This window comes from Polypterus senegalus, chromosome 12 (genome assembly GCF_016835505.1).
Source record: "Polypterus senegalus isolate Bchr_013 chromosome 12, ASM1683550v1, whole genome shotgun sequence".
In the NCBI taxonomy this organism is placed as follows: Eukaryota; Metazoa; Chordata; class Cladistia; order Polypteriformes; family Polypteridae; genus Polypterus; species Polypterus senegalus.
In genome coordinates, this window is record NC_053165.1 from 1,102,621 (window position 1) to 1,246,799 (window position 144,179).

Here is a 144,179-nt window from a genome sequence, read left to right on the forward strand (position 1 = left end):
AATTATTTCATGAAGTGAAGACGTTTCAAGGTGGAATTATTGTTGTTGGGTAGGTATTTGTAATGCAGATGAAAACCTGCCAAGCAAGAAAGGTGTGTTCATCAAAGTGACAGGCAGAACAAAGCCAAATGATCCTACTGCTTTTTGGGTGACTGGAGAGGAATCGGAGATTGTACAATGCACAATGAGCAGCTTTCATTTCTAAAAATACCATCAAAATGTAGAACTGCAAATATTGCTTCATGCAGCAGGTCTGACAGTCAGTCAGTCAGTCAGTCAGTCAGTCATTATCCAACTTGCTATATCCTAACTACAGGCTCACGGGGGTCTGCTGGAGCCAATCTCAGCCAACACAGGGCACAAGGCAGGAAACAAACCCCGGGCAGGGCGCCAGCCCACCACAGGGCACACACACACACTGTAACAAGAATGTTAAGTTTAATGTCACTTTTATTAATCCATTCACATGTACAGGCCAGGCCAAAAGGGTTCTCAGCATTTAGAAGGGCTTAGCCAAGCATAGGACAAGATGGACGGAGACAGCTTGAGGAATGTGTAGTCAGCCTAAAGACAGGTCTATGCTATTTTGTCCTCTGTTGGAAGCGAGCACAGGATCTTCTTTCCTTGTTTGGAAATGGACTATTTGCTGACGTAAGGGCCTACACGTGGAGAAGACAGTATGAAAAGACTTGGACAGCAGCCGAAGGACAAATGGGTGATATCGTCATTCATCCCAAAAATCCTTTCAGTGCAGCGAAAGAAAATGGCAGACTGTATACATCAAGTTATGGCTTCCTCCGTCTGTAATGCCGCGTAAATCGTCAGTAAAGAAAGCTACTGTAAGTTATTTTCTCTTATGTGCTTTTAATCGCCATATCACCATGGCAGGGATATCACCTTTTAATATCATATCTCTATATTTTTCGGTTATTTAAAATGTCGCAATTATAAAAGAACTTAGAGAGCTATATTGCACCCTAAAAAGGAAACACACACACGCACACCAAGCTCACACTAGGGATAATTTGGGATTATCAATGCACCCAACCTGCATGTCTTTGGACTGTGGGAGGAAACCCACGCAGACACGGGGAGAGAACATGCAAACTCCACGGGGACGACCTGGGAAGCGAACCATTAAGGGTCTCCTTACCTGTAAGCGAAACCCAGGCCTGCACTACACCCCCATATTTAATTTGTCATCAAGTCGTCGTTGTGCGCAGGCTGCTACACTTCTGTTTATTTGAAAGGAGCACTTCAAGTCAGCCCTGCTGGTCTGCAAATGTAAAACTTGGAAACAGATCAAGTGAGTAAAGTTCATTTTACTTGATGTAATCGGCAGCTGAAGTGCTGGTGAGAGGCAGGTGGGCCATTATAACGGAGTGAGAGGCCTTCAGCCATCAGTAGCTTGCTGGGACGTACAACATTAGCCGCTTGTCCTTCTTAAATGTGTTCATGTTATGATCTTTAGTTTGATATCAGATTGTATACAATAAAAAGTTGCAAATTAGCTATCGGGTTGTGCGCCGCCTCCACGCTCTGGACTGGGACAGATTTACTGGCCCCAGAAGCGACTTTACTCCACATTGCTTAAGCAGGGGGGTCACGGTGGTGCAGTGGTCAGAGCTGCTGATTCCCGAGTGTGTGTCTTGCTGTCTGGGTGGGTTTTTGTCCCAACATCCCAAATGTGTAGAGGTTGGCGGTTTTGGCGATTCTCGTGTTTTAGTGCACTTTGAGACAGACTGCGGAGTTGACTTCTGCCAGGTGATGTCAGGAGAGCTGCAGGCCCCTCATAACTCTGAGCGGAGTTAGGCAAGTTAAAGCATTTTATTATTTGTATGCACTGTAATTGCACGTTAGTGAGGAGCTCTAAAACTTTGTTTTTATCACAGATTTCCTTGTGTTTTTATTATTTTTATAACTCGGCTCCAGTTGCTATGACATTATTTAAATGCTGTGAATTGTGGAAGAAATTATTTTAGAAATGAAAAAAAAAAAAAACATTTATATAAACACCATAATGCTGACTGTAAATACGTTGGGCTTCAATAAGACAAATTCGATTTTTAGCACAAGTTAGTATTTAATGAACTGTTTAAAACTTAAATGTAATCTGTAAAGATTGATATTTCGTATACAACAATGAATGCGCTGCCTTCCCACAAAATACAATCACTGTACATGTTACACGCAGAAAGCCCTTCACTAGTCTGAAGCAATCAATCATATCACATGTTTAAAACATTAAAAAACACTAAAAGTTGCCACTTAGGAGAAGTGCTTGGTGTCTCAGTGTAATTAAAAGTATTACTAATACAACAGATTTACAATGCATCATCATATGGTAATTCTAATAACAGAAGATCCACCTCATGTTGGTTACATTTTGAAAAAATAAACCAGAAGATACTTTAAAGTTTGCAAGTATAAAGCAAAAACTATATAAAAAATACTAAACACCTCAAAAAAAGTCAAACAAGAACTTAGTAGCAAATAGCTGAAAAAAAGGAAATGTGTTGAAAAAAGGAAAACTGTGTCAATTGTCTAATTAATCTTCACCAAAATATCTTTGACTACATTTACTATAAACTTCACTGGTGTACACAGCAAACGATCAAGATGACATCAATCAGTTTTCCAACTTACTCCCAGGCTATTCCCTTGAGCCGATTCGATGCTGGAGATTTGTGATCCGCGCCCCCAGTGCATTATTAAGCAGCTTGTCACTTACCATCGTGGGGGCTTGTTGTCAGCAAAGGTTCAACAAAAAATGATAATTATTATGCTATTATGGCGCTTCCAATAAAGTCAGCATGTGCTTTAACTTGGTAGTTGTGTCTTAATTTAACTTTATGCCTGTGCCCCTTGGGTTGCTAAGACAGATTTGAAGGCCGCCTGTCAGTCTTAACGTTCTTTTTTTCCAGGAAGAGTTCAGCTCAGCCCAGTCATTTGGCAGATTAAAGCACTGGGTGGACATGCTTGACGTAGAGCTGCAAATCACCATTTCTAGTGCTTCATTACAAGTGCACAGGGACACACTACTACAGTGAAATGCTTGAGCTCTCTTTCGGCAGTATTACATCATACTGCGTGCATTTCAAGTCCGTCGAGATAAATGTCCTACTAAATGCTGTGACTGGCATGAGAGACCCTGTTTCACAGATACAGAGTTATGCAGATCAGATCACGGCATACTGAGTGGTGTTCAGGAGTCAGGAAGGCTGGAAAGGCTTAAGAAAAAGAAATCCAACTCCCGAAAGTAGAAACCACTAAACAGAAAATGGTGCCGGTTGACTTAAGGTATTGTCATCTACGGACAGTACAGGACTGCAGGAGCATGGAGGAGGCTCAGCTCATGAGGTGAACTGGGAGACAAGTAAGAGGGGGACACGGCGACTAACCTCTTCTTCTCTACCATCCTTAGAGTGGAGGAAGGGCCAGCTGAAGACAACGCCTTGGAAGCCCCGCCCCATCCGTTATTAAAGAAACGTTCGTTACCCGGAGTGCAAATGCTAGAGGCAGACACGACTTCAGTCACGACCGCTAAACGAGAGCATGCTTTCTTTTGCCTTTCTTTTGTTTCTGAATCTTAGCATTGCTGCTAATTAAATGGAGACCTCCCTGGAGACCCCAACACTTGAACTTGTCCTGTTTGTCCTCATAGTACAGTATAAAGAATGAATTCACACTACCATTACCAAATAAAAGGTTTTAATATCTGGAAATGAGTGGAATCATGGGTTAGAAGGTGATAGTGATTGTCCAGAAAGCAGTTTTTTATTTTTAGAAAGTAGCAACCAGAAATGTAAAATCACAATTAAACTAAGGCTGCAACAGTCAACATGCCTTTTCATTTTCAGTCATCAATCTTAACTGTGCCATCCAACTGTTAATTTGAATTATCCTTCAGACAGTAAAGCTGGAATACCATACTATAGCAAACACCTCGTGTTGGAAAACAAAGTAAAGAAACGTTCATTTACGTACAGCTGCGTTTTCACTAGTGTCTCCACCCTTCTTGTTATTTTTACACATAGAAATGAGTTTACCTTTACGTTTCATCTTCGGTTAAGAATCCTGTTCATTAAAGATGGTTCCCACCTTCATAAACTGTTACAAATAATGGGCAGTTACGTTCAGAGCAATGCAAAACAAAGAATTCTGAAATTTCGATAAAGCTGAGCAGTATTATTAGACACAGAGACAGTCTTAAGGACATAAAATTATCTTTACACTGCAAAATCCAAAACAGAAAGTGATTTTATAGCGCAACGCTTTAGATCTTAAAAGAAGTGATTGACGTCGCCTTCATTCTAGTCCGAGTTGTCACGATATTGTCATGGCTTCCGTTAACTACAGTACACTCATTTACAGTATGTGTATATGTGCATCACGTATTCATTTACAAAAACAGAAAAAATAGAGTTTTCTACCGTGTACAAGTTTTACAAAAAATACATTATTCAAGGAATTACACCAAAATATAATATTATATATACTACAGTTAAAGAATTTGTGTAAAGCCACCAGTTTAATTTCTAGAATTATGTTTCCAGTAAAATTCGGCTGAACAGATGAATACAGGACAGTCTGCAATATCAATACACTGTTAACAGCAATATTGTGTAAGAAGTGGCAAATAAAAAATAAATAAATAAATAAGTTGTCAAAAGCTGGCCAAATGGCAGGATATTAACGCTTCAGAATAAAATTCCATTAGTATTTTTGCAAGAGCCATTACGGTACAAAAATGAATTTAAGGCAAAAACTATACCACTTTCTTCACAAATCTGATACAAAATCATTATGTTAAGTACCCCAAAATATAAATAAAATGAACTTTCAGCTACTCTATATACATTATAAAAGACAAAATAAAACTATAATGAACAAAGCTGGTGGCGAGGACTCTCATTGCCCAGCATGCCATTGAGAATATAAAGTATAAAGCAAAAGTAATTCTGTGATTCTCAGACACTTGTCATAAAAAGTGATTAGTGTTTCTATATAACTTTGACTTCACTTACCCATTAAGCACTTAAGATCTGCCTATTTATATAAAGCACGCTGACATACTCTCTCTCTCTCTATATATATATATATAAAATGTAATGTTAGACTCGAAAAGGTGCAAATGCTGAATGACAAGTTACCTGATAATTCTATCGATGCTGTCTCTTAAATGTAGCTGTGAGTTCTTTGAAATAAAATACACCTTGCAAACTATTTAAAATAAAAACCTCTAAAAACTGAAAAGCCTAAAAATGAAAAATGTTAAAAAGATTCAAGAAGAAGCGTCCAGTCGACAATAAAACTGCTTTGTAGTTCTTTGGCAGTTCTCTCCTGTTGCTTAGGTTTGTGCTTTTTGAGCTCTCCAATACTTAGTTTTTAAAAATACTATAAAATGGCAGAATTACCTCTGAACGTTTACTGCATTTGGCAAATATCAGATAATTTTGTCCTGATTTTCTCAAGATTACTGGTAAATGCACTGCAACCCACCACAAAACTGGTTTTGTTTTCTTTGTATTACAAAAACCAATGCGTGTTTCCACAACAATTTTGGCATCCACCAAAGTGAACCCCAAATTCTACTGAGAATTTATCATAAAACTGCAAACCTAGAAACAAATCATCTTTCAAATGCCAAAAAAATTGCATCATAACTTTTGTCAAATTGAAAACTTCAGATACATGCTAAAGTTTGACATTAGAATGTGAAAATACCATAAATAAAGCTATAAATTTAGAGAAAAACACATTATTAAATTTACACAAATATTGTTTCATTCTTGTAATAGAGCACACTATAACATTTGTATATAACTCTTTACATCTTTACAACAACACTATTAATCAAGCAAGGCTCAAAGTCTCTTCTGGAAATTATGCGACAAGAGCCACTGAGCGAGAGAGATCAGGCCACATGTCACTGATGAACCGTAACAGGCAAATTATTATTAAAAAAAAAATCAAATCCCATTAATGGACCCTTAGTACAGACCTCAATGGCAAGTCTTATTTTACACGGCTTTTTGAGAGTTTAGACTATTTTGCACAATAATTGGGTAGATGTTGTGCTCCAAACATTCAAGAACTTCATTGCATAGTTGTGGAATGTTTTGTCTTCGTTGGGGGTATCAGTGACTGTGCCAGGTCTACGTGAGCTGCATAGGCTAAGAATCTTAAGAATCTTAATCTCCTTCTGCGATTCAATAAAAAAGGGACTCTTAAAAAAAAAACAAAATATCAAACATGGCTGGTCATTTATAGTGTCCACTTTTGGGTGCTAAGAAATCAAATGGCAGCGCTTCAAAGTTCACTTTTGGAATGATGATAAGGCAGTAGACCAGCATCCATAAGAAGACAAGCAGATATATCGACACAGAATTGGCTCCACTCTCAGGTTCTTCAGTGTGCTGCCTTTCCTTTTCTGCAGAGGTCTGTCCATTGAGGGGTCTCCATCTGAAAACGATTGTAGACAGATAAGTGAACCAGTCTCAAGTATGATGAGCAGCTGACCTTAACCATTCTCATTATGAATTAACCAAATATTAATGTGAATATTACTGTGTCATTACCATCTAAGGAGCACCAAACTAAACTCACACTCCACCCTGATAATTCAGCTTGATGTAGTAAACATTAACATTTACAGATATCTCACAATTCATTTCAGACATCATAAAATGCAATTTACTTTTTTAAAATAGCTGAAATTCGTGTTGAAATATTTCAAAATACATTTGAAGATATCTGCAACAGATTTTGAGATTTCTGAAAACAATTTCAAGATATTTCAAATACATTTTCAGATATCTCAAACTGACATTGCATGCCTTTTAAGACTTTTCAAATTTATGTCAAGGTGTCTCCAAATCACTTCCTGTAAAACTGTCTATTCTTTCAGTGGGACTCCTAGTCTACAGTATTTAAAGATATCTTGAAATGTATTAGAGATATCTTAAATTGTAATATATACAGTATATATATATAGCTATTTTGAAGTAGTTTCACGTGTTTTTAAAGATATCTTCTAATGTATTTGAGATCTATACAAATAATATTTAAGATTTCTTGAAATGAGCAGAGACCCATTTTAAGATATCATGAAGTGAACTTGAAATAATCTAAAAATGTATTTTGCATATCTCAATCAACAGCGAATTCTGAGATACATTCTTAAAATAACTTTCTGCACATTTTGAGATATCAGAACATTATTATTCGGCATAAGACTGGATAACAGACATGTGTATTATGCCACATGAGATTTTTTTTCTATTTTCCACGGCCATATTACACATTGGTTGCCGTTGGTTATCTTTGGGTTCCATCATTTTCATAAACTTCTTTACTCTATGTTATGCATAAAAACATGAGATTGTTTTTCTTGATCATCAATACTAACTACATGAGGTAAGTAACATATAAAAAATTTAATTTTTGGGTGGAATATTCATTTAAAAACTAAAATTAATTTTAGCCAATAATTAAGATTAAGGAAATGATTATGCATACTGATATTAAAATAAGAACACATACCCAAAGTGAAAAGAGGATAAGTATTTTCTACACATACACACACAGAGTATGCATACCTGATGTCGCCAGGTATATTTTCATCAAATTCTGGAAGTACTTCAGTGACTTCATTTCTGGGTGCCTAATAAGAAGAAGACATTTGATACAAGACTCTTGTAAGACTCTGCTTTGCCATTGCACTAAATTGGCACAAAAATGGACTAATGGTGTATCCATGGTATATTTAATAATGATATATTTAATAATTATAATACAATCTCACACTATAGATATATCTTTTATATTAACCAACACCATAAGATGTTTTGAAAAAATGACAACACAAAACAAACTGCGTAAGTCAAGGCTACAAATGAATGCTATACATAGGATCAAACTACTGTACATCGACCTGCTTAATCCAATTCAGGGTCATGGGAAGCCAGAGTCTATTCCATCAGCATGGAGCACAAGGCAGGAACCAGACCCCAATGAGGGCCACAGTTGTAAACTGGGATGGACTAGAATGTACCATATGCATTATATGAAATGGATGAATTCAATTCTTTTTCTGAAATTATAACTGAGACATCCCTTTCCCATCATTCCCAAGGTCACTGATGAGTAAGTTCCTTCATTTTTTTTTTATACTCTGTAGATGCCTACTAAATCTTCAGCCATACTAGCCAGTATCACATTAGAGATATATACTCTAAAGCAGTGCTTCCCAAACTCGGTCCTGGGGACCCCCTGTGGCTGCAAGTTTTTGTTCCCTCCGCCTTCTGTTTTTAATTGGACCCCTGAGCTAATTAAGTGATGTGTTATTACCCGAAGTTCTGTGTTTTGCGAACAATATAGAAATTCGAAAACTAAGTTTGGTAAATAAATAAATAAATATATATAGTGGAATATTACATTTGTACGTTTCTTCAAAAGATGCAAATATATTATTAGAGATCTGTAAGTGTCATCTTTCAAACATTGAATACTACGTAGATTAAAGATGTCTGAAGGTGGCTGTTATGTATGGGGGCAACAAACAGGAGCTTCTCTGTGTTCAAATGAATCCTACATTAGTTCCATATTTTAGTAAACTGTGAACAAATGGACTGCTGATAAATTGACAAAAATGAGTGTTAACGTGAACACAGAGCACAGCATGCTATTAAGATTTAGAACAGGGTTTCCTCTTTCAGGGCTAACCAAGCAGATCGTAGATAAGTGGACGTCTACCAGTCTTTTAATGTTCTGCTATATGGACATTTACAGCCCAGTAGTAGAAATGGGCCACGTTAGTCAGTGCAGAGACAGCTTCCCCTTTAAATCTCCCTTGAGACGCCTTATTAAAGTGTCACTGTTCTGAGTTCTAGACAAATGACTCCTTAAAAATGGATTTGTTGTAGTATATAGGGATAGTCTAAAAGAGGTTTTGGAAGAATTTCCATTTTCCATTTTGACAATGCTGATCCTCCTGGCTAAGCAAATATACTGTAGAGGGTAGACTATCAATTAAAATCCTGTTTGATGAGGTTAATATTTCCTTTTAAGAATTATTTTTATTTAATTTGATTATCCCCAGGTATTTCAATTTTCTTCCAACTGTGGGAGACTCCTTTAGGATCGGGCTACTGCAGATGGTAGCTTTAGAAGACAGTCTTCTACCATGCAGGGTTGGGCTGTACAAGAAGCCCTCACATAGGATGAAACATACGTAGTTAATGGTAACTTATGTGACTACTGTAATGGTGTAGCAGGGCTGCCATAACTAGCTAGGTATGTAGGAAGGCCTGTAGCAGTTGCTTACAATTTTGTAATCTTCAGTTGTATGTCTTCTTTTTTCTAATATTACAGATCATAACGTTTCCTTTAATAATGACAATTAATTGCAAGTTTACTATACTGATTGAACTGTCTGATGTGCTTTCAGGCTACTTATAGTTGTAAAATGTGTATTCTGTGGAATTAGTTGGAATTACAAGGGTGGCACGGTGGCGCAGTGGTAGCGCTGCTGCCTTGCAGTTAGGAGACCCGGGTTCACTTCCCGGGTCCTCCATGCGTGGAGTTTGCATGTTCTCCCCTTGTCTGCGTGGGTTTCCTCCCACAATCCAAAGACATGCAGGTTAGGTGGATTGGTGATTCTAAATTGGCCCTATTGTGTGCTTCTTGTGTGGGTGTGTTTGTGTGTGTCCTGCGGTGGGATGGCACTCTGCCCAGGATTGGTTCCTGCCTTGTGCCCTGTGTTGGCTGGGATTGGCTCCAGCAGACCCCTGTGACCCTATTCGGATTCAGCGGGTTATGAAGATGGATGGAATTACTATCTTGCACCACGTTTTACCTTTGGATCATTATACAGACTGGGAATAAAGGTTCTGCCAAAGCTCAGTCAGTTTAGCCTTTTATACCTTAGTTCTAGTTTTTTAAACTCTGATTGAAATCCCCTACTTTTGATGAAAGACATTTTTGTTTGCCTTTGTGCTTCATTTCAGTCACATAGCAATGCCATACAATACCTAATACAAGGCCACATTTTTTTATTAACACTATTTAGTCATCACAAAATTCAACACAATTAAATTTGTCTAATGCCTAATACCATCCATCCATTATCCAACCCGCTATATGCTAGCTACAGAGTCACGGGGGTCTGCTGGAGCCAATCCCAGCAAACACAGGGCACAAGGCAGGAAACAAACCCCGGGCAGGGTGCCAGCCCACCGCAGAGCCTAATACCAACTCAGTCTTTTTGTTCCATGCCTACGGGTCACCTGTGGTTAAGCCTTTGGGTCCAGGGACAGACAAGCTGCAAGAGAGAGACAGGCTAATGGTGTAATGACATTTGGGAAGCACACAGCTTAGTGACAAGCAAAGGACTGGTCAAACCATGGATTGGGGACAGACCGGGAATTAGACATGACTAAAGAGAGCATGACAGCATGATGAATCTAGGAAAAAACATGCAGACAAAGAGACTCAGAAAAATGAAACACAGAATAGAAACTGGTGTGATTGTGTGAATTATAATATTTTAGAGTGCATATTCAGCTTCTATTATTATTGTTTAAATTATTCTTAATAATTAAAGTAATTCTGCCATATCTGTTGCATGTCTTCTTAATGGGTGCTGCCACTTTGAGTCGCCATTGTTATAGTGCAGTAATTAATACAAGCACCACGATGATATAAATATGGATTTGTGACTTATCAGACAGCTCATTATTCGAGTTTGCAGATATCCTCAAGCAGCCGTCTTTGGCGTGCGTGTGTTTAGATTCCCTGGTTTTTAGATTTGTTGCCTTGTCTCCTTAATACAATTCTTTGTTTAATATTTTGATAACAGTGAACGATAGGAGAGACCCGGATTTGACTTTGGCTTCGGTTTATATTTCCTCTCTCGATCATATCTACTTGTCAATCCACCTTTTTTAGGGCGAGGTGTAAATGAAACCAATGTTGGTCTGAACACAGTCAGGGAGTACTCCACACAAGAGCTTTGTCAAGAAGCTGGGTTTGCTGCTGACAAGTGAAGAGATGTAGCCATGATAAAAACAAACATGCTACAGGCACAGTATCAACTCTCGAAGTACAGAACATGTAAAATAAACGGTCACAGTTAAGATAACAAAAGACACACATCTAATGAGCTGGCCACTGGACTACAAACTAAAGGTCACACATTTCCTGCTAACTATTCTTTGATAATTGCATATCGTTATGAAGGCTATACCTATTTAAAAAATCCTCTAACTTGTCATTTTACTAATTATCAGTGATACAAATCTGAGGAAAAAAACAAACACATAATTAGGTGCGTAAAAGGGTCTTCTAATCATCCAAAAGGGTTTTTCATTTCTATTTTAATTTTGTCTGATTAAATACCTTGAAATCTCCAAACTCCAGATGTTTTCTGTAGACTTCTTTGTGAAGAGGAAAGCTTTCAGTAAATGATGACTCCAATCCTTCACTGCTTGACCCATTAAAAGTAAAACAAGAACAGGAATTGTCAAAAATAGATGCAATTATCAACATCATGCAGATGGTAGCTTTAGTACATGAGAAGAACTATGTCCTTATGCATTTCATTTATGGTCTGGGTGATTTACGTTATTATTTTTGCTTAAGATTCAAACCAAATTGTGGCAGATATAAGGAGGCACTCACAACGGCGACTAAAAAACATAGAACTGCTGTTTATAAGGAAGTTAGAGGCGGTCTGCAAAGTTCATTTGCAACATAAGCTTTAGTACTGGAAACTTGCAGGTCTTGCAGAGCTGCCCTTACCTTGGACTCTGGGCCAGTGAAATGTAATTGTAAGCTGCGAATAATACTTCTTTTCTGATGTTATATATTTTTTAGTTATGTGAATATCGTATCAGACTTATTAACTGTATCTCTATTTATTTAAGCACAACCAACCAAAAAACAGAATGCCTATTATTCAAATGAGCAAAACACAATGGATTGCGAACATATTTAGGCCCCTTCACTTTCTGCACACTTTATTGTGTTGTAGATTTAATTTTAAATAGATTTATTTGCAATTTTTTTAATTCAATCAATACTAAATAACCTAAAGTGAACACATTTTTCAGAAGTGTGTGCATATTTATTAAATATCCCAAATCTTTCTTTCATTTATCTATGTATTCTGACCCTTTACTTTAGTACTCCAAATTGTGGTCAGGGGCATCCTGTTTGCTTTAATTCTCCTTGAGCTGTCTCTACAAATAGACTGGAGTGCACCCAAGACAAACTGAAGAAGAAAGGCGTACATGTACCTCTGAATATCCGGCTTCTTTGTGGTGGCGGCCTGCGCCACCACCACCTACTCAAAGCATCATGATGCACCAACATTGATGGACTGAAAGCCAGAAGTCTACGTGACCATCATCATCAGGTCCTTCCATGAAAACCCTAAATACAAAGAGGACTGTTTGACTTATGTTAGGTAGATTGCCCAGAGGGGACTGGGCTGGTGGTCTCGTGGTCTGGAACCCCTACAGATTTTATTTTTTTCTCCAGCCTTTGGAGTTTTTTTTATGTTTTTTCTGTCCACCCTGGCCATCGGACCTTACTCTTATTCTATGTTAATTAAGTTAATTTTTTTATTGTGTCTTCTATTTATCTATTCATTTTGTAAAGCACTTTGAGCTACATTTTTTTTTGTATGAATATGTGCTATATAAATAAATGTTGATTGATTGATTGATTGATATAGAAGGTCCCATATTCACACTGCATATCAGGACTAAAAACAAGTTATAAAGACTCTCTATAGACCTTTGTCATCACATGCTGTTGAGACATAGATCAGCGTCGACAGCGAAAAGCATTTCTAAAGCCGTGAGTGTTCCTAGCAGCACAGTGCCTCAATAATTGTGAAATGGAAGACGTTTGGAACCACCAGGATTCTTCCTAGAGTTGTCTGTCTGACTAACTGACTGACTGTCTGGCCAGGGAATTGACCAAGAGCCCAGAGGTCCATCTAACAGAGCTTTAGAAGTCTTCTGCTGAGATGGAAAAAGCTTTGGGGAGGATGACAATCTTAGCAATACTCCATCCATTAGACTTTTATTGTAGAGTTGTTATGTTGTCCTGCTTGGTGTTTTCAAAGGACATTTAAGGAAAAAGACTTTCTAGTCTAATGAGATAAAAATGGAACTCTTTAGGCAGAACTCCAAGCACTATGTCTGGTAAAGACCAGGTACTGCTCATCACCTATCTAATACCATCCTTACAGTTGTGCATGTTGGTGGCACCATCGTGTTATGGGGATGCTTGTCAAAGGCAGGAATAGGGAGACGGGTCAGAACTGGGAGAATGATGGAAGCAGCCAAATACAGAGAGGTCTTTGCAGAAAACATGCTCCAGAGCGCAGGCAACCTCAGACTGGGGCCATGGTTCATTCTTCAGCATAATAATGACCCGGAGAATATAGTCAAGACAATGCTAGAGTGGCGTGGGACAAGACTTGAGTGACCTAGCCGAAGACCAGACTTAAACGCCATAAAACATCTGTGGGGAGACCTAAAGATGGCAGTTTACAGATGTCTTCCATCCAATCTAACGGAGCTTGACAAAAATCTGCCAGGAAGAATGGGTTAAAGTGTCCAAATCCAGGAGTTCAAAACTTGTAGAAACTCACCCAAGTAGACACGAAGCTGTAATTTCTGCCAAAGGGGCTTCTAAAACATACTGAATTAAGAGTCTGAATAATTACAGGAAAGAGAGAGTTAAGATTTACATTTTTAACAAATTTGCAAACCTTTCGGAAAACATGTTGATGGGCAAAAATGGTAAATCTATCCATTTAAAATGAAATCTACAATATATTAAAGTGTGTAGAAATGGCAGGGGTTTGAATACTTTCTGAATCCCCTGTAAATCTCGTTTAGCTTACGGTATGTCCTTTGGATGTTCCTCACTGTCATCGTGTTCCACAAGAGAAGTGCTTCCATTCTCTGTATACTCCAAATCCATTTCCTCATTTTTTATACGCAGCTCTTCTTCCATTGTGTCCACTGCACAATTTGACTTACTGATAGACAGTTGCGTGCCCCAATATTCCTTCTCAGAAACCTAACATTAAAAAAATGCACATATAATCTCAAAAAGATTGTAAAGGATCAAAAGAAAGCAATAACATGTAGCTGGACTGCTTGTAGGATTTCCTGTCTTTACTCTACGAGTCTAAACCACAATCTTACCTGACCTGACTAAATCCACCCACTCTCTGGTCTTTAGGGCACTTTCTTTGAACTTATCTTTATGTCTGTTTTTCTTCTCATGATACAAAATGATTTTCTGCATGATTTTTAAATATCAACCCACTTATTTCCAAATCCATGTATAAGCCATCAACTACATATGGACAGTATGTTATAAGGCAGTACGGAGCTAGCTTGTACTGTGAAGGGATTTAGACAGAATGCCAGGGAAAAAAATAAAGTTGGAATAAGAAACTAATGCAATGCACATCATTTCCAAAATGAATATCCAATGGTATCTTTATATTACCTGAAAATCTTCTTTTATGTTTGCTTGGTCATGCAGGCTTATGCTTTGGTAAGTAATTTCTTCAAGTGTTTCATTATCTACATGCCTATTACTTTCCAAAAGTTCAAATTCGTCACTAGATGACTTGACTATTGAGGCTCCTGGATCCACTTCCACTAAAGCTTGAGCTGATGTAGAGTTCAAATCAGAAGAGATTTGCTCAGCACCAGCAGTCTCTTCAGTGTATTGTTCACATTCCACAGTTTCATTATGTTCCTCTCCTGGAGACACATCTTGAGATGAAACCCTATTAAAGTGAACCATCATTTGTACGTCTTCTTTGGAATTCTGGTTAGCCGAAATATCTGATGCTAGGTCACCTGCAAGATTGTGGTTTTTATCTTTGGGAAGGTTCAAGTCAATAGTTGGCTCTGAAAAAGCTTTTATGACATCGGAGATTGCAACATCATAATGTGGGTAGTAGACTAAGTCTAATGGTATGACAGACACCGAGGAGCTCCTGGTTTTGCCTTCAATTTCATCTTGATTAATATTATTCAATGAAGCTTGTCCTGAAGGTGTGGTCATAGGTTCTTTATCATTGTGGGTTTCTTTAGCAATCGCACCAGTACTTTCAACACTTTGTAGAGGTTTTAGCATAAATGTGCAAGATTCCTCAGAGAATGTGGATATATCAGAAGCAGTTTGTCTAACAATGATTTTATCTTCAGCTGATTGTTCTGAAATCAAAATGTCCTTGGTGGGATGGATTGTCTGATCTTTTATACATGGATGGTCCTGTTCATCACAAAACTCTGGTGATCCATTCTGCAGTGCTTTCTCTGTGCTCAGCTCCAAAATATATTTGTATGCCTCATCTTCTTCAGAAGGCAGTTTGTTCCTCATTATATTGGACATTTCATATGTTTCTTCATAATCATGAGAGTCCTTAAAATGACTTTTGTATGTAACAAAATCAACTGAGTTGTCAGGTTCCTTTGTACTTGTGCTGTTTGTTACTTGGTCATCAGTCCTACATTGTTCTATCTCAACATATGGCATATGCAGTTCATTTAATGGACTAACATTACTGCTGCATTCACCGTCTCCATATTGTTGCTGATCTATGCCATTCCACTCAACATCGATGTCAGACGAATTTTCTGCAGAACATATAGGAGAAGTTTCGCTTGAGAATGCACCACACACAGGGACAGGAGCCTGTTTTTCAAGTTCTAGGAACAAATCAGAGCGATTTCTTAATTCAGTCGCAATGGGAATATTGCCTGATGTGTCTTCTTCACTTGGCCAGAAATTAAAATGTTCCTCATCTGGAGTCTGACATGTAGGAAAGGAGGCCTGTTTGATGTCATCTGACATAGATGATATTAAAATCTTGGGTGGAGGAGGGATCCAGTCATTTCGAACAACATAGGGACGCTCAGGATTTTGACTGAGTCCATTCATCCTTTCTTCATCTACAACAGATTCAGGATTAACAAGAGAGAGAGACTTCTGCAGAACTTCAGATACTTCATCCTGTAATAAACAGACAGTTGTTTCACTAACTGATAACTGGTAGCCCTCTTCCATATATTAGCTAGGCACATCTCTAATGAAATGCTTTATTCTTCTAAAAATTAGCACAAGTTTCAAAATTTACATAGTAGGCATCTTACACCAGTATGTCCCCATACTTTGCTCCCTACTTTAATTTGCATAATATCTACTATATCTTAATTCAGGGTGTATTCATTTAGAAAGTATTTATGAATTCCTGCCTGCCTTCTAATACTTCCACTTATTTTAAGAAAGTGCATCTTGAAGTGTGGCTGAATTTAAACAGCTGCTGATTCAAACAAATATAATATGCTCATTTGCTCTAGTTATTATTATATTTTTAATGTGTAAAAAGCATGGCTACTGTACATTTACTGAACTTTTAGACATAAATTCTTTTTAGACCTTGGATACACTGCTAGAATGTCTGGGCAAAGTTTAAACGCAGATATGAGTAGGGAGTGGCATATCAGGCACAACTCACACAAAGACAAATCAAAAGATTTGGAAGAATAATCATTTTTCATTATTGCAACACAGAAAATGCCATACTATTTCGGAGAGACTATATTATAAACAAGTAAAACAAATCTGCATTAGTACTACCACAAAGAGTAGTTCATAATCCATTACTAAGACAGCTAGGACTTTAAGGTAAAATATGGTAAGCCTGATGCACGCTGTCTTTCCTCTCCTCTCCACTTAAAGCCGACGTCACACTGCATGGCATCTAGTCAGGAGATGTCACACCTGATGACTTCGGTTCCTGAACTTCCCACCTGAGCATGTCAGACTGTACGACTAGTTATTGCTGGTAAGTCAAACTAGTTGACTGTGTAATGACTTTCCAACACAATTTCACATTTCCAAAATATCACACGCTCGCTCCTTTTTCAACAGCCAATAACATGCAGCCTGACTGCACCAGTGTATGTGCAAATGCTTTAGAGGTATGGCTGATTCAGACGCTATCTTGACCCTTTCTTCCCCATTCTATCATGGTATATAAAGCACACGACATCAAACAGACAAGACTCTCTTCTCTTTGTCAGGTTCAAAACATTGTATTCCTTATTCTTCATACTACATTATATGCATTGTACTTCCAGGTGAGCACTCATTGGCTATCAGCTTTCACACGCACACAAGCCTGCTCCTATGACTTAAGACAAAATCAAACCGAATCGCAGACTAATTGGACTGAGCTGCTAGGTATGTTGGACTACACAACTGGCCATTACAGGAGTACGGTGTTATGAGGTATAATTCTCACCATCTACCCAAAATCAAAGAGATAAACTAACCAAGAGAACCCCATAAATATCCTCTGAATTCAGCATTTCTGGATTATTTTCATTTACCGTTCCCTGAAACCTTTCCACAGCATGGCACAGACATGGCCCAAATCCTACCAGAAGTCTCCAGGATTGTAGCCTTGAAATGCCTTTTCCATCACTAGGACTCTACCTGCAGATCTTTGCAGTAACCTTGATAATTGAACTCTTGAACAGGGTCCAATCAGGCTCCAAGTTTCCATCCTTCTCTGAGAGAAGTCGTTCCAAAGAGGAATGTTGAATCATTCCAAACAAACTTATTGACTAGAAATTACCAGGTAATCTGACCATCAGCTGATGTCTTCCACATCCATTTCTATAGCACTACAATAAAGTTCAATGGATCATACATAACTTTCCACCTCACCCTGTTCATGATCCTAGATTATATAAGGCATGAATATAATAATAAAATGACTGTAGCATACCTTCAGTGCAGATAAACAAATCTGAAATAAACTCATCTGAATCAAAGGGAATAATACATTCAAATAATTATAGGTTATCATACTTACATCTTCAAGCTCTGGAAAATGTTCAAGAAACTGGGACACATATGTCATAATGGACTGTTCATCTGGTGTATTGATCATTACATCTGAAAAATATTTTCAAGTGTAAACTCAATAGTGAACAAGAGCTTGGTCACAGTCGGACGACAGCATTTATCTGATAATATAAAATCAACAGCATCTGAACTCCAGGACTTCACCTCAACCCATTTAGAAAAAATGACAGATAATGTTATGATATATGATGTTAGGTAAGGACTAGAGTGAAGAGAAGCAGACATAAACTGTCCAACACCAAATTATCTGGTGAATTGATATAACAACACTGCTCTCATGGCCATTAAATCCAATTCAGAGTTGTAGTGGGGCTAAAGTCTATCTTGGTAGAACTGGGTGCAAACCAGGAACCAGCCTTTAACAGAATGGCAGTCTAACACAGGGCTGATCCAGAGTCATTATTAACGTAAGCCATGCAGAGACGGATAGAAAGTGTAAACGTCACATGACAGTGACAAAGTGTGGAATGAATTCACTCAGTTAACCACCAAACTGCCCCGAAAGCTGACATAATTAAAAATGGTAACAATGTGCCTTTGCCGACTCAAGTGCAAGCCCTATAATAAAAGGATATGAGACCTCTAAAAGACTCCCAAACCAGACCAGGGCCTTCCATAGTCTGTCTAGAAAAGGCACTTCTCCAGACAGCCTGACCCCACACACAAGTAGGTTTTGGCCTACACAGCTGCAAAAAGTAATCTGGTCTCAAAATTTAAAAATTAACTAAAACGTTTCAAAATATTTGGTTCAAGATGTTGTGCTGCAATGAAGAGCACTTTGGATTTCTAAAGTGACCAGGAGAATAGATGATGTCAAAAGGCAGAAATAAATCAAAAAGATCAGTAGCACAGCAAGCAACATAAAATTGTGAGTCAAAAAAAGAAAACAAATGTTCTTAACTTTTTCTGTTTTATTTTTGGGTTTTTCTCCATCTATCCCCATAAAAACTCAAACAGATGGGTTAATAACACGTAACACTACCAGACATGCGTTGTTCATTGTGTCAGCCAACTTGGAAGACTATTTCAAGTGGAAAGCAACAAACCATTCTTAAAATACGTCTAAAGGTTAATATAAAATATTTGAAGGCTGTGTGCCATTTTAATTTACAAGTTCTGGGGCTACCAATGCTCATGGGCACCCGTAGATCTGGCACCTGTGTTCATGGGTTTTTGTGTTTAACTGTATTTGCTTGGAGCTATTACATTCCAGCACATACAATTCCACTGTATGAAAATTGTCATTGAATGTAAGAGCTTACCTTCTGGCTCTAGAAGTCGAGGAATACCCAGGCTATCCTTGGCAATTCTGAAAGCATCTTCTAGGTTTTCCCTTGGTGGTTTACAAAGTGCTTCCTTCACGTCTACTAGGCTGGAGTCTATAGCTTTAATGATAGCTAGAAATGCTAAACCACTCTTCCAGCTCTTACCAAAATCTTGAACAGCTACTCCATATCTATTAAAAAAAGAAATGAATGTATGAGAGAATCAAAACCAAACAAGACCCTGACATCCTTAACTGTTTAGAAGAGTGCATGATCCATTATAACGCTGTAAGCAGGTGTGTGACGATGTGGGTTCTGGCTTCACACTCCCTTTGATGTTGGAAGCACTTGAACCCAACACCGTCGATAATGTTGCCGAATGAGCTAGTCAATGGAGGCAAATTACTGAGCAAGGGGAAGGTAGAAAGTGCAAAAGTGCTTTTATTTAAAACAGTCAACAAAAACAAAAACAGTGTTCATAAATAGTGCAGATCTTCATATTCATTAAATAAATAATCCATAAAAAGAACGTGGAGTAAAACCAATAAATAGAAAAAAACAATCCTTTAAAACCAGAGGTTAAAATCTTTTAGGAAGCAGTCTTAAAACCATCAACAAATACGGTGCTCTTCTGTTAGCGTCTCACCTGCTTATCCCGTATGGGCCAAGCAGCAGGCAAGACGCTCTCTACAGCTGCCCTCCTCAAACACACGCAAGACTGGAGACCTCCCGATCCCTGGCTTCGGTTTGGCTCTCATCCCAGCCTCGAGACTTGGACTCCTTGGTCTCCAGGACGCTCACACCAAGGACTGCCACTCCAAGCCTCCCGACTTCCGCTGCCTTTCTGCGGCCTTCTGCGGCTCCTCGCTTTCACCTTGGTCACTCCCGCTACCTGCTCGCTCAGCGGGAGCGACATCAACACAAACACGTGGGTGTCGGCCTAACACCCAGCTTCCATGCAGCTGTCCACGAGCGCTCATTCGCTCGCACGTCCGCTCGCTCTTCGCGGCTCTCTCCCTCTCACCGACCTGCTTCCTCTCCTGCTCCCGGTAACCTCCGTCCTCTCCTTTCCTTTCTCTCTCCGATCGTTTCTTTCTCTTTCCCTAAAACCGACTCTTCTTTTAAAAACGTGAGGGGCCATCACAGCTGCAGCATTAGCCACGGGAGCAATCACGAATGTGGGCAGTTCCTCACCTGTGCACACGGTGAGAAACGCCCACATCGACGACTGCCCCGCGGCTCGCTACAACAACGCCCCCCTCACGAAGCCGCCTCGGGTGCGATGATTATTTATTTAAAATCAATGGCCTTTTCTCCACGAGCTGTGGACCCATAACACCACAAGGTGAGCACACTGCCTGGCTCCGACTATAGCTTAGCATGGTGGCACAGTGGTTAGTGTTGCTGCCACACAATGCCACAGTCCTGATTTCAAGCACCAACCAGGTCACTGCCTGTGTGGAGACCACAATCTTCTCACGCCCTTTGTGTAATCTGTTGACTCTATAATAAATATCATAAAGATGCAGGTTGAGTCAACCTGTGACTCCCATTAAGATCCGTGTGAGTGGGCCTCCCGTCCAAATGACTGGTACCCCATCCAGGGTTAGCTCTTTCCTGACGCTACTGGGGTAGGTTCTAATCCCAGTGACCCTGAAATGGATTAGGTAGGTTTGGTGGTGGACATTTTGATTATAAATTGTTTGCTTAATTGTTTTCAATTTTAAATTGTTCTTTTATGTGGCAGTAAATGGCACATAACATTTTTTAGAACAATGTTTACAAGATTAGCCCATTTAGCCCAGCTAAGCTCTTCAATCCTATTAATCTAATTTCTCCAAAATAACGACGTTGGGTTTTGAAGGTCCCTAAAGTCGTACTTTCTGCTACAAAATTTGTTAATTTATTCCATTGTTTTCTGCGTAAAGAAAATAATTCCAACATTTGTGCAAGGTTTGCCTATAACAAGTCTCCAACAGGACTGCAGTGTTCCTGTTGAATTATTCTTATTCAGTGTTGGCTAAAGACATCAAATGTTATTTTTCTAAGATGTGAATGATTCAGAACACCACATTAATCTCAGTCACACATATTTACCACAGGTTCATTTCGTCAGATTCATAACACTGCCCACTGCTTGATGGAAAATCTTTCCATTTAATATTTTGATTGTTGCTCTGTTAGGATGCAGTTAAAAAAAGTAAAACATTTTTTAGTGGAAAATTAGTATGTGTTAAAGAAGAAAAAAATCTTTAAAGACTGAAAGAACCACTGAGTCTGAATGTAAAGGTTTCTGCCCCACGACACAACCATAACAACTGCCACCACCATTTATAGTATAATACCACATTATGCATTCGTTTTTCTGTAGAAACACCAAAGTTGAGAATATTTGATTTTTTTTGTTGGGCAAACAGTCCATATTATTATCAACATTACTTCCCCACTTAATAATAAAAGTAATCCTTATATATTAGAATGGATTATTTAATTTAATAATGTTTTTCTTTGAGTCAGATTCAACTGCATTTAACATTCCTAAGAGTTGTTGCAACATTATTGATGTCCAAAAGGCTTTATGTCAAGTAATTCTTTTTTAATAAATATTGTCACACATGTGCGTCTGTTGATCCCCCTCCAGGCTCTTCTGCGGTCTGTACTTCCACCCCAGGTCAAGAGGGGGCGCTGGCGACAACCTTGTCCTCATTTTCTTCATTCACAGTACAGTGGAAGCTCAGGTCATGACTGTAATTCATTCCAAAACTCTGGTTGCAACCCGCGACCCGAAGTAATTTCCCCCATAGGATTGTATGTAAATACAATTAATCTGTTCCGGGCTGAACGAGCTGTATGTAAATACTGTATATATTTTTTAAAGATTTTTAAGCACAAACATAGTTAATTATACCACAGAATGCACAGTGTGATGGTAAACTAAATGTAAAAACATTGAATAACACGGAGAAAACCTTGAACAGAGAAAACTAACCTTGCAGTCTCTTTAAAAACAAGCCCGGTGCATTCTTTAACTGTCTTCTCGCTCTCTCTCGCTCTCTCTCTCTCGCTCGCTCACTGCACAGGGAGAGACTGAGCATGTGCGGAAATCATCGGCGCGTACAAACCGAAAGGGAAACTGGCTTGTTCGTCACCCGAGTGTGTGGTCGTGAACAGATGCAAAAGTTTGGCAAACTTTTTGGTCGTAACCCGATATGTACGTGTTCCGAGACATTCGTGACCCGAGGTTCCACTGTACCTAGAAGGCGCCCAGTGGGGCAGCTGACTCCGCCCCTTCCGGTCTCCCCGCTACATATCCTTTGATTCCTGGAAGGAGGAGGCACTCATTATGAGAATGCACTGCAGGTTGAAGCTCCTTCCTGCTGTGACTTTATGACGCTTGAAAGCTAACAGAAACATCCCTCAACAGGATGCTGAATTTTGTTCGCTTACTCAGTGCCATCGACCGGGTTGGCCCCCCAATATTTTCTCTTGCATGAACCTGCAATTCTTCCAATAACCACAATATATAATTTGGCTTGTGCACTTTCTTTAATTTCTTAGGGCAGAGCTGCTACCAAACATCGGGATTTCTCTGTATTAAGCAACACACACTGAGGGATAAATGTTTTACATTAGTAATCTTTCACTTTAAGCTAAAGTGTTGACTCTTCAATGCAATGGTTGTACTTTGGAAATCAGCAGGATTAGCAAATTATTTGCCCGGGACAGAGTGACAGAGCAAAAGCAGCCTTTACTAACAGTTATATATTGATTAACCTGAGTGAAATAGGAATTATACACACTAATGCATATTAATACTGTCTCAGTTCAGGCTAAAACCTGCTTACGATAACTGTGCTGGGCTTCCTTTGAATCATCCAGAGCTTCAACTGATTATTTAACAAAGAGAACATCCCTGACAACACACATCTTTGAGGATTTGAGAGAAAAACTGAAGAACCCAAAGTGAAACCCACACGTACACAGTGAAAGGATACTAACTCCATAAAGACCACCATGCTGCCCTAAAATAAACTCGTTATTAAATAATGAAGTAGTATCCTGTAAGCGGATATCTCTCCCACTTAGTGCTGAGGTGGGGTCTGATAGCATGTCTCATAGATCCAACATAAATCACTTTGACTGAAACATGAAACTCCCGATCTTAAAAGAGACATTTGACTTTTAAAATAATCACAAGCAACCACAGATGCTTTTAAAGGATATTCTCTAGCTGCTCCTAAGCTAGGCCGGCTTCCTTGATGCCCTAACCAATCCAGTTACAGTGCTTTACCACTCAGGTAGAAAACTGATGAATATGGCCCATTCTTACTTTCTTGTTCGTTTCTGAACCCACTGCAGAAGAGTCTTAATGGCTTTTCTTTGATCCTTTATTGACACAGACAACCGTTTTTCTTCGGTGGGAGTGCTGGGGTAAGATGATTCTGAATCAGTGCTGTTTTGTAAAGATGAGAGGCTGGAGGAGGAGGAGGAAAATTTATTCTTGATATTGCCTGTGAGTTCTTTGATCTGAAAAAAAAAAGGAGTAAAAAAGAATTAAAAAATATATACATATATATATATATATATATATATATATATATATATATATATATATATATATATATATATATATATATATATATATATATATATATATATATATATATATACAGTGGTACCTCGGTATACGTCTGCTTTGGAATAAGTCCAACTTGGTATACGTCCTGTTTGGACACGAAAAATTTTGCTTGGTATACGACCTTTGTTTGGAATACGACTCGTGTGCTAACCTTGTTTACCTCTCTCGAGACAAAGCCACGACTGCCCACGAGCGTTAGTGCGCCAGTTGCTAGCATTCAGTGAACAACCCGCGCTATAACTCTCTGTGAACTTTCACGTGTGTGACATAGCGGGTCCACAGCTCCTGTCAAAGTCCAGCTTTAAAATAAATAATCACCGCGCTTGCAGCTTGGTGAGGGGGCGTGGGGGTTATGTGGCTGAAGGTTGTCACGGCGATTAGCGATGTGGGCGTTTCTCATCAAAGTGCACTTGTGAGGGACCGTCCGCATTTATGATTGTTCCTGGGGCTGCTTATCTTGATAAACAGAAGCGCGAGTCGGCTAGAAGGGGAGTAAAAAGAAAGAACGGACGGGAGGTTGAGTGAGTGAGAGAGAGAGAGAGAGAGAGAGAGAGAGAGAGAGAGAGAGAGAGAGAGAGAGAGAGAGAGTGAAGTAGCTGAAGTAGGCAGAGTTAACGTCAGCTGCAAGTAGGGTGACTCCCTTGTTGGGAAGCAGGGGGGCCGCCAGGTAAAAAGGCACCGGGCTTCTTCTTGCTTTTTTTTTTTTGTTTTTTTTTTTAAAAGAATGCTTCCTGCTGTATTTTAACTTTGTTGTTTTTAAGAAGACTTTTTTCTGTTATTTTTAACCTCCACGTTTCACTTCTGATTTTATGGATTATTTATTGGAAATTTGGAGACTGCACTTTAATTTGAACACCTTGTTTTGTTAATTGTTTTAATAAAAGCACTTTGCACTTTTTCACCATCCCCTTGCTTTGTTGTTACCGATGAGGTTAGCAGTGAGGCACATTACCGACGGTGTAGGGTTCAAGGGCTCCCCAGCAGGAGATGGGAGCATACAGCAAACCTGCATCGTCACAATGTGATTTTGTGTTTTTTTCATGTAAATTTGAATTGATTGTTGAAAAGTATGAAGGTGGCATGCGTATCCGGGACATGGCTGTTGCATACCGTTTGCCGGTTCTTAAGTCTCCAGTTATATTCCAGCTTTTACATTGCTTTCTCATAAAACAATGATGGACGTATTAAAAGGCAGAAGTCTACATGACCATCATCATCATCAAGCCCTTCCGTGAGAATCCTAAATCCAAAGAGGACTGTTTCATTTATCTTAGGTAGAATGCCCAGAGGGGACTGGGTGGTCTCATGGTCTGGAATCCCTACAGATTTTATTTTTTCTCCAGCCGTCTGGAGTTTTTTTTGTTTTTTCTGTCCCCCCTGGCCATTGAACCTTACTCTTATTCGATGTTAATTAATGTTGATTTATTTTGTTTTATAATTATGTCTTTCATTTTTCTATTCTTCATTATGTAAAGCACTTTGAGCTACTGTTTGTATGAAAATGTGCTATAGAAATAAATGTTGTTGTTGTTGTTGTAAAAAACTACATGACTGTTTCAGGTCTTTTTTTCCTTTTTCTTTCATACAATTAGTGTCACCTATTTTAAAATCCCACATATAATGTAAAAACATTAAAATGTTAAGCGAACATTTTAAACAATGTGTGGTGAAGTCTTTTTTCAGCGGACACATTTTCATGACTGTCCGTCGTGACCACAGATAAGAGGAGGTGACAGTCAGTTGACACCTGACTCTCTCAGTATCTTAAAAAGTCATCAGGATATTTTTAATAACCAGGGCCAGCTCTAGGCACCAGCTGATCCTCAAAGGTGACCACCACATCTCACGTTCATTAATTTCATATACCAACGGAGGGGTGTCAAACTCCAGGCCTGGAGGGCTGCAGTGGCTGCAGGTTTTCATTCTAACCCTTTTCCTAATCAGTGACCAGTTTTCACTGCTAATGAACTCCTTTTCCCTTCATTTTAGTAGCCCTGTTTTTAAGGCTTCAGTCCTCTGAATTGATTCGTTTCTTCATTAAATGAAAGCCAAACAGAAATGAGATATGAAGCGAGCCAAGAGGTGACCAAGTAAATTGGGTCTTTAAACTTCATCCAATTTCACTCCAGCCAGTTTCTTAATAAGAAGCCAATTCTTGCTGTTAATTAAACCCGTTATTTAATTCCACGGCCTGTTGCTGCTCTCATTACGCCACAGCAGACATTTTCAAAACTGTTGATTTTCTGTTTTTTCTAAGAGCACACTCACAATGTGTCGGTGAGCTGAGAGATCGACCTTACCGAGATGTTCGCCTTTCTTTACTTTCAAATATTGTGTGATGGGCACAAGTGAGCTGGTCATGTGGCGGCTCGTTTTGGGTCTCATTATTGTTTGGCTGCTAATTAGGGAAAAAGAAACAAGAAAGGGGCCTGAGTCACGTTAACTAAAATTAAGGCAAAAGAAGTTAATTAGCAGCAAGAACTGGTCACGAATTAAGAAGATGGTTAGAATGAAAACCTGCAGCCACTACTGCCCTCCAGGACTGGAATTTAACATCCCTGTACCAACGCAAGGGTGCCAATCTCCAAGGGACTGGAGCTCATTGGTTTCATATGTGATTGCAGGGGTGACAATCCTCCCGTTGCTCCTTTGTCGATTTCAGATCTAGAAGAGGGACCCCGTTTTAGATATCAACCAACTCTGCCAAGGGGCACAATATACCCTTAAGCCAACCCTGTTAGTAACTATTTGACTTTGCCGTATGTTCGGGACTGACAAATGTTTATATGAATTGATTCGTTTCTTTTGTCTTTTTCATATACAAAATCTTAATGACATAGAAAGTTATCAGCTGATTGGATACATTTGAAGCTTACTTCAGTTTGATAAAACAATAAAGGCTACAATTGTTAGAATGCTGAAATATCGTGGGGAATGTAACCAGATTAGAAGGGAAATTACTTGGTGACTTGTGAGGACAGCAAAATATCAATTAGAATTTGACCAACTTACCAAGCTCATGAACATGTGTGGTACAAACACCTCATCTCTTGCTTACAATCCAGATTAACTAAAAAATCCACACTGAAGTTTCATAACAAAGGGGGCACAAGAATTGTATGTGGCTTTCTGAAAGCCTATCCCAAAACACCAAGTAGTCTGCCCTACATCAGTGGGGTCAAAACATGCTGCTCATAGCAATAAAAAAATAGACAAAATAAATAGTCTGCACAAATAATTACCTGAAAGAAAAGAATTATGTTCCATACTAGTCCAAGCACAATGGAAGGATTTCCATCGGCAATATCAGCAGCATCAATACTAACCAGCTTCACCTACAGTACAAGTAGAAGAAAGGAATACAATAATGGGGTGAGCATTATTTAAGAAATAATTAACACTGGCTCTAAGAATATCTGTGTCACGTCTCACTTGCAGCATGGCAACACTAGGATTCTTTGCTATCAACAGAGCTGCCCTGCTGTTTTTGCTTCAGCACTACCTTAGGTAACCTTGACTATAGCAGATCTAGACATGGCATGGCCTCCTGCCCGGAGATATGCCATGTCTTTGTTTGGGTTATGGATTTAAGAAGTTGACAAAGCCTAAACACAAAGAAAGGATGAAGGATGTGTAAAAATGGTTAAAGAGCGGAGTGAAACCAAATTGTTTGTCATATTTAATTAGCTCCGTGTAAAATAAACCTGCAGCTGCTGTCCTACAGAAACTGCATCCACTCCTCTCCAGTCCAGACGCTGCTTACATTGGAGCCATGACAGAAGGATTGAGAGCTGGAATCAGAGACCAGTGGGGTCTTGGGAAGGCTTTAGGTGCTACGCCAAGCGTCTGCTCTATCAGCACTTATTCAACCCTCCATTCTCGAATTACACCAAGACACCCATAAAGGGGTCTACAGGCCCTGACTGATACCATCAAATCTGAGAAACACGCTGCCACAGACACAAAGGATTTTCAAAGGATACAACAGCAATTTGGATCATTCGGAACTGGAATTCATTTGAAAGTCCTTGTCACGTTGGGATAAACATAACATTATAGCAGATCATGAATGAAATTACAAAAATAAATAAATAAAATCAAAAGCACCCCACCCAGTTTGGACACTGACTTGCACCAGCTCACATCATGTATGTATGCCTATACTTATCATGACATTTACCATAAGTGTTAAAACTATAAGAAATTTGTACTTACATTTCTTTTCTCCAAGAAATTTAGGACTTTTGCTATATTGTTGAGCCGAAAGATCCGGTGCAGCGAGTGCTTGTACTCATGAAGCTGAAAGGCAGCAAAAATTCAATTTAGTTTGTTCTTGTAAAGCTCTCCTTACTGAGTACAGACTCAAAGTGTTTGCACAATTGCAACTTTCACATGAGAATAATAAAAGGACAAAACAAAACATTTACATACTGGGAAAAGTAAATATATCACGTGAAAAACAAGCCAAAAGCAAAATGAATCTCATTTATCCACATACACAAAACATGGCAAGTCAAAGTCCCATTGAGATACAGCCAATGCACGATAAAGGAGAGGAAATAAAAACTCTCAAGAAAATGAACCTCTGGGGAGTCACACTTGGTTAAAGGAGACAAAAATTACAGATCTGATGACTTCCTCCTCCTGACCATTATACACCATCATAAGTGAAATCAACTATAGAATAAAATTCAAGTCAAATGAGAAGGTCTGCTATTGTTAAACTGACCGTTAAATCTCAAGCCTCTCCATATCGTTTAAAAGTGACCCCATATCTACTAACAAATAAGCACAACTCAGAAAATTCATTTTCAAAACCTTGTTTTGTGAACCTTCTCATTTCAGTGAATTGTAGAAACAGCTAACTTGGCAGTATAAGAAATGAGACAGTCCCCAGGCATCATTGGGGCATCAATACATTTCTGGGCACTGACGCACACACAAACATGCAAGGCCAGTCTAACCTGTACGCCTTTAGGAAGGTGAAGACAACTGGAGTACCACTGAACAGGAGCACACAGGGAACATGTGTAAAGTAAAAATACTAATTTCCCAGATGAGGATTCAAACGTAGTCTTGAATTCTTCTGTGATGCAGAAGAATTAACTACAAAGCCACCTTGCTACCTTTAACTAAACCTGAGCCCAATTCAATTTTGACCGTATGAAAGCCAATTCTATCCCAATCACACCAGCCATGAGGCAAGGGTCAGTCCTGGAACTGGACCCAGCCCACTGTAAGGCACGTTCACGTACACACCTACATTTACTCGACCAATTGATGGGCACCCATCAACCCCACATGACCATTTTTAGAATGTGTGGAAGAGCCAGAACATCTCGAAGAAATACACATATGAGGAGATGATGATTAAAGAATCTCCTCAAAGGTAGTGTTCACCCTGAGATTTGAACCCAGAGCTCTGGAGCTGTGAGAGTACATTGCTGTGCAACAGTTTCTAAAAATGGGTGCGTTTTTAAAAGATGTTGGAGGAAACTGTAGTTTCAAAGTGAGATGGAGTATCAAAATGAAACTCAAAATCTATCTATCTATCTATCTATCTATCTATCTATCTATCTATCTATCTATCTATCTATCTATCTATCTGTTATTATATAGTGCCTTTCACTATCTATCTATCTATCTATCTATCTATATATCTATCTATCTGTTATTATATAGTGCCTTTCACTATCTATCTATCTATCTATCTGTTATTATATAGTGCCTTTCACATCTATCTATCTATCTATCTATCTATCTATCTATCTATCTATTATATAGTGCCTTTCACATCTATCTATCTATCTATCTATCTATCTATCTATCTATCTATCTATCTATCTATCTATCTGTTATTATATAGTGCCTTTCACATCTATCTATCTATCTATCTATCTATCTATCTATCTATCTATCTATCTATCTATCTATCTATCTGTTATTATATAGTGCCTTTCACATCTATCTATCTATCTATCTATCTATCTATCTATCTATCTATCTATCTATCTATCTATCTGTTATTATATAGTGCCTTTCACATCTATCTATCTATCTATCTATCTATCTATCTATCTATCTATCTATCTATCTATCTATCTATCTATTGTTATATAGTGCCTTTCACATCTATCTATCTATCTATCTATCTATCTATCTATCTATCTATCTATCTATCTATCTATCTATCTATCTATTATTATATAGTGCTTTTCACATCTATCTATTGGGCTTCTGTTAAAAGCCAAAATTCCCCTGTGGACTGATGAAATTCTCTCTGAAGCCAAATAAAAGGTACAGTTTTACCATTTTTGTGAAGATTATTTTACACTTACCAATTTCTAACAAAATGAAGTTTAACACTGACTGTATCAACTATATCAAAATATTGCAATATTAAATAATAAACTTTATAGACACAGGGATTTTGCACAGTACACTGTAATAGCAACATTTTTATGTAGAAAAAGTAAAATTAATAACCTCTGTCCTTGATTGCTTGCATGCATACAGTTTATGGAAAAGTTTATAAAAGGCCTTAAATTTCATGTGCGAACTTTTAAGGGCAGGCAGTTATTTTAAGATCAATTAAATCAGGAGATGAAAACACAATTGAAGGAACAGCTAAAATCAAAGTCTGGAGGAAGCTGGCATGGGTCAAACACAGCAAAGTAAAAAAGAAAACTCAATTGGCAAAAACTTTAAAAAATTAAAGTGCAAAACCAAAAGACACTTATGCTATCTAAAACTTGACTACACTAAATATCTTTTTGAAATGTTTTTGATCCATCAAAGGATGCTTGAAGACACTGGGCTCCTGTATTTTATTGAAAAACCACAACAGAGTGATGTGATGCATGACTTCGGGTCACACAAAGGCAACAGGCCATGTTGCCCAAACAATATTATGGCCTTTGGGACCCTAAAACACAATCCAAACAAGATGTTAAAAAAGTTTAACATTATTAAAATGAATACCTAATGCTAATATTTAAAGGAGAATACAAAACAATCCATAATTACAACACTGGCCTATTATACAATTTTCAGATGATTAGACAATCTTTGTTAAGAAATGTAACAATTACGATCTGTGCCCAAAGGACATCATCTGATTGGTGGATGATATCATCACATGATAACCAGTGTAAGTGGGACTCACCAGTTTACAGCCTGAAAGCTCTTCTACTAAAGCCATTAAGATCTTTCCATCTTGGATGTCAAGAAATAAATCCGTCACAGACAGAGGTGGATTGCACTAAAATAAATACAAAAACAGATAAATAGATATATACATACACCTAACCTCCTCCTCCTCCTCTGTAGAAGACATTCCAGCAATGGCCATATACTCGGCTAACACAATTACTACAAAAGTACCAGATTGCCTCTTCAGAGCAAATTGTATCAGATTCTAATCAGCAGCGGTTCAGTTAACATAACATTAAATTGTGTGACTTCTTGTTACAGGGCAAACCAGACTTGCCCATCACAGTTGCTTACCTCCATGCCAATAGAGATGACTGTTAATAAGTGGGCATCTCAAATTTAGTGACTGTGTGATGACTTTCTAGCACATTTGAGCTCACCTCTTGTTCAGACAGCCAGTAATGTGCTACCTTGTGGAGCTGCTGCTGTACAGAGAGTTACCAGGTACAGCAAGTTCAGCCACAATCTCTACCCCTTTTTTCTTTTTCAATTCTGTTGTGGAAATAAAAACCCAAGACATCACACAGATGAGCTTCACTTCTGTCTGTGAGGTCCTAAACATTACTTTATATGCATTATAATTCAAGATGAGCATTCACTGGTTGTCATCTTCCATACAAACAGAGCTAAAGACAACATCAAACCTGCTGTACAAGTCAGACTGTTTGGGCTTAGTTGAGGGTATGTAGGACTACATGAGCAGCTTCACAGAAGCGTCTTGCGTCTGCGTTTTACTCACTAAGATATGTAAATGTAGCCTGCGAAGGAAATTGTGGGAAAAATCATCTACTGTGAAATGGCTTTTAAGGGATTGCTAAATAAAAGTGATCTGTTTTCAGCTGAAACTTACCAGAAATTCTTCACTGTTATCGCAGTTTAAGCATTTATAGATATTTTTCATTATCATCATCATATTTTATGGGAAGCAATGAAGAACAACTTGTTGAAAACGATGGAAAAGGTTAGATTGGACTAAGTGGTTGCAGGTTCACAACTAGTATGGTGGTGGAATGCTGATGTAGCGAAGGCAATTGAAGAGGAGAGGAGATGCTTTAAGGAGAATGCAGAAGGCAACTAAGCAGTTGCAAAGCCAAGAGGTAAGAGTTTACAGGTGAGCTTCATAATGAAGTAGGAAAGCAGATTGTGCTCAGGAGGATAAAATGTGTGGCAAAAGAAAGCCAGGATACAGTAGATGTGAAGTTCTTGGGGAAAACATGCTGAAGGGAATGATGTGAGTGATAGAAAACCTACCTAGAAGAAACACTTTGAGAAAGTTCTGAATAAGGAGAATGAATAGATAATTATGTTTATTATGAAAAAACAAAAGGTCCCAGCTGTACGCCTATGAAAGAAGTCATGAAACAGCTAAAGAAGCTGAAAATAAGTAAAGCAGCAGGCACAACTAGAGTGGTGTCAAAAAATAGGAGGCAGCAAAACATCCTGGAGTTGAATATTTGGCAGGCCTGTGCAACATGATTGATACGTGTAATGGGAGGATTACTGAAGACTAGAAATGAAGTGTGCGTATTCCAGTATACAAGGGAAAGGAGATCCACTGGACTGCGCCTGAAAACAGATCATCACCCTTTTGGAGCAAGTAATGAAGGTTGTTGAGAGAGTGATGAGGAAGAATTGAGGATCAAGTGAAAGAAAAATGGAATAATAGATTCAATTTTTGTACAGGAAAAGTATTTGGTGAAGGGAAAAAGCTGCACAAGGTGTAGGTAGATATGGAGCAGGCATTGGACAGGACACCATAAGAGCTAGTCAAGTAGGAATTGATAAAGTTATGTGTCGATAAATGGTTACTTGTCTGCACTGATGTCAATGTACAGTATGAGGAAGCAGAAACGGCAGTCAGGACAGCTGATGGGTATATTCATAGGTCAGAGGTGAAAGTTAGCCTGCACCACAGATCCATTCTGGGAATGTTCCTTTTCATGATTGTGATTGAACAGGTGGCAAGAGAAGTGTGGGAATAAATGTTATGGATGTTCTTGAATGCTGATGGGAAAACCTGAAGCAGAATTGAATGAGAAGATACTGGAGCGGAAAGGGCAAAGCGGTGGAAGTGAAAGGCCTAAAGGTAAATGTGGGAAACACCAAGGTGATGGTTGGCGGTGAAGAGGAAGGACTTGTGCAGTGGTGATGATGGGGGAAACGCAATTTAAAAGATGAGTAGTTGGAAGTAGGTGCATAAAAGATTCAGTGATATAAAGGGTGGGAAGGGTGCAAGACTGGGCACCAACAAACATAACATACCGAACATACATTTGTGACGTACTAGAATACCTGGATATAAAAGTCATGGAGAGAAAGAACAAACTCCACAAAGAAATTAATGGGAGAGAGATTAAAATCCAGGAATTTTGAGTCATGCTTACCACCATACAAAGTATGAAGTATCACATGAAGCAATGTTTCTGTTCACCTATGTTACACTCTTTCAGGTCTAAATCAGAAATTCAGAAGTCAGAAATTGCATCACAGATGTGTTAACTGGTGACAAATTTATCAAGTTGGCCATCATTTACTGTATTTAAATCTTGATGTCCAAACTATACAAAATGAGTAACATATTATTTTTGGCACTAACACTAACTGAGAAACCCAGCCACACAGACAGACGAAACACAATCTCACTCAGTACAGACAGTGATTTCTACCCGAATATAACCATTGCTTCATTCTCTCTTATTTCCATTATGCATTCTTATTTTAGCTGCACATCCTCCTGAACTTCATCCCCAGGTTCGTTAGCCTTGTGTGAAATGTAAGATGAAAACTGACCCAACTAACGGAAGGTTATTCACCTTTAATTAAATCAGAGAGATCATCCCGCATGCTGCCAAAAAAAACAACAACACACAGCTGACCCATATCAGTGATCCCAGTAATCCCTTACAAGTCAAAAAACAAGCAACATGACTTCCTAGAAGTGCTTATTTGCTGTGGTCCAGCATGTCCATAATGACTTGATAAATGGTTACTAGTCCAGAGAGACTACTCAGTAGACTTTCCTCTTTTTGAGTGATTTCTTAAGGGGAAAAAAACAGTGGAGACAAGACAGTACAGTAAAAAGAATTACTGCCATTCCTCCATTTCCAAGCTTACTTAATCCACTCTAAGGTTTGTGTGACCTGAAGGTTGTCTGTCAGGCAGGAGCCAACTCTGTAAAGGGTGCAAGGCAACTGCAGGGCACAATCATGCAGATACAAGAATTGAGCGGAGTTGTATTAATAATAACCATTGCTGAGTCAATTTATTAAGTAAAGAGATGGCTGTAATATTACATGTTCATGGAGTGTATCGAACAGGGGAGAATGGGCAACTGACTGACTGGCATAGAAACCCACACTCAGCAAACTGGGTTATAATGGGATGTGTCTGTACACATAAGAAATATTGAAACATGTATATACAGGAAATGCAACACAGTGTTACACTGATGAACTGTAAGAAACAATAATATCTATCTATCTATCTATCTATCTATCTATCTATCTATCTATCTATCTATCTATCTATCTATCTATCTATCTATCTATCTATCTATCTATCTATCTATCTATCTATCTATCTATCTATCTATCTATCTATCTATCTATCTATCTATCTAATAGGAAATTGTCATCAAAAACTACAGGAAACAATACCAACTGTGGACACCAACACCACCTGTCTTGTAGTCCTTCAATGTCTTGTGTGGCCATCTCTTGCTGCGACTCCTCTGGGTTACGTCTCTTTATGTCTCTGGTATGTTGTGATGCAGTGCATTCCAAAGGAACTCAATGGAATTAAAGTTAGGAGAGGCCAAGACAGCACCGCAAACTATCATTCCTCACGACAATCGTGAGCACAGCGCACAATGTGGCCTTCCATTGTCCTGCTTTAGGAAAAGGTCATATAGGAAGTCTGTGAGCATCGGACAGGTCACCCTGCTACCTAGGCCAGCAGCCTGCAGCCTGTTCCTCATCGTCCTGGCAGTCTCACTGCTCTCAGTTTCAGCATCAGTATGAGTTAAAGCTCTGAAACCACCCCTCTGGTGGATCCATCTGATGTTCTGGTCCTGCTCTCGTGTGGTCATTCGAGGGAAACCAGATCTTGGATAGTCACCTGTCCTGCTGGTCTGTTCAGATCTTCCCAGCATTCAGGGCACAGTGCAGCGCTTTAATCCACACATAATGACAATTTTGTGACATGATGCGTCTGCCTTTAGCATGCCAGTGGCATTAGGAATTGCTTCTGGTGACATTTGAGGTATTAGGAAATGGAGCCTTGTATAGTTGTGACCCAAAACAGAGCTGCACATGCGTTACCTGGTAAGTAACACCCATACAATCAAATTGTGTTTCAGACTACAAATGCTATGAATGTAATTACTCAGATCTCCAGGCTGTCAAATAAATGAACCACACGCCGTGGCTCAGCGTAAAGGGGCTTTGTCTCTGCCACTGATGTCCGAGGTTCGATCTCCGCGAGGGGATGCAGTGGAGTGCGTATGCCCGATGAGTCCAAATAAGGGTGAAACACGTGTCGTGTACTCTTTACATTATTTGATAGTAAACTATGGAACATACATATATATATATATATAGTATATAGTAGTTGGTTTAGTTACACAGACATTTAGATATTTTAAGCAAACCTAACATACATGAATTTCAGAAAATCTTACAAACATAAAAAGAATATAAAAATATTTTATGATTTTAAAAAGGCAATATTTCTCAGGAGTGATTATGAGTAAAAACAAAAAAGGCCATTATGCAAATATAAAGAGTTTCAAAAAGAATGCAACTTGAAATACAGCCACTAGGTACTCCAAGTAAAACATTCATCTAAAAATACTTTTGCTGCCTTCTGGGCCGATGTGAAGCAATTATGCAAACCCTGGTCACCCCCTTAGGGGCTGAAGGCAGCAACATCAAGTCTGCCCTTTACTCCCATTTTAAATGCTATGCCATTATGCATTTTAAATAAAAATATGACTATGTATGGGCCAACTTCTAAAAATTGCCTTCTCCTTTAATGGTAATCTGTGTGGTGCATTACGACATATCAGTGGCGATCAGCAGTAAGATGAACATGGAGTTCGTTTAGCAAAAGACAAACATAAGGTCAGGAGTGCAGGCGGCAGCAACTCCATGAGTAAAATGCATTTGAGAACTACTACCATTATTACAAATATGTTCATAAAATACCAAATGTGGCCATATAGACCATGGTAAAGATTAATGCATGAAAGCAAATCAGAATTTATATCAAACCAATGATCCTGTGCAGACTAAACACGAGCCATGAGGAAACATCTATGAATATTTTGCTTACTCGTTCCAGATATAAGTTCATCCACCTTGTAAAAGTTCTCTTCTGTACAATTTCTCTTTCCACTGCAAAGGAATAAAAACAAGATAAACATTAGAAGGAATCCAATCTAAATAAATGAAAAAGTCAGCTGACTTGTGACTTATCAAGAATGGCTTTAGTTTGTTTAAACATTAGACAGACAAACATGCTGTTAAGTGCTTGTGACCAAAAGCACACTTTGATCACTTAGTGCATTTAGTTTACGAAGTTCTTTGAAAACAAGTCATAAAGGATTGGTACAACAGTAAGTCAACCATAACACCTTGTGGTGCAGTAGCAAACGTGTGGCACTGTAAACCACAAAGAGTGCAGCTCAATTTCCATTTCCCACTCTCTGTGTTACTTACATGATCAGGACAAAGTGGTTAACCCAATACTCATTAATAATAGCAAAAATAATCAGGTACTTATTAACAAAAAGAAGTTACAATAAAATCATTCTTTGTTTAATAATAAACTGCACTGCTCAAAGACTCATGGGATGATATTGCATCTGCCTTTGTGCTAAAACTTTAAAGTTTGTTTTTCTCCTTTTAGAATTTGAAACCCTTAATGCAATTCAAGAGTACACATATTTGTGACTGCGCAATGTAAAATGAAATCAGTTGCTAACCAGCCTGTGGACAGAAGAGGCATTGCTTTCTGACATAGTCTTTGCCTTGTTTTGCATGAGCACCAAGGTCGGGTTTCAATAAGCATCACTAGGATATCATTGGACAAGAATCTGCTCAGACCAAGGCCACGTGAACCATGGTGGCCATAATCATTATCTGCACATGGGTTCTGAACACAGGCCGCATCCCAGCATATGTGGACGGATATGAACTGAACCCACCAGCCAGTAGAAGTTACACTTTCCGACAAAGATGTCAGTCCTTCAAGTCCAAACCATCCTTTTCCAGTACAGCCTCTCAGTGTGCCATAGCTAATCCCAGTAGTAATGGATGCAAATAAGAAAACAAGTTGGCAGTCAATCACAGCAAACACATATGAGCTCAGTCACACTAAAGCAACATAAAATTTGTTTACAGTGCTTGGCTTTCTTACGCGGGAGGAAAGTAGAATACCTGTAGAAAATTCACCTGGACAAAAGGGGAGCTCCACATAGGAAATGGAACTCGGGTGCAAAAGCAATGAGGCAGCAAGGCTGCCCACTTTATCACTAGGTATCAGTACTTATAGCACTTTACATTTAACACTTTGGTGGACTGGGATGCTGACTTGTTTCCATCTATTCAATTAACATGTAACATAAACAGAGTTGTGTAGATTTCCATTTTATTGTTAATACAAGGAAACATTTGGACTTCTGGTTCATCTGCTTCTTTATCACAGCGTTCTCCTGAAAAGTGCTCTTTAAATTCCCGCCATGCACTCTTTAATATGGCGGCTGTCTGCAAAGGTGGTGGGCCATGGTGGGAAAGATCTCCTTAATGGCTCCATATTCATGCTGACCTCTCACTTTGATATGTGTGGCAGTGTCTTCATCATCACTGAAATGGCTCCTGCTTTTGGACTGATGCTAAGGTGAGCTTGCAGATCTTGTTGTTTCCTATGGTATAATGTTGTGGATGACTTTGCTTTGCAAATGTTGTGTATGGCTCTGCGGTGGGCTGGCGCCCTGCCCAGGGTTTGTTTCCTGCCTTGTGCCTTGTGTTGGCTGGGACTGGCTCCAGCAGACCCCCATGACCCTGTAGTTAGGATATAGCGGGTTGGATAATGGATGGAGTGTATGGCTTCCAGTTGTGATATAAATTAACCAGTCTGCTGTAAAGACCTGAGCAGATGTCAGTTGGAGCTGGCAGCTGTTGTAATTTGTTGTGCCCGCACTGTATATCCCACAGTTCTATGTGCAAACCTGGATATCTTCATGGAGGCTGCCAGTTGTCAGACTGCATGAGTACCAGCAGTTTGAGCACACAGAAGGTCGAGACTGTCATTCTTCTTCCTATCATTTAATTGGCCACTACAATTTGCTTCATGCTCAACAGATGTTGCTGCTCTTCTTTTTCACTCTGCCATTTCACCTCAGTTTGAAAGAAACAAAGCCCAATAACGTTGTGGGGGTTACATATGGGCACAATTTGTCGATTAAGACCCAGGCCAAGGTTCTAGCCCCAGTAAATCACAAGGAATTGCATGACAAACAGACACAAACCTTAGCATTTTATATAAGTAGATTAGTGCAATTATTGATGTAGAACAACTTACTGGATGTAAGCATTTTCCACCTTATAATAAGAAATCCTTCATTTGTTCATTTTCCTTCACTTATCCAATACCAGGTCACAGAGCAACAGTCTTAGCAGTGATGCATCCCTTTCCCCAGACACACTTGCTAACTCATACTGTGGGATCCCAAGGCATTTCTAGGCCATCTGGGAGATAGAATTTTCCCAGCGAGCCCTGGGTCTTTCCCAGGATCTCCTTCCAGCTGGTCGTGCCCGTAAAACCTCCATAGGGAGGCGTCTGGAAGGCATTCATATCAGATGCCTGAATCACCTCAATTGGCTCCTTTCGATCAGTGGTTCTACTCGGAGCCTCTGCTACATGTTTGTGCTTCTTATCCTATCTCTAAGGCAGTGCCCAGCCTACCACCGTAGTAAACTCACTTCGACCGCTGGTACCCATGATCTCATTCTTTCAGTCATTACCTAAAGCTCATGGTTATATCTGAGAGTAGGGACGTAGATTGACTGGTAAATCGAGATCTTCGCCTTCTGACTCAGCTCCTTCTTCACCAATATGGATCGGTATAGCGACCATATAACTGCACTTGCCGCCTCTATCTGTCTGTCAATCTTACTAATAAGAATTCATTTTATGTAATATAGAGTCCTGGCCTGAACTTAGTCTTTTTGGAATCCACATATTTTCTCCACGTCAATGTAGGAGTTTTCTCCCACTAACACGGTTTTCCTTTCCACATCCCACTGGCAAAAGTGTCATCATACCATCAGTTCACAGTGTGTGTGAGTGAACATGAGTGTGTCCTGTGATGGACTGGCATTCAATCTAAGATTGGAGACTAACATTGCTAGAACAGGCTCAGAGCCAAGCAAACTCGAGGTTAAGAAAAGGAGGAATGGGTGGATGGATTTAATAATAAAAATGAAAAATCATCTGCCCGAAAAGAATCTAACCTAACCTATTAGCCATTAGGTCAACATCAAAGAATATTTTTTAGTGAGAAGCTGCACAATGTGATTGCATAACAGACATTTCAGGGCTAAACACATAAGGTCTAGTAAGACTGGACAAAAGACATACTGTAATTGTATTAATAAAGTAATATGAAGTAATTGGCATTGTACAATTAAACGTATCACTTCGGTTGACTGACTGCCACAGGCCAATAGCCAAGACGCATGACCACTCACACCTCAGGAAATACCGTGAGCAGACCGAACAAGAAAAACAACTTCCTTTCTGTGTCATTAATGAAGTGATCAGCTACAGCCAGACATTTTGGTGATTAAGTGTTGGCTCGCTTGCAAAGTACAGCCTGGCCCTGAAGAATGCGACTTTAATCTGCTCTTGGCTACAAGCCTAGAAGCCAGCAGGGCTCGAATAAGAAGTGTACAAGATTAGAAAGGCACAACAGAACAGACTGTGGACATCACTGGCCATCGAGCATTGGGGGCTGACGGGAGGAAAATTTCTATTTTAGGATAAAAGGAATTAGACAGACAAGGAAAAGAATTTTCTCCAAGATTTCCAACCAGCTAATGTCCTTCTTGTCTATACAACAACCACCTTACAGACCCTGATTCATCATCTACCAGAACTTGGGTTTTATGCTCTCATTCCTTTCCTACCCAAAACCAGATGACCCAATGCCTTGGAAGTGGTAAGCTCACCTGACCCAGAACGAGTGCCATAGAAGGTTTGAACTGCACATCGTGTCCACTGTCGATTTTTCCAAAGGAGCTTACTCTATTACAGAATAACAAGGAGCCAAAGACTATAAGGGCAGGATTGAGCACCAAGTCCTAGAAGGGGTAGCTAACTGTACATCCCATGAAAACATACACACAATTTCTGTTGGCCATTTCAGACCTGCCTTTCAAGAAGACCAGAATACTCATAGAAAAGATGATAGAAATACTGTAGACGGACACTTTTATACCTTATTTTCCTCATTTAAACTAATTGTTGCCCTCCTGAGGCGGTACAGTGGTGCCAGGGTAGAGCAGCAGCCTGACAACAAGGATACTGGAGTTTGTGCCCCAGGTCCGCACTGCATGGAGTTTTCATGTTCTCTCTCCGGGAGCTCTTACTTCCTCCCACGGTCCAAAGACATGAAAGTTAGGTAGATTGGTGATATTGAATTAATTTTTGTGTGTGTGTGAGGGTGTCCACCATGCAATGGATTGGCATCCTATCTGGGGATTGTTCCTGCCTTGTACCCTATGCTTGTAAGGGTAGGCTCCAGCTTCCCTGTGACCCTGCTGAGGATAAAGTGTTTAAGAGTGAGATGCATGGATGTTACACCAACAACCTCAAGATGTCCGTGTCAGTAAGCAGCAGCATATCAAGTTATGCTAAGGGGAATTACAGTGCCCAGTATCAATCTCAGTGTCCTGTCACTCTTGCCCAGTTGAGATCTCTGATGAGTGACGTTTGGGTAGACCAACAGCAAAAGTGAGGTAAGCTATTTTAATGAACTGTAATGAAGCAGTTAAGACCTCTAAAATACGTGTACTGTATATGGAGTCAAATGTCAATTCAGGGTCCTGCATCTTTGGGTGGGTTGTGTCCCTTTTCAGAGGTTTAAGATGGAAATCACCATATTACTTACTTCACATGCAGCCATAGTCAGCTAAGAGATTGGGGGGCGGCTGTTACTTACTGCATATCAAATACAAACAAAGGCATCCTGATAGATTAATAAGAGAGTAATTGATAGGAAGGTTCTGTTTATGTATTAAAATATATCACTTTTTTAAAAAAAAGTAGCTTTAGTTAACAAATCGCAGATGATATTTACTTAGATATATGGCTCCAGGAATGCAGCACATGTTCACTCTCCCAGCATGCATTTCGTTTAGGTCACCCTTTCAACTGCATTAACAAATATGCCATTGCACCTACATTAAGTGAAAATGGCAAAGGGTTGAGATCTGAAGCATAAAAAAACATTTGAGGTGCCTCACTGATGGACTAACAAGCATAAAAGGGATTCACATTTTTTTTAAAAGCAAACAGGATCTAAAATGTGACTTGACATATCAGGTTTGCAATGTTATCAGTTTTAGGAATGACAACAAGGAAAATCAATTGTGTTCAAGGCCACCAGCGCTTGCCAAAGCACGTATGATTTTTAGAATGGCGCAAGGGGCAGGCGGGTGGTGGAATGCTGGGAATAGTGGCACGTTTAAATAAAAAAATATTCTGTTTTGGTATTTTTAAGTGTAAATATGCTTGAACACATCTCACTTTGCAGGTTCCATGTTAATAAATGTATTTATTCACACTGGCTGTAATACGATAGCTTAGTCCAAACGTTCATTAATACGGGTTCTGAAAAATCATTGTTCAGAGTCTAATTTAAGTCTGTTTTGCAGTGTCTGAATGTTCAAGAAGAGTGCGGCTACAGACAAGCACCACCATATCAGTCAAAGCTCCTCCATACCTGGGAGATCCCAGGGAGCAGCTATGTAGAAGTGACTAAGCTAATGGTGTGATCCTGGTACACAGACACAGAAGTATTTGGATTTTCTGTTCTTGTGTCAACCTCAGTTAGAGTCGTCTTTGCCACCGAGCACTCCTTTAGTCTTGACTGGCAGGTTTCTGATGGCAGTGTGGCCCTCACGCCACCTCTTGACCTCTTCTTTCACATCACTTGTTTTCAGCGTTGTCTATCTTTGCATCATTCTGAAGGTGTTGGTAGTTAGCCCTCTTATTCCTGATTCATTTCCCACTTAGCTCTCTATCACCCTTATGAGAATTATCACAATCCTAATAATCATCTTTATTGTGCTTAACCTGATGAGGGTCACGTTGGCAACACGTTGGACTGGGCTGATTAAGAAACCCTAACCCAAGCAGCTTCTTCCAGCTGCTTCAGGGGAATTCCCAGACACTTACTGTGAGTTTGCCCGGGCGAAGAACTTGTGCATCTTAATGATCCGTAGACTATTTTGCTAAAAGGCTCTGTCATATTACATGACTTTTACTGTGATTTTCAATCCCAGGTTTCTTTTTTTTTTTCCCGTGTCCTTACTTTTCAATCAGCGCTCATATTTAGACAGCAAAGTGAACAGCATCAACTAAAATCTTATATTATTTCAACTCTCTTCTAAATTTGTAATGTTTACAATTCAAGGACAAACTTCATTCACTGTTTGCCAGGTTATTACTAACACTTCAGCTTTGTGCTTTGAAACTCCATGACTCTGTGACTTGGAATTGAGTCTGCTGCCCAAGTAGATGCACACATGCTTTAATTGAAGTCATTGCCCGGAGTGTCACACTGCCTTTAGTGTCACACACAGTTAACAGAATTGTAAAAGCTCAGCTTTGAAAATGAGCTGCCACACAGTTTCTAGAAAGACTGCACTTCTCATTTATGCAAAATGAAACAGATTTAGCAAAGATCAGGTTAAAGTGTCGCAACGGCCTACCAGAGTTAGCAACACCACAGGCTGCAGAGGTTGTTTTGTGCCTTTCGCCAAGTCCCTCTTGCAATCGATATTATCACATTCTTTCTTATTTATAATGGAGATTAACTGCTAAGTAGCAATGTCGGTTTATCTGTCGTATCTGAGTTCGAAGTGACTGGACACTGTGTGCTGGAGGAGTTGGTTATCTTGTACTAAAATAATATCAGCTCAATGTCAGTTACAATGAATGATCGCACAGTCAATCACAAACATACAGGAAACAAGAACAAGGAACGTTTAAAAAGTTCACCTTGAGATCAATCATGAGCACTATGGCGACATATATATATATATATATATATCTCTTGTTGGGGCATCTGGAAGGTTAACAGCAGGGGCGTCAAACTCCGATCTTGCAGGGCTTGCATGGCTGCAGAGTTTTCATTTCAGCCAGCTTTTGTATTGCTGCTAATGGAACACTTTTTCCTTCATTTCCATTTGTCCCTAATGTAGAGAGGTAAGTCAGGAGCGTCAAACTCATTCCTGGAGATCCACAATTTCATTTCAAAGCAATTTCTTAAGTAGAAGCCAGTTCTTCTTGTTAGTGAACCATTTGATTCAATGCTATGGCTTGTTAGTTCTCTTGTTCTGCCACATCAGACGTTTGAAAAACTTTTGATTTTCTTTTTTCTAACAATTTCATCCAAATGTTTTATTTACAGAAGCAGCTAAAATTTGTCAGGCCCTCACTTTTATCTACCTAAACAAAAGCAAACTGTCTGAATGTTAAATAAAAATGAAGGACAACTAATTTAAAAATACAGAGATTAGTCTCCATTTTCGTCTTTCATCTACACTACTCCAACTCCAACCTATGAAAATTGATACTTTGGAAAAAGCTCTCTAAAGTCGCATACAAAACAAAGGCTTTGGAAAATGCAGACTTGTGATTGGTTCATGTTTATTTCGTGCCTTTTCCGTGATTGGATCCTGCCTGTTACAATCTCTTTTTCAATGACTGGTCATCCTTCATGAAACAGAAACATACCCCAACATTACGGGCGTAGAAGAGTTGCTTTTCATGGAGCTTGTTGTGTTGCCCAGCTGTATGAATCTAAATTACATTTTGTACAGATTGAATGCTGTTTATATAGACAAAGGCAAATAATTTAGCGATCACTACAGTTTTGTGATAAACCCAGTAGTGTTAACATCCCTTCATGGATCACCGGTTTAGGTAATGCAGGGCATACATTGTGGGATTACTAGAACTTGTGCTCAATCAACTACTCACACTGCACATTTGATAGATAGATAGATAGATAGATAGATAGATAGATAGATAGATAGATAGATAGATAGATAGATAGATAGATAGATAGATAGATAGATAGATAGATAGATAGATAGATAGATAGATAGATAGATAGATAGATAGATAGATAGATAGATAGATAGATACTTTGCATCGCCAGTCGTACGCTGTATGTGCTCAGACACCTATGGTCTGATCGACACGCCCGATTAAAAACGTGACACTTCAGAATTTTTTTTTTTTTTACATCTTCTTGCCTCCTCCAATCTCTCACCAGTTTCTCAGACACATTGAATTTCGTTGCAGCAGCGCAGTTACCAATTTCTTTCACCACTTCAATAAAGTTTCATTTCAAACCAGCTTCATATTTTCTTCTGATCGAATGCTCCATTGTTGATACAGGATGCTCTCACGATAAAGGTGTATGAGGGTGTGAGATACAAAAAACACAAACGTCGCTTCGGAATAGTTCGGGTATTACCGTGTGGTCACGTAGGCACAATACATAGAAAAAAAAGGCCGTGTGCTCCATGGTTACTCTCTCAGGTGGGCCTTAGTATATCATAATCTCTTGCATCAATAGCGCGAGTTTTCCGCATTCCACTTACTTACGACTGACATTATAAAATACCGGAAATTATACGGTAAAATCAAGCCCTGCGAGAGAACTTAAACATGAGTATATATGGCAGATCAAAATTACGGCAAAATTGCACAATGTATGTCCGGTTTAAGATGTCTTTGCTGCATGCCTGGCCAGCGTAGGTGGATGACTATGTCATGTGTGTTATTGGTTGTTTTAGTGGGGGCGAAAATACTTAAGCAAATCTTGTGAAAATGCTAGTGTGAACAAAGATCATTTTCATTTAAGGATGCCATTCTTTAAATTAAAACACAGTAGTGTGGACACAGCCTAAGCCAGTTCCATCAGCAGCAGTAACTTGCTACTAATTCAGAAAGTGTTTGGAACGAAAACCTATAGCCACTGTGGCCCTCTGGGAATCGAGTTTGACACCCTGATTTGAGTTTTGTGGCGATTCAAATTCTAAATACACCTCTGATTTTGAGTCCTGTAAACAGATGTATGGAAAGAGGGGACACAGCAAAGGTGGTCAGACCTTCAAAGCTGCTGCACCATTGCTTTTGTACTGGACGAGACATACATGACTCCATTACGTAAGGCTTAATCTTTCAGGCTGCAGCATCAACAGCATATCAGATTAAGGATCTGCCTCCATGCAACTCCAAATAAAGCAAATCTTTCTGGTGCACTCAAGTGCTAAACCATAATAATAATTTAGTAAAATTCATTAGTAAAATTAAAACTTAAGAAGGACCATGGGCATTGATAAAACATGGCCTACTGGAGTTATTCTTTGTAAATACTCAGTTATTTTTAGTGACCCTGATAAATGAACATGTTGTTTTGCACTTATTTTCTGCCCAGGCAGATTCTGGCAACCATGTATCTGACCACATTACTGCCGATGTAAAGTGTGAGAATCCTGATGGACGTGCTCACAGTGACAATTTATTAAAATATGTATTGTTTAACTAGAGGGTGGTGTTCTTTTATTATTTTTTATTTGCTTTGTTACTCAACTTGGCAAAACATGTTTCAGGTTAAGCAAATAAAGCCCACTCTGACCCACGTATCACTACCATTATTTAAAGGAAGTCACAGGGATAACAGTGCAACTCACTGCTCTTCCTTTGAGCCCAGCTTGCTGTATTATTTACAAGGTCTGCCTTTCCGTTAAAGCTGCCATTCTGCCAGTTTCAGGCCAACAGAGCAGAATAAAGAGCAGCACACACTCCTGTTAATCCACTGGTGTGTTTACTTAAGCACCCTGGGCCACTTGTTACGAGGCTGGAAACACTGAGGAAAGCGTTTTACAATTAACTCGGTAATCCCTCTTTAGCCTTGCAAACTGAAAACATTTCATTGTGAATTGCAGTATTGTGTGATGGATGCCCTCTGTGGGTTCAATTCTCCATCTGTGTATATTTTTAATGTTGTCCACATGAGCCTCCTCTAAAAAAAAAAAATCAAAGACACTCATTCAGTCAACTGGTGTCCCAGCCTGAGTGACTGGTGTGTGTGACTGGAGACCCAACCAGGATTGATGTCTGCCTTGTGCCCAGTGCTGGCGAGATTAGCTCCAGTGCCTCATGACCCTTTGTGATGGAGAGCAGTGAGAAAATGGGTGGGAGGCTGAACTTAAAAACAATTCCAAACCGCATTAGTTAATAGGAGTGATTTTTATTTTGACATGGGTTGTCTAGTCAGCAGTCACACCATCTGAACTTCAGAATAGGTAATCTAATGGCGCTTTTCCACTGCATAGTACGGCACAGCACGGTTCAGTACAGCTCACCTTGGTTCGGCTCAGTTCGGCTCGGTTTGCGTTTCGACTGCAGTTTAGTACCGCTTTAGAGTGGGCGGGATTATTCACGTGTCGTTAGAGTTGCGCCGCCTCTACTGCCGTGACACCGTGGAACTTTTACAACAACACGCAGACAACGACAACACTTCAGCTCGACGACGCGCAAGGGTAAGCATCTAAAAAAAGCACATCACTAGCTAACTTTTATCACTGTTGCAAAGCATAAAATGAACTTAACTGCCAGTGTAACATTAAAATGCTGATTCTGTATATTACAGATCTTCCACATTTTGCAAAAAAGTCGCCGCAACAGACCATCTGTTTGAACATTTAACCGTGCTTCAGAGTGGTGGGATGTGATTGTTCCTGTTTTTACAAACACTCAGTGGCTGGAGAACTTTCGAATGTCTGAAGAAACATTCATCCACTTATGCAACAAACTGTGTCCAGTGATGGAGAGACGGGACACAAACTTCCGCGTGCGTGTACCTTTAAAGAAAAGAATAGCCAGTGACGCAGTAATGACGATTTTCTCCGGCCAATCAGTGACCAGCAGAGTTTACACATCACGTTTTGGTAACGGTTCGGCGCTTGGAACCTCGGCTGAGGTGGTACTAAAAAAAGGACCAGGTACCAGGTACTGTTCCCAGTGGAAAACGCCCCAAAAGTGAGCTGAACTGAACCGTGTCGTGCCGTACTATGCAGTGGAAAAGCGCCATAAACATGTTCAGGCCCGGCCAGTACTTGGATGGCAGACCAGCCCAGAAAAGCTTGAGTTGATGCTGGAACAGGTGGTGGCAAAGCCAGCAGGGGATGCTTACCCTTTGGTATGTGTGGGGGTACCAATGCCCCAGCACAGTGATTGGGGACACTGTGCTGTAAAAATGGCACAGTCCTTTGCATGAGACGTGAAACCGAGGTCCTGCTTATCTGTGGTCATAAAAAAATCCCTACACATCCTTCTCCAAACGTAGGCTGTATTCCAATGTCCTGGCTAAATTGCCCACCTCAGCCTAGTCATTCTGGGCCCCTAATCATCTCCTGTCTCTAACTAAGTAACTATCTCTCTCACCCCTTCATCAACTACCAGTTAATGTGTGGTGAGCATACTGGCGCAAAATGGCTGAGGTTGCATCATCCAGGTGGATGCTGGTGATCGAAATGACTCACCACTGACTTTGAGTAGTGAGAAAAGAGCTCTGAAAATGTAAACCATTACTAGAATTATTCATTTCACCGTAGTAAATAAGTTCACTATTTTTCAAGTTAATGTTTCTTCTTCATAATCATTATATGTATTAAATTTGCTGTACAAAACTGTGTTCTTATGTGAAGCATTTTTTATAAAATTTTTAAAATACTTATCACTGTGTTTTGTAATGGAAGTCATGATGATCTTAACAACTTTTATACTTCAACTATTAGAAAATATTCTTATATATTGGAACAAACTATAAAATGGAAAATAGTAGAAAAAAGGAAGGTCTAAATTAATAATAGAAAAAAACGTGTAACCTCATATTAGGTCGGCAAAGTTAAAATGACAGGTTGAGCCCCCCAGCCCATTCAAGTTATCCCATTCAGTCTATTTCATGAATTGTATGCAGTTGACTAGGCGACAAATACTCCAGCAGCCGAAACCATATCAGCGACCCATTCATTACGTTGTTTTAGCTTAATGAATGCTTTCCGATTCCGATGAGCCAGAAAAGGGCCATCGCACAGAGATTTCTCATTTGATCTATCTTTAGAAAATGATAGACTGTCTTCATAAACTGGCAAAGAGCTTCAGCCACAAAACAACTAACCTCCTACATGTGCTGTTTACTAAGAATTTAGTTAAAACAACTCAACCAAATATTATGGCCGCTCTCCTGCTGTCCAGATGTGTGTCATACATATCAACTTTTTGACCAATCCTTTCAGGTTTTTCCATTTTTGGATTTTTTTTTTCTTCAGTGGTTTTTATTTTGTCACCATTTTGGGCATCATTCTTCCTCATGGGCATGGCATTTTGTTAACGTTGACATGAATGGATGAAGGTTTGTGTGAGCTGCATCTGATATCACTTCACCAAATGGATTTAAGATGGTTTAGTATCCAAGTCTTGACCCGTTTTGCTCTCAGCTCTCCTGATTTCACTGTTTGGTGCAGGAGGAACCTAAAAGGCCTTACCAACCAAACAGTTCTTCTGTATTTTTCTGATTTGGCTATTGGGTTTTTGATGTTCAATTTTCTAAATGTCTTTTTTTATTTTTGACTTTCTATCTGTCTCAAATTACACTTCTGCTTTTTGGCCTCAAGGTACATATACTGGGGGGAATAAGTATTTGATCTCCTGATGAATTTGAAATGAACAGTCTCTAATTTTTAGGGTAGTTTCATTTTAAGTTTGCCAGTGACCATCCAGGCCTGGATATGTGCCTTCTTGAGCAGGGGGACCATGCAGGCACTGCAAGATTTTAATCTAGTATGGCATGTGTGTTACCAATGGTGTTCTTGGTGACTGTGGTGGTCCCAACTGCCTTCAGATCATTAACAAGCTCCTCCCGTGTAGTTTTGGGCTGGTCCCTCACCATTCTCATGATCATCCTCACCCCATGAGGCAAGATCTTACATGGAGCTCCAGACCAAGGGCGATTGACGGTCATTTTTTATAGTTCTTCCATTTCTGAATAATCGCATCAACAGTTGTCGCCTTCTCACCAAGCTTCTTGCTGATGGTCTTGTGCAGGTCTCCAAGCTTATTCCTGATGTCCTTTGACAGCTCTTTGGTCTCGGCCATGTTGGAATGGAAGAAATTGGTTCTGTGGACAGGTGTGCTTTATACACGTCACGAGTTGAGATCAGGAGGACCTGTGACTGATTGTAATCTGTGTGCCACATGGCCACACAGCCAATCTATGGGAGCCAGAATTCTGGCTGGTTGTAGAGAATCAAATATGTATTTCTCTCAATGAAATGCAAATCAATTGATAACTTTTATGTCATGTGTTTTTTTCTGGATTTTTGGTTGATATTCTGTCTCTCTCCATTAAAATGAAACTACCATAAAAATGAGAGATAGTTCATTTCTTTGTAAGTGAGCAAACTTACAAATTCAGCAGACGACCAAATACTTATTTCCCCCACTGTAAATATCTTTATAATGTCACATTGCTTTTGGCTACAAGACTACCACTGAGTGTTTAGTTAGGAATGCCTGGTAACAGTAAGAATGATATCCAGAAAAACCATCATTGAGTGGACTAGTGTAGATGGCAGGGTCAATGCAAAGCACCAATGGTGTAGGCCATATTATGTTGGGTGACCAAATGCACGGGATTAGATTAAATTGGATTTCATCTCAATTAACGGGAGGCTTCGTTCCTTGGCTCGTGAGTGATAAGGGTTCACACCTCTCTTTTCTTGCGTGTTGAACATCAGGGCATGAGAACTCCTACACAATATGGAAAAAGCCATCTGGAAGCACCATATGGAATTGTGGAATTGTCCTCTCTGTGTTCAAAAAGGATCTGAAAGCATTGACGGGAGGCCCTGCTTAGAAGAGCTTAGAGGAGGCTGGCAGAGAGCAGTGAATTGTGGTAAGACTTTGAACTTTACAACTTTGACCCCAGAACTGAGCAGGGCTGTGGAGTCACAAGCAGTTATTGGATTATTGGAGTTGGAGACAAAGTCTGTAAAAATGTACTGACTTCGACGAAAAGTAAATTGTATATGTGTTAAAATCTACATTTTTATATATACTAATTCGATTACACTATTTTTATTTCACCCTTTTGATAAAAAAACTAAAAAGAGGCTATATGCCTTATGTGTATTACTCGATTTTGTAACATCTTTAATAAATTATATTAAAAAAAATCCAAAACAGCATTGCTGCTGCATTTAAACCCAAACTTTAACAGGTTAGAGTGTCAAAAAAATATTTTGATGATTCACGTTGGCAGTAATGTAATCCTTTGTTTCTTAAACGTTATGTGCTTTCAATGAACATATACTGTAAATATAACTGTCTAAGTACAAATAAAGGACATCAGTGTTGTTGGTGCCTTAAATTTGAGTTGGAGGTTTTGAGTACCGAACGCACAGCCATGGAAGTGAGAGCAGTGTTAACCCATGAATGGAGTATAAATGAGTACTGTCTGCCAGACGTAAATCAACTCAGAATCGGGGGGCAAGTAAGATAAGTCCTCACATGGCAAAAAGGAATATAAAATGCAGAAAGATCAGAAGTTTGTCTTAAAAGTTTAAAATGGCTAAGTAATGCTTGCAGGCCATTCTGCTGCCATATAAAAGCAATAATCATTTTCTTTTTATGTTTAGCCATGCCACCTGATAGCCAGGGCACAGGTGGATGGTGTCTGCTTGGTATTCCGATGCTATGTCGGCCTCTCTGCATGAAAGTCACTGTTTGTGCCAATATTCTCAGGATGCGGTTAGGGACAGTAAGTAGCAACAAGACAATATTTAAAAATAACGACTACGACACTGACGGAAAGAGGTTTTGCAAGGAGATGAATTGTGAAAATTGCAAATGTGGAGAGAACAGTCAGACCTTCAAAAGGCAAACACACATAAAAAAAGATATTAACACGGAAAACAAACTCCAACACACTACCATCTGCTGTGTGGGGTACAGAGCTTGGCCAGAAACACAATCTGCAATTACTGTTACAACACAAACCCGTCCAGTAACCTTTATACAGTATCTGTCATGGCAATCCTTTACCAAGAATATCACATATATGAAATAATCATCTCATAAAAGCCAAAGTCAAACTAGATGTGTTGGTCAAGTCTGCAGGAACAGGCTAAAAAATTCCTATTGAAACAAAAAGAAAATATTGTTCAGTGTAAAGGCACTGGTTTACTGCATAGTGTATCAATGTTTATCTTAAACCAGTAACGGCGCATGCACTGCTATAACGATAACGTGCAGTGAATACACTTGACTTGTAGTTTCCATCCTCTTTCTCTCTACGCCTAGCATTCATTTGCTCAGACGTTGATGCGCTTGCTGCTTCCTGAGCGGCTCTTCTTTTCTCCACTTTAGCAGCCTGCTGCTTCTCTTCTTTCGTCGGCATCTTTTCGCGTTAAAACTGATTAAGTCAGTGTTTGTGTTGCAATTCCTTAATTTTTTACTTAAGCTGGCACTGAAGTCTTCAATCTGCCTGAAGAATGATTTAAGATATGAAGAGATAGGGAAAGTGACGGCGAAGGTGGTAGGGATGAGAACGGCGCCCGTACGCATGTGCCACACGGCCACCCTGCTGAGAGTCGATTCTACAATAAAATAAAGACAGGAATAACCTTGGAGGTCAATCATCACGCAAAAGCGGATAGTAGACATCACGTAGTATATGTGTACCAAATTTCAGGTCAATAGGTCAAACGGTTTGGGAGCTACAGGTGATTTTAAATCTTGGACAGACAAACGGACAGCGACGGTAGCGTATTATAGAAGAAGATAGTGTCATAACTGGCATACACCATCACATACGGTTTTACAAGACTATCACGATTAACATGACATGTTTTTCAACAACAAAACAACTTAACTACGTTTGTGAAAATTTACTGGAAACCAATATCCCAGCAGGAACATGTGCAATTAGGAAACAACCCTGGCACAGCCATTTAGACAGGGCTAGCAAGATTTTGGGATGTGAGGAGAAACCCAGCCTTGGGGACAAAAAACAAAGCAGACACAGAGAGCTGGAAACTCCTCAAAGATCTGTCCGACAGCACACAACTAACGTCTGTGCCACTGTAATGCCAGAAAGACAAACAGACACAAACCTTCTTTTCCATGTTTGGTTCCTGTGTTATAATGGACTGGTGTTCCATGGTCCCCATACCAGTTGGTACCAGAAAAGTGGCTAATGGCTAATTAACAGCATTTACACTACAACACTAAATTATACTCCGCACGACATACAGACTAATTCATATAATGAGCCTCACCTTGTTCTGGTGAACATGTAAGGTGTCTAGACAGTAACACTACTACACAATTATACCCTGAAAGACATACAAAGTAATTCACATAGTGAATCTCAGTAGCCAGGATGTAACTGTAAGATTCCAAATCAATGGGGACCTACGGACAATGAGTAGAGCCACACACCAGCAGAGTACAGTCCAGAAATAACACACCACGGTAGTCCACATCAGAATATACTGTATGAGCACTTCAAGAAAGCTATGCACATCAAATAGTCAGAAAATGCCCTGCGTAGGATGGAGCTTGGGATTAATGCATGACTTTCTGAGGGAGAAATTCTCCCAGAAGAACCACATTACACAATAAAAGGTGAAGCTGCAAGCCTGGGTCATTTTACATACGAGAAGCCACACTTAATAGAATTGATGCCAAACAAACATAATTTGGATGTCAAACAGCAAATTATAAAGTCAATCTCATTCTTTCAAACAGCTAATGAAAGAAGTTAAGAGGTTTAGGCAGAGAGAGACACATTCAATTAGTGTGTTAGGGCAGATGCTGGAAGGTCAAGGCCTCCTCACAATCTGGACAGCAAGAAATTGGTGTCACTGTTTAACTTTGATCTTGTGAAGTTTCAATTCCGAGTTTTCAAATTATGAACGACGTTTCCCCAGTCTAAGTGGACCGGCTCCCTGGAGGCTTATACGCTGTAAACGTGGAGATTGGATGTTCTACGGGTGTCTTTCCTGTTCCCTGAGATGGACTGATGCATCAAATAAGTTCCAACCCTCAGAAACCCTCAACACACACGAATGCCAAACTGGTTTAAGCAGGTTTGAAACTGACTATATGAATGGGTGGACTTTGGCACATCCTCTCTAAAGACTTCAGATATGACAATGCTGACATCTACAGTAGGTGTGCATCATTCACATTTGTTCAAATATGATTTGAATGTTATGTCTATGTGTCCTGTAATGGACAACGCACATGGACTGGACCGGGATTGAACAAGGATTCTTATCCATCTGGGAGGCCAGTACAATGTAAGGACTTGGGTAGATGACCACTGACGAATATTTTCTCACCCAGTACACTAGGTGGCAGCCTCCTTGGTTTAGGATTCCCACACGGACACCCGCAGGGCATGCTGGGACCTGTAGTCATGTGGGGCAGCTCTGTTGGGTTCCATAGGGCTGGCAGGGGAGCTACCTACTTTGTGGGACTTCCGCTAGACCCGGAAGTACTTCCATTAGTCTATGTCATAGCACCGGAAGTACTTCTGGGTCCAAGATAAAACAGACTACTACCTCATCCAGGCAAGTTGGAGTCGGGTAGAAAAGAACAAAGCTCACCTGGGGAGTGTGAAGGAGGACGAGAGAGAGAGAGATTTGTTTTTTTGTAAGATATTTTGTGTGAATAAAACTTTTATTTTTACCAGAACTCATGCCTGTGTGATTTTGTCTAAGGTTTGGGGTCCTGCAGTCCTCCCTGGTGGTCACAGATCATATCCACACATGTTCAAGCCACTTGAATTTCGATGGAAACATGATGCCACAATTTATCCTTTATATCTATGGAGCTACTTTGTCATAGTAAAAATAATTAACAGCACCATATAACAACAAATGAATAATTGAGCAAGTAAAAAAGATAATAGAAAACCCTAGAAGCCATAAAATCAGTTTAATACTCCCTGTGATAATCTGTTACATTTTCCTGGGATGGTTTCTGTTAGGTTCGCCTAATGCTACCAGCACAGGCTTCCGCCGCACTGCACCTCTGAACTCAGTTACGCAGCTTGAAGAATGATGCGCTGTGTTATATTAAGGCCATGTCACATTACATAACTTGTTCAGTGGATTTTCAGTCGCAGACTTCTTTTACATAATCTTAGAGAGTCTGGGGCTGTCACTGCACACGCCAGTCATCACCACTCGTGTAGTTTGAGTTACCCAACGGCAATGTGGAAGCTGGTTTTAATTTTGCTTTAAGTCATACCGTAGGTGTGTGGATGTGTGCATCTGAGAGCTGACAACCAATGAGCACTCAACTGAAAGTACAATGTACAGGTATATAAGGAGTACAGGTGCTCTGGATCTGACAGACAGGTGCAGACTCATTTGTCTGATGCCATGTGTTTTACATACCATGACAGAATATACTGTAAAATAAATGAAAAAATGTGCTGAGATTGTGGCTAAACTCCCCGTATCTCACAAGCCAGCTTCAGGGGGTAGTATGTTATTAGCTGTCAGAAAAATGGGGCCAAACTCGCAATACTTTGCAAATGTGAAATTGTCGCCATGCAGTTGTTGACTTTTACATGCCCTGCGATTGCTAGCTATATACAGTATTATGAGATGCTCGGGTGATGAGATTTACAGCTTCATTCATCAGGCTCAGCATCCCCTCTGACTAAAACCTGTGTAATGTGTGTGTTTAATTTGTCATCCCCTGAGATTTCTAATCATGTAATCTAACTAGTGTTGGATCAGCATTAAAATGTCAATTTTTGGTGTCAGAATCAGCTTTTGGAACTCAGTACCAACATCAAAACAATTCTGAAGCAAATAACGGGTAACTTCAAAACCCCCCACCTCCATCTTACGCCTGCCACGTTACGTCATCATGCCATGCTACACTATGATCTAATTCCTGCTTGACAGCATCAAGTGTATGTTGAAACAATGGGGTGTTCCCTCAAGGAGTCTCAATCTTGTTAGACCGATTAATCTCAACCACATTCTTCGATGAGATCTTGTGAAGTCACCTGCACGTCTAAACACGTTTTTCACTGTCTACTCTACCAAGTGTCGAAGGGTGGGAGGATTGGAGTGGAAAGCCGACGTTTACTTCCTGTACCAAAAATCCTGAAATGGTGCCATATTCTGTTTTAAAATATGGATACTTTTCCAGTACTGGTATACCATGCAACTCTAAACCTGACATACTTAGGTGGCAAGATCAAAAACTGCAGTCATAGAGTTTGACAACGAGTTGTGTAATGTACCACCAGCTCTACATACAATTATTTTTGAACAAAACATCTGCCAGAACAGTAACTGTTTATACTGTCAAGTACTGTATACATGAAACAGGAGGCTCTTTCACTTTAAATTTAAAGGCTGACAAGAAATATGTGTCTACATATCACTGAGTAAAATTCTCACTTGATGAGCTGGAATTGAGTAAAGGTGTCATCATTCACTCCTCCAGTTTTCACTTTGCTGCCATCGATTTGGAGGTTCTGGCTCAATACATGTTTAAAATGAATTAAGTGCCAAAAGTGAAAGGTTATTGAAAGGTTATTGAATGGAAGTGAACTAAATCTTCTAAGCAGGCAAAATAAACAGAGCAAAGGTCATCAGTGAGAACATAAAGAAGGAAAAGCAAACCATTTAACAGCTGGCTGCTCAGCCCATTTATTCTTTGTTATCAGTAAACAGCATTAAAGGGCGATTAGACAAGTGCCATCCAAATGTCCCAGTTACTCTTACCTTCAAAATAATCTGTAGGCTTGTGCTGCTTGGGAATAAAGGAAGGCAGAGTTAGGTTTGAGGGGCTTAGCATGCACACTTATATTTAAAAGAAAAGGAAGCCACCGGAGGCTTAAAAGTTTAGCAAGTGAGAGTGGGGATGAAGATGATCTTGCAATGGACTGGCATCCCACCCACATTTGGGTCCTGCCTTGTGCCAGTGCTACTGAGATAGACGTAATCTCTTCTCTGAGGTTTCAAAATGGATGTGTGGTTGAGTTAAGGATTAAACTCTGTGGTGTACACAAGCTTAACAATGATGATTGGATACATGCATTTTATAAGCTTTGTTTTACCTGGTCAAGAACATACAGAGAAAAGCCTGCAGTAGCAACTCATCCCACCAGAAAGTGTTATTCATATAAGTGGCATGTTTAAATAGATTGGCTGTATTTGTAATGTGAGAAGAAAATGGAGTAACTAGAGAAAATGCAGCATGGGACTGGAGAAAATCATCAAAGCTCCATACGGACTGTGAGCGAGGCCGGAATTGAACTCAAGGTCCTGAGGGTTGATCGTGTTTCTGTTATTCCTGGAATTACATCAAAGTTGTCGTTCCAGGAAATTCATTTACCTTCAACCAGTCAGCTTTAAAGCCCACCACCAAAAACATACAGCAGGGACTTCAAGGACAAGGGCACAGCAGTTCACCTCCTTTAATAAGCTGATTTTGTCTTAGAGCGTTATCTTAGAAGTAACTGTAAGTGATGACAGATTTTCTTCTTCCAGGCTCTGAAGGTTTTCCCTGATTAACTAAGGAAGGGGTGTTCATTTTCATTCATTTGTGCCTCTTCGCACATTGTTGGCTTTAGGGTGTCAGAGGCTAACATTAAAGTGGTTTAGCAGAGGGAAAATTATGACTTGGATATTGTGGAAGGAATAACAAAAAAACCAAAAAGGGCCATCATATCACACTACATTTTAGTATTCCATATTTAGTACTGCAGTCCACACACTTCAAAAGTTTGGGGTTGTAGTGTCCACTCTTTAAATCATTTGTTAGCTAACTATGGAAAGGCAGGGAGGGAGCAAAAGAAACTGAACAGAAGACTTGATGCATCCAGTATCCAACCTGCTATATCCTAACTACAGGGTCACGGGGGTCTGCTGGAGCAAATCCTAGCCAACACAGGGAAATAGAAAGGTAAAATTGCTGACATCAATTCAGGAGCTCAGCAGCACAAGGTACAGGAAGCTAAATGATTAATTTGTAAATTGTAATGAGCGCAGTGACAGAAGAGACAAGACAGACAGACAAACGTACACACACACACACACAGACCACTGCACATACTTGGCTCCACACGTTTGAGAAGAGCTTCTGTCTCTTATGACATCTTTCTATCATTTCTGCCTACAGCGTCACTGTATGTCAACAGCAAACAGAGTTTAGGTAAGCATTGTGGGATGGATAGATAGATAGATAGATAGATAGATAGATAGATAGATAGATAGATAGATAGATAGAGTGAAAGGCACTATATAATAGATAGATAGATAGATAGATAGACAGATAGACAGATAGATAGATAGATAGATAGATAGATAGATAGATAGATAGATAGATAGAGTGAAAGACACTATATGATAGATAGATAGATAGATAGATAGATAGATAGATAGATAGATAGATAGATAGATAGAGTGAAAGACACTATATGATAGATAGATAGATAGATAGATAGATAGATAGATAGATAGATAGATAGATAGATAGATAGATAGATAGATAGATAGATAGATGTTAGGAGCAGGCTCTGATACAGCACATTGCTGCACCCACCACATGGCAAACTAACTCAAGATCCAGATTAGGACCCGAGTGCAGCCATCCAACGGGTGACACCTCAGCACCCCACAAGTTGTTTTATGGAGGCTGGAGTGCCAATTCTGCCACCAACTCCCAAGTTTTTCCCTGCAGGTTGTACATACTACGAGCTGAAACGCTGCGGCTCTATTCCACCATGGCATGTTTACATTTCCAATTAGACAATAGTGCTGTATTAACTCAATCGATTCATATAATAGTAAGCAAGTTATTCATTTAGGCGTCCAGTGATTGATTCTGATGGAGTATTGTCAATGTCGCTAGGCATATTTATTGATTCATGTGTTTTGAGTATTGAAATCTGCATCTTTCATGGCTCTTTATTATCAGCTCTGTTAACAGCAGTCCTTTTTCCTTCGTTTGATGGGGTATGATGCACTGTTTACTTTGAATGCATATGTAGCAATTAATATTTTCACAAACGTAGTTGCGAATTCTTTCAAACTTACATCCAAAACACTCAACATAACTGTGAACAACGGCAACAGCATATCCTTCATTTTCACCATTAGTCCATTGCTAGCCTTAAATGCCAATGCATCAGCTGATTCCTACAGAACGTGCTTTCCTTTGACCCAGGTTATGTTTCTTTTTAACCCATGCAGTGTGCTCTCCATACACGTTACATTTTTAGGAGACTTTTCGACTGTAATCAGAAGTGTTCTCTCTGTCGGACCAGGTTAACAAGAGCACCATTACTCTTTGTAGTCCTTAATCAACGCCCCTACTTTGAGCCCTGCCTTCATGTGGCGTTGGATTGGTTTAGCAATGTGTGACTCACTGAACAATCTAATTATTCACATCCACTTTTAAGCAAAATTCACTCATGGCTGTGTCCAGACTTATTTATTATATGTCTGGCTTAACAAGATTAGAGGTAAGGATTAAATCAGTAGCCTTATTGATTTAAAGTTAAACAGGTGGCCATGTGACCTACTAGCTAAAGGAGACTTTGAAGAGTCACCGTCACTCTGTAGACCTTACAGAGTATGTCACTCGCTAACTACACCATGCTTAGCATGTACACAGAAGCTGACAATGTGCTTTTCAGCCAACTTCAACCCAAAGATGGTGGTGCTCATGCAAATAAATACAACATTTTTGAGGAGCATGGTAGAAATATGTATTGCTAAGATCATAATAAATGATGATATTTAACAAAAACGTGTCACTATTTATCCTTATTTAATTTCAATTTACTTGCTCTTTAAAGAGTTGTCACTGTTTATGTTTATTTTTTATTGTGTCTTCTATTTTTCTATTCATTTTTTAAAGCACATTTTTTTGTATGACTGTATGTGCTATATAAATAAATGTTGATTGATTGATTGATTGACTAGAACTCGCTCTCACCGAGTATATCAGAAACTACAATGCTGCCGTCAACGTGCCTTTTTTCGTCCTCCCATACATTTTCAAGTGCAGACTGACAGTACACTTGAGGTCTGTCCACACCTTGGCTTACTCATAACATGTCATCATATCAACAGAGAACAAAGCATATGCTCTGCCACCAGTCTCTTCACTATAATGATGCAGGCTTACTAAGAGAAGCCTAACTTGCAGGGGTGATGGTGTGGGATGAACTAAAGGCAAAGAGAACAGTCATTAGGCAATTCAATCACCTTTAAAACCTGCATTTGTACGGATTACTATTAGGAGACAGATAATCCTTGTGAACGCAAATGGATACATTTATCAAGGATTTTACATCAAATAGGGATTTTTACATAAGGATTAAACGAGCTGGTCGGGGAGAAATACCATTTTCTAATTAAATGATGCCTCTTATAGCCATTGGACTAAATCTGCAATTTATTTGGGTATGAAACACAAAAACGATGCTTATGCAGACACAACTCTCTGGCATTTTCTCTGCACCGTGTTCATTCAGCTAGAATGGCCCTGTGTTTCCTGTTTTCCAAGAGCAGTCTCCTAGGAAACCCAGTTTTCATTCCGAGGCTGTAAAAATATCATGCAAGGTTCATTTGCTTGAAATGCAAAGGCTGCCAGAGAAGATCACTGCCACAGAAGAAACACATCCAGAGCCACGGAGAGAAAGAGAGCCACGCTCAGTAGCTTCTGTGTTCCCACATGTTGTGCCTTTTATCGTCTCACCTTCCAATGCAAGGAGAGAGAAAAAAAAAATAATGAAAAGCTAGCAATTAAACTTGAATTCGTCTGGTAAACCAATAGTTCAATATACTGAAAAAAAGTTATAGGTAGACAGGAAAAATTAAATCTACACAGTTAAGAAGAAACACCAAAATTATACAGGTCACATGGAGCTTTGTGTTGGAGAGACCTCCATACAATACATCTCAGTAGGAGCTTTACTGAAGATGTGTTTCTGTACTCTGGTTGCTAAGCTCCAAACTCATTAAATATTAAACAGCCTTGTAAAACCAATGAAAGCAATGCACACCATGCTCCCAGACTCCACCCAGCATGTGATCACACCAGACCAATCAGCATCATTGAGCAAAAGAGACAAACCACAAAGAAGGAAGCGTCAGTCTGAATAGTAAAAAATATTAATCTGGGGCCTGCAATAAACCACGTGGAGAAACGTTGAGCTACAAAGCCTGCTGCCACCATTCAGAGGGCAGCCAATGACACACATAAACCTCCACTTGTTTCAGTGCACCCAGCCAGTTCTCATCTTTGTTGGAGTTCACATCATTCGATGTGTTGGATTATGTTACCATGGAATCGTTACTACTTTTCTGCTAAATTTAATTCTGCTAAAAACCCATTACACAGTACACTAATGGACCACAACCCTAAAAGCACTGTCAGGTGAAGTGAATATTATTGATTATCTCATTACAATGGCACATGTCAAGGGATGGGATATATATGAGGCAGCAAGTGAACAGTCAGTTCTTGAAGATGATGTGTTGGAAGCAGGTAGAATGGGAAAGAGTAAGGATCCGAGTACCTCTGACTGGGGCTAAGTTGTGGTGGACAGAGCATCTCCAAAACGGCAGGGTGTGAGGTGTGTTCCCAGTATGCAGTGGTTAGTACCTACCAAAAGTGGTCCAGGGAAGGACAATTGGTGAACCAGCGATAGGGTCATGGGCACTCAAGGCTCATTGATGCTTGTGAAGTCAAACCCATCTGGTCTGATCTCACAGAAGAACTACTGTAGCAAAAATTGCTGATAAACGTCATGCTGGCCATAAGTGAAAGGTGTCAGAGTACACAGTTCATCACAGCTTGCTGTGTATGGGGCTATGTAATCGCAAGACCAGTCAGACTGCCCATGCTGACCCCTGTCCATCACTGAAAGCAACAACAATGGCTATGTGAGCATTAGAGCTGGACCATGGACCAGTGTAAGAAGGTGGCCTGGTCAAATTAATCATATTTTCTTTTAGATTATGTGGGCATGTGTGTCGTTTATCTGGGGAAGACATGCTCTGGGAAATGTTCTACTGGGAATCCTTGGATCCCGGCATTCATGTACAATAGATGTTACTTTGACACTACTACTACCTACCTAAAGAATGATGCAGACTCTTCATGTCATCAGATCAGCTGTTTTAAAAAAACAAAGTTTAGAATTTGTGTTGTAGCTGCTGGCGAGCTGCGTGTTCTGCTTGTTGTGCTGCGCATCGATCATTTAAAAGCCTGTACAGCAGCTGTCCTTTTGCCACTTCGTGTATCTGCCACTTGCGTTGTGAAGGGGGGAGGGGGGGGTGGAGGTCTGAAGGCATGCTAAGGAAATGCTGTCAGATCATCTGCTGGCTTGCTGCAGCTGCTGCTGGTGAGCTGCGTGTTCTGCTTGTCGTTGTTTTAAGAGTTGGGAGCACCTGAAGCGTGTCTACCAAAAGCATTCCAACAACTGCTAGGTTAGATGTCTGTGAACTTGTTTTAAATTGTTTGTAAGTAGGGCGTGAAATGCAAAAGTCACCGTCTCGCGGGTTTTGCTTCCTAAGGTTGTAATGGTTAGTCTCGCGTATCGTCAAAGTGTCTCTCTGAGATGATCTGGTCTCGATTGCTTCGCTCAGCCCCCCCGGAGGTGCGCTACGCTCCTGCCACTTCACGTCTCTCCTGCTCGCGTTATGAATGGGGGAAGTTGAATGCATGCCAAGGAGATGCGGATGGATCAGCTGCTGGCTTTGTTCTCCTGCTGCTAAGTTGCTTTTCTGCTTGTCGCGCTGTGCGTCGATCATTTAAAAGCCTGTACAGCAGCTGTCCTTCTGTCTTACTGCCTTGTCTCACAGGATGTCAAATTGTCTTCCGAGAAGATCACGTCTCGTCTCCCTGGTCTCCCTGCCAAGATTTTTTTTTACAATAGAGAGATAAATTTGCCATTTTTGGCTGTCAATCAACACTCAATAACCCCTAATGACAAAGCAGAAACATGTTTTCAGGAAGGTCTGCAAATTTATGAAAAATTTACTGAGTTTATCTCATTCTTCCTGGAAGATCCTTTCAAGCAGTGTTAGACTGGATAGGAAACCTCTGTGAACTGCCATCTTCAGGCCTCTCCACAGATGTTCTTTGGGGTTTATGTCTGGACGACTTTGGCTGGGCTACTCATGGACACTTGTCCTAAAACCACTCCAGCATTTTCCTGGCTATATGTTTTGGGTCATTGTCATGATGAAAGCTTAACTGTCACCCCAGCCTGAGGTGGTGCACACTGTGGAGCCCTTCCCTGATCAGTCTCCCTGTCCCGGCCACTCAGAAGCACCCCCATAGAATGATCCTGCCAGCACCATGCTCCATAGTAAGAATGTTATTAGGCAGGTGATGAACAGTGTCAGGTCTTCACCAGTACTTGGAGTTCTGCCCAAAGAATTCCATTTTTATCTCACCAGACCTTTTAAACTATAATTTGCCTTCAACTTGTAAGTATAGCTTCTGTTCAGCCACTCTACCATAAATACCATATTGATGGAGTGCTGCTGAGACAGTTGTCCTTCAGACATGTTCTCCCATCTTAACAGAGGACCTCTGAAGCTCTGTTAGAGTGATCATTGGTTTATTAGTCACCTCCCTGAACGAGACATTTCTGGCCCGATTACTTATTTGGCCAGACATATAAGCAACTTTAAAAAGAGTCCTGGTGGTTCCAAACTTCTTCCATTTCCCAAATCTTGAGATCACCATATGCCTCATAACACTCAAAGCTTTAGAAATACTTTGCCCTCATCCAGGTCTCAACACAATTTGATCACAAATGTCTTCAGGGACTTCCTTGGACTCTACGGTTTGTTTGTTTTTTCGTAATATGCAGCATGAATTGTGGGACCTTATATACACAGGTATACGTGTGTCTTTCTAAATGATGTCCAGTTAATTCCATTTGCCATAGGTGGACTCCAATCAAGTTCTAGAAACATCTCAAGAAGAATTACAGCAAGCAGGAAGCACCTGACCATAATTTGAAGTGCCACAGCAAGAATACTTGTATGAATAAGAGGTTTCAGTTCTTGATTTTTAATAAATTTGCTAATGGGCACATTTTTTATTTTGTCATTATGGGTTATTGAGTGTAGACTGATGGGCAAAAATGGCAAATCTAACAATTTTAAAATAAATCTACACACAATAATGTGCAGAAAATAAAGGATTCTGAATTTTCTCAATCCACCGTACTTTAGAAAAGAAAATTTAGAAAATTCAGACACAAAACAAAATGGACGACACATGTGGCAAAATGATTCCTATCAAAATTACAAGGATCAGGAAAACAAAAGACTATGAAATCCCGTACTTTTTCCTCTGTGTCTGTGTAAGTTTCTACTCCCACATTCTAAAGACATGTGTGTGTTAGGAGAATTGGTAAGTCAAACTGGCCCAGGGTAGGTGAGTTTGTGAGTGGGCCCATAGATACTGTATACTGGTGTCCAGTCTGCAGTTAGTTTCCTCCTTGTGCCCAGTGCTGCCAAGATAAGCTCACCCTCCTGGTCACCCTGAAACCAGATAAGCAGATTAGGATGTGGGTGGACGAGCACATAAATACAGTACATCTGTGTCTTTTTCAGCCATGCAGCTCCCCCTTATGTATTTTTAGGCCATGCATTTTAGACACATTCTACAATGCTCTATGCAACAATACGGTGAAAGTGTCAAGTGCTTCATTAATTGTGAGCACAATCATGAAACAAAAACTACTTAAAATAGGCCATTGTCTTCAGTGTGATAGTAGCATCTATAAATTTGCCATTTTAGAGCAAAAATTGGTCCGAAGTGCACAGCGCAAACATGCAAGCATGTTGGTACAGAATGAGAGGTCTGTCTGCACAGCACAGTCTGACTGAGATCCAAAAAGCATTATTAAGCACTGTGAATTAAGCCAATGTTTGCATAGAAATGAAGCAGACCGCTGAGCCACACTGAAAGCAGCTTAAAAAATATCCCAGAAATCCCTCTGCTCCAAACTGATCTACTGACAAGTTTAAAAGTATAAACTAGAATTAAAAAAAAAACAAACGAGAGCAGCAGAATGTGAACGACAAGGGTGACCTCAAACCACCCCAAACCATAAATAACACCAAGAAAACAGAAGAATGTGATATGAATATACGGACTTACACACATAAAAGGAAAGACAAAAGCAAAAAAGAAAAAGAATCGCAGTGCACTTCTAGGTCCTCCTAAACACAAAGATGATCCTGTCTATGTAACGGGGTGGCAGATCCACGTCCCACCAACACAGCCCAGTCTAAGCACTGCTTCTTCTTCGTCTTCACCTACTGCACCTCTCCCTTTCACCCTCTTGCCTACTGAACCTTGTCCTGCTCACCTTCCAAGTCCACGTTTAGCTCACTTGCGCTCTATAAGTGCTTTGCCACGACATCTGAGTAACTTCGATATCTTTCAGAGAGCCGTTCTGATTTCATGTCCCAATAACAGACTTGGTTTCATTTTTGCCTGAGGGGGGTTGGGATTTTTCCCTTTCATAAATGTATAATTTATGCTTTAAAAAGTTATTATTAGGCAATTTTACAACATTGCTTTCTGTGGTTTAATTTGTTTATAGCACAGTCAGTTTTTTCTTTGAAATTTACGTATAATGCACGTCACTTTACTCCATGAGGATAAAATAAACAGATCAATTTTTATTGGTTACTCTCTGAAAGTAGTATTCTCTGTAGCTGAACTTTCATACCTGTGTAAGTTCTTGTGAGATGCAGGACTACAAACATAATGACGGTCAACTAAATGCTCTGGATGTAAGCGTGCATGGGAAATACTGTTGGATCAGAACAAAAACTTCAGTGGTGATACCAGCTTTCAACCTCGATACCAATACCAGAACACTTCTGAAGCTAATATTGGATTAACTCCAACTGCCCGACCCCAGCCTCTTAGGTCTCCCCCTGTGCACCACTTCCCTCTTGATAGCCATAAAGTTCTGATGGCTCTGAAATAATAAGTTGGTTGGTCCACCCATGAAGTCCCACAAAGCAATAAGAGGGAGAAGGTACCCTGCGAAGTCCTGCTCGCATTGTTTCATTTTGTGATATCTACAAAGCAGACTTGCACATCTACACTAGCGACTGTTCTGAAATGCTGGTCCCTTACCATGTTAAACTGGGTTTTTCTGTACTTTGCCTTGCGCCCCTAATGCGGAAGGCGCACTTCAGAGCTCAACAAACGCTGTAAAAGATAGCCTGGACACAGACAGACACTGAGACAGCCAGATGTCCAAAAAGCACCCTTTTATTGTTCTTTACAACACAGCACAACCACAGTGCCCAAAGACTCACACGATTACTCAGTCCTTTACTTTCCTTCTGCCGCCTCAACTCTTGCACCCGACTCCGGCTCCCTGAATGGAGTGAGGCGGCCCCTTTTATAATGCACCTGGATGTGTTCCCTGACGGTCTCCCTGCAGCTCTTCCTGGGCACCTGTAAGCACTCTGGGTGTACCTGCTTCCTGGTTAGGCAACACTTCCTGCTGTGGCGGAAGTGCTGCGGCCCAAGGCTTCTTAGTCCTTCGGGCTCCCCCTGGTGGGGTTTGAGCTTTCCAGTTCTGTGGCTCCTACACAATCCAGGATGGCTGCCCTCTTGTGTCCTGGAGAAGGAATTGCCCCCCTCCTGGTCCCCTGCTTCTCCAGGCCTCCCGGTGGGGTAAGGTCCCCGGCCGTCTGTCACAATGCATACTGCAATTTGAGAGCCAGGATAGAAGCACTGAACCTGAATATTATGATGAATCCAACAGAAACTCCTTCACAGAGTCGTGAGGAGAAGCAAGCCCTCACACTAGGCCAGACTGGGGTCACCAGGTAAGCCAACACTCTTGTTTAAGATGTGTGAGGTAAATGTCATGATCAGGACTAGGCAGCTAAAGCCATCAATCGACCACATCACACTCAAAGCGGATTAAACCCAAGCAGAGACTCAAGACCATCACACTCAATTTAGAGTCATCAGCTAGGCCAACACACCCATTACTGGGGTGCCAACATGTTATAACCAATTTAGAATACTCCCACCAGAGTCCAGATTCCGCTACAAGCAAACAACTGAAAATGTCTCCGCATCCCATCTACTCTCAAGTGATTTTTTAGACCACAACCCAGAAATACAAATTTATACGTGCTTAGCCAAATTCCTCAACTCCTCTGTCCCCCAAAGGATTTCTTTTTCATGGACCAGATTACCATTCATGTATTCATTACAGAATAAAGTTTATGTTAATACAGGGTTTTTGATGGCCTAAAGGCATGCACTGGATTTTTAACTTTTAAATTGTCAAAGCCATTCCAAAGCAAATGCACTTATATTGTACTGAATCGTGATGTTTTTGAAGGAGGCCTCACAAAGATGTCACTGATGTCTACAATAAGTTACATCGCAAGACAGAGCGCGCTCTCTCTCTCTCATTTTGCTCAGTAATTCCCAGAGATGCCATGCCATGAACGCATGCCGCAAAACTATCTATCACACAGAACAGACAATACTCTATTTATAACATTTTGATGTAAATCCTCCTCTTTTGAATGCCTGACAAATCTGAAAATCTCTCTCTTTAGATCCTGGTGGCAGAACATGCTGTCCCAAAAAACATACACACACATAAATATGTGTATTAACATTGTTACAAGTATGCATAATAAAAACCGTATGCATATATACTCAGCAAAAAAAGAAACGTCCTCTGACTTTCAACTGTTTTTACTTTCAGTAAACTTAATGTGTAAATATTTGTATGAACACTAAAAGAGTCAACACCATAAGACATAAACTAAAAATGTCTCACAATGTGTCCCTGAATGAAGGGAGGCTCAAAATCAAAAGTACCAGTCAGTATGTGGTGTGGCCACCAGCTGCTTGAAGTACTGCAGTGCATCTCCTCCTCATGGACTGGACCAGATTTGTCAGTTCTTGCTGTGAGATGTTACCCCACTCTTCCACCAAGGCACCTGCAAGTTCCTGGAGATTTCTGGGGGGAATGGCCCTAGCCCTCACCCTGCGATCCAACAGGTCCCAGACGTGCTCAATGGGATTGAGATCCGGGCTCTTCCACTGCAAGGATGATCAGCTGTCCTTCCTGTCTCCCTGTAGCGCTGTCTTAGGCGTCTCACAGTGCAGACATGGCAATTTATTGCCCTAGCCACATCAGCAGTCCTCATGCCTCCCTGCAGCATGCCTAATGCACGTTCTCGCAGATGAGCAGGGACCCTGGGCATCTTTCACAGTCGGTAGACAAGTCTCTTTAGTGTCCTGCGTTTTTAGAACTGTGACCTTAAATGTCTACTTTCTGTAAGCTGTTAAGGTCTTAACGACCATTCCACAGGTGCATGTTAATTCATTGATTATGGTTAATTGAACATGCATGGAAATCATTGTTTAAACCCTTTACAATGAAGATCTGTAAAGTTATTTGGATTTTTAAAACATTATTGTTGAAATACACAGTCCTGGAAAAGGGACGTTTCTTTTTTTGCTGAGTATATATACATGTAAACACAAGTATTATGTGTGTGTGTTTATACAGTACAGTAGAGATAAAGTTATGTAAAGGGATGCAAGAAACCAATGACACAATGAATACGCACGGAAGTCATGTGAGTACGGCAGGCCAGGAGCTGAATCCAAGTTCTGGGCATGTTGCTGGAGCTGCGCTAGTCACTTAGCCACTCAGCCACTCCTCTACGCCCTGCAGACTAGAGTCTGGAATTATGATATGTGCAGATTGGTTTTACTACAGTCTCTAGACTTCTAGGTGAACAAAGCATAATGCCACACACAAAAGCACTAGTGTAGGAGGGCATATGAGGCCAGGCAGTTGGTAATGGAAATCCTGCAGGCCACAGGCAGCTTTCTGCTGCAAGATAATGACATGCAAAGTTTCACTTGGTGATACTTTAAGGACGATCAGTTGCTCTGGTGTTATTTGTAGCCAGATAACCTCGACAACTGAGCCTCAGCAATTTGAGGAAGAATGGCAGATGAGAAAAGTGATATAATAGACAAAGGAATAAGTACTAAACTTTCTCATAAGGGAACATCCTAGAATAAGTAGTCCTGCATTATGTGCCTGGCTTTTCATTAACTTTCAGAGTTAGCTTAAAAGAGTTTGACAATTGTCAGTGTCACATGGGATTGCCCGGCATTCCATCCAGGAAAGGTGGCCTTTTACCAGGAAGGGATGCTGAAGTCGAAGGGCAGCAATGACCTGGCATCCCAACCAGGCTGGGAATTGGTCCCTTACCAGGAAGGAGGCCAGAGAAATGGAAGGAGTGGGGGCCGCAATCCTGTTCAGAACATATATACCCCCGATATGCTAGAGGGCAGCATCTACATGTTGCTGCTTCCATTTTTCAGACCACGGGGCAGGCTGGGGATCATAGAACTGCAGGACAGCCCTGCAGGGTGTCATGGAGGTCAGCAGGGGGAGCTGCAGAGATGGACCATCCCTACTTCTGCCTAACCTGAAATTACCTCCTTGGGACTTTGACCAAACACTGGAAGTACTTCTGGGGTCTGGCTTAAAAAGAGCCCTCCACCTTACTTTGAGGAGTTGGAGTTGGGAGCCAGAGTACAACACTTGCGTGGAGGGAGAGGAGTCAGAAGGAAGAGAAGAAAGAAGACGGATTAACCGTCCCTTTGTGTAAAGGTACCAGGATGAAATAGAAATAATTATTACGTTTGAACCTATAACTGTTTGTGTCGGTTGTGTCCAGGCTTTGTGGCTCAGTGACGCCTTCCACACAATGTTATGTGTTATTATGTTATATCCAGAAGTATCAAATACTGTAGTTCACTACAAATCTCCCTTTAATGCACCAGCTACTCACATCCACCACTTGCTGTCATTTTTACTGACTCCGATTAAATCTTACCTTTAGTATTGAACAGGAATTATCATGAATAGCAGCTCACAGACCTTCTTATAGCCACAAGAATCTCAGAATGAATTCAGGATTAGCTACAGCAAGGACTTCACTGCAGCATCACCTACAATGTGTGTTTATTGCAGCTTTAGTGGGTCAAGAGAAGCAAAAAACTCCCTAATTTGTTTATTAAAAGGAGTTTAGTTGCAAAAGGTGTCTAAATGACATGCTTTATCCTAATATCCATCTACAATTGAACCTACTGTGTCCATTTCAGGATCATGGAATAGCCCAGAGTCTACTCTAGTTGTATCAGGTGAAGTTAAGGTACCAGTTCACTCAAAAAAGGAAACATTTATTTAAAACTACAAACTTTATTACCTTATCATCAGTTCATTTTTAAATATTGCTTTTCCTGCTCAGGGGCAGCACGGTGGCGCAGTGGTAGCGCTGCTGCCTCGCTTTTAGGAGACCCGAGTTCGCTTCCCAGGTCCTCCCTGTGTGGAGTTTGCATGTTCTCCCCGTGTCTGCGTGGGTTTCCTCCCGCAGTCCAAAGACATGCAGGTTAGGTGGATTGGCGATTCTAAATTGGCCTTGGTGTGTGCCCTGCAGTGGGTTGGCACCCTGCCTGGGATTGGATTCCTGCCTTGTGCCCTGTGTTGGCTGGGATTGGCTCCAGCAGACCCCTGTGTTTGGATTCAGCAGGTTGGGAAATGAATGGATGGATGCTTTTCCTGCTCAGGATCATAAGATAACAGGTTGCGCAGGGTTGACCAGACTTTGCCATCACCATTAAGGGTCACAGTTGTTGTTCTAATAGTCCAGTGATTCTTAACCTTTTTTGAGTCATGGACCCCTTTAAGAATCTGATGAAAGCTATGGACCCCCTTCCCCAGAAATATTCACCTAAACACAGCTTTGCATGCAATGAATAGAATGTACTTTATTTATTGAGATTTGATTGTCTCATACATATATGACATACACAAAGTATTATTAAACTTTAAAACAAACACTCCTTTTTATGTAAAAAGTAATGGCCACTCGTTATAATCGTGAATACAATCCTCTTGTGCAAATTAAAACAGATCTACTACTAACACTACTGCTATGTTTTCTACTACCATTACTACTACTACATCCACTCTAAATCACCAGTACCGGGCTGTATGTATAGTGAATATAAATGTTCATTTTTATCTGACCCCTCTGAAATCCATCCCCGGACCCCCTAGGGTCCACATACCTCAGGTTAAGAACCCCTGTACTAGAGAGTGCTCACTGGTACACATCCCATGGACAATGAAGTGTGGGCAAACTCATCACTAGATGCTCACATTGGCCTCTCATGTTCCAGAGTAGTAATAACCCTATCATGTGGTCTTCCCCAATCACTGAGATGGTGGGCATACAGTAACTCATTTCGACAAGTTGTACTCCCAAACTCATTCTTTTAGTCACTATTAAAAAGCCATGACCTCAAACAAAAAAGGCTCAATAAATGCAGAACTATGTCCTGGGATTTCTTTTCAAAACCACATCATCAGTCTTCTGCTCTTGAATATAACTTGACATAATCATGGCATTTGACTAAAATCTCTTCAGCAACTGCCAGAGATCATCATCTTCATCTGAGAGAGAGAGAGAGATATACAACTCTTGCAAGTCCAAAATGAGGTACTCTTCAAGCTCGGTCCATACAATGATACAGTATCCTCCATCCTTACTCACAATCACAGTTGAAGGAAACTGGACCCTATCTGAGCAGAACAGGGTAAGAAAAGGCTTTTGAGAAATCAACATGTTGGCGGCAGTAAACCAAACATCCCTTCTTTCTGTAAAATGCTTGTAATGATGGTCAGGTGAAGATTATATTTAAGTAGATGAAGAGCACCTTTCAGAACACACTGCTGGCAAATGAAAAGACAAGATGTTTACAAGGACACAGTCTGCAGAAGAACAGGCAGGTCTGACATTGTGTCAAAAGGTAGAAAGGAGATTCAAAAGACTGTAGGTGCAGCCATTTTTTCTTTTTATAACATGAAGCACCACGGTCATTTGGGTATTGATTTTATTTAATAACTCAAACCCATAATTACTGATACGCACCAGGCCATATTAGAGTTAGCAGTAATCTCAAAATGCATGTTTCTGAAATGCGGGCAGAAACCTGAGGACTCAGATGAAAATTATTACAGACACACAGCGAGTGAGCAAACACCTCAAAGACAGGATGGACAAGGCCCGGAAGTGAACCCACTGCAATTTAAATGCAGGCAACAGTGGTAAGAACTACCTTAGACTGCCTTAGACTGAGTCCAATAAGATATTTACTCCAGGTGGACATAACTTCAAGAATGTGCATCCAAATCTTGTTCCACAAATTCTTAGAACCAGAAGGCAAGCATCATATTCTTTGGAAGCCTATACTCCTGCAACAGCTCCCTGAAGTCTTCTCCAAATCTGCAAAATGTATAGCACAGGCAGACTCCTACAGCCTCTCCAATATCCATGCCACTTTCCACAACCAGAAAGGAACTCTGCGTGAAGAGATGTTTGATTTAATATCCTACTAAAGATTCTGGATGAGGGTCTCCATGGCCTTGATTACAGATAATCAACTTAGGCCATGCAGAGAACTATGTGAACAGGTCAACAGGTGGACTTAACATCTATAAGAAAACATACCAATTGTGGAGGTCTGTCCACATGAGGGAGGATCCTCAACTGATATGTTGCACTGAACTAAAGAAAAGGAGTGCATCTTGTTACACTTGGTCTCCATCAGACGTATCCAGCCATGATGCAGGGAACCCACAAATCAAATATGCACATCACTCAGTACAAAGATATTTCAATTATCTGTCTGATATTTTTGAGGACATGAGATAAGAGTCCACAACCCTAGTTCAAGTTTGTTTGTAAGTTCAATTTATTTTTCAGGGTTAGTTAGAAATGATTTGCAATGGAAACTGAAGCCCTTAATAAAATTCCCGTAGGTTAGCACATGAATGGCCCAGTGTTTCTTAAACTATGAGTTGGTTCCATGGACAAGTTTTATAATGGGTCGCCACATGAGTGTGTAATAAAATGAACCACATTTGTCCATACACAAATACTGCGGTGAGCGACATGCCGCCCTTTATTCAGTGTATCACTTATGGTGGTAGTATTCTATAAACACTGCTGTAGGTGCATCACAGAGAGCTTTCATTTCTATGGTATAAAAACACAATTCATTTTCGCCGATACACCAAGCAGTGAAACTTTCAAACTGAAATGACTGACAGCAAACACACGATTAGGAAAGGGAGAGAGAGGAGGGCATGGCACAGATAAGCTTGTGATACGAAGGGACCAGGGTGCTTGAAATGTCGAAATGAAAAGAACTGGTGATGCACAAGGATGTGACAATTGTTAGGTAGCTATGGGGAGTGAGTTAGTAACGGTGGCGAGTAAATATGTTATATGCTAAATGAACTTCCTTTGGCCTTGTACAACTGGTCGGTGCCTCGTCTTGTGTTTGCTGTTGTGGCATACGTTGAACTTGTAGTAAATCTGTAACAGAGTTTTAGAGAAGATTTTACATTCATTTTATGTGTCACAACAAAATTGAATTTTTTCTCTTTACACTATTTAATGGTTGGATACATTTTCTGATAATGTAAAGGACTTGTTTGTTGGACCACTGGGAGCAGCAAGAACACTAAAAAATATCAAAAGGGTGAGAGAGACGTTACAATGGACACAGCGCAGCGTCATTTGGCAGTATTGAACATTTCAGATTGGACTGTTCGCCAAATACTTCCATCAACACTCACCAGTATGACGTACAAATTGTGCATACACTTTTAGGAATAATTTAGCTATGTGACCCAACCTTTTGCATTCAGTTTAAAGAATTGTTAAATGAAAATTGGAAAATACTGAACAAGTTACAACCTCAATTAATTGGTGATGTTGGAGCTAATCTGAAAAACGTTATTTAAAAACAAACAGTGCTTGTTCTCAATCCTACTTTTTGTAAAAATTGATTGATTTGTATGGAATGATTATAATAAAATTAATTTAAAAAAAAAAACAATAAATAACAAATAGTGCTAAGACAAATTACATAATCAACGTTGATTCATTATTTTTGACTTTATTCCATGCCTGTGCCATAAGTGACCAACTTAAACCATTTCTACAATGTGTTCAAAAAAAATCATCATATCCTCGTGCTGCACGTGATATAAAGATATTATTTTTTGCTCTCAGCTTAAACCTTCCAGTAAACATTTACTGTACACTAGCAGTGATAAACCTCAGAAATCTATGCCCTGTTCTGAATGATAATTATTGTTTTATTAATACATTTGCTTTCCTGTTTTCTCGTTTATTAATATTAATGTGAGAAGTATGCTTCAATGGAACGTTTTTTGATTTTATAGCCATTTTAATTGGGCTCCACTGGAATTATAAAAGCGGCACGGTGGTGCAGTGGGTAGCGCTGCTGCCTCACAATAAGGAGTCCTGGGTTCGCCTCCCGGGTCCTCCCTACGTGGACTTTGCATGTTCGCCCCGTGTCTGTGTGGGTTTCCTCCCAAAGACATGCAGGTTAGGTGCATTGGCGATTCTAAATTGTCCCTAGTGCTGAGAGTGTGTGTGCCCTGTGGTGGACTGGCGCTCTGCCTGGGGTGTGTTGGCTGGGATTGGCTCCTGTGACCCTGTAGTTGGGATATAGCGGGTTGGATAACGGATGGATGGAATTATAATAATAATCGTCTGCTTTGGTGCCAGTATGAATTTGATTTCCTTTCAAATTAAACAGTTTAAGACCCCTAACCTAAAAAATAAGGTGAACCCCCTCCGCCACTAACCCACTGCAATATTATCAAATATCACGGCTGCCATCAAATTTAGAAATTTAGCACAATTTATTGTTCACTCAGCAGCACTGCAGGGGATGGGAATACCAAAGTGTTTGAAAGCAAACTGACCAGAAGAGGAGCACAAGTAGACAAATACCGCAGAATCGACTGAAACACAAAAGTGTCAGTGGCCCTTTAAGAGCAGGAGGCAGGCGCCACAGGAGAACGTAGTCACTCTTCAGCCAGCTCGCGTCCCACTCAAATGTCAGCCTGGGTTAAAATGATATCTTTTCCACCTCTCTCCTTGATGCGATGCGCTGCTCCCAGCAACCAAAATTCAATTCAAAAATTTCAGTCAGAAAAGGCTTTCATCTTGAGTGCTGCGTAGGACCGTCACAAGAACAGAAGGACAAAGGAGCCCCCTTATTAGGGCTGCAGTGCACCCCCTCGGGACTCATCAAGCAGACTCAAGGCATGTACTAAAAGCTAATTGGGTTGGGAGACCACCCAAGCGAGGCTTGTCTCAGTTATCCTATAGGGAGTCTATGAGTATGCCAGCCTTAGACACACACACACACACAATATTCTGTTCACTTAATCTTTACCTGACATCTTGCCCAACAGGTTGAAGAGAGAACAGCACAGAATGTTAAAAGCAAAGCAGTGCTGAGATCATCAGTAAACACTGCAATGATAAAACACAAATTAAAAACACACAATATCAACATTCAGTGATTTATTGGCTTAGGGTTTAGTGGTCATAAAGGATGAAGGGTAACAAAAAGCTCTGTGGTGTGAAATCTGAAATACCGCATCTCATGGGGCACATATCCCTCTCACAAAAAGCATACTATGACATTCTCAAGCCCACTTAATCCAGTTCAGTGGGGTCCGGAGCTCATCCTGGCAGCTCTCGCCACTAGGCATGAAACAGGGGCAGGTCACAAGTCCTTCACAGGCCACATTAACACCTAATCTGCACTCCTTTGGGGATGTGAGAGGAAAAACAACAATGGTGAGATTATGCGATCTCCACATGGACAACCAGCAAGCAAATTTCCAACCCAGGACACTGAACGTGTGTAGCAGCAGTTCTAACCGATGCACCACCATACCACCTCTTCATAGAAAGTGTCAACTTTGTCTCCTCAGCAGCTGGTTTCTCACCCATTTCTAGGGCAATCATAAATACACAGACGGAAGGTATCCAGGTAATCGACTCATATTGTGTTGGCACCATCTGAAATGCTGCCATCTGATTGCTGATCCAATCCTAAATTCTCTGTGCGTTTCACTTCTGTTCATTTCCCAAGACTGCTTGTCTAAGTGAGGATCACAGTGATAACAAGCTGAGCAGAACGAGCTATGCTTCTCGTCACCAGTTACTGCCTCCATCTCCATCTGAGCTGTTGGCCTTAGACATGCAGAAGAGTAGAGAGGAGTCATCCTTCTAGTGTATCCTGACCTAATGCACAACACTAACAGGGGTGGCATACCCAAATCACATCATGACTTGAAACAGCAGTGGGTCTGCTCCAATCATCAGGAATGATTACGCTCCTCACCCGATCACTGAGTCTTAGTCCCAAAATCTGTGGTGGAGCCTCGGATCGATTGCTTTGTGTCTGCCTCTTCATAACTTAAGTTTACTTCAGACCTTGCGGAGGAGCCTCTTTTCCTTTTACTAAAAATGTGCCCACAGAGCTGATGAGGAACCTTATTTAGTCCCTGTGGTCTCATTCACAAGCATTAATGGGGCAGAGACTGGCCAGAAAATTGAAAGCTTCATCCAAGGACTTGCCTCTACTCGACTCTCTATGTCTGAAGCAGCGCGCTCAGTGCAGACCAGCCCACTGTCCCAGTCCTGTGTTTCTTCAACTTGTCTGTTTTGGTCAAGAGCTCCCCACCCCTCACACATGGACGCCAAGCCATTGTTTCCTAAGAGAAAACTATAAGGTTAGACCTGGATGGGGTAGCTGCATGACCGATGGGGAGTACAGCAGATTATCCAAATTGCCAACCGCATTTAAATCAACTGAGCCACCACAAAGCAGGTCGACCCTAATTCTTTATTATAGTAAAGAGGGTCACCACAAAAAACTAAAAGCCTTTTGTCACAAAGAAAAACTAAGATGTATGGGCTTATGGAAAATCAAGAAGCGAGGATAAGCAGATTCTCCTGCAGCAAATTTTATATTAACTTTAAATTTGAATTCTTTTTTGGTCTGTGTCTCATCATTCCCTCTTGCTTTTCCTTAAGTGGAGGACAGCTGAACTAAATCAAATGTACTTAACACAATAGCATCATTTAGAAAAGCAAACAAAAAATCATCACTCAAAGAAAATCATTATATAAAACGATCCAATTCATGTGCCTGACACTGTAAACCCCAGCTAACCCACCCCAGGTAACAAACGTCCTGCAATGAACTGAGTAGAGAAACGTGGGGTGAGGAAGTCACTGCCAAAGCAAACATTACGAAAGAGTGTGGAGTCCGGCTTTGGCTCACATTTTTACATTGTGCCAAATGCTGAAAGCCATTGCAGCTTTTCAAATTAAAGATTAAGTTCATCGTGTGGGCGAATTGAAACAGCATTCGCTGGACTTCATGCAATGAGTCAGCACCGTGTGAGGCTCTTAAATTAAAAAGTGGTGCTCACAAGGTTTGCAGTTTCTTCCCACAGATAGCACCCTGCTGCCACGTCCAAACTCTTAAGCACATTTGGAGTAGGAAGAAGCCCTTTGAGGTGGCTCAAGCTCCCATCTTGACCATGTGAGGCTATCTGTATGCACTAGATACAACTTTAATAATCATTTAAACATAGCAAAACTTAGACTTCTTATAACTTTGCAGGATGCTGAAAAATTAGTTCCCGCTTTTGTTTTAGTTGACTAGATTGCTGTGACGCACTCCTCTCAGGACCACCCAAGAAAGACATCAGTCAATTACACGAGTGCAGAATGGAGCTGCTAGAATCTTAACTCGGAAAAGAAAATCTGAGCACATCACCCCAGTCTGAGTGTCACTACACTGGTTACCCGTGTCATTCAGAATTGACTTTAAAATACTGCTTATGGTTTACAATGTCTTCAATAATCTGCTCCATCTTATATTTCAGAATGCCTTTCACCTTACACTCCAAATCATAACCTTAGGTCTTCAAATGAGGGTCTGCTTAGATTTCCAAGAGCTAAACTTAAAAAAAGTGGTGAGGCGGGTGGCCTTCTGCTGTTATGCTTCTAAAATCTGGAATACAAGTTCACCGATAGAAATTCACCAGGCTAATACGGTGGAGCATTTTTAAAAAACTGCTAAAAGCACTTTAATTTAACACGGTTTTCTCAGCTACATTTCAGTGTAACTCTACTATATATATTGTGACAAATAGGGGGCGCTGTCATCCCCTTGAACCCTCAGACAAGTCACCAGACACCAGATAAAAGTCCAAATATTGACTTTATTATTAATAAACAGTGCACAAAGCACCCTCCTCTCCACAATACTCATACAATAATACGCAATACACTAATCAATAATCCTCCACTCTCCCAGACGTGTTGCCACCCTGCCACCCAGCTCAGCTCAACTCTGGGATCTCCCATAGTCCTTTATATAGTCCGTGACCCGGAAGTGCTTCTGAACCGGGTCAGATCAAAACTCTTCTTCTTCGTCAGCCCGGAAGCACTTTATTACTTCTGTCCTTGTGACATGGAAGTACTTCCGGGCTGTATGAACAACAAACATCTCTGTGCCTCCCTTCAGCGTCCCCTAGTGACCCGACGTTATCCAGCAGGGCTGCGTATTAAAACTTCATAGTCCATGATGCCCTGCTGGACTTGGGGCATCTCCACGTTGCAGGAAGGGCTCCATCTGGCGGCTTGGGGGTCTTGGCCAGGATATTCTGCCAAACATAGTCCACAAAATATATATATATATATATATATATATTATAATGGCGGATAAGTAAATCCATAGGAACGAAATCTGCAAATAGTTAGGATTTACTGCATTTAATTTATTTAAATAAATATTCTTACTACTCTTACAAAACTGACCTTTTAAAATGTTGCAGAATTCTGTGGCACCAGAAGCACCAAGCAGGGGATGACCATAAATTAGCAAATATTTAATGGAATGCCCAAATGAAATATAAAGTACATAAGAGGAGGCCTCAATACTAAAATGAGGTTACACATCAAATGTGCTCAATATTAAAAGCATGTTGGCAGAAGCAAATTTGAGAACAGACAGCAAACATGGCTGCTTGTTTGTGACAGCAATGTAATAAACGGGTGTGCTGAGAGACTACAGGATAACATCTCTCCAGGCCTCAAACCAGCTTACAACAAAATGACTTTTTACAGGGACTTCACAACAATTCAGTGTCGGTGTGGGGATGCAGACACAATCACTTTAAAAATTCACAAAAGTGGCATGAAGCCACACAGTACTGGTGCCCTACCTAGGGATCCTGATGCGGTGCCTTTTTGACGTGTTCACCTAATTTGATATGGGAAACACTAAAAGATGAACCCTCTGTGCAGTTGAAGTCATTCTAAAATGATGTCCCACGTTTATTTGATTATTGTTTGATAAATATTCTCTCTGGAAATAATATTTCACAAAAAAAAAATCCTTTGTCACACTTGTGGGAGGTATCAGAAACTAGAAGGAAAAGAAATACTCTGCCAGCAAGCAAAGCAACATGCCTGCCAACAGACAACTTCCATAACTTTAATCATTCCAAGAGCCCAATTTTCTCACAAGTGGCGCTATATATACCAGCCACGGGGACCTTTTGAACTGTTTAACATTCTCCATATCTATTCACAAACTGCTGCCACGTGAACTGAAATTCACATGCATGTCATTATACTTCCAGAGAAAAAAGTCAAATACGCAGAAATGATTCATTTGACTTGGATGCCAACTTGCGATGGTCTTAACTCCGCCAAGGCTGAATTTCAAAGAGACACATGAAAGAAAGGCCCACTCAGTGAGCCCAACAACTAACATGTTTATGAGCTGGAAAAATTATCTTCAGTATCATTCACAGTAAAGACATCACAACCCATCTTTATATCTTCCTAATCAATAATCTACAAGAAATGCACTGATGCCTGTTTTGTATGCGTGTGTCTTTTTGTTGGCATCTTACTATTGTAACTATTCTGAGGAGACATGCCAATAAGAATTTCACTGTACTGAGTACACAGCGATACACTTGAACATGAACTTGGAATGTGTGTGTGTGTGTGTGAACTCAATATCAACTAACATGGACGTCTGTCTACAATGATGTCAAACATTTTGTAAGCCTCTGATATAAATACTAGCTGTGTTTCTTGGCTTTGCCCAGAACATGTTGTAAGACACTGAGCGCCAGTTATAGTCAGTCGGTTAATCAGGTGTAGTAGAAGTACTATGTGCATAACTAGTATTTTTCTTGTACAATTTTATATCAGTTAAACATGGAGTTTAGATCATGTACTTCACTTGTGTGATCAGCTTGTCATCAAACTGCACCTCGGTTCTTTTTCTCAATGCTACTTTTACAATCTGAAATGATGTGCTGATCTTTAAAAGGCAGATAAAGTGAAAAACGACACGATGCATGCTCACATTTTAACCAATTTATCGATGAAGCGCTCAGACAGTTCACCTCATAGAAACGTAACATTCAGAATCCCATGAATCACAGCCAAATCTGGCAACAATGGGCACAAGGTAGGAAACAGCCGTGGGCGGGGTGCCATTCTGTTGCAGGGTCATTCATGCGGACACCCTCACAGGGCCAGTTTGGATTTGCTAGTGAACAGAACCAGCATGTTTCTGGGGACATGGGATCAAAACTGTAGTATCCAGAAGAAAGAAACAAGCAGACATGGGAAGACCCCACAATCTCAAAATGAACAACAACCACCCAATGTCAGGGTCAAACCCTGGACACCTGATCCATGAGGCACCAGGGCCAAACACCACTCCACCCTATCACAAAGGCAGTAGCAACACGGAGATACACGGAAAAGATGTCAGGCAGCAGTAGGATAATTTCATTTTGATTTGAGTTTTCTTACCAGTTAGAATAAATAAATAGACTGGATTACCTCACATGTGCCATATAGTCAGCTTTACCAGAAGTCAACTTACCAAATTATGGATTTGCATTCAATCAAAATCAGACAACACAACCGACAGAATAAGGGTTCTTACCAGTGAACTATATTTAGGGTTTATATATTTTATTTTACCATGCTTGTGGAAAGTATAAAAAAACTAAAAGGAAAAGAAATACCCCGCAGGCAGCAAAACAATGTGTCTGCCAACAGGCGGCTTCCATAACTTTAATCCTTCCAAAAGCTGTGTTACATGTCAATATTCATAAGTAACCAACAGTCTTTATTATACTGTATACAGTACTTTTAAACAGTGTGAATACTCCCCAAAGTATTTTGCAAGTATTCTTTTACAGGTTGACTCGCCTTCTCAGTGTCACAAAATGACTGAGAAGTGAAGACTGAACTGTGGAGTTTACGGTTCACTCCGCTGCTATCCGAGTCTACAATGAGCATCAACAGACGCACAATTTCAAGTCAGCGTTCCTCTCTGCACTGCAAGTGTTACATCAAATATGAGTAACTGCACAAGTGACTGATTGTTAGCAGTATGAACTCATTGTTGGAGGAGGAATAATGTGTATACATGAAAACATGCCAAGAAAATATTTAGTACAGGCTTCCAAAGGAAAGTATGGAATATGTATCATCTGTCACAACTTCTGGAGGCAAAACATATTTTAAGATATCATGAACCTGCCAAATCCTCCTCCATGCCTAATTTGTCTGTCACTTCAATATTCACCATCATCCCAGGATGCACCCAGGGTAGACATAAATAAAGGCCATTACAACACAGGAAAGATGTAGTTGGTCAACTGCAGATGGTTGGCATTAAATCAAGAAAATCTCCACATTTGATAATTAATACTTGTTGAACATGACGCCAGAGAGTGGCAATGGTTGTCATACATGCAACTAAGAATTTCTCTGTACTCCATACACTTCACAATAAACTCCCCTGTATGCAGCAGGTCCTCAATGCAGTAATTCACATGTCATTGAATGAACATGTGCATTGTTCTTATCCAGCATTCCATCAGAAAAGTGTTCAGTAAACAGCCATCAGAAGAGTGTCTATGGCAGGGGTGCCCAAGACGTCGATCGCATAGGGAGTGCAGGTAAAAAAAAGTTTTTAAACGTTAGTCTGTCATATATCCTCCCTATGGCATTTGCCACTTGATTGACATACAGGGCGGCCAGTCTGAGATCTCTTGTCTTCTAACACACTGGTCATCCCGCACGCACGATCAAATGTGCGAGCTACTGCAAAACTCCAGCTGTGATCTAGTTAGCCTTCCAATTTATATCAACTAAAGTAAGAGATTAAAAAAAATTGTTTGGGGAGGATATGGGCTGGATGTGAAATTGGAAGAGGATTTTTTTCTCTCACAATGTCACAATCGAAGTGCGTTTGTCTGATCTGTCAATCTATCATTGCTATTTTAAAGAAGGAAAATGTGGAAAGGCACTTTCAAACTGTTTATAAAAACTACGAAACTGACTTCCTTCCGAAAAGCAATCTGAGAAAGAGAAAGGAGAGAGAAATAAAATCGCAGTTAATCGGACAGCCGTCATTTTTCACTCGGCTGAATTCAAAAGCAAAGGCAGACACACCGAAGCATCGTTCCGGGTGAGTCACTCAATCATTAAGAATAAGAAGTCCTTCCAAGAGCTACCTCCTTGACTGCGTTATTCGGCTCTACTTATTTATGCGAGTCGGCCTTTCCCCACATGAAGATTATTTAATCTAAATACTGTAGTGACCATAAATGTATTGAATAGTTATTGTGCCATAAAGGTTATTCAGTTATGCAAGGTACGACAAGATATATTTTCTGTAGAAAGTATACTCAGTGTGTGTGTATATATACAATTTTTAATGTAGGTAGATCATTTCGACCTGGTCATTTTAAAAGTAGCTCGCAAGCCGAAAAAATGTGGGCACCCCTGGTCTATGGTATCAGAAGTTTTCAAGCATTCTTTGGAAAATTATTCCACCACCACTGATAAGGATTAGTCAAAAATCAGCAAGCAAAGCTAACACTAACCATAACTCTTATTGGCATTTACTCATTTGTAAGAAATGAAGTTTCTTCCCTCCTATCTGTTGTGTTTATATCATTGGTGACTGATGAGGCCAATCCTCGCATGGAACATACAGCCACATACATGGCATGGTAGAGTTAGACAGGTCATGGTTGGGCTTGATGGAGCTTCCATCTCTCTCCTTTGACTTCTTCATTTCTCTGATGGTAGTTTTCAAATATCACAGCACTGCTTGCAATGGTGTGTCGCCAGAACCTATGGTCAGCTACCTGAGCCTCCCAGGAGTCTTGACCAATGTTGGAGTTTTTCAATGTTTGCTTGAGCTGATCTTTGTAGCACTGCATGGGATGGTTCTACCACCAGTGCTAAGCTCACTGTTGAGCAATGGTGTGCGAGTCTGGAGTTATTCATTCGGCACAGTTGGTGCTTGATGACAGTTGCTTCTATGCTGGTGACTTGGGCTCTTTTCCAGGACAGTTATGTTGGAGTCATAGTCTTCCCATTTAATATGCATTATTGCTCGGAGCTTCTGCTGATGGAAGTGTTAAGAGTTACTTAACATCACTTCGATAAAGTCCCATAAAAGAGAGTGGAAATAACAGCTGCTTGACAGACCATAACTTTTGTCTGCATTCATTCATTCATTAATTGTTGAAGACTTGTTAATCTAAGCTTTCGAATGCAATGTGGGCTTGGCATATTCTATTTTCCACATCTTTTAAAGAATAACATTGACTGGTCAGGATGCTCCCTCGGTAAGAAAATTGTTTTACAGATTCTAAAAGGGTGTCATTGATGACAGAATTTGGGAGTGTAATCCTGGCTGCTGGTTGTGCGAGCATTTTGTTCTTCTGTGAGTTGATGGTAATGCAGAAGCAAGTATATGCGCTTGTGAAGATGTCAACTGATATTTGTGGTCGGAGTAGCATTATCATCAGCATACTCTTCAGTGCAGGTGGTATACATGCATTTCTTGGTGCGGTGTCTGGACAAATTGAAGAGTCTACCATTGTTACTGGTATTTAATCTCCACTCCAGGCTTTTCTGATGGAATTTCATATAGTATTGCTTCAAGATACGGTGATAGGAGTGTTGGGGCAAGTGCACATCCTTGCTTTAAGCCATCAGTGATCATGAATTCCTCAAACAGGTTGAAATACTTGGCCAATCATACCATCACGTAGAGCTTGAATGTGAGCAACAAAGCTGACCGGGCAGCTAAAATGTTTCAATACCATCCACATAGCAAGTCTTGACACAGTATCAAAGGCCTTTTCCAGGTCATAAAACACTAAATAAAAGGGTTCTGCTGTTCTATACTCTTTTCCTAAAGTTGTCAATTGTGTCTCTCAATGATATGAAGCCACGCAGAGATCTGGTAGACTTTCTCTACAACGGGAAGAAGACAATTTAAAAGGATCCTTGTAAGTATCTTGCCCAAATGATGGAATGTAGGGAAATGCCACGGTAGTTGCTGCATATACTCCAGTCTCCTTTTTTGAAGATGGTAACTATGGTGGCATTCTTGAGGTCTGCAGGAACCCCTTGTGCTGTCCCATATGCAAAGTACTGGATGAGTTACAAAGGGATGCCATCTAGTCCTTGAGATTTCCTGGGTCTCATATTGGTAATTGCCTTAATGAGCTCATAGAAGGTGGGTAGAGTTGCCATCTCCAATTACACGGGATGTTGAGGTATATTCCTGAGGAAGTCGTCTGCAGCAATGGAGTTCCTGTTAAGCAGGGTGTTGAAGTGTTCTTTCCACCTATTAAAAATGTCTTTGCTGTCAGTTAAGATGGCAATGCTATCAGCTGATTTTAATGTACCCAGTGAGCAATGGTGTGGTCCATACAGCTCTTTCATGTCTATATAAAAATGATGCATATCAATGGCATCTGTGTAGCCTTGCAATACAGTTGCCATGTCCTGTCATCATTCATTCTTGGTATCTGTAATCTTTGCTTGGCATTTCCATTAGAATTCTTTTTCAAATTAGATTTTGGATCTTGGTCGAGAGACATCTTGGCTTCCTACTTTATCGGATCTTCAAACTTTTTTTCTTTTCCCTGAACCAGTCTTCATTTTTCTTTCTGAGCAATACTATCTTATCTTCAGCTGTCTTTAAGATTACAGTATGTTCTTTAGTGTAGTCCATTCCGCATCTCTGTCTAGATTTGATGGATTTTCTGTGAGCTGATTATTGATTGCTGTGGATATGCTCTTTTGTATTATTAAATTCTCCAGTGTGGAATCTTTTTCTTGGGGTTGACTATTTGAATTGATGATTTTCTCAGAAAGTTGATTTTAAGGTGGCATACAAGTAGCTTGTGATCAGTCCAGCAATCACCTACATTTTTTGCTGTCTTTGTGATCATCATCTCCTTCTTATCACACTGTTGAGTAATCAGGTAATCGAGCACTTGCCAATGTTTACTACGAGGGTGCAGCCATGTTGTTTTAAATCATGTTAGGAGTCAAAACTGGGGGTTAGTGATGGACAAATCTTTTTCTACACACAGGCCAAGAAGACATAGTCCATTTGCGCTGAAGCTTCCAACGCCTCGTTTCCCCATGATATTTCCCATAGTAAATTGTCTTTTCCAATTCTGGCATTGAAATCCCCAATTACATAGTTTATCACTTACTGGGACTGAAGAGATAGGCATGCTGAGCTGGTGGTAAAACTGGTCATTCATTGCCTCGTCAGTATCCACGGTAGGGTCATATGTAGAAATAAGGACAATAAAATCATCTTCTCTAATTGGTAGTCTCCACAACATTAGACTCTTATTTATGGATGTACAGTAGGTGTGATTTGGTGTTCCTCCACCAACTGTGTTTTCACTGCAAAGCCAACTCCACAAATATGCCTTTCTCTGTCACCTCTTCCCTTCCAAAAGGTTAAATATTCAGTGGAGATTTCTTCCAATTTTCCTTCCCCAGATAGTCTAGTTTTGCTCAGAGTTGCAACCTCCACCTTTCTTCTTAGAGGTAGTGTGTCTCTCTAATCGGTGGTCATTATTATTATAGTTTAGGTTGATCAGGGTTCTGACATCGCAAGTTTGGATTATCATTTTTCTAGGCTTTAGTTACTGAGAACAGTTTCCCAGTCAGGAGAGATTGTGACTTCCAATGTTTAGCCCACATTTTCTAGGTCCTCCCCCATTTGGGATGGGCAGCGGTGGTCCTAAAGAGGCCTGCCCAGTCACAAATACAGGACCAGATCCCTGAATAGTCACAGGGTCTCAGGAAGATGGCCATCATACATCTGCTGCCAATGTGCAGGACTGGACTAGAAGCTTCCAGTGTCACCAAAATCTGCTCCTACCATCCATATCCCATCGATGTCAGGCTTCTCAATAGGTTGGGAAGAAGACTTGCAAGGAAGTGGCCCACACACTATGATTTCAAGGCCTTTTGCGGTGGCACATACAATATGTGACATACAAAATCTGACATTGAAACTGCAACAAACTGCTGCTAACTCACATTAATGGAGTCGTGCCTTATAGCCAGTCCATCTGGCATTGCCCTCATCTGCCTCAGCAGCTATTGGGGATCTGTATAATCACTCCTGCTTCGTCTGCTTTGTCATTGGGGACTTGAGAAGGTTACTGTTTGTCGTAACCCTAACAAGGGTGTATGAGGGGATGCTGGCACTTGCCAACGGCACCATCCCAGACTCTGGTAGGCGGGGTCAACCATTGGTTCCAAGCTGTCCTACCTCAGTGCCCATGAATACTAACTCTAACCCTGTGGTAATATGCATACAGTATGCTACAGTTGTGAAACAGCTGCACGTAGACCAGCCATTTTAAATGTGTTGTAAATTTAAAGTTAAAGAGAAGTCAGCTCTGTACCAAACACAACAACTGCTTAATGAATTCTATATGTTTTCCGCATTTCCTCCCACATCCTTATAGCATATTGGCAAGACTGGCAACTCTGTATTGACAGGGTTTGTCCTATAATGGATCGATACCCCATTAAGATTCCATTCCATCACAGAACCCAATCTGGCTTGAATAGGCTTTGAAATCTCCCACACCTGTAGTGGAAAAAACAGGTTATAAAAATGATAGATTTTATTACACTTGCCAGTGATTTAATTCTGGATGGGAATCCGCTGTTTAAATTCACAGGTGTCTTAATTACTGTTAATACAAGATCTAGCATGCACAATAATTCATTCATTATAAAGAGAGGCAAATCTTTGAATATTCTGAATTATGTCAACCATTACCATCCATCCATCCATCCATTTTCTAACCCGCTGAATCCGAATACAGGGTCACGGCGGTCTGCTGGAGCCAATCCCAGCCAACACAGGGCACAAGGCAGGAACCAATCCTGGGCAGGGTGCCAACCCACCGCAGTAACCATTACCAAATCCACCTAATTCATTTACAGGGGCCTGGCAGTTTCAGCTCCTAGATGTGATGCCAGTCCATCAGAAGGACCACTCACTCAGTTTAAAGACATCAAATAATCTAACTGGCATCTGGGATTTAGGAGAAAATGGGAATGCTTTGAGAGAAACCTACATGGGCACATGGAGCATGTTCAAACTCTTCATGGACGGGCTGAGACTGTGCAAGAGTAAAAGACAAGTGGCAGTTTGGGTCAACGGTCTTCGCACACGGCTATACGTGATTCAATAAATGGCACAAATCTCAGCAGGGTTTCATCTTATCAGCCTCTTGTAAAAAGTTTCCTTTGTTCCTCAGACAGTGGCCCCGCCACTACAATAGTAAGTTGTCAAGCGTGGACTTTCTGACAGTGCTCTCTTTTAAATAGGGACCTACTCAAGAAAGTGGCAAAGGCAGCATTGGCATCCCTAAAGAACACGCAGGGCCCGGGCACGGTGAAGCAATCCTAAGTAGCACATTAGCAATAAAAATGTGTAATCCACAGCATTTAAGCAAACAATAGTTTGACAAAAGAACAACATTCAGATGCTCTCACTGTGTTAATTACTGGTGTTTCCACTAAGCCGCTGTAATAACAAGCTTTAATTTTTTCCTTTCAGGAGTAAAACATGAGATGGCACGTAACAGCTGTGACTATTCCTAATCTGACTCAAAGTGTCCACATTTTGGGTCTCCAGGCCCTGACATTCATGTCAGTCAGAATCCAGTCTCCCTGAATAGCTTGTTTTTCAGTATTTTCAGGACGCCAACTGAATCTTCTATACCTTAACACACTCTCTGTCATTGCAGTTCTAGGCGTCAATTCATTCGTATCTACATAAACGCTCTTCATCATTTACACCACCTTAAACACAACCATCCTCTTTTCCAATTGCCTCACTGCAATTTTACGGTCATGGGGTCCTAACAACATCGAGTTTAAGGCAGAAACCAACCCTAGAGGACCACTCTGTGGTTATCATAAGAATTATAATAATGACAGAGGTGCTCAATGGTAGTGTTTAGGACTATATCATCATTGCTCAAATATCATTTCATTCACGATTAGTGAAGGTTACACGTTCTCTCCATGACCGTGCAATTCAAGATGCTTCTCTGGGTACTCTACTCACATTTCAAAGACGCGTGTGATAAGCTGAAACATATGAGCAAGTGTGGCCTTCAATCGACTGGCACTCACTTCAAGATTGCATCCATATAGCAAGACAGGAAGCACCAGGACTCTAAAGGCTTGGACCTTCGTCCTTTTGCTGATATCGGGAGCGCCACACACCCTTTTTTAGCGACCTTTTGACCCCCCCATGCTCTCCCTATCCTTCTATTGACATCACAGGAAGAGTCACCAGAGTCACGTGAATGTCACTGCCAAGGTAAGTAAACCTCTCGACAAGGTCAACACTCTCTCTGCAGACAGACACACCACTGATGGCCATGCCCAAGAGGTCATTAAAGGCCTGGCTGTTGGTTTTTATCAGGACACTCACAAGCCCAGACCCTCAGACTCCTCACTCAGTCTCTCGAGCGCCCCGATCAGAGCCTCCATTGACACCACGAAGATCACAGCATCATCAGCAAAGTCAAGATCAGTGATGCTTTCTTCGCCAAAGAGATGTCCCATAGCCACTGGACCCCCATGACCCTGCCCAACACCCAGTCCATGCAAGCACTGAACAGAGTAGGAGCAGAACACACCGCTGACGAACCCCAGAATCAACTGGGAAAGACACAGAGGGTCTGCCTCCACTCTGCACAGCACTCACAGTACCAGTGGACACGCCGGCCATGATACCCAGCAAACCTCGAGGGGATCCCATGAACCCTCAGGATGTCCCACAGGGCAGCTCGATCAGCTGAGTCAGGCTTTGCGAAAATTGACAGAGGCTGCAAAGAAACACTGCCGATATTTGCGCTTGCGCTCCATGAAAACACACAGTTCCAGGATGCAGTCGATGGTAGACTTCTTAGGCATAAAACCAGACTGCTTATGTTGCTGGTAGGTGAGCAAGTGATCTCGGCGTCTACTGAGGACTACCCTAGCATTTATGACCTGGGTATGATGTTAAACTGCACCCGGACCTGCAAGCAGTCCTCTAACTTACAGGGAAATCATGGGGGTTGGTGGCAGGATTGGCACTCTAGCCACTGTACAAAAACTTCACGCGGCACTGAGACGACAGAAAGGACTCCTGTTTGCTCTCTGCTGGAGTAGCTCTGCTGCGGCTGCTCGCATTATGAAGGGGAAAGCCCTTGGAAGCCCCATCCCTGGAAAAGTCAAAACCATCGGAGAGCCATTTGGGTTAGGCCATTCGGGGATCAGAACTGGTGTGGTGCCGAGGCGTAGCAAACTGTACGGCAGCACTTGGGTCCAAATTTGAGGCAGCCCATCTGGATAGATGTGTGGAACAGAAGCTCTTTAAATAAATAAATACATAAATATATCCACATACTGGTCTGAACACATACCAGAATAACTAATAAGAAAGAGAACTGAAAAAGAAAGAAAACTTCTGACTTGGCAGTCTCGATCTCAGTGAGGCCTTATGCAGGCGCCCTGCTGTTGGTATAAAGGAGCTCCAGTAGCGTTTCATGACACACTCCTGAGGAATCATTCATTGGCTGAAAGTCCTCAGTGTTAGTGTGTCAGAGAGAGGATGTGCAGCATTGTTCATAATGACACTCACTTTTACTTTAATTCTCTCCTCTGCTACTACCTCTGGGGGGTCCACAGTATGTCCCATAACTTAGCCTGCCCTTTTAATTAGCTTGTTGATTCAGTGGGCCTCTCTTCAAAGTATGTTACCAGCCCAGCATACCACAGCATGGGAAATCACACTGGCCATCAGAGAGTTGTAGAAGATTTGAAGGATGTCACTTCCCACATTAAAAGAACACAATATCCTAAGAAAAAAAAGAGTCTGTCTGCTCTGCTATTTCTTCTCTAGTTCCTCTGTGTTCCGAGACCAGTCCAACCTGTCATTAATGTGGACCCCCAAGTACTTGTAGGAGTGGACCACCTCTACATCCATTCCTTGAATAGTGACCAGATATGAAGGTTCTTTGGAGCTGTGAAAGTCAATAACCAGTTTCTGGGTTTTGCTGATGTTAAGATACAGACAATTCTCTTTGCACAAAGAAATAAACTTTTCCACCTGACTCCTAGACTCTGTCTCATCCCCTCATCAATACACCCCCCAAGTGACATGACCTGGTGTTATATGTATGGTCTGAGGTGTACAGAGTGAAGAGAAAGGGTCACTAGACTGTTCCTTGTGGTTCTCCTATCAGAAACACAGTCCTCAAGTCTCACAAACTGCGATCTGCCCGACTGGTGGACTGAGTGAGGCCTTTGCAAGGATCATACAATCATGCTTTCTACTCCAGTAAGGAAATTATGAAATCACTACTCAATATCTGAAATCCCTGGTATTACAGAAATAGACTTTTCATTTAATAATGATGGGGGATTGAGTGGAGATCACTGCTTAATAAATTCATACAATTAATTAATCGATGAATGGTTTTAAAATTGGTAACAATTTGAAGTATTCAGCACATAAAAATGCGCTTCTCTGCACAGTTAGCAATTCAATGCGATGGTAACACCTATTTGTCACTTGCTGCTATGTAGCACAAGCACAGCAATAAGTGACTAATCTCTGCAATATAAGTAACTCCGGGGCTCTCCCTTGTGCTTTCTACTCTTATTAAGATCAAGTCACATATTTTTTAAGGTCCTGTTCTGCAGCCGTTACTGGCCAATAGATGCAGGTAGCCTCAACTCTGAAGCGTTAGCAATATAATTGATAAAAAGAGGACGACATTGCTTTTAATCGAGATCCACACCCTCTGTAGCTTCAAGTAATGCTCAGAGTGCTCCTTTACTGCCAGTTGAACTCCTCGAGTGCTTTTAAACGTTACCTGCACAATGCAGCTGAATATCATTTCAAACAAGTTTCTTCCAAGTATGATTTTGTAAATACTTCGAAACCCGCTTTTATTATAATTAGTTTCTTTTCTTCTATAAATTTTCTGTTGAGCACTTTTTACTTTAATGGGATAAAATGTATTCCGTGTTCAAACAGGTCATCTGCAAAATACATCTGAGGCTTTTCTCTGAAATACAGCTAAAACATAACCATCAAAAATGGTATGCTGTTTGCCTGAATCTGTTCATTATTGAATGCATGTGTTATAAGGAAAGCAAGAGCAGCACCTTGTGACCTAAAAAAAGAGAGATAAATACCAAAGGATTGGCTAAAGAAAATAAAAAGGCCAGAAACAAAATGTTTTCAAAATAAAACTGGCTTTGACTATCAAATCTACAAGCAACACTGACTCAGGGGTACCTTCATTAAAAATTAACTCTGGAGCAGAATTCCATCGACCCAGTGAACTGCATAATCGGACCTTCACTGGAGAATCTCAGCCGCTTTGCCCACAAGCACTCCCACTCACATGGGCCAATTAAGCACGATTAACCTGTCCTAAAAAGCATCATGTAATATATATAAACCAGTAACGGCGCACTGCTATAACGATAACGTGCAGTGAATCCACTTGACTTGAGCATTTCTAGTTTTCATCCTCTTCCTCTGTCTCTCTGCACTATTCGTTTGCTCAGAGGTTGATGCGCTTGCTGCTTCCTGAGCAGCTCTTCTTTTCTCCACCCTAGTAGCCTGCTTCTTCTCATCGTCTGTCACCATCTTTTCACATTAAAACAAAGAGCGACTCTACAAAGACAAAAGGCAGAAGGTGGCATGGCTCCACCTAACTTCCAGTTTTATTACTGGGCGGCAAATATACAGTCGATAAGAACCTGGACACAAATAGAAGAACATACACAGGCTTGGACTGCAATAGAAGTCAAATCCTGCAGTACTTCTTTGTATTCCCTGCTCTGCGCTCCAATAAACACACGTTATCGGCAATACACTAATAACCCAATTGTGCTCCACTCACTCAGAATATGAACCAATGTAGAAAGCATTTTAAGACGGAGAAGCTTCTATCTGTGGCACCCCTGCAAGAGAACCACCTCTTTCAACCCTCACAAACATATGCAATTTTTAATTTTTTTTTAATTGCACTTTGAGCTACTGTTTGTATGAAAATGTGCTATATAAATAAATGTTGTTGTTGTTGTTGTTGTTATATCTGGAAAAAAATTGGAATTAACTTGCTTAGAGATCTTTATATAGACAACGTCTTTGCATCCTATGAACAATTACATTCCAAATTTAACATTCCAGCTACACATTTCTTTCTCTGTCTTCAAATCAGGAAATTTGTTAAACAGAACCTTCCAGATTTTCCTCATCTTGCACCCTCATCAACGCTGGAAAAAATATTGTTCAATTTCAAGGAGTTAGACTCCATCTCTACAATATATAAAATCATTTTACAGTCCCTCCCTTTCAAAGATCCAAGAGGACCCTGGGAAAAAGATCTCTCAATTAATATATCAGAAAAGGAGAGGAAAGTAGCAATGCAGAGAATTCACTCGAGCTCCATATGCGCAAAGCATACAATTATACAACTCAAAATTATATATCGAGCACATCTGTCTCGACTAAAACTCTCCAAAATGTTTCCAGGGCTGTGATGATCCAACCTGTGAACGTTGCAACCAAGTCCCAGCCTCAACAGGTCACATGTTCTGGGCCTGCACCAAATTAACATTATTCTGGACAAACATTTTGAATTACCTTTCAGTTAGCCTTGGACTCACAATCCCTCCTAACCCATTAACAGCTGTGTTTGGTGGTCTTCCAGAGGGGCTTAAAGTGGAGAAGGACAAACAAATTGTGATTGCATTCACTACACTCTTGGCACGCAGACTTATTCTGATAAACTGGAAGAACCCAAACTCTCCTCTTTTAAGTCAGTGGAAACTGATGTGTTATATTATTTAAAATTGGAAAAAATCAAATACTCAGTCAGAGGATCTGTACAGACTTTATTCAAAACATGGCAGGATCTAATCAGTAATATTTTAAAATAAGTTCATAAAGTACAGAGAATTTATTAATTTAGGTATGTTTACAGGTCTTAAATTTCACGCTGTTTAGCTTGCTCACTCTCTCAGGGGTGGGGATCGATTTGTTCCTAACTTAATTTTTCTTTTTGTAAAAACTTGATTGATTTGTATGGAATGCAATAAAATTAATAAAAAGGAAAAAAAACATTAAGTCCATGTTACTTAGTACGTTTTCCTTAATTTTTCATTTAAGCTGGCACTGAAGTCTTCAATGCGCCTCTCAAGAACGGTTTAAGATATAAAGAGGTAGGGGAAGTGACGGCAAAGGTGGTAGGGATGAGAACGGCGCTCATATGCCCTACCCTCATACCCTGCTGCCAAGAGTTGATTCTACAATAAAATAAAATAAAAATAAAAAGAGGGATAACCTTGGAGGTCAATCATCACCCCGATAGTAGACTTCACGTAGTATATGTGCATCAAATTTCAGGTCAATAGTTCAAACGGTTTGCGAGCTACAGGTGATTTAAAGTCCTGGACAGACAAACAGACAGCCATGGTAGCGTATTATATAAGAAGATAATGTATATGCTTAGCGTCAGGTGGTTTACCTGTTCTGAAGTGCAGGTGGCATGTTGTGTGCACTTTTCATTACAGTCCCTGCTTCTGTGTGATGCTCACTTGTAAATTTTGAGTGTTATAATAAACACCATTCGAATGACTCCTCTAGACTTTCCTGCTCTATTTAGAGTATGAGGACAGCTCCAGGGCACCTCCAACTGGTGACAATGGCTCCGCTCTGGGAGGACCAGGGCAGCAAGCATGGCCAGAGCGTTACCTCCTCCGGGACACTAGATGGCAACCTTCCTGGGTTGTAGTAGTGCCTCGGACTCCCACAGGGCCTCATGGGAGTTGGAGTTTGGTGCAGCCCTGTTGCGATCCGCAGGTGCCGCCAGGGGGTGCTGCAGGAGGAGCTGTTGAGCCCGCATGGGCAGTCCTTCTGCCACATCCGGAAATGAGTCACCAAGCACCTGGAGCACTTCTGGGTGGGCTATAAAAGGAGCCAGCAGCCACTACTCGGGAGCCAGAGTCGGGAGGAGGAAGACGAAGCTTGACCAGAGGAGTGGAGGAGAAGGAAGAGAGAAGGAAGAGAATTGCTTTGTGTTTGTGCTTGGACTGTGTTGTGGGCTCGTGGGAACAGGGAAGATGTTCTCCATGAGTAAAGAAAAATAAAAAACTTGTGTTTTTATAAGTGTGCCCCCTGTGCCTGTCTGTGTCAGGTTGGGTGGCTGGCACGCCACCTAGTGGTTCTGTCACACTATACACTCAATAAGTAAAACTGTCACGATAAACGCACAATAAAGCATACAATGGACCATCAGTGGTACCAAGAGTAGGGTTAAAGGATGTGGGACAGAAGCAATTTCGGATAATAACTTAGGGGGCTTGGGGTTTGGGGGGAAATAGAAAGTCAGTAAAACAAGATACAGTATCTAACACAGCTGATGCTTTTGCTTTGAGAACATAAGCCGAGGTCTGTTTGGTACAATTTGGATTGATTCGGGAGATTCAGGAGGAAGAATTAGTTAATAATTTACTCTGGGCCGAAAGTATTTTGAAGTCATAATTTAAAAAAGTGGTATATAAATAGGGAGCAAACAATAAAATCAAATGTGTTACTGCTATTTCTAAAATGGCAGCTTATTCCGGCCCATTCCAATATGTCATTTCCACTTCTCTACTGAATCAATGTTATATGGGCTGCTCCTCATCCTTGGGCACAGGACCCGCAAAATAAAACTGCAGTCCCGGACAGAATCCATGTGTGTTCTATAAACTGTATTTATTCATTTATTGCCTTTCAGAAACTCTTAATGAAAAATGCTACACCATGCAGTACAGGGGTGTCATCCTAGAACAAGCTCCCCGAACTCCTGTGAATTAGAACTGCTTTAAAGCAGCTCCTTTTATAACGCATTCTTCACAAACACACCATGGGGCTCTTTATCAAAGCAACAATAACTTCATTTGAGGTAACTGGGGCAGTGGATGTGAGAATCAGTGCCATTAAGCATACTTAATGGCGGTCTTTGAGGACCACCGGCAGTGAGGGGGTGCCATTCCAAACAATTCCAGCTCTTAACTGGACGCCTCTCTTAATTAAGTGTGCAGTTTCATGCAAGTTTTACAATTTATTGTGTCACTCCAGAAATATAAATCAGAGCCGACTCACATTTTAGAGCAAATTGACAAGTACGATTACAATCTTGCTTTTTGTATGATATTGCTGATTGGTGTCGTTTAAAATATATTGTGTTTTAGTTGTTTTATTCACCAATGATCAATGTTATTGAAATAGTTGCTCCTGTCATTTATACCCTTTGTTGACTGACACTATTGGAAAGCAAACAGTTTTTACTGCTTTTGAGTAATTAACTGGCCACTTTCTACTTATCTTCTGAGGTAAGGAAGACAATGCAAGTGAAATGATTCATTCTTGTCACAGATTTCAATAGATACAGTTCTGTTTCTCCTGTTTATCCACTCCTGTCACTTCTTTATTTTTTTGTATAGTTTTTATACTTGCGTAATCCAATGACAGACTGCATAATCAGGGGTGTGGGAGCCCATTCTGGCAGCACTGGGCGCAAGTCAGGAATCAATCCTAACCAAGTCAACAATCGAACTGCAGGGGGCACACACCAGTTTAGAACTGACAGCACTGGGAGAGTGTAGAGTGCCAAGTCCTCACGGACAGCAGCTGGGTATGGGATTCAAACCTTCTCACTTACGTATCAGTATGCTCCTCTGCTTAAACGTACATTTCATAAGAATCAAACAAAATCAGATTAACCTGTTCATGTTTCTCCTCAAACCTGCTTTTGTGAATTGCCTTTTCAAATGTGGTAAAGTTGAAGCCTGGATTAATAATACAGTATGTGAAGATGCCAAGACACTGTGTTGGCTTCACATGGCAATTGTCCTGCTTTGTTCAGGGATATGCCAGTTTTGGAAATTGTCAGGAATGACATCAGAACTCGACCAGGGCACTGCCACCTTGACTTTGCAGGATGCTTTGTTTTACTTATGCACACAACCCAAGAATGCAGCAGGAGATTCATCAGACAACCTGTATTTGTAAAAGGGATCATTGTGTCCACACTTAAAAGAGAGACAGGGCTGTGGATGAAGACAGGACAGAGGGATGGAGCAAGATTGAAGGCGTTGGCACACTGCTTAGGGCAGGACAGCCATCCAGACAGAACAAAAACATGCTAAGCCAGGTCAGAAAAGGCAGAAAGGTTTAGTTGGCGTGACCTGTATCGTAATGGCATTCATACTGTAGCAAGTAGATGAAGAACTTCAAAACTGTCCTTGAACAGTTAAGCGCAGACGTGTGCGCGAGTGTGCCCTCTCCTGGTTGGTTGATGCCTTATGCCCAACAAGAACTGGCTCTACACAACCCTGAAGTGAATGGATGGGTAAAAAAATGAAAGAATGGATATGTAATCTACTTTGGAGAACTGTATTCTGGGTACAGTTAGGTAACAGGAGGGGACTGGCCCCTCGTAATGAAAACATAAGTGTGGAAGATGGAAAGCCATTTTAAAGCGTGTGTCCTGTTCTAGAGTTAAGAATTTGCAGTTGGTACTTGTCCATGTCCGATTCCTTTGCATTGCTCTCTTCATTTGCGTAATTATTTGACTTGGCTGGATATGCTCATTTTGCCTAACACCCCATGCTTGACCTGCTGTAGACATAATACAAATAAATCACATTAAAATACGTAACTCATGATGAGGAAATACTTGAAAAGACTAACTATTCAAGCTACTGGAACAAGTAGTGCTGCTCAAATGTTAACTGCTCTGTTGTTCTGGACAGTTGCACTAGCGTAGGAAGAAAGGATGAATACTATAGAGCTGTACGGCCCCCTTACAGTCTTTACTTATAAAAGGTTAAGGACCAGACGCACCACCTTCTTATTAATAACAGGGCTGCTTCAATTAAACATGTCTGTTACAATCTATGGTGATTCTGCCAAAAAAAAAACGACACAAAAATATTATACAATGTCACCAGCGAGCAATCGCTCAGAATGTCACCCCTCTCCCTTTCATATCCCGCAAGGACAGGGTGACTTTCAACCCAGGGCCTCCGAGTCAGAAGTGAATATTTATCCAGCTTCAAGGGAGGAATTTCAAATGCTCAGCTGAGCAAGCAGACCTCTGGACCTCTGCCACCACGGAGAGGGTATGATGCTGAACATCGCCTCTCTCAGCCTTACTGACCCTCCCTATGCTTATCGCCTCGCTGGAGACATTTGGGAGCTTGTCTGGGACCACTTAGGGTGCAGGCTGGGGGCAGCGAGTGTGAGAAAGAGGCGACTCTGGAACGTGGTACCCTTCCGGTTGTAAACAGAGGGTCCGAGACCCACTTACCCAAGATCTCCTTTAGCTCAGATGGAGGAGCTCCGGCTTACTGACTAGGAGGACCCGATTCTCAACCTTCCTTTCCATGTGAAAACCTGTAATGGAGTGTCGACCCTGAGTGATTCCTTCACGGATACACAAGGGGAGGTTAACTTTATGTATCTAACTTAAATGATTTTACTTAAAATGATCTTGTTTGCTGGTAGTATGTTTGATTTCTCTAGCTATGTTGACAAAAATCTCTTCAAAATTACATTGAGACCACTAAAGCTGAAACAAACCCATTAAATGATTTCTCTTTTAACAGATGTGGAATCAGCCTCGGGGACTGTCGTCATTATATGTCTATTTAATGGTAATCTGACTCAAAAGGAATACTTTTTGCAGTTCTCATAACTTGCTATGCTCATTTTGCCTTATGCACAGTTACATGATGTTGATTCAAATTAAAATAAACCCAGTTTATGTACACCAAAAACATTTTTGCTATAAAGTATAATATTTTACAGAACAATCTGTCCATTTTGTAGCACCGTGGTCTAAGGGATCCACAGACTTTTAAACCGTTGGAAAGAAAATTAAAGACTTTCAGTGAATTTCTTTTCCTAAATTCCATAGGTTTTGTATAGTTGTGCAAGCTGAATTATGACACTTTTTTGATACACTAACTTGTCACCCTCAGTACATCACAAAAGGATCTTTTTAGTCTTTTATTTGTTTTGTTTCTAATACAACATGGCACTTAGCGTTAATATTACATGAACAGTGCAATCAATCAGAATGAACAAAAAAGTTTTATATGTTCTACCATTTATGGTAACACAGTATAAATGTCTTTTTGAAAATGAATAATATCAAGTAAGTTTAGTTAGCTTTAAAATAACTATAATGAAATAACCTCAATGAATTGTGTTTGATGGTGGCACAGTGGGTAGCGCTGCTGCCTCGCAGTTAGGAGACCCTTAAAGGTTCGCTTCCCAGGTTCTCCCTGCGTGGAGTCTGCATGTTCTCCCCGTGTCTGTGTGGGTTTCCTCCCGCAGTCCAAAGACATGCAGGTTATGTGCATTGGCAATCCTAAATTGTGCTTGGTGTGTGTGTGTGTGCCCTGCGGTGGGCTGGCACTCTGCCCCGAGTTTGTTTCCTGCCTTGCACCCTGTGTTGGCTGGGATTGGCTCCAGCAGACCCCCGTGACTTTGTAGTTAGGATATAGCAAGTTGGATAACAGATGGATGGATGTTTTTTTGGTGCAGGCTAATACCCTTTGTGTTTGGTGGAAGTGAAACTTGGCTGATTTTGCCAGCAAGGGGGTCCAATGCAGTGTCACTGGGGCAGAGCTCGGCCTCTGTGTTTAATTATCACATCTGCATCTGGGTGGGTCTCCGTTTGGTGCAAACATTGCCATGAGTAGAAATAACCCATCATTATCATCACTAGGAGTGAGAGGGGTGCTGCTGAGAAGTTGCCATGTTTGTCTAGTACAGTATTTTTTTATTGAAGAGATTTTTTTGGCTCATAAAAGGTTACAAAAATGTGAAACCAAAACACCCAGTCACCCACACACCTGGAACCAAAACGTAAGCTTACCATTTTGCAACAGAATGCTTGGTAATAATTGCACAGGATTAAAGTAACATTCCTGTGACCTGAGCAAGTCTGGTTTAGCAATTTCTGAATAGCTGGTGCTTATAAATGAGTCTGTTTGGAGGTGATTCTGGCTTCCATCCAAGTGAGACAAGCATAAATATAACATGCAAATGACACCTTCATTCATTCACTAGACTTGCCATTCAAGCTAACTCAGACATAAACAAGTATTATGGTTAGTATTATTATTATTATTATTATTATTATTATTATTATTATTGCAGACTTGCCGGACGCCTAAGATGTCTTACGAGATCATAATATATTTCAATAACTTACATACAGTACATGCTAGTGCACAAACAAGTTACATGACTTGCTGGGGGTCTCACTGTAAATTGAATCAAGTCTCTGTTACAACTCTGGACTGCAGCAATGTCACTAACAGCAGTGTCAGAGGGGGACGAGCGCCAGTCCTGAAAGGGTGACACCAAATGATAAGAACACAAACACGCAGAAGGGAAAGAGGCTCCACACACCGGCAAATCACCTACGGTGTGCCCCTCTGCACAAAGCCCACTTTCGGGGCATAAAGCTGCTGGAAACACTGGTAAATGAAAACGCCTCGACGTAGGCAGCGGGCAATGCGAACGTTCACAGCTCGTAGGAAGTCCTCATATTGCGTGGGCTTCTGATCCCAGACACCTGTTCACGTGTTAAGAACAGCGGGGGCGCATCGCTGGCAAAGCTAACCGCCTCTCACTCTCTCCGTGCTCGCTGATCGACGTCTTATGCTTTTCTTTCAGACAAATTGTATATATATACAGTATATATGTATTTGTTTCTTTTCGGCAATTGAAATACAACTCAGTATCGCCGTTTATGCTTTTTTATGTTTTTTTTTTTGTTTCGACCACAGTCAGAAACAGTAAAAACAAAATCATATTGCTACACATATACGCCCCCTCGCTATCCTTCTGATTTAAAATGAATCAGAAAGCTTTAAGGCGCAGGTTTCTGGATCAGGACTATTTGCTTGTCAATGAGACAGGCGGAGGGTCCGTCAGGGGTGAGGATGAAACCCGTGTTCGCGTCAGACATGAAGTCCCTCCGTCATGTCACTTCGATTTGTCACTTCACTGCCTCCGATGCAGAGCACTGAGCTGTCATCAAGCTTCCCCAAAATTCTGACTATGCTAACAAAAAGTCCCCATCACCCCGCACCAGAACTGTTCGGACGTCTACTGGAGTTACTGGGCGAGATCACCGACCATCTACAAAATGCACACTATAAAAGCATTCCCAAGGAGCCGGAGCCCTATTGCAATGTGGGAGATGGGAATACAACCATACTTTACTTTTACAATATAACACATCCAAATGCAGAGAGTTCAACCCGTAATGGTCACTGACGTGCGAACCATTTTGTTCATTAAGAATGAAATGATGTATGCACTAGCCAGGGTTGGTCCCAGCCTTTCCCAATATGCTGTGGAGATGGGCGCCGAGTCCTATTGAACTTACTATGGTACCAAAGAAGACAGAGGAACCAAATTACAACGATGGAATTTGTCCCGGCACCAGATCTGCTGCCCGGGTACCAGCGAGTTCCCTTCACATCCCCAACTCTTCCGTTCAAATCTGTTCCGCATTGGGTGGCTGTCACATCCAAAGCTAACCAAGCTTTGTATCACACCGCTACGATGGTCCTCAGCTGCACCCCACCTACACTACGGATGGAGGTTTCTTTTTTAAAGTTCCTTTGCTAATCTGTCATCCTATGAAGTGCTGTTCACCACCGCCTAGTGGGAATCGCCTAGCATTGAACTTGCTGCATCGTTCCTAAAATAGAACAACTGCGCGTCTACCAATAATAATATTATAATATAACCACATACAACAAAATGATATGAAGCGGCGTTTCCTAAAAAGGAAGGCTTCACATCAGCAGATTCATTTGGGAATAAGGCTTCATCCGTATGAAACTGACTAATGTTTACCAACATCGCGCCCAGAGTGTTAGTGTGTGGTTATAAGCGACCACCCATTGTGGCTGGGACTCGGTAACTCGTTCGCAAAGTGCTTACGCCTATGGACTATCCCATGAAGAGTTTCAGCAGTCAGCTGATCGCGCCACGAAACACCGGTGACCGGTAATACCGGTGTCTAAGAATCCTGAACGCGATTTGTGGAATGCACATCCTGCTACACAAAAAAACCCTCATTTTTCAAGATAAAGAGAGAAACGCGAGGAATCGAGGACTTGTGGCATCTGAAGCAAACGTACAAGCAGTTTGCTCTTCGCCTTACCTTGTAGATTGTGAACTCGGATGTCGCTGATCTGCCCGATAAATTCCTCCCGTTCAAACCAGTCGTCCCATTCGTGTCCTGCCATCGAGACCCCGACGAAAGCTGTTCCGACAAAAATGGACAATGACAAGAGAAAATTCCCTGGAAGGAAGTGAAAATCCACTTTTCGCGTCCGACAGGTTCTGGAGGTTTATAATCGCGCTCCAGCTCAGCTCCGGCTTGTTATCGCACGCTTAACCCCGGGAAAGAAGATCGCTCGCTCGCTCTCAGTCAGTCAGTCTCGCATTGTGCTCTCGTTGGGAAGTTACTTTTCCGTGTGACGCCACCACCGGCCAAAAGAGCGAAAAAGAAGCACCTGGTTAAGATTTACAGGAAAAGCTACGCCCGCCTGCCAGTCCGCGTGCCCGCCTCCAACAAACGCCTTCTGTCTGCAGCCGCAGCAGCGAAGGGAAAGCGAAGGCGCGCGCGCCGCCGATTAGGACTCGGGTTTGATTTAAATTGCAAATCGCACTAAATCGCTCCTTTCTAGTATTTCACTGTCGAAGGCATCGGCACCCTAAAAGAAACCTCGAACGACATGTCTCTCCATGCGTTTGCTGCTTGAATCAAGTTTACCAAACATGAAGGCAAAGACCTGGGCGAGACTGCCATTGTGCCAGCCTTCAGTTGAGAATCTGCAGGATTATTAGAGACCATCAAGGACTGGTGAAGAGACACCTGAATTAATAATCGTTTAATCCCTAAATCAGAGGATCTAAATGATCTTGCTGAGGTTAAGACTGTAGAAAAGAATTCAGGTTAGCAAGGCTGTCAAAGGGTTTTGTGCATTCAGAGAACATCACTAACTAAAGATGGTCTAAATGGTATCCATGGTTGGCAATTTTAAGGTTAGCGCATCTGTATATTTCTAAGAACACTCTTTTATCCAATTTAGGGTTAAAGGTCCAGAGCCAAACCAGACAGCACTGGCCAGAAGGCAGGAACCAGCAATTGAAGAGATGCCAGCCCGTTGAGGGGTACACTCACTCATATTGGCCAGTTGAGGATCACCTCACTAAGCTCTCCCTGTCTTAAAAGTGAAATGATAGACTTAAAATATACACCCTGAGTAAACAATATAGAAACACTACAGAATATAGAAATACTGGCCAGGGCCTCCTTTTGCTCTGAAAATAGCCTCAGTTCATCATGGAATACATAGATTCAAGGTTGGAAGAAGACTTCTTCGGGCCCCTGGGTGACTTAGCTCTTTAATGGAGTGTTGATCACACTTTTAACAATGGAGAGCGCAGCCACCTGGCTGTTTACTGCAGCATGGTATTTGCCATCCTTGATTTCAGTGTGACACTTGATAGCTTCATCACCAACCCACCCATGTCCCCTTTGGTCATTTCTACTCGTGGATATTTAATCATTTCATTCATGAGCAGGTAGAGGCCCTTTGGTCACTTTTACTCATGGGATTGTTTCATCGTGCTGTGGAGGGTAGTGGGGTTTGGATGGCTTTTGGCCAAAAAGGCCCCTTGCCATCACAGACCCCTGGACACATCTCCAGCAATGCCCTCATGTTAGATCTGACCCTACATGGATTCCTGAAGCTGTTGGAAGCATTTCTTTGAGATTCTGGTCCATGGTCTGATTCTATGATTGCATCATACAGTTTCTGCAGATTTCTCAGCTGCACATTCCTTCTGCAAATGTCCTCTTCTAGATAGATAGATACTTTATTAATCCCAAGGGGAAATTCACATAATCCAGCAGCAGTATACTGATACAAAAAACAATATTAAATTAAAGAGTAATAAAAATGCATGTATAAACAGACAATAGTGTCCAGGGAGCGATTCCACATAAAAGAAAGTGGTAGAAGTGATCAGTGAAATAGAGAAAAATAGAGAAAAAAAGGTGAAAAGATAAAGTCATCCACAGAGTTGCTGAATACCGCATGTCAAAGGTGTTCTATTAGATTCTTTAGATGCGGTGACTGGGAAGGCTATTTAAGAACACTGAAGCTGTTGTCATGAAACCAGTTTGAGATGACCTTTGCAATTTGTGACATGGTGTATTATCATTCTGGAAGTCTCCATTAGAAGTTGGGTAAATTGAGGCCATAGAGAGATTCACATGCTCAGCAACAATATTCAAAGAGGCTGTGACGTTCAGGCGATGGTTATTGGTATTACCAGGCCCAGAGTGTGTGAAGACAACATTCTGCACACTGTTACAGCACCACCACCAGCCTGGAATATTGAGACAAGGCAATTTGTGTGCATGGATTCATGTTTCTGGTGCCAAATTCGGATCCTACCACCTGCATGCCTCAGCAGAAGCTGAGGTTCATCAGTCCAGGCTACATTTATCCAGTTTTTATCTGTCCAGTTTTGGTGAGCCTGGGCCCAACTGCAGTCTCAGCTTTCTGTTCTTCACTGACAGAAGTGGAACCTGATGTGGTCCTGTGACATTACCAGACCTGGAGGCCAGTGCAATGGAGGGACAGAGGTAGACGATCTGTTTCTATGAGTGGCTCCCCCGATATGCTAGAGGAGAGCATCCCTGGGTTAGGATTATCAACTAGACACCTGCAGGGCATGCTCTGACCTGTAGTCCCATGGGGCAGCTCCTGTTGGGTTCCATGGGGGCCACTGGGGGAGCTACTGGGATTAATAATGCCATTTGACCTGGAAGTGCTCCCAGGTCATTGGACATAGATGAAAGAAGCTGCTCAGCCTCATCTAGGCGAGTTGGAGTTGGGTGTGGAAGACAAACAAAACTCACCTGAAAGGAGTGGAGGAGAAGAAAGAGAGAAGAGAAAATTGTGGTCATGCAAATGGTGCTGAGAAGTTCTTGTAAGGTTAACAAACTAAACCTTTTAATTGAACCAGGACTTGTGTTTGTGGAGTTGAGTTTAGGGTATTGAATGCTCCCTACAGATCACAATAGATAGACAGATAGATATATTTTATAGTGCCTTTCATATTTTTCAATGTAAGTTTGATTAAAATTCTAAAAAAAAGAAGGAAGGCATTGAAATACCAGAGAAGGGGGTCACATGGAAGACCACACAGTACTCCTAACAGCAGTACCAGTCAGATCTAAACAAGACAGCCAGGCCTAGCAGTTAAGGCTTTGGTCTTTTAGTGACTAAGCTGCTGGTTTGGCTCTTGTTTCCCACTCACTGTCTCTTAGCAAGTCACCTAACCTGACCATGCTTGAATTGAACATCTGTATGAATTATTTCTCACCTATCCCTCCACACCGTCATCTTTTGGTGTGTAAAATGGCGCCATTATCAGGTGACACTGGACCAGTGCATACAGAGATCTGCTCTAAGACTTATAAATCCATTACCTTGGACACACAGCATGGCCTATCAGCTACAGTATTGGATTTTTAAACACAAGGCTGTTCATTCTGTTCCCACTTCTTAACCTCTGTGTAATTCTGAGTAAGTCATACAAGATGCCTATATGATCCAGCTTCAAAATATACTAATACTCACTTCACTCGCTAACTCCGGGGTTTGGTTAACCCGAAATACAATTTAAAGAGATTGTTATTTTCTTGTCAATTATTACATATGCATTATGTTCACTTTTACTTTAAAACTTCAGTAAAAACAATATTTGGAATTAACTTTTATTCAAGATTGCATTGAATTTTGATTCCTTGTTTGGTCTTACATTGTAATAATGCAACATATAAACTGGCCGTGAGTGAATTTCGTTTCTTTTTCTTTTATAAATAAACCGACTTTTTCGAATGTTTGTCCCTGTGATTTGTTAATTGTCATTGCAAAAACGAATCTCATGGGAAACGGTTAACATTTTAATACGAATGGCATATCAAGATCTGCTTTGGTGTCTAATGGTATCCCCTGAAGATGTACCGCATTACCTTTCTTGTCACCTTTGACCAATTTTGAATACAACTAATCTTGTTCTATTGCATAGCCCATCACTCATATACAAATCACGCCATAACGTTACGATACATCCTTCTTTTAACAGTAATTCAGCCAGTGGGAGACCGGACGGTGTTAATGCTTGTAGATATTCTTCGTGATATTGTAAGTTGATGTTTTCATCTTCTGTACCATCAACACCAAGTGCTGACGTGCAGATCTTTCTACCTCGCTAAGTCTTTGCTTGCATCTCTTTTTTTTCAGAATTTGCATTCTTTTCTCTCCTGCGCTTTTGTGTTTCATTTCGTCGTGCCGCTCTTTCTGCTTCGCTTAGTCGTGGACGTGTCATCTTTAACTTAGCATATTGTTTAAGCTGCTTTTTGTTCTGTGACGTGGGACGTGAAAGTGTCTCTCTGTCTCTCTTCAAATCTTTCTGATGTGGATGTCAGTATGACGTGACTTGACCGTGTCGCGTGGGACGTGAAAGAGTCTCTCTGAAGTGTCTCTCTATCTCTCTTCAAAAGATCACGTCTCGTCGCACAAAAAGTCTCGTCCCAAGTTTTTTTTTTATATACTAGAGAGACAACTGTAACTACAGCTCTGTTTGTGAGGAACACCTTGAGATGGCATTCACTATTAGAAGAGTAAAAGTTGAGTAATAAGGTAATACGAGGTTCTGGAAGAGATTAATAAGATTGGCATGATATAACTTATTTTTTTTGTTAATTTTGTGCATGTTGCTCCATTGTTCCAGGTCAAAAAGTAGACAATTTAGACAATGGAATTGGCATTACTAAGGAGTGCCATGCTTTTAAGATGTGAATGACAAATATTCTCTGTTTATTCATAAATGGCAGGTTAGGTGAGACGTCAGTAATGTCTAAAGCAACATGCACTGAACTGGAAGCAGACCATCAGCACCTGATGTCACAATAGTGCACCCTAATACAGGAAAACTCCAGTATGTGTGCTCTTCAGACTGGTGCTGACAGAGAAGGGAAAAGGAAGTGGACGGAGAAGGGAAGCGAGAGGCTAAAACAATCTGGCAGCTGAGGATGTGTGCTTAAGGGATCACAAAAGATGGTGAAAGCCTCATAATTGTGCTTTCTTGTCCTCCTCCTCCTCCTCCTCCAAAAGGCTGATTTACTCAACCTGCACAGATATAGTAACACCATCTAAACCTTTGGAGGTACCAAAGGAACAGAAGACAATTTCAAAAGTAGGAAAGATGGCCAGCATTATCAGCTATTCATCAATATTGGATGGCCGTCATAACACTGAAGCAGTTTTCATCATCATGTGAAACACAACATAAATACAAAAGCATGAACTGAGAACAGACAGAGCGTACACAGGAGGAATTAAGCCTTGCAGCAGACAGAAACGGCCTGGAATTTAATCAGATTAAATGTTAACATAATTTTCCCCCATTTTTCCAAGCTCTATGACCTCAAAAAAAAACCCAAAACAAGACGATGCTTGTGAGGCCTTTATCACATGCAGCAGGAGAACAGGCCGCTGTGCACCATTAGCAACGATATTGGGATGCTGGCCACTTAATCTGAAGGACATTAGTGCCGCGGAAATGAAGGGAGCTTCACATGTTTACTTGCAGATGGTGTACTGAGGGTCAAGTTGTCTGCAAACATGGGCAGAGTTTGACATTTAGGCCTGGGGGAGCCAGTTGAGCTGTAAAAATATTATGAATGATTTGCAATGCAAAGGTCTAATATAACCTAAATCTGACTTACAAGAACATATTTAAAACAGAAATTATGAAAAAGTACTTAAGTACAGTTAATGATATTGAAGTGACAGAAAACGTTTTTTCTGCTTATTGTGGTTGTGGCAAAATAAACACTTTCTTATTGTTATTGGAAAATGTATGAATGGTGTAATATTGCAGGTGTGGGATTTGAGTAAACTGATTTGAAAGACTTGTAGGTTAGATAGTTCGATGGTGTTAAAGTGTCCCTGATGTGTGTGTTCTCCCTATGACAGTCTGCATTGTCCCTGCCTTGCACTCAGCACTTTCTGTGTTAGTCTCCAGCTTCCCTGCATCCCTGCTCTGGATAAGTGGGTTTAGAAAATGGATGGACTGATGAACAGTTGGAGCCTTTTTAATTTTTTATAATTAGTTCAATGCAGATCGCCTGGCTGGGATTTCAAGTGCTCCTGTATGTGGAAGGTCCATCTTGTGGTGAGTAGCCTAAACTACACGATGAAGGCAAAACAACACTCTAAGAAACTCAATGAAAAGTGGATTGTAAAATAAAAGTCAAGAAATGGAGACAAGCAAATATCCAAATCAGTAAATATCAATAATTAATAAGAGCTGGAACGACTATGACACAGCTGTACATCTGCGTAGAGCAGGCCATCCACAAAAACTGTGCAGTCGTGCTAGAAGAAGACTAAAGAAGGAGGCCGCCAAAAGATCTATGAGGACTCTGAATTAGTGCAGAAGCTACAGTGACTGAGAGTGGAGAGTCTGTGCAGCGTCATGCACGTGCGAGAAGGAGGACATTGTAAGGACCAAGCGAAGATAATTCCATGCCAGGCCAGGGGGTGGCAGGGTGCACTAAACCTTCTCCTGTTATCTCTGCAGACCAGCCGTGGGTAAACCTGTCTGGCTCATCACTGAGGACGACATTTCCGGTTCAGTCACCTAGGCTAACGTCACTTCCAGTTCCGGTGCCTACGATGACGTCAGAAGAAGGTCACCTCCGGTTCCCCCACGGCATGGTTCATGTCTGGACTCCATCAGAGACACTTCTGTTCACAAAAAACAAACCCATTGCATCCTGGGATAATATATACGGGTGGCTGCCCCAAACCTTTTTAAGTGTGTCGAGTCTGATCCTTTCACAGCAGCCAACAACTGCAACCCAGGTGCTTCACCAGTCACAACTTTATGGGAGAGCGGCAAAGACAAAGTCACTGCGAAAAAACGTTTATGACGTCTCAGTGACAGTTTGCCGGAAGACAAATGGGAGACTCTGAAGTCAGCTGGAACATGTGGTCTGTGGTCTGATGAGATGGCAATAAGACTAAATACAATGTTTGAACACCGACATTATCAAAAACACACCATCTGCACTGTGAAACGTGGTGGTGGCAGCATAACGCTTCTCAGCAGCAGGCCCCGGGAGGCTTGTGAGGGTAGAAGGTAAAATGGATGTATAAAATACAACGAAAACCTGGATGAAAATCTGCTGCAGTCCGTAAGAAAACTGCAACTTATGAGAAGATTTCTTTTCCAGCAAGTCAATGACCCGAAGCAGATAGCCAAAGCTACGTAGAAATAACTTAAACAACAGTATTAATGTCCTGGAGTGAATGGCCGAGTCAGAGTCCAGAGATCAATCCAAGTGAGAATTTCTGGATGGACTTGAGAAAGTCATGCAGCCTGACTGGGGAAAAACTGCAGTGCCCAGATGTGCAAAGCTGAAGGAAACCTGTGCACAGAGACTCCAGGCCGTCATGGCTGCCAAAGGTGCATCTACTAAATACTGACTTGAACACTTATACAATACATCGTTTTGTGTTTTATATTTGTCATTTATTTAAACCACTGTGCAGAGATCTGATTACACTTTGACAATAAGGAGAGTTTTCCTGTTGATCATTGTCAAAAAGCCAAATTAAAACTGGTGTGAGTTTATAATAATAAAATGTGAAATACTTTATATAGGCACTGTATATTACTTCTGCATATAACACATGTTGCAAATACTTGGTTTATTACATATTATTTTCGGTTTAAATGTACTTACTGTATTCCAGTTGATTTTTTAAGCTGGAGACAATAGTGATCTGAATTGAATATTAAGATCCACTCCTCCATGCTTTGCCCTTCTCTGTGTCTGCCTGACTTCCTCATCCTGTTCAGGTGTCCATATTCAATAAGATGCTGCAGATGTTCTATCAGACAGTTGTGGCGAGCGCCCTCTTCTACACGGTGGTGTGCTGAGACGGTTCATGCCTGGACAAACTGGTGAGGAAGGCTGGCTCAATTGTAGACATGGGGCTGGACAGTTTGACATCCATGGCAGAGCGACGGGCGCTGAGCAGACTTCTGCCAATCATGGAGAATCCACTGAACAGGATCATCTCCAGACAGAGGAGCAGCTTCAGAGACAGACTGCTGTCACCATCCTGCTCCACTGACAGACTGAGGAGACCCCACACTATGAGACTCGGGGGGGTAAACATTAACATTATACAAAGTTATTGTCTGTTATACAGTCATTGTTATCACTCTTTAATTTAATATTGTTTTTTAATCAGTATGCTGCTGCTGGAGTATGTGAATTTCCTGTTGGGACTAATAAAGTATCTATCTATCTATCTATCTATCTATCTATCTATCTATCTATCGCTCTATCTCTCTGTCTATTTCTCTATCTATCTATCTATCTATTCTTTCCAATACAATAATCCCCATGCACAGTGAAGTTCAAACGTATCAAAAGGCTGAGTTGCCCTAAACAGCAGTAGATCCCCATATTCTCAATAAAAGAGGCAACCCAAAAATATGCTTAGAAACATCAATGTTTGATTACTGTTTGCTGCCTATAGGCTTGATTTTTATTATTTACACACTGCAAAAGCTCATAAAACATTCCTATTCTGAAGCACTTTAAGCTTTTATCTCTGTATTGAATCAAAGACAACACAAGACACAAAATCCGAGTGCCAGACATGTCTGTGTGCTCTCCATGAATCTACAGGTCAGTACTGAAGCTGCATGGCCTTGTTCAATGGATAACATCTCTCAAGTCCAGATATTCAGACACTGAAGCCCCCAGGGCACCTCTGACATAATTCGACTAGCAGAACATCTTATCTCTAGTTTCATATGACCAAGTACAGCTCCCCCTAATTTTATCACATCTCTCCTGAAGAAGGGGCCCGAGTTGCCTCGAAAGCTTGCAGATTGTAATCTTTATAGTTAGCCAATAAAAGGGGTCATTTTGCTTGGCTTTTCTCTACATGCATTTCTTTGAATGTCTTTCTGCAAAGGAGCCTGCAATGAAAGACAGAGTCATACATCAAAAACAGAAGACTGATTACTTGTAACAGAGGAATATTTAAAGCTTTTCTTAAAAATCCACCTTATCAGTCAAACCTACTACACGGTAGTGTGGTGCGATTCCCTGAGGTTGATCTGTGAGTGGCTGGACCAGGCCAATGGGACACCCACATAACACCTGACCGCGTGTCTGCCTGGGGGTGATGCCAACCAGGATCCTGAGGTGTTTCGTCATGTACCAGTGTAAGCTCCCCAAACTGACTCAACCTGATATGGCACTGTTTAGGGATGGCCTGAAGGCCTGGTCTTGCTGTATTCAGGAGCTTTTCATTTTTCAAGTCTCCATTCCCTCCAACAGTCCACAGGTCATTTGGCCTGGCTAATGGTAGCAGGCAATGAAGTGACATTTCATCCAAGAGTGCTCCATGCTTTGGACAATGCGGGATAGGCTTCATTGCAGAGGGGAATAAAGTGGTGGACTTTAAAAACATGCGGGTTCCTGGGTTGTGCACTCTGGGGCTGATTCCTTTTCCTTGAATTAGTCTTTACAGTGTTGATGTCTTATTCTGTATGAAGCTAGAATTCTAGGGCTATGGCTAGATGATGAGGGACACTTTGTGATTTGCACCTCAGTCCACTGAGAAGAAAATGTATAAACACAAAGAACAGATCAACATTTAAAGAAGGAAACCAGACTAGACTGAACACTTTGTTGTCAAATGAGTTACTCTAAATATGCGTCTCTGATTATGTATAGAAGTCGGTCATGCATGGATGCGTTGCCAACAATCTGAGCCCTAAACAAAATCTTTATACAATGTCTATCTGTCTTTGTCTGTTCATCTATCGCCCAGAAAAGAGACACAGGTAACCAGAGTCAACGCTGGCAACAGTGAGCACATGGCAGGAATGACCCTTGGAAGGAGTACTCATGCATATGGCTACAGTCAGTCACACCAGCCCAGTTTGCCTTTACCAATCCACATAACACAAACGTTTAGAGGTAGAAGAGGAGACTGGCATACCTGAATGTAATTTACACAAACAATGAGAAAGCACTGCACAAGTACTGCAGAGTCCAGAATGAGAATTAAATTCATCTTGTTGGAGTTGTGAAGCAGCTCAATTAGCCACAGTCTCACCGTGGATGACCAGGCAAACACCAGAGTAACCCTGAACCGCCGTCAGACTGTTCAAATTGTCTTATGTAAGGTGTTCTCATTCATTCTTCTGTCCTTCCATTTGCTGAGCTCTTGTAAGCCATTCTTACAGTTCAACATAATCACAGCATAGGGTACACGTCTGGAACCAAACCTGGATGGGGTCCCAGTTCACACAAGATAAAGTCACTCTCCCTGGCCCAGTTTAGAATTGCTAGTCAACCCAGTCTGTTTCTGTCTGGGATATGGAAGGAAAAATAGTACCTAGAGAAAAGATCCATGGACACAATGTACCAACTTCACCGAGAGATCCTGTGAAAAACAGCAATACACAAACTTTGGGAATCATTTTCAAATCAAGCAAGCAAGAAAGCCAAACATCGACTTGTATGAATGTTATTATGAAATGACCTTGTTTTTTTAAAAGAAAAGCCAAAACTTCATCTGTGAAGACATCTTAAATCACAAGATGATATTACATCCTGTAATGTCACAGATTATGTGGGTGGCAACAGGGCACCATTGATGTAAAATAAAAAAATAAAAAAACACAAAACAGGCGCGTGCACCAAAAAGGGGTTTAAATGGTGATGAGATGACGTCATGATGATAAAAATAAATCACTGTGACAAAAGGAACACATTTCATGAGAAATCGTAAAATATAAATTCGACAGATTAAAAAGCTCAAGATTATGACATAAATGAAATAACTGATTCGTATGAATTAATTGGGTAAAAAAGTAAAATCTCAATAATTAAAAGAAGTTAAAAGAGAAAACTAAATGAAACAATAAACAAGATCTTAAACGAAAATTAGAATTAAACAAGAAAACTAAACTAGCAAAACTCCAGGGCCCAAAATAAGCTCACAATTGTAATAAAATAATGCAAAAACACAAGCCAAATAGTAATTAAAAAATACTCAGAAGCAACCAAGTTTTAAAGTGTTATCATCTGTGTGCTTAAAAATAGTGAAAAGGTATAAGGCCTCTATAAGAGCACACAAATAGGACTCACCCCAGCCAGCCTGACCCCAAACTCTACTGGCAGACTTCAGATGGTCCCCAGCTCAAAGATTTGGGAAACAGATTTTAAAGTTAAAAAATATCTTTAATGTCCAACATGTAGCAAAAATGCTTTAAACGGTGAAGAGATCTATAAAAAAAAACCTTTGAAACGAGTTCACAATCTTTATATAAAGGAGGAAGAGTAGGAGGTTGGGAGCATGCAGGGAATTAAATATAAAAAGATCAAAAGAAGAACTAAAATTCCAAAAGTAAGACTAAAAAGCTTACCTAAAAAAATCAACCCACAACAATAAATGTAAATCCACAATCAAGTAATCAAAATCCAAGAAGAGAAGCAAAAAATCTAAGAAGCCAGAAAATCAATACAATAGATGCACTCTTCACGAATTGTTAATGACCACTGAAGAACGTGCTCCTCAGGCTCACAATACAGTACAAGGTGGTCCAGATCTAACTATGCAGACCCAGATCGTCTGGATGAATTTGATTTATATGGGGACGATTCCAGTTCGGCACAAAGACGATTCTTCATGTTGTCAGTTTGCACATTTCTCAATGCTCTGGGATTTTTCGGGTGATTTTCTATGTATTAAACTTAATAAGTTATAGCGTAATGAAAATTGCATAATTAGATCTGGACCACCTTATATATTGGCTGAGGGTGGTCCTTCAGCTGTGGTGGCAGGGTGATCGCGCCTCTTGGGGTTCCACAGACAAAACACAACAGACACAATAATATATATATATACTGTATATATATATATTAATTAAATGGAATATTAGTTACATAAATATGAAAAATAATACTTCAAAATAAAAAAAAAATAAACAACATAAAGGACAAATCCAATCTTTGTAAACGAAAAGCATTTCAGTATGTAAAGCTGTGCCCAGAAGACTTCAATTCTATGTGATATTCTTACTTACAAAGTGATAGTAAAATGAACGACTTTGCGGTACATGAGGGCCACTGACGCAGTGACCAATAGACAATGCCTCAGTAAAGAAGTGAGAGAAACACTAAGCTTTAACGTCACATGCCTTCTATAATTAGCAGCACACCTGAGTAACTGGGAATAACTGGGGGGCGAGCCCCCTGTGGCTCCGTTTTCAGGGGACTTTAGGGAAAGGCAGCAGAAAAAGAAATGAGCCAAGAGCAGAGCCCCAGTGAGAACACGATGCCAGAACAGGTTTTAGCCCCAGCAACTCTTAACTGGATAGAGCTAGTTCAATAATGGATAGATGTTATTGAACCTCAACTCACACTTGTGCAGATGCCACTGAACGGAATGTGTTATTGCCGACTGCTGTCACACATGTAAGCATGCCGAATCTCTGATATGGGCCATTTTAAGGATGTACTAGGGAAGTGGAACAGTTATTCACACAATTTCCATTTTCATTTGTGCAATGGATGATCATCAAACTGACCAGGTTTGGTGTCTTTTCCACTCTTCCTCCAGCTCTGCCCCTTCTGTCATGGAGGGAGAGAATCCTGCTGCACCATTTGCTGGATGTCTTCATATGACCAGCAGACCTGATAGCGAGAGGACATGTTCCTGCAGCCCTCCTTTTCACCTGATTGCATTACTCGCTGCCAAATAAAGGGCAACTCCCAGCTGAAACCCGCACTCTTTTTCACACATTCTGTCTTTCTACACATGGAATGCATTATGAAATAAGTTGGCTAAAGAAAATCAAGTTAGCCAAAAAAAGAGACATCTTTGTAAACATTGTGAAATATCTGTGGTACGCCTAATACTAAAAGCAGAAAAAGGAGTTTAATGCTACGTATAAGTTATCCATCATTTTATATTGTATTGTAGGCTATATTGTTATGTAATATACCGTATTTGTGCACAAACGCTGCATGCCATAAAGAATGACTGCCACTCCATTTCTGAAACAACAGGCCCAGTATCTCGATTGATTTATTATGCAGCATTTTGAAAACAATAACTCTTAATTACAGCGCATACAATAGAGAACAAGTTAAATGGAAGTCATTTTGGATGTGCTTGCCTACTACAAATGCCTTCCTCATCCTAGTTACAAGAGTTTAGCCATTTCAGGAAATGCTGAAACCTGAATGCATATTTTAAAAATGCCTCAGTGCCTTCAGGCGCTACATGATAGATTGAAGACAGAGATGCTTTCTGATTCCTTATGGAAATGTTTTTTTTTTGGCAACATGATACTAAATTCCAGACATTTGCAATATTTCATGTACGTTTTGACTACTAGACCTTAGATAATAAACCAGACTGATTACATTCTAAAGGAATAAAAGGTAATTTAGTTGTGTATGTGAGCATTACTTGAAGATAATCATTTCTCCATCTCATGACAAATTCATGTAGCAATTACTACAGTATTCGAAATGTGAAGGGAAGCTTGAGTCCCTGAAGATGTATCACTTATTCATATTTAAAAATTTGAAATAACTTTAAGATGATTAGTTTTAAGGGTAGCCATCATAACTGCTTTATTTAAATGACCCTTTTTAGAAAATGAAAGAAAATTACTGACAACGATAACAAGAATATATAGTAGTGGTAGATATCAAAGATGTTGCAGTATACGAGTCATGGACGCATGTCAATTGAACCTTCTCAGTCTTAAAATAGGTTTATATGCCAACACCATGTTACTGTACAGTATATTGGGTCTCTGTAACACAGCAATATAATGGAGTCATTGAAAGTATGCTAAACGTATGGATTTGTTTGTACCATATTAGGTGTTAGGTTAGTACAGACTCGCCATACTCAAAGATCTGGACGGTGTCACCTTAGGTATGGCAGGCCACCACCAGACAGATTGTTACCATGGATCAGGAAGAAGATGAGGGAAAAAATAAAACTGATGGGAGAAAAAAAAATCCTGAACTGATGGGGCCGGAAATATGAAACACATCAGCGTTCTGGACATTTGAAATTTGAAGATATTATGGGAAGATAAGCAAGCAGCAAACATAACAAGTTGTCTGTATTAGTGCCAGGCAGGATTTTATGGCATCCCTGTCTGGATTAGGTATGGGTCCCTTACCTGGATGGGAGGACAAAACAAAGGAGCAGCAGAAGAAAATTTTTATGGAATATTTTTATCCCCAGCATCTCAGAAACTCAGTAATCATATGGACTCCTGCAGGGCATGATGGGATTTGTAGTGCCGTGAGTCAGCCCTGATGGGTCCCATGGGTGCCACCAGTGGGTGCTCCAAGGATTAATGATCCCTATTTTTCAGGACTTCTTCGTGACCCAGAGGTGATTTCATCGGGTTATACCCTGGCACCTAAAGTACTCCCAGATCTGACATAAAGTGAAGTTGTACGGCCTGCTCCTCCAGCTGAGTCAGAGTTGGAAGGCTGGAAGGCAACACTCACCTGAGCGAGGTGTTGGGAGAGAGAAGAGAAGAGAAGAGAAGAGAAGAGAAGGAAGGAAGGAAGGAAGGAAGGAAGGAAGAATCATTTGTTTGGAAATGTGTTTGTGCAGCCTTTCCAAAAACCTTTGTGAGATATTTGTGTAATAAAAACCTCTGTTTTGAACCCATGACTGTATGTGTGTTGTGTCAAGGGCGCATGGTGGTGGGCGCCCCCTATCTGTCGTAAACTGAAGCATTGTACTGAGAATGGCTGAGACTTCGCCAGGAATACCAACAAATGCTCATCTTCTGGTATATTGTTTGCTTAAACTGTTCTGAGATTTTTCATATAAGAAAAGCAGAAGTTTTGAGGCAAGTAATGATATTAACTAATCGTGGCACTAAAGAGTGGTGACATGTGGCATGTTGACACATGACATTAATGACCCTATAAACTTCTGTATATTCTTAAGGTATTATAATTTAGTGCATAATTACTTTTACCAGGCAACACATTTAAATAGAGTAGGTGGATCCAGGGGCCAACAGGTTGAAAGGTCCTTCACCATCTCTTCGTTGTTTGCATAATGGTCTTAGTCACTGAGGCTGCATCCACACTAAAACGCTTTCTTTTAAAAGTGTAGACATTAGTCTCTTTAATTGCCTTTCATCCATAATACCCTGGTGCTTGTAACCCCCAAAACTGGAGACTTTTAAAATCGCTCTTCAGAGTGCCATACTTTTGACAAAGCCAGAAGAGTGTTGCCATTTGGATGGGTCAAGATGATGACTCCAATTGCTCTCTGATTTATTTGTGTTTATTAATTAGCCCATTCCTGATTGGATCTTGCTCATCAATTTCTGATTGGTCACTCCCTGTAGTTAGGATATAGCGGGTTGGATAATGGATGGATGGGTAACAGAGCAGACACAGAACAGTTGCCTTCCGTGGTGCTTGTTGTGTTGCTTACCTGATCTAAATAAAAAATAATTTATAATTTATAATAAACAAACAGTTTACTGGTTGCTACAGTTTTGTCTGGCAGTGTTACAATGCGCATATGCCCAGTGCAGGTGAAGGGCTTCGTCATACGTGTTTTTGGTCATTTTTGGTGTGAATGGAGATACTTCTGTAAATGATGTGAAACACTACTATGGGTGGAGATTGTTTCGGTTTAAAATGCATTTAGTAGTGTGGATGTAGCCTAGTCTGACTTTGGGTGAAAAACCAAACAAATCAAAGCTTCCCAATCTAATAAAGTGGAGATAATTTACAAGATAAAACTTGTATAATTTATCAGAAATCTAAATATAAGGTCATTTAACGTAAACAATGTGAGGTGAAGAATATTCTTTGCCGACAGACTGATGTCAGTTTTCCTTGTTTCCTGAAAAGATGTTTGCGTTCTTTATGTCCAAGTGTTTATTTAATCTCTAGTGTTTACTCCTAAAAATTGCTTTTGGCTGCCGCTAAGGGGTATTCTGCTTTTCTTACAGCTATTTTCCCTTCTGGGTTTCTTTTTCACTGTTTTTCATCTTCATAGGTTCAAAGTTCAAGCATGATGGAATGAGAGAAAATCATTACTTATAACAGCTGTATGGGGCAGAAGAGCACCTGCTGAAAACTGGGAGAAGATGGCACTGAGACTAGGAGTTAATTCATTCATCTCCATTTAAATTGACATTTGTGAGAGCTCTCAAGGGCAAAGACAGAACACAACGACACAGTAAAAGAGGGTGCTAAAATAGAAGTAAATAAGTTAATTAGCATCTGTGCCACTGAGTCGCCTGGAGGATTACAAAGTGGGCTGAAGCTTAGAAGTAACTGAATGGTAAATCCATGAGAGAGAGCCAACACCTTAATAAATCCTGCTCACTGAGCCAATGTTAAACATAAAGAGGGGCGCTTGACACAGAGGAAGTGACCATCCGTTTTAGAAAAAGTTATGGAGGGAAGGTAGGATGGAGCCTTAGAAGCATCTGAAAGTTTGTTCTGCTACTGATGGAGGTCCCAAGCAGGCTGTAAAAAGACCTGGCACCTCATGCATAAATGGTGCGTACGCACAGAAATGTTGCGTAAGAACTTTTCCATGTTCAAATCGCGATGTATAAAACCTACACTTGGCGTAAAGCCACGCACTTTTCCACGGTACCTCATATCTTGTCGTACACAAGTTCTCCGCTCGGTTTTGCAGACTGGCGGCACCCAGCGTCAAAGCAATGGTACTGTGCCTGTGTGGTTACTCTTTATTTTCCTGACGCGGCTTTATAAATACGCTGAAACTAATCGCATACTATTTATTAGTGTAATGCATCTGATTGTAATTAACTTGTAACAATGTAATGGTCCAGGGAATAGCCATAATATTCCAAATACCAGAACTGCTTTAGCGTTGTTACTCTCACTGCACCTTCTTCTTCTTTCAGCTGCTCCCGTTAGGAGTTGCCACAGCGGATCATCTTTTTCCATATTACTCTCACTGCACGACTCGGAGTATTTATATCACTGTATCTGAGTGTGAATCACAGCAGCAGCTGATCAGAAAGAGAATTATCGGTATACAGCATCGAGCACACTCTACCTCAGCCACGGCAAAACGTTTCAAAGCCTTTCCTGTACGGACCTCGCGGTTCAGAAACAGTTTAATCCAAAGAACTCTAAACGCACTCAATCAAGTACTCCTTGTAGGACTGTTAATACTTATAAGTACAATCACCTCACTGTAAACTTGCACTACAGTTATAATATCTCACAACCTGGGCCACTTTATAAAGCGCGTATTTACATATGATGACGATATCATTTTTAAGATGAAATGCAGCAACATATGTTTATTAAATTATACAGATAAAACTTTAACTCCATTTAAATAATCTATATTCTTCACTGGGACTGGCATGAAGGATAGAATAATTAAACATGTACTATGAAGATAGGGCGCTCTAAGTTTACAGATGGCTTAATGTCTATTACAGAGCTGATTGTGTGGCGATCGGTTACATGGAGAAAGAAAAGCAAGGACTGCAGGGGCGGCCACGTCAATATATATTGAATATAAAATAGAAAGAGAAAATAACAACACAGCTAAAAAAGCAGCGGCAAATTTCAACAAAAGTTAAACGCTTGTGTCATGAGCATGAGGCGGCTATGCAGTGTCCGCAACGGACGTAGCCATCCACCGTGCATAAGATACCATATTGACATCGGCGGGCGAAGGGGCCACCGATTCTTTCTCTTCCCAGGGCTGCCACAAGCCTAGAGCCGCCCCGAGTACTGCTGCAATAAATAATTTCATCGAAGGTCGCGCACAATCACTGCGCCATGAAACCCATGTTTAATAACGTGCTTTAACTCCTGTCATCATGACAATGATATCACGTATACATCTCAGTATTTTAGTTATTCAGAGAGCTGTAATATCACAAATGTAATGGACTCTGTGTCCAGTTGGAGGAAGAGAGCCGGTTTAAGAAGCAAGTAGTGATTCACACACATAGATCACATACGAGTAGAAGATCAAATACAAAACAAAAGATTTAACGTGCGACTTTAATTACGATGTGATTTGAGAAACTGGTTAATTAAACGATTTTAAGATGAAGTTTATGATGTTCTGCTTTAATGACAAAATAAACAACGTGATTAAATTGGAATTGTCGAGATTGAAGTTGACATTTTGTGCTTTTCCCCACTATGTGCCTTTTTTTCTCTGTACCCTAATAAGCTTTCATATTAAACCGAGACGGTGGGCTACGACCCGCCTTTTTACAGTGACTTTGATATCTGACAACTTCTTTTTTATTTCCAGCACTGTGCGACTTTGTGAACGTAAACTTTCGAGTTTCTCCAACACGCTATGTCACTCGATCAACTTCCTTTTGTTGATTATTCCACGGTTTATTTGAACAAATAGTATGTTTTTCCTTTGCCTCCATTTGGTATTCACTGAAATTCTTATATTTCCCCCCGTGCTTTTCCCATTGTCTTTTCACAGAAGGCTGAGCTTAAGGGCGATTTATATTGATTTGAATATTCAAAGAGGTGTAATTCTGGGAGGAGTTGGGGTGGAACAGAAGGCGCGTGCACAAGCGTTACTTTTCATGCTGACCGGGATTTATGGAATGGAAGAACGCGGAAGTTGGAGTATGCACAAATCCCTGCATCTGGATTTTTCTGTGTGTAAGCACATTTCGGCTTTTGTGCTTACGTCATGTTATAGTGCGAGTTCTACGCACGGCGTTATACATGAGGCCCCTGGGTAACAGCAAAGCAGATCTCAAGAAGTGGTAAAATGTTTGGAGAACGGAGAAGGTGCAAAACGATACTTCAGCTCCTTGGAATGAAACCAAACATAGCCTAAAATATAGAAAAATAACACATTCATTAAAAAGCTAAACACAATTAAAAAATAAACAAAGGGGAATATAAAGTACCAAATAAACAGACCAAGACAAAACCCCACAGCAGAACACATAGAATAAGAACTCACCAGTCTCTAATACATTCAAAATAAACCACCATGAACTGAGGAAGACCCACTGGATTTATAGGGAGGAGGGAGGGCAGTTCCTGCTGATGATTGGCAGGTGGCCCCGCCTCTTGGGGAACCACCCACAAAATGCATTGTTTTCAGTCCCAAGCACTTTGTTCTAACGGAGTATGACCTGTATTTAATTTTGTGGAAAAGTGTGGCTTATGGTTGGGCAACTGGTCTTGAATCCTCGACTGATCAGTATCTTTGTGGCGACTGAATGTTTCTCCTCTGTCAATATGGATGTTCCTGGCTTTCTTGATTTTCATTTTCTGTTCATTTTGTTTTTGTGTTCTCTGGCATGTGTTTTTTTTTTCTTTTTTTTGTGCCTTCCTTATTTATTTTAAATTCATATTTTTACATGTTCATTGTTTTATGTACAGTATTTCTTGACCTGTTTATTTTCTGTTTAGTTTTTAGTTTTTGTGTTGTACTTTGTGGCTGGCCGGGTGGCGAGTGCGTCCTTCAGTGGTTCATTAATAATTGAAGAGAACCTTTCTATATAAATAACTGATTTTTTAGATTTTTGGATTAATTGCTTATGTTTTTGACTTTTGATTTTTTTTTCTTGCCTGCTTCTGCTATTTTTTAAAAGGCATTCAGACCTTAAAAATCAGTGAGTGACGATCAATTCAAAGAACAGAATCTAAAAGCAATCAAACATCAAATCAAAAGTCAAAAAAAGAGTTATTAAAATCAAACATAACCCAAAAATCAGAGTCAAAGGGCAGAGATTAGTTTCAATAACCAGTAATCAGAAAATCAAGGAACATACAGTAAGGTGCTAGGTTTGGTCCAATGTCGATACAAGACGCTGTTTTTTGGGGAGCCTTTACACTGGCATGCCAATAACATCACAACTAGTGCATCATGGAAGAATATCCATGGAAAACCAGCAATGGAAGAGCCGCAAAATAGCGACACCAATTAACTAAAATGGAGTCGGACAAGACTATAAAAGATAACTGACTTCAAAATCAGAAGTGCAAAGTAAAATTCTGACTGTATCATTGGAATTTTTGGATATTATAACCCCCAAAACAACACCAAAAATTAATTTTATAGCTTCAGTAAAAATCAAGAAAATGTAAAAAGAACTGAAATTATAGCAATGTTTTTGTTACATTTATTTATAATAATTCTGTTTTGGGCTAGTCTCTCAAGCCAAAGGTTATAAACTGTTTATTTCCCTTGTGGGACATTTTTAGATAGACAGATCAATGTATGATATACTCTTACATCATTAAAGAGTTTTTGACCTTTGTGATTCCAGATATGGTGAAGCCTAGTCCTGACAGGCTATGGAGCAGCTTAGCCTAGTTGACTGGGCCTTTGTGAAGCCTCAGACCATTTTTGATTTGTCGTATGCTCTCAGAATGCAACAGACTGGGGGTACCAAAGGCACAAAAGCTATTGAATATTTACTAACATACAAATCTGGAGATACACGGAAAGATTTACCTGGTAGAAAAGTGGGAAGAATCACCAATGGCACAGTCAAATCTATATTTGTATTTGACTATTATTGTTGTTTCAGTCAAACCTGCTATGTATAATTTGTCACCTGAGGTTATACTTCTATTGGGGGGGACTAGAGGATTGTTAATTAAGATCTGATATGTAAAGTGAGAGTGCTGAAGGACAGTCTACTTACATCACATGTCACTGTATGTATTTCCTGTGGTGGGCTTGTGCCCTGCCTGGGGTTTCTTTCCTGCCTTGCACCCTGTGTTGGCTGGGATTGGCTCCAGCAGACGCCCGTGACCCTGTAGTAGGATATAGCGGGTTGGATAATGGACAGGTGGATGGATGGATGTATTTCTGAATCCATTCATTGAATTTCCCCTTAGCAGATTTTGGAAGGTAGGAAGGTACCAGCCCAGAATGGGGTGCCAGTCCTTTACTTGGCAGTCAATTTACAGACCCAAATAAAGCTAATCTGCTCTGAGGAGCACCCAGAGAGAACTGACAAGAACATAAGAAAAATGTACAGATGATTACCTGACCTAGTCTTGAACCTGGATCAGTGGATCTGTATGGCTGAAGTAGTATCCACTGTGCCATCACAATACTCTCTATATGTTAATACTACTGGTAATTCACCAGCTGACTAAATAAACATCACTGAACACATTCACAGTGAGAGATATAAAATATGCATGACTCAAAAGTGGTTAACATTTAGCTTATTAACAAGTCCAAGAAAATAAATGACTAACTGTAATCTACGTAGGATGTAGAAATTCAGTGACAGTAGGCTCTTACATAAGTGGAGTCCTACATTTCCAATACTTCCAGCTCTGTGCTGCCTTCTATGATAGGCTTCAAATAAATAACAGCTTATGATTCTTTTACTCAGTTGTCATTATGCAGACCAAAATGAAATGTGGGAATGACAGTACTGTTTTCATGTGAAAAACAAAACTAGGGGGCAATGAAAGGACACTTTCAACTAAAATGTGCAGCGAGTGCCAAATATCAACCCACTCAGATATCTGAAATGGCCTGATGGCCACTCGGGATGTAAATGAAGTTGCAGAACTGCGAAGCCTTCCACGATTTGGATGCTAAATCCTCCACATTCTTCAGAGCTAAGCATCACTAGCTGAATAATATGGACTGCATATAAAGAAAAATCAATGATCGTGCTTGTCAAAAGCAGGTGATATCCTGGTAAACACAAAATCTGCACAGAATATTTTTAGGTTTTGATAAGGCTGACGCCAAGAAAACTCTCCATTCCACTTTGTAATGATTAACTAATTAGCTTAGCAAACTCAAAACACATTTAGCTCAAGAATATGTTTAGTTAAAGGCACCTACCCACGTCCATAACAGGTAGACAGCAGAGAAATGAAAGAGGCCATCCTGGACCCGAGTTCAATTCCCAACCCATTCACTGCCTGTGTAAAGTTTGTATTCTTTCTCTGAGTACTGCGGCTTCCACCCACACCTCATGCGAAGCCCCTTTAGATTAACTGAACAATATGGTATAGAAAAGGATGAAGACAGAGCAGAACTGGACAAACAAGTGTCACACACTAGAGTAGGAGAAAGCTGTACGGTATGAGAAGAAGAATCAATTTATGGGTTATGTTAATCAATCAGTCAATTGATGATCAGTGTTGTCTTTGGTAAACGCCAGTTGTTAATTAAATACAAAACATTTTGTAAGACGCACATCCATAGACACCAAATTAACGTCTGCCCACCCAAGGATCTCTACAGTATTTTACCTTCAAGTCTACATTAAACACTTTAATTTTTTTCTGCTGTAGTTTGAGTGTGGCGATAGACTAATTTACAACACCCACAGCATGACCACATCCCAAGACAAAAGTGCCAAGGGATGGATGAGCTGAAACAGGAGGCCAGGAGCAATTCCATCCCCATATATGTTTGGTGGCAGTGGTCTGCTGTAGGAGTCCCAGCTTAGACACCTGCTGGGGTTCATGGGAAGTGGTGTCTGGAAGTGCAGCCCTGACGGGGTTACAGGGTGCTGCAAAGTCGCGCGGTCAGAGGAGGACTGTCCTCGTTCCCAAACAACCTAGAAGTGCTCCCCACAAATCACGCGAGGTCACCGGAAGCCTTTCCGGGTCTAGAATAAAAGGAGCCAGTTGTCTTACCTCAATGAGGCAAAAGGTGACAAAGGATAGGAAAGGAGTTTCTTTGTTTTATATGAGTCTTGGCAATATCCAGTGTACAAGGTGCTTAGACAATTAGAAAACCCATTAATTGAACCCCTGATTGTGCTGGGCATTATTGGATCTGGAGTTTGGAGCTTGGTGGTGCCTCCAATCGGTTAATATATATATATATATATATATATATATATATATATATATATATATATATACGAGGTGTGGCAGAAAAGTAATGAGACTGGCAACACTGCAAGCAATCTGGCAATGCTGTGCTGTTGTCCTTGATAAAGCACGTGTATCAGTACCCTCCCATAGCTCAGTGCGAGTTTCAACTCCTTCCGTTAACTACGTGATTTTTGTGACTGCTATTAGCGAAGTTGTGTTTTTGGTTGTGCGTCACGCAAAATGGAACAGCGGAATTTGGAGTAATGTTGAGCCATTAAATTTTGTGTTATGCTTGGAGAATCGGCAAGTGTGACGTTTGAAAAGTTAAAACATGCCTATGGGGAACATTCTTTATCCCGAGCTCAAGTTTTTCACGGAGGCCTTCAACTTCGAAAACCAATGAAAACATTGAACGTGTGAACACTCTTGTGAGATCAGACCGTCGTTTAACATTAAGAATGTCGAGTGAACAATTAAATTTGAACAGATTTACCGTTCATCAAATTTTTACTGAACATTTGCACATGCGAAAAGGTCTGTGCCAAAATGGTGCCGAAAAACCTCACAATTGAGCAGAAGGACAATCGAAAACGCATTCCTGTGGTTCCCCAGCCCCCTTATTCACCTGACCTCAGTCCGTGTGACTTTTTCTTTTTTCCTAAACTGAAAAATGTCCTCAAAGGACGTCATTTCGGGACTTTAGAAAACATCCAAAAGAGTGTAACAGACATGCTGAAGACCATACCGGTTGAAGACTTCCAGCGCTGCTACCAACAGTGGGAACAACGTCTCCATCGGTGTGTAGCTGCCCAAGGGAACTACTTTGAAGGGGATAACATTGATGTTTGAAAAAAAGAAAAATTTTGGTAAATAAAAAATCAGTCTCATTACTTTTCTGCCACACCTCGTATATATATGTATATATATATGTATATGTATATATGTATATATATATATATATATATATATATATATATATATATATATATAAGTTGGTCCAGATGTAATTTTGCAATTTTCTATACGCTATAACATATTATGTATATTACATAGAAAATTACCCAAAAAATTCTGGATCGTCGAGAAGTGTGCAAACTGACGGCATGAGGAATCGTCTTCAAGCCGAACTGGAATCATCCCTGCATACTTCAAAGTCATCCAGACAATCTATATATATATATATATGTATATGTACATATATATATAGATAAAGGACAACAACAAGCAACTCAAAAGAATTTGACAGCTTAGTTGAACTTTTTCTCTCCTACAGGAAAAGGTGCATGACTTATGAATTCTTATCTTTCAATTCATTTGGCCGGGGTGGATAAATTCTTTACCTAGTTATTAAGCTCCTTTTGCATGCACCGTACTGCAGTTTTCTCTTTGGGGTTCTGACATACATTGTGCCCAGATTCCTAGCGGAATTATGCCTGCTGGGATTGCTGGTGACCAGTCAGCTCCCATCATTAGCAATATGAAGGCATGCCTTTTATGTCTGGTCTCTCTCTGCTTGTTCGTTTGCTTTCCTTAGGAAGGTTTGGACTCATGGCCCCCTCATCCAACTCAAATACAGAGAAGTCTTCCACCCCTCTAGTCCTGCACTAGATTGCCCTTTGGAGTAAAAGGGGTTTCTCTAGCCTTTGTAATAACCAGCGGAAGTTACAGCCAGGTTGAGAGCAGTGTGCTTTACAAAGAGAAAACACAGATTTGGTGCGTCCAAGGGTTTTTAAAGGAAGGGATAGACATTCTCCGATTGGTTTCTTGGGTGCACCTTTTGTAGACTATTAGAGCACAAATGAGCCAATCATTGAGTTATGGCTCTTTGTTTGAGTTTGGTTATTTAGCTTGTGCCTCAAAGCACCATCTCTGAGATTTCACTTGTCTTGTGATTGATCATTTTATTGGATAAGACACAGAGGTTGCATTCCACAGAGAGGCACAGTTAAAAAGAAGCTGACATTAAAAGTGTTGGCAACAGCTTTTTAAGTCAAGGACTTGTGTTCCAGGCATAGGGAAATGGATAATGACAGTCTGTCCTACACTATGAAAACATCACTTCATAAGCAAATGGAGTTCTACAACGTCAAAACAATACAAAAATACAGAAGATAATGGTGAGCCGTAATAAAAAAATAATGCAGTGTCAGATTAAGGATCGTGGCAGCTGGAGAGGAGGTAGAAAACAGACATCATTTAGCCCTGACCTTTGGAATGTCCTGTTTTCCCAAGCCTTCAAGGTCACGGCTGATGTGCCACTCAATTTCCCTCCTTACCATGCTGCCACCTCTACACAATGTGCCTGCCAAGGTGAGGAGAAGGCTGTCTAGATATTCCCAGTTTTTATCTTTTGAATATGAACATGCATTGTTTTCACAGAGGACTGGTTAATCTATCAAAATGAAGGCCAAACATTCAACAATCTTGCATGTTTTCATTCTGCACAAACATTATTGTTGGCCTGAATGGAGTGCTCAGTCCAGGTGTGCAGAGCTGGGAAAGATTTATATTAAAAGACTCACAGACTGCATATTGTGTCACATATCTATCTCATGCAATGGCCCATTAGATTAACTAGTGTCACTGAAAAACACAAAAAGTATGAATCAATCTGTCACTCGGTGCAATGACACACAGGGGGTTGAGGATTATTGTGAGTGAGAATAGGTCAGGAAATGCTTAGAATGTAAAACATCATCGTCAAAAGGCAAAATCGAAAATGAATGGCACAACAGGGTCAAAAAGAGCAAAAACAAAGGCCAAGCTGAAAATCCCAAAAAATGGTCAAAACCAGAATACAAAAACCTAACGCTAGAGTGTACTTGAAGATAACTGAAGGTAAGTAGCACTAAACAGAAGGAGTCTCTGCATCTACTGAGGGATAACTAGATGAGATATTTAAATGCTATCACCTGTGATGTCACAAGTGTGACGTCATGGTCATGTGATTACTAATGGAAGTGTCACCTAAATAATGAAAATTAAGGTGGTAATACAATATAACTTTTGTTTCAAGTCAGAAAAGAGATAGTTCTATACATAAAAAAGCAAATGACAAAAATGGATATATAAAAGTGCATGTAAGTTGAACTACAAAGTAGGTACATTCAAACATTAGAACTTAAAACACTCTTGACAAGAACAGGCCATTCAGCCCAACAAAGCTCGCCAGTCCAAACACACCTGGGGAAGTTAGAGGAGGTCTTGTGATCATGGGTTTAGGTAATCACTTATTATGCATTTTTGATTAAACTTTTGTATGATCTTTGATGTTTGTGGGGTTTTCTGAGCCAGAGAATTCATTGCAGTCATTTATTTTTAGATTCTCCAAGTTCTTTAAGAGTTTTATAATTTTTTGGACCATTCTTGCTGCCCTGTTTCTTTCCTAATGATTTTACTAGCTCATAGTTAGATGCATTTTCAGGGGCATGGCCTCAGACGCCGTGACCCATCGGCGATTAGCCTCATCTAATCTGTGGATTCAAAAGCCTTTCCTTACTAAAATATTCTTGTTATTTCTTTTCAGTTCTAACCTTCTTGCTAAATTTTGACTTTGATTTTGTCTCATTTTTTATTTCCAGCTATGCGGCTGTCCTCTTCATCTCCGGGATTTGACGCTTTTTTGTTTAAACATGCATCTCCTAATTTCTCATAAATTACTTTTTGTCAGTACGCTGACAGAACAGGTGGCAGCTGAGATAACTGCTTTGTCTTATACTAAAAAATCATGAACAATCTACACAGAACTGTCCATTCATATGCCCATCCATTTACTGATGTAAAATGGAGTCAGAAATCTGGTGAAGTGAGGTGTAAGGCCTCAAAAAGACTTTCACTGGCCAGTCCAGAAGAGGCTCAATCAATAACTTAAACTGACAAATCTGAGGCCTACACAAGCTTCATAATGAAGAGATAACTTTTAAAGTTCAGAATATTACATACGTCTCAATATGACCACCAAGGGAGAGAACCCTTAAAAACCCGGGACGGTAACCAAAAGGGAATGATCTGCCATTACGATTCTCTCTCTGACTCAATCTATACGCAGTGGCAGTGGCAGGTCCCAGCAGCAGTGGTGCCAGGATGGCCTCACCTCTTGTGTTTTGTGTCTACTGGTTCATGTTCTGTATTTTCTGTTTATGACTCTTTTATGAGTTTTTTTGTAATTTAATTTGAAGTGCTTTATATATGTTTATATTTATTTTTGTTATGTTCATAATATTTCAATTTTGTGTAATTATGTCTCCATGTGGAAGTGTGTGTTCTGTTCTGTTCCTTGTCTTTTGTGGGTGGTTCCCCAAGAGGCAGGGCCACCTGTCCATCTTCATTTAAGACCCGCCCCACCGTCCCCAGCCCTATATAGGCAGTCGGTTCAATACACTTTGTTAAGCTTGGTGTCGGTGAGTTCTCTCTGTGTTGTTGCTATTACTTCTTTTGAATTACAGGACTATGACCTTCTTTGTTTTGTTTCTGACCATTCTTCCAGATTGTGTTTTGGGACATTGTTTGCTACTGAACTGTTTTGTGTCTTTGGTGCTTTTTTGAATTCTTCTTTGTCAAGAGTATTCTTTGAAAAGTCAATCTGTTCATTTATAAAGATTCAGTGTTTGCCTTTTAATAACAAGTTGAAGGTTCACATTCGTCTTTCCACTTATGGTGTTTTTCAGACATTAATATTGTTTTTGCCAGCTGTCCTTAACACGGGCAGTCTAGGCCAAAGCCAATTGAAAGTTGTGAGGAGTGACTGCATTGAAGTTGGCCTCTGCTGGGCTGCCCTGTGAAGCTTTTGGTCTGCTTCCTAGCTCCTTCAGTAGGCCTCACCATATTATGCCTGGAGGAAACTCTCCAGATCAAGACATGTTGGGCTCCACACACAAAACACAAGGAGCATTAGAACAGTTAAAGACGCAGTACAAAAATGTAAAATCATTGTGATGCCTTGGGTGCCTGAAGCCTTGGCATTTTCTGTTCCCTGGGACACTGATAGTCATGTACCAAGATGGTCTGCATAAACCACTAGCATCAAATGGCATCAAATATATAAACAAACAAATAAATATATTTTCTCAGGATTTCCAATTTGTTTCGCTTGAGTTAATTGTCCACTCTAATACCCCCCTATTGCACTACAGGATTGCAGGAGTCAGTGTGCCCCATTATGAACTGGTGCTCCATGCGGGGTTGGTTCTTGATTTGTGCCCATAGCTACAGGCTTCAGCCCACATGCACCTCAGCTGGATGGATGGAGAAGAAGCAAAGAGCTAATTATATTTGTAATATGTCATAGATGACATGGGTTGACTGGCACCTTACCTTACCTGGCCGGGAAGCCGTTTTTAAAGGGAGGATATGGTGAATGGGCATCCTGACTGGGTTGGTTAGTGGCACCTTTCCTGGTCAGGAGGTCGCTATAATAGAAGGACAGAGGAAGACTGTCATGTATTCTCCGACTACACTGGGGGGCACCATCCCTCTGTTAGGGTTCCAGTTTGGACACCCCAATGGCTACATGGGATTTGTAGTTTTGTTGGGCAGCCCTGGTGGGGTTCATGGGCGCTGCTAGGGGGAGCCGCTGGTGGTAGTTTTGTTGCACCAGAAGCGTTCCTGGCTTCAGATTGAATAGGACAGCTCCATCTTTCTCTAGGGAGATAAAGTTGAGAAGAAGTACACAGCACTCACTAGAGTGAAGGAGAAAATGGGTAAAGAATTGTGAGTGTATTTGTACTGTGCAAGAAGAGCCTGTAAAAAGATACTTTTCTAAAATGAAAGTCTTATTTGAACCCAGACAGCTGCCAGCATTGTTTGCTTCTGAGGTCTGAGGATCTTTGACGCCCCCTACAGTCCTCATAGAGCACAAAAGGCTGGTTTATCTATAAAAATGAAGGGCAAACATTTCATGGCTCTGCCTGTTTTCAGTTTTCACAGATATTATGGTTGGCTTGAACGGAGTGCTCTGTGCAGGTGTGCAGAGCTGGGAAATATTATGTTAAAAGGCTCATGGCCAGCACATTGTGTCACTAGTTAGAGAACGGCTTATTTTCTGCTTCTAATTTATAATAAACAAAACAAGAAAATAAATGACACCCCACTGCCATGTCATAATTAAGCATGGTTTTTAAAAAGTATTTTATATATATATTGTGGATATGATGCTAGTGTCCTCAATCGGACACTGACAGTAGCAAAGTCCAGTGGAGCAGCATTTATTACTTTAATTGAATGGCCAATTCCTTCATACTTAATGTCCTTCCTTTTCGCTCCGTTCTCTTTTGTGGTTTCATTAATAAAAGATGCAGATTTTGATATGCAATCTACTTTTAGAATTTTTATTTTGGGTCACCCCAGGTTTTATTTGACACTTTATAAAATTCATTTTTTACCTTTGTTGCAAATCAGGAAAGTCTAAGTCTTTCCTAGCCACTGCTTGCCATCCCCTATTGCCCAGACCAAACAAGAAGCCTTTGGTCCAGCCTAGACTGAGTTCAAATTATATCAACTACTTTATCATTTTACAAATAAATTGCTGTTTTGAAAATCAACCAATAAGTTAACAAGACATTTTCAAGAAACCGCAAGCTTATCTGACTGATTACATATTTACTATCATTTAATTGTTCACAAGCAAACAGATGGCCAGTCTGCCTTCCTGTGAAACTGCAACCACTCTTACAAATCTCAGCAACAACTGGAAAATGACAACTGCTGTGGTGCTGGAGAATCAGGCTTCCTCGTGTCCTTGCCGTTTAAGCTCATCCTGCCTGCATCATGTAAGTATAACATTTCAGATCAAGCTATGCTTTGTGTCCAATTTATTAGGCACACCCATCTAGTCCTGGAAAGTCCCTGTTTTGCCTCTCGAAGATCTGGAATTCTTTGAAGAATCTGCGTAGCCAGGTGTTGGAAGCATTCCATAAGGATTTTGGTCTAAACTGACTGAAAAGCACCAGTTGGGAACGGCAGAGTATTGGCCACACATCCATGCTAGGCCTCTCCCATTCCACCTCATCCCAAAGGTGCTCTGTTAGATTGTGACCTGAGAACTCTGGAGTTCATTGGAGTAAACTGACTGAACTCACTATCATGTTTGTGGAGATGTTGGAGATGATGTGTTCTTTGTGATGCGTTATCCTCCTGGAAGTCTCCATTTTGAAATGGGCAGCCTAGGCATAAAGTGATGTATGAAGTTATCAATAATGCTTAGGTACACTGTGGCACTGATGTGAAGCTCAACTGGTTTTAAGGTGCCTAATGTGTGCAAGGAAATCATTTCCATGTCATTACAATACTATCACCAGCAGCCTGTGCCAATGATATTAGGCAGCATGGGCAAATTCTGACCCTACCAAATAGCGGGTGCTGATCTGCCATCAAAATTGGGGGACTGGTGCAAAAAAATCTTAGGCTACAACATACTGTAAATAATAATAATTTAATTTGTCTGCACTCAGTGGCATACCACTGACATCTTTTACTGTTTCACTTACAAAAAATACAGCAACAGTGGGCGACAGTAATCCTTTTATTTAAACAAGCTTTTAAAACTCCAACATGTTTGAGAAGACTGGTCTCTGAAATGCAATGGAAAGCAGTAGTGCCAAGATCAATTACAATTCAGTGTTTGAAACATGTAACTATAGTGTAGAGTTTGTTTCATAAAAAAAAAAAGAGTAACCATCATAATAGCAGTGATAATAACCATAATACAATTTTATATATAGATAAGTGTTTAGTTCCTGTCTGTGTTTTCTTGAGTTAATTACACATAAATCTGCCTGTCATTTAGTGTAGAAATAAACATCTGTAGTGAAAAAAGAAAACTGCTGGACTGAGAAATTTCTTTTCACTTGTAGAAAATTTGTTGATTCATGAGACGTGTGTGGTGGTTGTTCTGGTTGTACAATGCCCGCTTTGCCAATTATGATGATAACCCTGGTGACTGCAATTCTAAGGATGTGTTGGAGACAAAAAACAACAATTGAAGCTCCATAGCTCTTGGAATGCGAATAACCTCAACGTCACCTGCAGAAATCAAGAAATAACAAAGGGCGATTGCTAGGCAAGGTAAGGGGGAGGTAGGTGGGCTTCCCATGTAATTCATCTTTCTCTGGAAGAATAAACAGTGATGTGCGCAATGGAGTGTTGTGATGTTTCATTTTGTGTAAATCACCTATCATGTCATCGTTTCTTTAAGAAGGTTGTTCAGGGTCACCGCTGAAGAGATGTGAACGAGAGCCTCCTTTCAGTTAGTTTTGTATTTTTTGACTGTGAAATAACATGCAAAATGAATTTTAGCATCAGTTTCATGATTGGACTACATGTTTCCCTGATTTATGTTCTTGTCCTGTGCTTGTTCGTGTGACTTCGTCTAGGATGGATACGTCTTTATCTGGGAAACGTTTCCTGTCGCTTCAGGTCTTCATGTAACAACTGGAACTTGGCAGGACAATACTTTCCATAATTTTCAGGCGGCTGCTCACTTGATTATCATCGCTTGCAACTGTGAACCAGGCTGTTTGTGGACTGCATCGTGTGTGTTTACTCTTTACTGTTTTGTGATCAGTGATTTGTCAGGTTTCATTTTGGTAGTGTGAGTCGAGTAATTACTGCCTTTGCGGGATTTGTGTGCGTGTTGTCTGTTCATTGTTTTTGTCCTCATTATTTGTTTAAATAATCTTTTATTATCAATTAATTTGAGCCAGGCTGGACTTGTTCCTGGTGTCCCCGAAAACAACTAAAGTAATCATCATTTTAGGAGAGCATGAACTTGAATGTGTTACTGTTTTGTGAATGCTCTCTAAATCTCTCTCTCTCTACTGTATATATTATATTATATTATATTATATTATATTATAGATACATACTATAAACAGCCTATATATCAGGTATAAAACATATATGCTCACCCATCACAGCAAACAAGGTGCAAGTTTGACACACACATTGACAAAGTGAAAATCAGACTTACGGTAATTAGGCTTTCAGGTCAATTTATTGATGTACTGTATACTGCTCTTCAGTGACTACAGGCTCAGAGCAAAACTGGAATGAGATAATAATAACAATAAATTAATAAACTACACACAAACACACAATTAAAGATAGAATAGTAACTTGAAATAACAGCTCTCTGCTGTGCCTCAGGTGGACTCACACATTACAAGTCGGCTGTGGGAGCCCAGCATGAAGGTGGTGCTTATGGCTTTAAAGTAGCTGAGCTCCCAGGTAAACTTTGCACTGTTGTCAGTTGAGAAAGTGAAACGACCGAAGTCTCAAAGCCCCTGGATGGCATTCTAAATGCTGGCCTCAAGTTAAATAACTTGGGTGGAAGAGAGAAGGGTCCCATTGTGCAGTTGCTGTTGCTCATCAGCTTCCATGAAGAGTAGACTGCCCAACACAAGGCCGAGTGCAAGTGGTGCCACTCGATCATTACTGCTGTTTTATTTTTTAATACCAATGATGAAATATTTATGTTAGCATATAGCAGGTTGGACAACGACTGACTGACTGCGTGACAAGTCACCTATCATTTCACTGTGACAGGTGATGCAAACACAATCCAGCTGTCAGCAGATACACTAGTGACCCTTGGGACCAAGAGATATGGTGTTGGTGGACCAATACAGGAAACTGCAGTGTGCTGCTCAGAAATGAACTGATTGTCTGATGTCGCCAGAAAGGAGGCCAGCTCCGTATTTCGACGTGACCATGTTTACAAAACGGAATGAAGGATTGAAAGACCGAATGAAGACACACACACACACACACACACACACACACACACGCTGTAAACACCCCAAAGTGCTTTGGCTTTGTTTGAGGCAGCCATTAATATTACAGAGAGTGACAGGAGAAATTAACTATTTCCTGGCCATATGAGGCCTGCCTGGAATGTTCATGTATTATCCATAAATAATTAATAATTTGTTCTCCCTGCATAAATCTTTCATAAGTTCTGTCTTACTTAATGCTGTGTATGCATTAACATTAAATAGTAAAGAAGCTGTTCACTAGTGATTCCATTTGAAATCCAGTTTAGTGGACATAATACTAGTTAAGTCTTTCTTAATCTGTGTTGTATTTTTCCCTTTACTGCCAGAAATATAAAGAAAGCCTTTTCCTTGTTTAGTGAATTTGAATTGTACACCCTGTCTAAATTGGGTTTAGTTCACCACAGAGGAAGACAGACAGCAAGAATTGCATTAACTTGACATGTGTGGTCCAGCGGCTAAGGCACTGGGCTTTGAACGTCAAGGCTGCCAGTGCAGCTGCCCTAAGAAACCTTCTTGTTCTCCATTTGTTAAAAAAGTACGTACAGTGGCGAGAGAAAGTGTGTGAACCCCTTTACAATCACCCAGTTTCTGCACTGACTGGTGCCAAATGTGAACTGATCTTCATCAAAGTCACACGTACAGACAAACACAATTTACTTAAGCCAAAAACAACAGAACAGCTATAATCGTTCATATCTTTTAGCCATCAAGCATTCACAGTGTACTGTGGAAAAACTAAATGAACCCTTGGATTTAAGAAACGGTCAAACCTCCTTTGGCAGCAATAACGTCCAGCAAGTGTTTCCTGTAGCTGCGGACTGAACCTGGACAACTTTTAGGAGGAATTTTGGACCTTCTTCTTAACAGAACTGCTTTAGCTTAGCCATATTCTTGGGATGTCTGATGTGAAGAGTTCTCTTGAGGTCATTCCACTTCATCTCCATTGGGGTACGGTCTGGGATTTTCCTTTTTTGAAGCCATTCTGTAGCAGATTAACTTGTTTAGGGTCATTGTTGTAGTGCATCACCTACCCTCTACTGAGCTTTTGCTCCCTGACATTATCCTGTACTCCTATTCCCTTTGTAAAACTTGGGAATTTGTTTCCTCCTCAATGATGGCAAGCCTTGCAGTTCCCGATGCAGCAAAGCAGCCCCAAATCCCTTCACCATACTTCATCATTGGGATGATGATTTCATACTGGCACACTGTGCCATATTATGTCAGACATACTGCTACATATTCATCCAGAACAATTCAACCTTAGTTTCGTCTATTAACAAAACATTTTCCCAGGGGCGAAGTTGGTCTTTGGATAACTTAAGCCTTCATTTTTTTTAGAGAGCCTCCTTGGTGTCCCTGTTCAATGTTTTGTGCGTGGTATGCTTATGACCTGAGCTGAAATAAATAGCTAACCAATTACTTTGTAACTACTCTGTAACCCTTTCTTCAAATGAACAATTCTTGATTGTAGATCTTCTGAGGTCCCTCTTTTGCAAGGCATTCTTCACATCAGAAGATGGTTTTTGTGAATAGCAAACCCAAAATGTTTGAGTCTTTTTTATATGTCAGAGTAGCTCTAAACTAAACCTCCACTGTGCTGTCTTTCAGATGAGACATAACACCAAGGTCCTGACTCTCTGTGGTCATAAAACATCCCTGGGCATCCTTCGTCAAGAGTAGGGTGTATCCCAATGTCCAGGATAATTTGTCCACCATGGCTTGGTCCTTCTGGCCCCTTAATTATACCGTGTCTCTAATTGGCAATCTCTCTCTCTCATCCCTTCACCACCTAACAGCTTATGTGTGGTAAGGGTACTGGTGCAAAAAATGGCTGCTTCTGCATCATCCAGGTGGCTCCCCAAGCAATATGAGTAGTGAGAAAAGTGCTATATAAATGTAAAGAATTATCAACAATATTATTATATCCAAAGGGTTCACTTTGTCTTGGCACCGTAATATGTTATGCTGAGCCTAGAGATGGCACAGTGTAAAATAAAAGGTTTTTGTCACCTTTGCATGATGTTTTCATTAATATACACTCCATCATTCCTTCAAGCATTTTTTCACCTTGGTCATGGAGTTATTGGGTACCCAAGCAGGATTTAGTGCAAACCGATGGGGTGGCAGTCCTCCACAGGCCCACTCATTCTCACAAGGACAACTAAACTAAGCCAAATAGGCCAGGGGTAAAATCAGAAATATCTGGAGAAAATAACCAGTCAAACATGGGGAGAAAGTGCAAACTCCACACCAGCGCTTCTCATCCTTTACGTATTTGTGACCCGAGTTTTCATAACAGTTTTAATCGCGCCCCCCGAAACATTTTTTTGAAAGGAGCCCACTAATACCAATTTTGTTCTTTTTTAATTAATGATATATCATAGATGCATATTTTATTATACCTACTTAACTTTTATCGACATTTATCTAACTCTATATTTATTTTTCTAGTATCAGAATGCAGTTTAATTTCATTTGTCTTAGTTTCAATAGATGTATTTTTCATATTTTCGATTGTCTTATTTTTCATATCTTCGGGCCCCCCTTTTTGTTACTTCGCTCCCCCCTAGGGGGGCCCGCCCCACAGTTTGAGAACTGCTGCTCCACACAGATAATGCCCAGAAAGTGAACTCGGGTCTTTGGAGATCTGCGGGTGGCAGAGCAACAGTAACTATAGTACTATGCCATTGTATTATGTATAATTTAATGGAATACATTTAAAAGTAACCAAATTATCTAAGAGTCAGCTGTTCAATGCTGAGGAGATCAGAGAGAATCAGCTGTTCATGTCACTATGATTATTGTCTGAAAGTGGGTAATCATCCGTGCCCCATGATTTTGTTCAAATATTGACATATTTTGCATTGCCATTTCTACCTGTGAGAATTTCAATGAATTTCCTGCTAAGCACATGACAGCTGGCATTGATGCTAACGACAGAAAACAACATGATCCTAATTACATTAGCACATGCATTGTTTTTAAGTCTTTTTACCTACTGTTACAAATGTTTCCTGAAGCCATGAGATGTAGAATTTCAAAAGGTTTAAAAATAGATAAAGAACTCACTCTGCCCTCGTTTAAGTACGGTGTAATCACCCAGTTATTTACCTCAGCACACGTCCAGGTTGTCCATAAAACTTCCAAAGGACTCATAGGATGCTGGCAACACACAAACCTTCCTAATCTCAATTGTTCTACATCAGCACACATCTACAAAAATAAGACAATGGGGAATGTTAACTTCACATGCAAAAATAAAAAAGCAGGCCAAAGAGCAGGGCCCAGTCGTGCCACCTCCTCTACCTCACTGTATTTATTCTCTCCTTACATGCTCCTTCTGTCAGTCCACATTTCTGAAACCGACTGCTGGTAATATTTTGACTTTTTAGTGTTACCCTTTACTTGTTGTTTTGTTAATGAAGCATTTCTCTTACCACTGTGAAAGAAGAATGAACTGCTTGCAGGCTACCAAGGGTTTAAAGCTGACAAAGCTGTTTTGCTCTAACGGCAGGTTATTCAATACGGCGTCTGTCATAAGACAGGGTGCAGTAAGCTGACCGAGGACAACGTTCTCGTTAGGAACGTGTCTGTTAGACACAGGAAAGATGACCTTACCACTCTTTTACCATTCTTCAACTTCTCTTACCTCTGTCACAAGAATGGACTGGAGACATTAAAATGGTTTGGGGCAGACACCTGTGTATTATCCCCTGGCTGCAAAAGGGTTACATTTTGACAAGTTGTGTCTGGTTTAAAGACCAGAACAGGACTAAAGACACACAGCTTTTAATGACTGGACCGGAAGTGATGTCATCGGGACAGGAAGTAACGTTCTCGGTGCTGGAACTGGAAGTGATGTCATCACAAGTGCCGGAACACTGTGGGGTTTCCCATAAATGGTCTGCAGATGATTGAGAGACAAAGTCAGTGCACCTCACCATCCCCTGGTTAAGCAATGAATTGTCACTATTTGGACCCTTCAGCTGTGCATGTGTGTGACAAGGCCACCCCCTCAGCCCAGACCACCACTCTTACCACTCTTACCAGTGTCATAAGAATGAACCAGAGACATCAAAAAGGTTTGGGGCTAAGCGAGTTTCTCTCTCCTCTGAGGTTTCGTTTTGCCGTTGTGCTCTCTTCACCCCTAGCAAGTATCAGTCGTATTCTTGACATAGTAAATTCGTCATTAAATACGGGGGTCTTCCCAGACTGTCTTAAGACTGCTGTTGTTAAACCCCTGCTCAAAAATAATCTCGACCCCTCTGCTTTTGAAAAGTTTAGACCCATCTCTAACCTGCCCTTCTTAAGTAAAGTTCTGGAGAAGACAGCCATTATGCAGTTAAATGACCACCTCAATAAACCTGCTATTCTTGATAAACTTCAGTCGTGTTTCAGAACAAATCACAGCACAGAAACTGCATTCATTAAAGTAGTAAATGACTTGCGGGTAAATGCAGACAGAGGCCGTCTATCTGTTCTCATCCTCTTAGATCTGAGTGCTGCATTTGACACCATTGATCACAACATTCTTAGAAATCGCCTTAGTCAATGGGTGGGCCTCTCTGGCAGGGTCTTAAATTGGTTTGAATCCTACCTGGCAGGTAGAAAATTCTTTGTTAGTTGTGGTAATTACAACTCAAAGACACATGATATCCGATATGGTGTTCCACAAGGCTCTATCCTGGGTCTGCTGCTCTTCTCAATCTACATGCTTCCGTTAGGTCAGATTATCTCAGGTTACAACGTGAGTTACCACAGCTATGCTGATGACACACAGCTGTACTTATCTATAGCACCTGATGACCCCGACTCTCTTGATTCACTAACACAATGTCTGACTTGTATTTCTGAATGGATGAATAGTAATTTTCTCAAGCTAAATAAAGAGAAAATGGAACTTTTAGTGGTTGGCAATAATGGATACAATGAGGTTATCAGAAATAAACTTGATACATTAGGATTAAAACTCAAGACAGAAGTAAAAAACAGGGGTAACCGTTGACTGTAATCTGAATTTTAAATCGCATATTCATCAGACCACTAGGACAGCATTTCTTAACTTAAGAAACATAGCTAAAGTTAGACCTCTTATATCTGAGAAATGAGTTGACGCTTTTGTGTTCAGTCGACTAGATTACTGTAACGCACTCCTCTCAGGACCACCCAAAAAAGACATAAATCATTTACAACGAGTGCAGAATGGAGCTGCTAGAATCCTAACTAGGAAAAGAAAATCTAAGCACATTTCTCCAGTTCTGATGTCACTACACTGGTTACCTGTGTCATTCAGGATTGACTTTAAAATACTGCTTATGGTTTATAAAGCCTTAAATAATCTCGCTCCATCTTATATATCGGAATGTCTGACACCTTATATTCCAAATCGTAACCTCAGATCTTCAAATGAGGGTCTGCTTATAATTCCAAGAACAAAACTTAAAAGAAGTGGTGAGGCGGGCAGGCGGCCTTCTGCTGTTATGCACCTAAAATCTGGAATAGCCTGCCAATAGGAATTCACCAGGCTGATACAGCAGAGCAGTTTAAAACACTGCTGAAAACACATTACTTTAACATGGCCTTTTTATAACTTCACTTTAACTTAATCCTGATACTCTGTATGTTCAATTCTTCATAATAACTATTCACAGTGGCTCCAAAATCCGTACTGACCCCAACTCTCTCTTCTGTTTCTTTTTCAGTTTCTTTGTGGTCTGCGCCATTACCACCTACTCAAAGCATCATGATGTCCTACATTGATGGATTAAAAGCTAGAAGTCCACATGACCATCATCAAGAAATCATCAAAATCCAAAGAGGACTGTTTCATTTATGTTAGGTAGAATTCCCAGAGGGGACTGGGTGGTCTCTTAGTCTGGAATCCCTACAGATTTTATTTTTTTCTCCAGCCATCTGGAGTTTTTTTTTTTTGTTTTTTCTGTCCTCTCTGGCCATTGGACCACCTTACTCTTATTCTATGTTAATTAATGTTGACTTATTTTCTTACTGTGTCTTTTATTTTTCTCTTTCTTCATTATGTAAAGCACTTTGAGCTACTGTTTGTATGAAAATGTGCTATAGAAATAAATGTTGTTGTTAACTTGTGTATCTGCGGCAAAGCGAGTTTCTCTTCCCTTGGAGGTTTCGTTTTGCCGATGTGCTCTTTTCGCTTGTGTATCAGTGGCTAAGCGAGTTTGTCTTTCCTCAGCAGTGTAACTTTGGCGACGGAGTCTCTTTCTTTCAGCTTCATGCTGTAGCCTTGGACTTCGTTCTTCTTCTGACTCATTAACATGGGGACGCCTTGCCGGCTCTTTGAGCGTCATGCTGTAGCCTCGCACTTCCAGGTCGGACAGACACAGATACACTTCCACGTGTAGATGTTTATATATAAGATTAGCAGTATTTTAAAGTCAGTTCTATAAGTCGCAGGTAACCAACGTCACAATGCTAAAACTGCTGAGATGTGCTCTAATTTTCTTTTTCTGGCTTGGATTGTTGCTGCAGCCTATGGTTATTCTTAGTTAGATGAGTTAGAAGTACATTTATACTAATCTAACTAAAAACAAAAGCATGAACTCATTTCTCTGAATCTTCTAAAAAGTCTAACTTTTACTTTGTTACTCAAATGCAAAAATGCAGTCTTAGTAATCTGGCTAATGTGTGATTTAGAGTTCTTTACTTGTCTTTTAATTCTAAGGGGTCAAGCTTATTTCTAATACCCTTATTGTGTCCATTGTTATTATCGACTATGATTTCACATTTTTCCTTATTTAGCTGAAGGAAATTATTACTTATCCAAGGCCAGGTGTAGCTAATAAAGTGTGCTATTCGAAGCAAGTGTGCCATTCATAAATAACTTAACAGGAGAAACACACCCTTTGATAACAGAAAAGGAACAAACCCTCTTAATAACCTCTATTGTACACAAAGGTGGTAAAAATGTCTCTCCCAAGCTGCATCGTATCACATTCATCAGAACTGTGCAAACAGAGGCAAAGGTTCACTGAGTGCCTTGTAAATTATTAGCAGCACTACAAATGTTATGTCTGCGTACTGCAATATCCGTCCGCTGCTCCATAACCTTGTCCTCAACTCTCTTTAAACATGTCATTACGTAATTATCGTCTCTGTGAACCATCATCGCTCCACTCTTTTAAGGAACAATAAAATGCCAAGAGAATATTCATTTCATGCACAGAAGGTTTTCACAAACAATACGTGCCATTCTGTGAATTATTCTCCTGTCCAAAAACAACATTACAGTAAGCGAGTGAAGGAGAGCACATGTCCGAGCGTGTTCTCGTTAAGCATCGAGCTCTCCGTTTCAGTTCTGTTCCTATAAACAGTTGGCTTGAGGACAGGAAGATGAACAGAGGGAATGATTTCTGCTTTTTGCAGAACTGACAGACGCTTAATCTTAAACATTGTGAAAATGAAAGCATGTTATTCACTCTAAGAAAGTCACACAGTTGGGCAAGCAGAAGCCGAGCATTATCAGATGAAGTTTGGATCGAGATAGTCGAAGCACCACAATGTGAGGAGCCCATTTGACTTGAACTGGCTCCAGCATTCTGTTCTGTGCATTTACTCTCGTGGGCACTGCCATTTTGTGTGCCTGGTCATTATGCTGCTGTAATTATGGTGGTCTTAATACTGTAGGGTGGCACGGTGGCACAGTGGGTAGCGCTGCTGCCTCGCAGTAAGGAGACCCATCTGGGTTTGCTTCCTCGGTCCTCCCTGCGTGGAGTTTGCATGTTCTCCCCGTGTCTGCGTGGGTTTCCTCCCACAGTCCAAAGACATGCAGGTTTAGTACATTGGCAGTGTCTCTAGTCTCTAATGTGTGTTTGGTGTGTGTGCTGGCACCCTGCCCGGGGTTTGTTTCCTGCCTTGTGCCCTGTGATGGCTGGGATTGGCTCCAGTGGACCCCCGTGACCCTGTAGTTAGGATGAAGCGGGTTGGACAATGACTGACTGACTGACTGACTGACTGACTGACTGAATCCTGTAAATCAGATGGCTGTTGGCTCTGAACAACATTCAGACAAAAAAGACCAAATCCTTGCTTTGAGTTGCAATTTTAAAGAAATGAAACTTCTTTATGTCTTTGAATTTCCTTTTGATTTTTTGTTTGACTTTAGAGTTTTTATTTTGACAACAAATCTTTTGTAACAGGATCCAGCCTGCTTTCTAACAGCTCCACTTTCCCTCTTAACAAAATGTTCACAGATCTCTGATACAATGAACCGCCATTGTTGAAATGGTGTAGTAGGCAACATGTGTTGGCTGACACCCCAGCCTGGATGAATGGGTCCTTACTTGGCAGGATTTGGGTGGATGGGCATCCTGCCCACATTTGGTAGTGGCACCTTGCCCAGACAGCAGTCTGTTATAATGCATGGACAGGGGGAGTCTGCTCCCCAGGGCCATGTGCTTCACCAGTGCACTGGATGGCAACATCCCTCTGGTGTGCATCCCATCTGGACACCTGCAAAGCTACATGGGAGTTGTAGTTTTGATGGGCAGCATTGTTGGTGCCCTTGGGTGCCGGTAATGGCTGCTGAAGACAGACTCTCCTATCATGGGGAGGTTCCACCTGACCCAGAAGTGCTTTCTGAGTGCAATGTGATCGCACTGGAAGTACTGGACTCCCAGGTCTGGTGTTCCGGTGAATCAGAGAGTAATGAAACGAAGCTCAACTGGGGGGACTGGAAAAAGGCAAAATCATGTTCTTGGAGCCGTGGAATGCATTAAGGTATTTGTGGCAATACATCTCTTGATTGGCGATTGTGTCGGGGGGTGCCGCAGTACCCCCTAGTGGTTCACAATGGACTATTATTTCTGTCCAATTCAAACACAACATACAAAAATGGAGAAGAAATGGCTGGGCATGAGCTGTTAGCCCAAAGTTATAGTAAAGGGTTCATGGTGCCTTTGAAGAGAACTCGAGTTTGTGGTCTTCTGTGTAACTAAATCCTTTAATTTCTCTTAAATTCCGTTTTTCCTAAATCTACCCCATTTCTCCATATCTAGCTACTGCTATTCGGCACTAAGAACATAAGTAAACCTTTCATAAGAAAATTCACTTCAGCCCAGCTTTGCTTGCAAAAGATCTAAAGGTCCCCAAGGAGCAGCGCTCAACTCCTCGACTTCATGCCAGATTTAATAGCTGGTTAATCACTCTTCCATGCTGTTTAAAATACATTTTACTTGTTTATTTTATTTTATTATTTCATTTTTCCAGCCCACAGTTCTGTGCCTTTAGGGCTCTGAGATGGCTGCGCAGCTCTGACGTCAACTCCGAGATTATCAGCAGGGCCTGCGCTAGCGTAATGCCACATCTCTCATTCTTTTCCTACATAAGGGGCTCGAAAGGACAGGAAAATAATCCGATGTTCTGATCTGTATAAGAAAGGTGAACAGCATCCTAGTGCAGCTTCTTCACCAATTGCTATTTTAGCCATGTGTTCTGCTCATTATCTTTGAAGCACTTCCTGTTTGGAAGCATTTGGTGTCTTTGGGTTTTCATGTGTTATTATTATATTATTATGCTACTAAATACTATCGAGGAGATATGGGGCAGTAGAGGGTCCCACTTGGTCTTTTGTATATACTGTGGAAAAGCAGAGAAGGGGGCGACCCGTCGAGGGCATCCTGAGACCCACATTGACTGCCGCTGCTCAGCTACTTAATAGCGACTTATCCCAAAACCAGTGCTGTAGAAGGCCTGTTGAGACGAAGTCGCTTTGAGAAGTAAGGCTGGTTAAGTATGATCTACGTTGAGCTCCATTACTCAGGATTGAATCACCTACTGTATTAGGCAGGGGGTTAGTGAATAAAGAGAGGAGCAAATAACCTCGCGAGGATTTGCCTCAATTACATCAAACCATTTGAACAAGCCTGTGCAGTATTAGCCACTTTTTATATATGGAATGTCATTTTGTCTATTTTGGTGGTTTTATATGTGAGGATTTGAATTTTGATGTTTGTTTCATGTTTGGAATTGATTGACAAAGTTCATTTTTAACTACTGGCGAGCTTCTCTTCATTTACACAATGCTTTGAGTTGACATGACTGTGTTGTGCTGTTGAAATCATGGGAAGGGAAAATATCAATTTGTAATCCCACACTGCTTTACCCCTCGGCAGATACTACGTTGTTTGATCTTCTTAGCAGCAGATAGCTTTAAACTACCGTATATACTCACCGATAAGCTCTACCGTGGATAAGTCACGACTTGATTTTAAAGTATAATTTCTGGTGTTTTATAATGTCGAATGTGGAAAACTCACGCTATTGGTCCAAGAGATTACGACATGCTAACACCCACCTGAGAGAGTCACCACGGGGCACACGGCCTTTTTGTTCTGTGTGGGTGCGGGAGTGCGTTGTATCCTCACCTCTCACTCTCTCTCTATTGTGTCTACGTGACCTCACGATAA

The 144,179-nt window shown here is 40.6% G+C and overlaps 1 protein-coding gene across 1 annotated transcript; it reads right to left on the reverse strand.

Annotated features, from left to right (window-relative positions):
- Positions 1-2,063: 2,063 nt before the first annotated feature.
- Positions 2,064-101,570, reverse strand: LOC120541743 (calmin-like). Its single transcript, XM_039773642.1, has 13 exons — positions 101,141-101,570; positions 36,427-36,488; positions 31,049-31,144; positions 28,099-28,182; positions 27,126-27,218; positions 23,575-23,771; positions 19,242-19,435; positions 17,927-18,009; positions 14,539-16,056; positions 13,922-14,100; positions 11,401-11,485; positions 7,602-7,666; positions 2,064-6,465 (listed from the first exon to the last, which is right to left on the reverse strand). Exons 1-13 carry the CDS (start codon positions 101,223-101,225, stop codon positions 6,264-6,266), a joined length of 2,943 nt encoding a protein of 980 aa, XP_039629576.1. The 5' UTR covers positions 101,226-101,570; the 3' UTR covers positions 2,064-6,263.
- Between the last annotated feature and the right edge of the window lie 42,609 nt (positions 101,571-144,179).

What these genes read in the sequence shown, in the direction of transcription:
- LOC120541743 (XM_039773642.1), bottom strand. Translation starts at nt 101,225, where the DNA reads ATGGCAGGACACGAATGGGACGACTGGTTTGAACGGGAGGAATTTATC. An exon ending in AGCTTTCAGGCTGTAAACTG is followed by an intron (nt 28,183 to 31,048) that starts GTGAGTCCCACT and finishes GCTGCCTTTCAG; the next exon opens with CTTCATGAGTACAAGCACTC. An exon ending in AATATACCTGGCGACATCAG is followed by an intron (nt 6,466 to 7,601) that starts GTATGCATACTC and finishes AATCGTTTTCAG; the next exon opens with ATGGAGACCCCTCAATGGAC.